At 39.1% G+C, this 144,179-nt stretch overlaps 1 protein-coding gene across 2 annotated transcripts; it reads left to right on the top strand.

Moving 5' to 3' along the window:
* The first annotated feature begins 67,273 nt into the window (after positions 1-67,273).
* On the top strand, positions 67,274-132,302 carry ST8SIA4 (ST8 alpha-N-acetyl-neuraminide alpha-2,8-sialyltransferase 4). 2 transcript variants are annotated; one of them, XM_075020298.1, is made up of 5 exons: positions 67,274-67,783; positions 72,405-72,536; positions 82,340-82,597; positions 96,400-96,693; positions 127,323-132,302. In XM_075020298.1, exons 1-5 carry the CDS (start codon positions 67,671-67,673, stop codon positions 127,603-127,605), a joined length of 1,080 nt encoding a protein of 359 aa, XP_074876399.1. In that variant the 5' UTR covers positions 67,274-67,670; the 3' UTR covers positions 127,606-132,302. The 2 variants fall into 2 exon arrangements, with proteins under 2 accessions (XP_074876399.1, XP_074876400.1); XM_075020299.1 differs by lacking the exons at positions 67,274-67,783; positions 72,405-72,536 and adding an exon at positions 76,039-76,270.
* Positions 132,303-144,179: the final 11,877 nt, after the last annotated feature.

The raw sequence follows: 144,179 nt of genomic DNA, 5'->3' as shown, positions 1-144,179 counted from the left end.
ACCCATAAGCACTCCACCTTGTCATCAGAATCATGTAGCTCTGTACAGTCAAAACATTCCCTAACATAGAGAGCCACCCCACCACCTCTTCTACCTTGCCTATCCCTTCTGAAGAGCTTGTAGCCATCCATTGCAGCACTCCCATCATGGGAGTCATCCCACCATGTTTCTGTGATGGTGATTAAGTCATATCTGTCCTGCTGCATGGTGGCTTCCAGCTCCTCCTGTTTATTGCCCATGCTGCATGCATTGGCATAGATGCATTTGAGCTGGCCTATTGAATCGACCCCTAACATTGGCATGCTGCCCCCAGGCTCATCTCTGGTGCACCTAGTTTTATCCCTTACCCCCTTCAAACCTAGTTTAGGTTTAGATGTAATAGATGTGATATCTTCATGTAATAGATGTGATATCTTCAGGTCGAATTTTGGCTTATTTAAAGGAAATTTCATTGCCTCTATGAATGTTTAGGTTTGAGAGTAACTACTAAGGAAAAATGGCCACAATCCTTTTTTTTTTCCTAAAGTCAGGGCCAAGTTTTGGTTGAGCATAACTTGAAGCACAGGTTAGAAGTTCTTGAGGTGATGATCAAATATCCATTTGGGTACCTTCCAGGATAAAAAAGTGACTAGAGAGTCTAGGAGAGTTCTTTAGTGGAAGGAGTCAAGACTAAAATGAATAAAGGAATGAAAGATGCAGTAATTCTTATTTTTGCTTCTCTAACTTATTATATATCATTGCTACATGTCTTTTAGCTTCCTGGACTGTCAGACTCCCTGTTGTTTTCAGACAATCAAATAGCCGTATCAACCAGAATGGCTTTTTGCTATCCATGTCTCGTGTACAGGTTGCTATCCGTTTGCTGTCATGCAGATTTTGAAAGACTGTCTTTGTGGTCTTGGGTACTGTAAAAACTCAGAGAGGCAGCAGCTTGCTTATTAGTAGACCTGTAGGTACTCAGCACTAGTTCATTGGAATGTGAATGTAATTCCTGCAGGTTTCCAGGGACAGTACAGCTGTTGGTTTTCACCTGTTGGGTTCTCCATGTTTTCCTGCATGGATCACTATCTTACAAGAAGGTCATAAATAGAGTTGGAGAGTAATGGATTTTTTTTATAGGAAATTACAATATTCTGAAAAAAAAAAACCTGAAACCAGAATACATCTCCCCTAGCACAATAATTCTGAAAAAACACTTATCAAGACCTATCAAAGTATTTCAGTATAGTTGATATATTTTGATTTCCATTCATTGTCTTGTAAAATGTATGTTATATAGAACAAAGATGGACTCTTCACTTAAAATTGGTGATAGAGAAATTAATAAATACTTGCTAACAAAAAGGACAGGTCTAAACAGTAATATACATATCTTGTGCTTCAAAAATCTAATTTCAACAACCAAAGCTATATATATAAAAATATATACAAATACTTTAGTACCTTCCAAGGCTGTCTAGCATAACATAGTCAGAGACTCTCAGGAATAATTAATTTAGTGTTTATCTGACAGCAGATACTTTGGCATCTGGGGTGGTGCAGGCAAGAGAAAGCAGATTTCCACCCACTATATATGGCCTTTTATCCCAGAAGATACCTTGCAGTAAATCACTTTGCCCACCACTACATTACAGCAACTTTTGAGAAGAAAAGCAATAGCTATATAAAAATATTAATCAAGTATTTCATGATGGTTCAGAGCCAGAAGTTTAAAAGCTCTACAGGCAATTGAAAATAAAAGGATGGGATTCAGTCAGTTTGTAAGTACACAAAGTAAAATGTGTTAAGAACTGTAGTGATAACAATCCCATACACAAAAAACTGCCATTGAAATGGTAATAGCGGCAAACAATCAGTATCTCTGCTTTGCATCTCATCTGAAAGTCCTTTCAGGTCAGTGACACTTTGTGCAGGAAAGCTGCTTCTCCACTGTTTGAATCTGGATAGTGTTGAAGTACAACAATAAATTAACACTGCACTAGAATTTTAGTGAAAGTTGTTACATTGCTTTGTGATTTTTATTCTTTTAGGTAAATCCCACTTGCTCACTGTTATGGACTCCAGATCAAGTCTGTGGTTATAATGGTGCTATAACTCCTCATAAGAATAAGCTGAGCAGGATACGGCTCATGGAGCACCCCTTTCTGATTTCATTCCTCTTCACACTGAACAAAGATATTCAGAAAATGAAAGACAGCCATCCAAATGGAAGTGTAACTATCGTGTGTCTGTCTATCTCTCTTTTCTTCTAGTCTATCCATCATGTAAGAAGAACACTTGCTGTAAGCATATATATATTTCTTAGTGATTTCACAGTTGTTAGTCAAAGCATTATTGGAAGCATTTGCAAGATCTCTTGTCTTATGGTTTGTTCATGTTTGTGCAATGACAGCTGAATGTAATGCATCATTTACTTCTTTCACAATAATACCTTCTTATCTTCATATTCGCCATCATTCTCCTTATGTGCTATATCTCCCCCCTCTATCTATAAACAGACATACCACAATGTATTTCTGAGTTCTAAATAACTTCCTAAATAAGGAATCACTATACTTAACTTTTTTAAATATATACCTTTTTCTTGCAGACAAGATATGCTTAAAACCACAACCTCAGTTTTGGCTAAAAAGAAAAAAGTGCAAAGAAATCTTGAGTTTGTGCTAGTTTAGGAAGCTGTGTGACTGATCTTTTATAAGTTTAAGCAAGACTTAACATACTCTTAGTTATCTCACACTATGCTCCTCTGAGGTAACTGCGAGTTTGCTGGGTCTCATGAAAGTGGTGGCCCAAACTTTTTTGAGTTGTTTGTTTGCCTATTTCTTTGCAGCCAAGGAAAAGGAGCCATGCAGCTATGATAGCAGTTGTTTGCTTACTTTAGAGGATTTACTCATAGGTGTGGGTAGCTGTGTATCCTATGTCAACAGTAGTGAGGTAATCTATTCAGTAATTTATATTTTTTAAATTTAATTTGTATGACTATGGACTAATACAATTCAATTCTTAGATGTGTATGATTATTAATGTATGTTTCTTCACACTTTGCCTAGCTGTAGTCCACAATCAGGTACATATTTATAAATTATATTTCCTTATGTGGGTTCCAGTGACAGCTATAGTCCCCACTTTACCACCTCAGGGAGCAACCAGTTGCTGATGGAAGTAATCAGCCTCCATTTCAAGTTACTTTTTGGGAGAAGAAGTATTCATTTCACAAACACAAAGTGGTCAGTCTCACTTTAGCCAACACTAATGGACTACAGTAAACAATTATGACTGTCAATGATTGCTTCTCTTGAAATCCTTTATCCATGACTAAGTATGGTGTGTGGTTTCAACCCTATTGATTGAATTAACTATTAAAATACTGTATTTTAAACATATGAGTAACATACAAGTTATAGATGTTTATTTACTTATATTGGGAAAGGTATCTTTCTACGGAAAAACTAAGTGTATCTAACAAGTCATTTTTCTCCTACTTCCATTTTTGAGAATAATGTAGACACAGATGCTGTTGAAATTTATATACGATTACAAATATTTCAAGTTTAGGGAGGAACAGTAGAACAAAATTCTACTTTGTAACCTAATCTATTTCTTCAATTTCTTGACAGAGTGTCCAGTATGCACAACTATTGTTAGAACTCAATTCGTATTGTTTTTCATCTTTCACTTTACTTTTCTTTTTTTTTCTTTTAAAGAAAACATCTCTCTCCGCAGGAGAGGGAGTGACGGGAATGACATTCAATGTGAAAAAAGGCTTGGTTTTTTTCTTTCGGCAGGACTGGTAGCTTGAACAGAAAGGTTCTCGAATGAGTTAATACTTCAATAGATAATGTGAAGGATAAGCTATTCATTTCTTCTCTGCCAGCCACCACATTGTACTAAAGGCAGAATGACTAGTTGCTTCATAATCTGTTTAAAATGTTCTGAGGAGAAAAGTAGTGTGTGAGTTCACACTATGAACTCAGTCTGACTGATGTAAGCTAGAGGTTTCTTGCTAATAATGTTAAAATATTGAATTTTTAAAAACAGGCACATATACATATGTACTGGAAAAGGTCCAGCAATTTATCATTGAAGAAATGCTGTATCCAGTATGGTGAAATTGAATATTAGACTTGTTGTCATGCAAAAGAAACTGGTGGAAAGGATAAACGTTAGCAGTAGCTTATTTACAAGTTGGCATGACTTGATTATAATTTTTATAATATATAGTATAATATTAGTATTACATATAATATAATAGAAAGGTCAAGAATTAAGGCATAAGTATTTTTATATTTTTAATTTAAAAGGCCTAGTGTCACAAGTCTGAAAGCAATGATGAGCCAAATCACCTTAAAGAAAAATATAAACAAGATATGTATGAAGTGTAACTATCAACTGCTGCTGGATCTTTTATAAAATTCATAAACCCCACAATTCTGGAGAACATTGCATGGGTTTAAGAACATAAAACTGGCAGAGAGAAGTGATGTAATTCCTAAAACATAAAAGAGACGTATCACACTTGAAACTAAAAGGGTATTGTTGGTCATTAATATAAATTAAAAGGTAAAACTTCTGTAAATTGACAAGGAAAGTAAAATTTCAAAGATGATATTGGCATCTGGGAATGAAAGGATTTATTTTTCTTTCTGGAAAGTATACAAGAATCAAAAGACCTTTTAATGATACTATTGAGAAATCGCTGAGAAAAAGGTAGATCTAAGAATTATTAAGAGCATTTTATGGTTTTGTTGTGTATGAAGTGAAGAGTAGTTATTGAAATGCTTTCAGTTGTAATAAGAACTGAGATGGATGTTAAGCAGCAGCTTCTGAGGAAGCTTTCAAGAGCTGCTTAGCTGGTTCATTAATAAATCATGGAAAACTAGAGTAGTCTCAGAGGAAGGGAAAAATACTAACCAAAAATATTCAGGTATGGACTTCTAGGTGTCACAACAGCCCTTAGCAAAATACTGAACTAATATGAAACTCAACTCAGCAGAATAACCAGAAGGACAATCCAGTTAACACTTATTAATGTTTTTTTTTAGTATGAAAACAGAGGTCTTTATGTTTGCTTGATATCTTACTGTCTTGGTTATCTTGATTATCTTAAAAAATTACTTAACAAAGAAATAAATGAAATAATAATCATAGACTTCTAGGACGCAGTCTTAAGATAGTGTTTTTAAAAAGACACCAAACTGGTACAATACCTTAAAGAGACTGAATCTGGTAGATTTCAAAATGAAAGTATAAGCTAGCAATGACTGTGAAGTGGGTAAGTTTCATATGGATTTGTACTTGCTCCAACATTATTTAGCATTTTTATTAGTGGCTTAGAAGAAAACTAGAAAACTTAGAAGAAAATTATTATAATAAAAGTTATCTCAATACACAGAGCTACTGAGAGAAAATTTAAATAATGAAGAATACACTGATGGATCCGGATTACTTGTTAATCTGTAAACAAGCAAATGATATCCATTTTTATATCAATATTCAAAGTGATACATCAGGAAGTAAAGAAGGTAGTTTCTGTTGACTTAAAGTGTAGGATCCTAAGTTGGTATGAAGTGCTCCTGGATAAAGTTGGAGGATGCAAGGATAATCAAATAAATGTGAGACCTTGGTACAACAGTGTTATCAAAAGTCACTATTGAGCTCTTTAGCTGCAGTAACATGACTCTTGAGTAAGAGCTTGAAAGCTAGCACAGGTACAACTTATTTTGAAGTAATATGCCCAGTTCAGCTGCCAGCAAATTCTGCAACATCTCATTCACCTGAAGAACATTCAGCAAAAATCATACTAATGCTTAACGCAGAGGGGAACTAAATAAGTACCAACTACTTATTATACAAAATTTGTAGATACTTTAATAACCAGCATAAATGTAGTAAACAGAGACTTTTCAGTCCAGCAGCCAAGGCTACCGTAAGGTACTATCATTCAAATGTAAAGCAAGGCAAATTAAAATGATAATTCCTTTTAAAAAGCTCATGAACCCAGATACTAAAGACTTCACACCATCCCTCTCTGTGTCTCTAAATTTTAGATCCTGGTTTCTCCTTGGATATTGCCATTGTTCAGCAACAATTAATTCATGAAAACCTAGAGCTTCTGTTGAACTGGAAGTCAGACTAGGTGATTACAAAAGGTTCCTCAGGAGTTACTAAATTTCAATCTTCTGGACTAATTCTTTTCTCTGTCACTGCCCCCTTGTTATCCAGAATGTTCCTGCTAAACATCACTGGCAGCACAGCTAGTCCCAGCTAGGCACTCCTTGCTCTGCTTGCTTTTGCTTCTTCATGTTTCTACATTTTATGACAATGACAAGTCCTTCTTAGATTCTTATTTCACACACCTGTGTGCATATTGTCAAGTTTTTACATTTCTTAGAATTCCATCTTAATGGAAGGGCTCCATATTTACCCTGCCATGACTGCCAGTAAGTGAAATGCAAAAAGAAGATAGATTTTGTTGTCTATAATACAGAATAGCACCTTGTAGTACTTAATTTTAAATAAATAACCCTTTATTACAAGGGTTATAAAGAAAGATTCTGAAACACATTCCCCACCCACCAACCCTCATGGCTTATTGATGTGTTAGAAACCATGGAAGAGCCTCAGAACAGTCACATAAGAATTAGGGTTTCTCCCCACAAAAAGGTGGTGGGATCAATAGCCCAACTAAAGTGCATCTACATCAAAGCATGTAGCATGGACAGCAAACAGGAGAAGCTGGAAGCCGTTGTGCAGATGGAAAACTATGATATAGTTGCAAACATGGAAACATGGTGGGATGACACACATAACTGGAGTGGTGCAATGGATGGCTATAAACTCTTCAGAAGTGATAGGTAAGGAAGAAGAGGCAGTGGGGTAGCCCTGTGTTTTAGGGAGTGTTTTAACTGTCTAGAGCTTGACAATGGTGATGAAAGGGTTGAGTGTTTATGGGTAACAATCAGGGGAAAGGCCAACAAGGCAGATACCAGGGTGGGAGTCTGTTACAGATGACCTAACCAGGATGAAGAGACAGATGAAATATTCTATAAGCAGCTGGGAGAAGTCTCACAATCACCAGCCCTTGTTCTCATAGGGGACTTCAACTTCCCAGATGTCTGCTGGAAATACAATACAGCAGAGAGGAAACAGTCCAGGAGGTTCCTGGAGTGTATGGAAGATATAACTTCCTGACACAGCTGGTGAGTGAGCCAACTAGGGAAGGTGCCCCGCTGGACCTGTTTTTTGTGAACAGAGAAGAACTCATGGGTGATGTGATCATTGGTGGCTGTCTTGAGCATAGTGATCATGAAATGATAGAGTTTTCAATTCTTGGAGAAGTAAGGAGGAGGGTCAGCAGAACTGCTACCTTGGATGTCCAGAAGGCAGACGTTGGTGTGTTTAGGGGCCTGGTGGACAGAGTCCCTTGGGAAGCAGTCCTGAAGGGCAAAGGAGTCCAGGAAGGCTGGACATTCTTCAAGAAGGAAATTCTAAAGATGCAGGATCACGCTGTCCCTATGTGCCAAAAGACAAGCTGGCAGGGAGGAAGACCAGCCTAGCTGATCAGAGAGATTTGGCTGGAACTCAAGGGAAAAAAGAGAGTTTATGAGCTTTGGAAGAAGGGGCAGGCAACTGAGGAGGACTACAAAGATGTCATGAGCTTACGCAGGAAGAAAATTGGAAGGGCTAAAGCCCAACTAGAACTTAATCTGGCTACTGCTGTAAAGGACAATAAAAAATATTTTTATAAATACATTATCAGCAAAAGAAGGGCTAAGGAGAATCTCCATCCTTTACTGAATGTGGGGGAAACATAGTGACAAAGGATGAGGAAAAGGCTGAGGTACTTACTTAATGCCTTCTTTGCCTCAGTCTTTAATAGTAAGACCAGTTCTTCTCAGGGTACCCAGCCCGCTGAGCTGGAAGACAGGGACGGGGAGCAGAATGAAGCCCCCATAATCCAAAGCGAAATGGTTAGTGACCTGCTACACCACTTAGACATGCACAAGTCTACGGGATCAGATGCCATCCACCCAAGAGTACTGAGGGAGCTGGCGGAAGTGCTCACCAAGCCACTTTCCATCATTTATCAGCAGTGCTGGCTAACCAGGGAGGTCCCAGTTGACTAGAGGTTAGCAATTGTGACATCCATCTACAAGAAGGCCTGGAAGGAGGATCTGGGGAACTACAGGCCTCTCAGTCTGACATCAGTGCCAGGGAAGGTTACGGAGCAGATCATCCTGAGTGCCATCACACGGCATGTACAGGACAACCAGGTGATCAGTCCCAGTCAGCATGGGTTTATGAAAGGCAGGTCCTGCTTGACTAACCTGATCTCAGTCTATGACAAGACAACACACTTAGTGGATGAGGGAAAGGCTGTGGATTTTGTTTACCTGGACTTTAGTAAAGCCTTTGACTGTTTCCCACAGCATTCTCCTGGAGAAACTGGCTGGTCATGGCTTGGATGGCTGTATTCTTCACCGGGTAAAAAACTGTCTGGATGGCCGGGCCTAAAGAGTTGTGGTGAAGGGAGTTAAATCCAGTCAGCGGCCAGTCACAGCTGACATTTCCCAGGGCTCAGTATTGGCACCAGTTCTGTTTAATATCTTTATCAATGATCTGGACGAGGGGATCAAGTGCACCCTCAGTCAGTTTCCAGATGACCCCAAGTTGGGTAGGAGTATTGACCTGCTCAAGGGTAAGAAGGCTCTACAGAGGGGTCCAGACAGGCTGGATCAATGGCGCAAGGCCACTTGTATGAGATTCAACGAGGCTAAGTGCTGGGTCCTGCACTTGGGTCACAACAACCCCATGCAATACTATAGGCTTGGGGAAGAGTGGCTAGAAAGTTGCCTGGTGGAAAAGGACCTGGGGGTGTTGGTCAACAACTGATGAGCCAGCAGTGTGCCCCGATGGCCAAGAAGGCTAATAGCATCCTGGCATCAATCGGAAATAGTGTGGCCAGCAGGACTAGGGAAGTGATTGTCCCTTTGTTGTCAGCACTGGTGAGACTGCACCTTGAATACTGTGTTCAGTTTTGGGCCCCTCACTAAAAGAAAGACATTGAGGTACTGCAGCGTGTCCAAAGAAGAGCAATGAAGATGGTGAAGGGTCTGGAGAACAAGTGGCTGAGGGAACTGGGTTGTTCAGTCTGGAGGAAAGGAGGCTGAGGGGAGACTTTATTGATCTCTACAGCTACCTGAAAGGAGGTTGTAGCGAGGTGGATATTGGTCTCTTTCCCCAAGTAACAAGTGATAGGATGAGACAAAATGGCCTCAAGTGGTACCAGGAGAGGTTTAGATGGGATATTGGGAAAAATTTCTTCACTGAAAGGGTTGTCAAGCATTGGAACAGGCTGCCCAGGGAAGTGGTTGAGTCACCATCCTTGGAGGTATTTGAAAGACATGTGGATGTGGCACTTAGCAACAGGCATTAGTGGTAGATTGGCAGTATTAGGTTTATGGTTGGACTCGATGATCTAAAAGGTCTTTTCCAACCTAAATGATTCTATGATACTATGATTTTAAGAGACAGTCTTGTTTTGGAAAGTCAACCTAATGGGCTTGTTCTAAAAATCCAAGTAAAGATAATTACTTCTGCCTGTAGATGCTATGTGCTTGGTTTTAACTTAAAATGAATCTACTGTTGTTACAAACCAATGCTAGAAGGAGGGGCATTAAGCATCAGTTTGCTGTGAGAAGTTTTACCACCGGTGGTAGCTGCTTCCAGATAACTTCTGCATGCTGACCACTCTTCTCTCTGATATCACTGATCTTTTCCATAGCTCTATATAAAGACTCATGTCATGTTATCTAGGTGGAAACCTATACAGCTAAAATGTGAAATTTCTTTCCTTTACTGATTCTTCTCTGTTAAACAGGAAATTAATTCAGAATTTACAGAAATGGCCTCTATAGGAATAACTGATGGAACCATAGGCTATGTCTGACCTATATTTTTAATATATTTAAAGATGTAGCTATATTTCTGATTAATTTTGTATATGTACAGAGAGCACTTTTTGTGAATAATGAAAATAATCCTTCTATTAATTATGAATAAAAATTGCTCACAGTTTTTTTTATCTAATAACTAGCATCTATTTTTGGAGGATGTTTGTGAAATGTAATAAAGAACAGAGGAGGATCAAATGAGATGCAATTTTAAGGACTCAGTTTGATTCATTAGAAAGAAAAATTGTGGTATACTATATCTTACTGTTAATCATCAGCTTCTCCAATGCTGTTCAAAAATGCTGACCTCTCTTATGGACTAGAGAATGGCATGATGAAGAGAGAGGCTGCATGGCAAATAGCCTGAAAATTTGTACCAAGCATTAGCATTTGTATGTTAAAGACAAATGAGTACCCTGCAAAAAGCACGGCATTGAGGTGATACCCTGGAAATATATAGAGGACATAATTATTTTCTGATTCTTCCAAATATGTATCATTCTTAACAATGAATTCTACCCACATACCATGCCATCATATTGAAGGTGCGATGGAGGAAACGTGTTCTATTTCCACAGGCATCAGAGATTTCCTGTATCAACATGATATATATGAAGGTGATACTGTGACAAAACCCCTTTGACAGAGCTGGATGCCAATCAGCATACTAAATGCACTGACGTGTAAAATTGTCCTGCTAGTTTGCTGTTCCTTTCATAGTAGTCCTGCAAATTTTTATTTTTTTTAAAAAGGAGAAGCATAAGGCTAGTCCTGCAGTCTTGAGCCACAGCTTCCTTTGGAAGACAACCATTTGTTTCCTCCTTTAATTTCTCAGTAACACTACATACAGCATGTATGGCTGCTTCTGGGGGTATGTTACTAAAACTTAGCAAACAAATGAAAGAAGAAATGTCATAATTTCTCCTCTGATTAGAATGTTTTCATGTAATGTGAGTTTCACAGTCCAGTTTGAGGACAGAGGAGAGACTTTGCTGACTGGTTGAATTTTGACAATTCCTTTTCTACAGTTTAAATTAGTCTCCACATCAATAACAAGGACAATTAATCTGGCCAGGGAGAAAGTACACAGGGATCCCAGGAATTAGGAACTGGGAAACAATACTGGAGTTTCAGCATCTTCTATGGAGAGAATATTCTAGATTACTTTATGATAGTCTTTACCAGCAGTTGTCATTACCCTTCTTTTCCAGGCTTTACAAAGTACTGACAAAATTACTTTCTTGTTTGATGTTTTTGTCAGTAATAGCTGTAAATAATGCCTAGTTCCCACTGGTCAATGAGACAAAACAGTAGCCCATCTTCACTGACGTAAACTACATTTCACAAAGAAAGCAGACCTCTGTAGACATCAAATTCAGACTGCATGCTGAAATACAGTCTCTTTTCTAGGATTTCTTCTTGTTGAAGAAGAGCATCCATACAGCATTGCTGAAGAGCTTACATTAATTCCTGTTCTGAGAGCAGTAAGTAATTAACAGACCAGTTCATGGGCCTCTGGAATTGTCTGTTTTCCTCCAAGAAGAGATACATTTTTTTTCTTTCACATATACAATCTCTGAACTCTTTGCAGTACTGGTTTCTTAACGTTGTGACATATAACATTAGGAAAAAAATGTCTTCAAAATCTCCAAACCCCACAGCTTCTAAATTACTGTGCAGTAGGAATGATTGTAGTACACCTCCTGCCTTTTTCTTTCAAAGAGGAAGTAAGATTTCCTGAGCATATAGCCTTAGCTATCAAATACTATCACAAGAATACTTTCACAGAATAGTCAGAGAAAAAGGTATTTCAGAGAAAATGTATTTTAAAAAGTTTTGTCACTAAAATAAGCAGAGAACAGAACCTCACATTTCAGTACTCATATGGGCTCCAGTTTACTATAAAATAGATTATACAGTTTCATTGTCCACTAGATCTATCTCTCTCCATTTATTTTATATTTATTACTTTGTAGTATTGAAGAGATACACGAACCTCTTCATTTATTCCTCTATACTCTGAAATCAGTGCATGGCACAGACTGATTCATACTGAAATTGGAAACAATAGGCTAATTACCAATGTCATATCTTTTAAACAGAAAATGGACCTGAGTTATTTTACAATGTCAGTTGAAGCAGTTAATAATAGTTGACATGAGGACAGGGCAATATTCACTGAACATTAAGCCTGATTTGCCTTGCTCAGTTTGTAGAAAGACAGAGGTTAAATTCCATGGGATAATTACTCTCTTTAGAGTAACTTTGCTTGAGAACTAAATTTACCTTCAATAGAAAACAGAGAACACTGGAAATACACTCATGTCTTTTATAAGTGACTTGAAAGCTTCTGCTCTGTGTTATTGTGATCCTCTAGAGCAACCAATGACCTGGAAGCCTGTGCTTCTAATTCACTGATGTTCCCACTAGAATTTATGCTTAGTTGTACTGATCTAAGTTCTTTTATTTTGCAATACTTATGCTTCTAATGTGCACTTTATTCCAGTGCACCCTCAGTGATGGCTGAAGGTACCATCACATACCACCACATTGATCCAAATCATGTTATTCCAGGAGCAGGTAAATGAATGTTGCAATAGCTTCTGGATCATATCAGAGTTTGGAAAACAATGTGATATGTCATACTTAGCTAAATGTATCTGTACACACACATGTATTTACACACACACACATTGTACATACATTTCTTTTTGACAGTAAAATGCTTGTATCATGCTAAGGACTGTTAAATCAATGGGGAATTTTCATCATGGACTTCCTTTCACACAACTTTAAGCAGTATATTCTTCACTTATTTCCGCTGTTACCACCTGTGATAAAATCAGAGGGATTCTCAGTTTTTTTCCTGGTAGTCAAGGCCAAATGTGAACATTCCATCAGCATCAGTGAGGCCTCCAGAATTCTGACTCCTGGACTTCCACAGAATGTTCAAAAAAGCACAGTAGAAGTTATGTGTTGAGGAGTCAGTACTGTACTGTATTTACTCAGGGTAAAATGAGTCCCATTGGGAGCTTCCTTAACCTGACTATACCTTTTCCTATATTTGTGTACAGTCTTTGTCTATCTTTCCCAGTTAGACACTTTTTTTTTTTTTTTTTTTAATTATTATAAGCTATCATGGAAAGCTATGAAACTACATGGTTACTAGTGAACCCTGATTATAAAATTTTGTCTTTTGCTGCTCACAAATTTAGAAAGGTAGCAGTGCTTTGGAGACCTTGATTTTGGGCAATGCTCATGTTCTAATCTTTTTATTTTGCACCAGATATAATTCCTTAACTTGTAGCTATGCTGAGTAAGCCCTGAGAGGACTTGGGATGTTGGACATAGAATTAGAAAGATCTGTGCAAGAGTCTGTGGGGTCCTATTGTTGGCCTCTGGAATGAGAGTCTGGATGCCTGTAATTGAGCCAAAGTGTTTCTTTTAGCAAGTCACTCCATTTCTCATATTCCATTTTCTCCATCTCTGAATCAGAAATAATAATATACATCTTCCTTAGCAAAGGCAATGCTAACTTTGATCTACTATTAGAAAGTTTCCCATATTAGTACCTTTCTTCCATGAAAGTTATACTAATTATACTTCATTAAAGTGAATCCACTTACAATCACAAGTCCAAGCTTAACAGTGTGTTGTAGCTTCTTTGCCTTCCTGTCATAATTCAAAGCAACCATCACCTTCTGTTCATATGCATTTATAGCTATTTTGCATAAACAGACCAGCAAAACCAGCTGGATTGCATCTGTGAATCTTGTCCATTATTAAGTTTACACTCAATTCTCTTTCTAAAACTGGGATTACAGGGGGGGTTTGTCATGTTTTTTAGGTGCATCACCATATATTTATTTTTATAAGCCTGGTTTACGCAGTGTGGCAATTTCAGACAAAATGTTTAAAAATGTTAATAGCAGAAAATGTCCCTACATATTTTCCTTTGTCCGCTTCTCACAGTTTCAACTGTGATTTCTCAATGGACGACTGAACTAGTTTCACAGATCTTTTGCTTAAAGCATCCAAGAAAGCAGTAATAATAATGGCTTATAGTAGTCTCTCTTGCCTCAACCAGTTCTCGTGGCAGGCATATCATATATTCCTGCTTTTATTTTATGCAAGCCCTCTAACCGTAGATGATAGATACATTTAAGAACTCTGTGAGTAAATACCAACAGCAAAAGCAATGCATACTCTTTAGGTTGAATTTAGCCTATGACATTGCTCACTGGGACAGAAAGACAGAAAAAGACAACATACAATCATTGTTTAGAGCACACAGTCTTTTAAGGTGAAATAGCAGGATTTTGCTCATGGGTGGTGATAGCTCCTGAATTAGCCTGAAAAGAAAGAATATACAAATAATACAGCAAAGAACATTCCTGCATTATGTTGTCAGAAAGTCTCAGAAGTAATTTTTAGCAAACAAGGACCTGAACCTGAGGTGCCAATGCTATTCTTGGAGATTTTGAATCTTCAAGAAAAGGAGAAAAAAAATAGTGCATTTTCAGTTGATGGGTGGAAATTGTTGAATAGTTAATTGCCTGCCTGTTCTTCTGGTTAGGATGTCAAAATGCATCTTTGGGTGCTGCAATACGCTGAGGTGCAAGTACTTTGCATTGTCTCCTGAGAGTACAGCTGCTGCTATAGGCAGGTTCATGGTGTTGGAAACTCTCACCAGCTTTGTAGTATGTTGCTAGGAGCAGTTTTAATTATTTCAATACTTAGACAGGTATATCTGTAACATTAGCAATGTGCGGCAGCTTGGGATATGGATATACTAGCTGCTCTACTCCCCAAATGCTAAACGCTTTTCTCTGTAGTAACTAAGGAAAGCCAAGGAGGGGGACTGGTACTATGTCACAAGGAAACTACTCATGCAGTTATTCTGTTTAGCAAATTATACCTATAATTATAATTTGTCTTCATTTGGTTTTCTTTTTGCAAGGGCTGTGAGCTTCTTGAAGCTTAGACATCCCTTGCATAGCTATAGACAATCTATGTTGTCATACTGAAGATACATAACACAGTCTCAGCAAGATCACTTTGCATCCTTTAAGCTCTGCATACCACTCCAATGGAGCTGAATGCAGAAGAGTGAGACTCAGTTATAGAGATGTCATCTAGACCAATGACTTTGCCATTTCCTAGTGTAAGCTCCAGGTACAGCTCAGTGGCTTTCAAGAGCTACCATTGATTCCCTGGCTTTTCTTAGTGGATATTGCCATGCAGGTGCAAAGATACTGAGAAAATGGGTACTTCACTCCAGACAGACAAAGGCCTGCTAATGGGCTAATGGGATACTCTAACCAAAACCAGGTACTGATCCTAAATATGTAATCATTGCCAAACACCCAATCACAGTGTGGGAATAACAAATCTAATTTCTGGAAATATCCTTTATCTCAAATATTTTCTTGCCTCTATTATTTGGTAATGACAGATACACTTTTAACTTTGAGTGTCATCATTATAAGGAGATACACTAAACTAATACTCTGTTTCAATATTTACTTGCATTTCTTGGTTTCTTTTGCACAACCCGAACAATTAACTGGTCATCTGAATGGATATTTTGTCACTTAAATACATCTTTCTGTTTAAATTAAATGAATATTTGAATAAGCATCCCCTGCCTTGCTGGAAAGAAAAGTGAAGGATTTGGACAAAACTCTTTAAGATAGCTCAGTTATTTGAACTACTTATTAGCAAGTTAGCATTCAGATTATTCTGGGTGCTCTGAGTGATTGTAGTTATTGGTAACAGAGCCACTTTACTGCCTGAAGATATAAAGTAACTTTTTCTTATCAGAATAAATAATAATTTCAGCATTCTTATGAATTAGATGTTGTTAGGATATAATTCAAAGGGAGCTTCTCCATGATGCTAAGCTAGTAAATCATAACAGTAAGCGATGCCAAATGAATTCTGTAGCCTGAGCTTTTTCTTTCCTTTCCCAGCCTTTCTTTTCCATGCATAGGCTTTTGTCTTGCAGTGGTAAGAGTTGTGCACTATTCAAACTAAACTTTGCAAGATGACTTGTACTGGAACTTTTCATATGCCCAGAAGACAGAGTTAGAGTTGGACAAGTCACTGCAGTGTTGCCAGACTCTTTGCTTCATGCTTGTCTTCCTTTCTTGACTGCTGTATCATGTTTGTGATGGTGCTTTAATATTATCTCTGTTTCTTTATGTTTTTCTCCCTCCTCCCATTCAGCCTGCAATCCATTACAGTGACAAGTGACTCTAATGAATATCTTTTATTTGACAAAGTCAAACCAAAGATGTATAATAATTTGTCTGCTTTGTAGCAACAGTGGCAAGAGAGTGGATTATACTTTTGTCAATGGATTAAAAATTTTCATTTGGTGAAATGTGAAGGACAATGACAACACTGTTTTAAGATGAAAATTAGAAACAAAGAAATCTGCACTTTGGACACACAAGCTGGCCAAAACACATTGATAGGAGTTGCTAGGGTACTCTTGAGATGGTGGCATACACCCAAAATAAATGATAAATAACCATTCAAATGATTCTGAATTAGTTATTTCTTGTTTATAGGTGGTGAAAGTATTCTTCTTATTGTATCATTTATACTGATACTTAGTTGTGCATGGAAATTAATTTGATTTTATCTAGACTGGAAAATCTATAGATGCCTTTTTGTTAGATGGTTATGTAGGCTCCCTTTCAATGAAATTTGGCATGCTTCGCATTGTAATATTGCAAATAATAAATCCTGAGGTACTAGAGGAAGAAGGAACTTTGACAATGTACAAGATGTTTTATTGGTCTTCATACTTTGGAAATTATATCTTTTTCAGTACCATTTATTTGTATCTATCTCATCAGTAAGGTACATGTTCACATTAATATATGCAATAATGACTTAGACACTTGTATGTCAATCAGTGAATAGTAATTCTCAATAGAAAAACATAGAATTTTCACTTTTGGGACAAGGAAAACTAGTGTGTTAGATACAGAATGCTATATGGCTATGAATCCTAGGGGCAACATACTTCCATCACATTTTCCCCTGTTACTTTCTTCATTTTTCTTCCTTTCTGCAGAAAAACTTTTAAGAGAAACCTCTCAGGTCTTCAGCATTGTAACTTGACACCAGCGGCAGTTTAGAATTATACTCTAATTTTTGGAAGCTGAGCTAGGAACTTCTTTAATTACGTGAACTATTTTTTTCTAGCACATCTAATAATAATCTTTGGAAGGCACATGAAATTTGGGAAGCTCCAGTTTGGCAAAAGGAGGAGTGATTGATATTTATATATTTCCACTGATATATTACCATAAACAGTGTTAAGGAATTTAGAAAAAAGATTATGTATGATCCCACAATGGGAAAGACACAGTAGCTCTTCACATTTCTGTGGTTAGGAGTCACCATTTTTGACTTCAACGCAGAGGGTAAAAGAGGTACTGTAACTAAAACTTTTTCTAGGAGGAGAAAGTTTGTGCATTTAGTCTATCTCATATGAGTTGTTGGTAGCCACCAAGAGGGCTCATCAATATTATCTCTTCTGCTACAGATTTTCATCATTTTGCATTCCTATTGCCTAGTAGGATTAGGTGCATGTATGGGTGTAGGTGCCCAGGTACTGGCAGTGGGGGGCTGCAGGGGTGTCCTCTGCAAGGAGAGACTGGGGCTGTCTAGTGCTAGACACAACTCATTCCACCTTTCTCCAACATACTCATTACAGGGTACAGCTGAGCCCCTCAGCCAAGATGATGTCTCTGGGAAAACATATTAAAGAAAGGGTAAAACATGGCACAGCAGAGAAAGGAGTGAGGAAAAACAGTATGAGAAACAGCCCTGCAGTCACCAAGGTCAGTGAAGAAGGAGGGGGAAAGGCTGCTCCAGGCACTGGAGCAGAAATTCCCTTGCAGCCCATGGAGAGGATCATGGTGAAGCATTTTGTCCCCCTGCAGCTCATGGAGGACCACACTGGAGCAGATATCCACAGCACAGCCTGTGGAGGACCACATTGGAGCAGCAGGTACTTATTCCCTGAAAGAAGCTGCAGCTCCTGGAGAGCACCCACTCTGGAACAGGGGAAAAATGTGAGGAGGAAGGAACAGCAGGGAAGAACTGCTATGGACTGACCATAACCTCTATTCCCCACCCCACTGTGCTGCTTGGTAGGGGAGACTGGAATGAAGGAGTTGAGTTTGGGAAAAAGTGGGAGAGTGGAGGGGAGGTATTTTAGTTTTTGTCTTTGTTTCTCCCCATTCAAACCTATTTTAACTGGCAATACATTAAATTAGTATTCCTTAAGCTGAGTTTGTTTTTCCCGTGATGGTAACTGGTAAGTGATCTCCCTGTCTTTGTATTGACCCGTGAGCTTTTTTCCGTCTTATTTGGTCCCCACATCCTGCTGGGAAGGTGGAATAAGAGAGCAGTTGCGTGGGAGTCTGGCAGCCAGCCAAGGTCAACCCACCACAGTAAGTAACATCAAATTTGGCCCACTTTATTTCCAGTTCTCTACTTAGTTTCCCAGCCTAAGAAATATTAGAATAACTGAGGAATGAAAAATGGCAGATTTTAAAATTAATATGTGCCAAACACTATACATTCAGGCTTCTGCTTAATTTTGTACAATATTTATGCGTTTGTATATATCTAGACAGTCTGGGCAAGATTTAAGGCATGGAATAGCGTAGAAGTTGATAAGAATTAAAACACAGTTACTAACCTGCAAACAACTTCTCAAATGAGCAGTCCCATTGATATAGCTGAACTGAATTATTTCTCGTTTTTAAAAAGTATTATTTCAATGTTTAATGTTATGCAGTCACATCTTAGGTTGTGAAAAGAAGTCCATGCTTACTTTCTTCTGGACAATATGACCAAAAATAAAGAGTTGTGAGTTATGCCTTCCCTCACACTTGTAGGAGCGAACTACTTTAAATTATTTCAGTGATTCTGCAGAAATGTCACTGATTGGCACTTCAGTTGTGCAACTAATCCTGCTGTTGCACAGAAACGGATAAAATTTAGCTCACTTCTTCCTAAGTGTCTTGTATGGATTTTGATAGTTCCCAAGTGTAAAAGGAGGAAAAAAGTATATAAATCCATTAGAACTACAATCCCTTTACTTAACATCTGTGTAGAAGGCATGTACCTAGCTTGATCTAGTTATCTGGATTTCTTCTGTAGCCAGCAGACAGGCACCTCTAGAAGGCAGTTCTACTGTTTATCATAGATTCTTACTTTAGGATGGAATCAAACACCTTCTAAAGGTAAAGGAATTTGAAAAAAATAGATATTTTGATAAAGGTCTACAGTGAATTTCAAAATGTCCTTAGGCATAGAAATACACTGAAAAAATGTATACCTAATATCTCATATTTATTAGGCAGAGAAAATTATTCAAATTTTCTGCTTTTATATGGCAGCTGCTTGCATTGTGTTGGACTTGCCATGTTAGCTGAGAAAATGACTGTTTCTTGGCACACCAAAAATCGCTTGCCACCAACTAATTGCTCCTCATGTATGGTTTATTCCACCAGTGTCTGTCTCAGAGTAATTCTTCTGTAATCATAATTTTCTGCTGTGACAGTCCATTATCCTTGTATTTACTCACATTCTGCAATAGTGAGTGAGTGGAAGGAGTAGAGGGCACTATGTAGAGAAGTGTGGTTGGGTACTGATTGGGTAGGTGGACATATTTATTCTAGTTTTAATCTTTTCAGTCTTGTATGCGTGTGCACAAACCAATATGCATGAAAACAAATAGGGTGAACAGATGCCAAACCTGAGAAAAACACATATCAACATTTCAAACTGAGAGGACCAGAGATTAATCTAATTGTAGTTTTAATAAAAGTATAATACATGCACATTCCCTGTTTCGGGGAAAAAAAAACCCATAAGGTATTTGAAGGGAACTCAGGAGATTAGTGTTACTAGAAACAAACAGTATCATGGATTTTTAGGATTCATTCCCCCCCTAAACTACCAAATCCTCCTTTTGTGGCCTGCTTATTTTTAAAATAGCATGATGAGGTATGATACCAAACTTTCAGATATTTGTTCTTATTTCCCCCTCAATATTTTACGCCAGTCTTTGTGCCTTGTTTCATTGCATGCCAAAGCAACTTAGACTTCAAATAACTAAGTCAATTTTGAAAATAGGGTTGAGGCTTCCCAGGCCTTTACAGACAAGTTTTCAAAAGCCTTTAGATGCTTGATGAGATGACTATGTGATTAGGTTGCTGTGATATAAGCAGCATGGGAACTAGAGTACATTAGGTCCTCCAGGTATAAATGCTGGCATTGTGGCAGATGGGACGTAACTCACTGCTGCATACCACACTCATTGCTGTCACTGTGAAGGAGCAGTAGCTCTGTAAGGACATACCATGCTTCAGATGATTTTGTAGTAAAATCACAATAATAAGTCCAAGTGTCTCATGCACTTTTAAAAACTATTTTAGTGATCAATTTGCACAGTGGTTTTGGCCTCTAAAATGGGATTTTACTTTTTTTTTTATTTTTTCAAAGTTTACTTCTTAGACATACTTATTGTACTTCTTAAGTATGATGGCACTAAAAATACCGTACTTTAGTGATGAAGCATAAGAAAAAACAATGGAAAAGAAGGTGCATTATGAACTTATGGGATTTCTTCTCTCAGTCATAACTGCCTGTTGGCATAGTCTTATGCCGATGTAAATATGAGGTAATGTATCCCTTTCCCTTTCTTGCCCATCTTTATCATTGGCTTCAATGGGACATAAACATGTGGGCAGCCATATAACTATACATGTGTGAAAGTCATCTGAAACAATGAGCAATACAGAGTAGCTAACTCAGCAACTTCCACTTTCCTTTCTGCAGAATGCAGGCACAAAGAACAGCTAATGCAACAGAAAAGGGAATCTTAAGAATTATGCAAATATATGCTTCTTTTTCTAATGCATGATCATTTCATTAATTCATTTCCCACAAGATACCTAGAGTCAAACAAAAAGTAGATATTTGTAAGGTAATTAGAACATCAAAAATCATGTTGAGTAGGAAAAATAACAGGAATTTCGATACAGAAGGTAAAGAAACCATTAGGTGACTGGACACAACTGCCATGAAAATACAGCTTACACTGTAATTTCAAAGATTGCTCCACAAGCATCTTGTAGTTTGCTCTACAAGGCTGGCCACTGCCAGAAGCTGATTCAAATGGATTACTGGACTCATCTTGCATGTTCTGTGACTCATGTTTGTTTGCTTATTTAACAGATTCATCTTGTCATAACCAAACTGCTGAATTTTCCAGTGATTAGGTTTGCTACAGGCCCCTACACTGCCCACCCACCAGATTAGCATTATATTTGTAGAAGCATTTTTTGGCACAGAAGTAAATGTTGGCAGTGGAGAACATGGAGTTTATTAGTAGAAGCTCTGCGGTGCAATTTTCCTTCCTCTATGAGAAAGTAGACTTACTTCTCTGAGGCTGACTGACGTCTTTGCCAGGTATTTAATTTTTTTTATAAAAAAATAATAGAAAGGCAATAAAAAAGGTTGAGTGATTTTTGGATTGTCTGGCATTTTTCTCTTGATGAAATATGACACTCCAATTTTTTTCAGACCCAGGAGATATAGAAATTGAAAGAACATGGATTTAGCTCCACTGAAGACTTTTTTTTTTCTCTTAAAAAAGATTTTTTCTGCAGAACTGTAAGAATTTCATATTTCAGAACTATGTCATTAAATATGAAATTCATATGCATGTAGGAACTAATCACCTTATCTTCCATTATAAAACATAGGTTTTCCTCATAATTTCTTCTTCTCTTCTTCGCCCTCCTTCCCCCCCAAAGGAACAACACAGTCTAAACCAAACAAAATTCTCCTGCATTTTCAAGATGTCTGGAATGATGTGGCAAATTAATTGTTATATAATGAAACTGTAACACCAATGGATTTAATTTAATACCACTTGTAATGAATCTGGTCCATGATTTTAACAACATGTCTATATTAAGTCAAAGTGTATGGGACGAAAGTACTTTTCAGACCACAACATTTTTCCAGAGAGATGGTGGAAAGCTCAGGTCTAGGTGAGGATTCCAGATTTTCTTTGCCAGCACAGCTGTATTAATGTCCAACAGTGGCTATGGTGTTCCCAAGTGCAATGTAGTTTTCAGCAGCAACTTGTGCTTTTTCCGGAATAAGTTATCCTGGAATCTTATTCAAAAGCAAAATGCCAACCAAATCATGGTATTTTGGTGTAATTGAGGACTTTCAGCAGTGGAAGTTATAGCGATCATATATCAAACCACTGCCCAAAGTATCTGTGGTGATTAAAATGCTACACTGTAGAGTTGAAAATCAAGTGTCTTGGTCTCAGAAACAGATGAGCTTTCTAAAAGCAATACGTGGTTCCTAATTCTTTAAGTCAAAGAGAATTCAGAGGGAGTATGCCCATCCTCTACTATACAGCAAAAAAACCCTTGTTAGTCATTGATTTATATTATCGCACAAAATTATTTTTCTATTACATATAATACCTAAACTGGCATCAACTTCACCATCTTATACTATGATTTTTCTGAGGTTTTCTGCTGTCTGCTGATTAAATAGTCATCCCCAATAAAGACAGTTGTGTATCCAAGAAAAATGGTCTATTACAAGGAATGTTACCAACCAATAAGGCTACCTGGACCAGAGGCTTTTGTTGCCAGAATGAGGACTGCACAGCAAGAGGTGGTTCAAAACTGCTCCGCTTTTCTGGTTGGCCATTTTTGGCAGCTCAAATGGGACAGCTCCTGCAGAAATCGGAAGCAACAGGGTGAAATGAGAATTACTGTGTAAGTCCCAGAGGGCTGGCATGCAGGTAAGTTTTACCCTGCACAGCTGTACTGCAGTCCTTCCCTGTGGCATGTTAGGAGAGGACAGAGCTGTAAATATATCAATATATCAGTATACTTGTTCTCAAAAGAATCTATATTTTTTATGCTTTATCTCTTAAGTATACTTGATTTAGAAACATTTTTTTCTAAGATTTTATCTGTTTTCTTTCAGTTTTTTATATCCTTCAGGTTGTAAACTTGAAATCAGATTCCTGGAAGCTTGCAAATGCTGGGCAGCTGCGGAGAAATGCTGAGATGGCCTGGGCATTTCATTTGTGTTTTTCCTACTGTCACAAGGACTAGGGTTCCCATCTAGAGTACTAATGATGCAACTAAACTCAGGCAGGCTTTGGTCATGTGAAATTTGGTATTTAGACATCTGCATAGTGGTGCTAGCAGCCAGGAAGAGGAGCTTAAGTTGGTTCACAGTATAAGCACAGCCAAAATAAAATTCATTAAGACTGAGATTGCAGTGCATAAATTTCTGACTTCTGTATGACAAAAGACAAAAAGTTGTCATTTTATAGCTGAGAAATATCAAAGATAAAGTGAAAACCTTTAAAAGAAAAAAAAAAGGAAGGGGTATTCTGAAGTCAAGAACTCTCTGAGAGATACAAGCATTTAGAAATATTTTCCTGCATCCTTAAGTTCCTAAAATCTCATAAAATCAAGCATGTGTTCTTTGTACCCAGTGTCTGCTTTTATTAGACACAAAAGAGTTAGAGTCTGATATTTGCTCTAAAAGGTACAGAAAATACACAAAGGATTCATTTTACTATTTATATTAAAGGAATGCATAGGTATCAAGCATACGTTCCTTTTAGCCTTACAGCTACAAGTTATGTAAGTATATTTATCCTGTAGTGTAGATTTTTTAGCTTGCTTTCTCTCATATAATTTCTTTAGTATTTTTAGATTCTTCTTTGTCAAGTGATACCCAGTTTAAGTTGCAGTTATTATTGATACTATAATCATAACATCTCAGATTGATACCTCTCCTATATCACACTCAAATCTGGATTTTAACATGGATGGGTTGTTTTGTATTCAGTGACAGGTTATGATTATTTTTCTGTTCTGTCTCTTTTCTTAGACAAGTATTGAAAATCAGTTCTTGTGATCTTAGGATAGCGTTGGCCTGCTCAGTACTGCACTTGTGACAGATGGTGGATATGGCTCCTGAATAAGACTCCAACACAAAATGTAGCCCAGTTCAATTATTTCAGTAGGATTGTAAGAACTCTTTTTAAAGCTAGTTTACAGAAATATTGTTGGTGAAGTACAAGTGAAGGATGGGGAAGTAAAAATAAGTTTACTTTTGCCATTCTAGTTCCATATTTATTGACTAGGTTATTCAGGGCTTATTGGTGTTTTTCTTGGATAGATTACTGTGTGACAACTCCTGGAAGCCATTGAAAAACTTTGAGGACTATTCAGCTTCTCTTCTGATTGTTGGAAGATCTTGACTTCTGGCTACAAATAAAGTCCTGTTAGATTGGGATTAGGATTACATGTTTTCATTTTAAGACAGACTTTCTCTTTTCATCTATTAGGAATTGCTTTTACTTGACATAAACCCCGACATAGCCCATGAATTTGTCTGTTCCCACAGATCAATTTGTTTCCCTTCTGGGATTCAAAGGAAGCTTCCTCATAGGACAGAGCTGCTAAAAGTAGTTTTAACATATTTTTATTTAATATATAAAATATCCACTCTGTTTTACAACAAGATTATGTAAAACTAAAAAAAAAAAATCCCCAAAATGTTTGTTAAAAAAAGTGTAAACCTTTCCCCAACAACTCCTTTTCTACTACTGCATGATATATGGGTTGTAGTTAAAAGTATTCTACAGAGATTATTCTAGGTACAATATAGAATCATAGAATCACTTAGGTTGGAAAAGACCTTCAAGATCATCGAGTCCAACCATCAAACATGCCCACTAAACCATGTACTGGAGTGCCTTGTCTACATGCTTTTTGAATACCTCCAGGGACTGGTGACTCAACCACTTCCCTGGGCAGCCTGCTCACTTCAACTTGCCACTAACACAAAAATCAATCATTTCACCTATGTCTTAAAGCTGTTCACTGTTATTTCCCAACAAGTGTACCTGGTAGCAATGTCAAGCAGAAAGCACCCAGATACAGCACTCCCATTCAAATTCAGGTGGACCAAGATCACTCTGATGTGCCAGAGGCAGAGAAGGGCTTTGGGTGCTATGAAAGAGTTGTCATAACTAAGGGCTCTACCTGGCTTCTTATGAGTAGGCAATTAGGTGAGATAAAAACCTGAATGCTGCATGTACACAGTGCAGACTTGAAGTCTGTGCTGCAGTCTAATGTAGAGATGCCCCGAGTAGATTTAAACAGATTAGCACATTTTCCAGCAGCCTTCCAGCTACTTAGTATTGGCTACTTTGTCCTGCTTATCTCCAGCTGTTACAGATTGTCACTGATTCTGGTACCTAAGGAGTGCATTTGAAGCCATTTCAGATATTTTATACAACCAGCCAACATGCAGTGTAGCTATACTATTTTTAAGTATGCTCAAGACCTGCTTTCACTCCTAAGGCTAACGATAGCAGCAATAAACTCTCTACTCTTTCCCTTCTACCATCCTTTTGCAGCCTCTGGAATCTTTTCTTCTGAGATGTACTTCTAGAAAACTTTTAGAGTGCCAGCAGGTTTTATGCTGATATTGGCAATGTTTTCACCTCCTGTAGTGCTATAGCTCTAGCTGCTTCTGTTGAAGTTCCATCTCTGAAGAAAGAAGTTCTGGAGGACAAAAATGACCTCTATTTCATAATTTGTTTAGGAAATTATTTTGAACTACTTACTGAGACAAAAAACATTAGTGACAGTTACCCTTCTTTATACTAGAAGACTGTTGCAAATGCATTTCTTAAAGGATCTGTAATCGCCTCTACCTCTGCAAGGCATAAAAGAATTAATCAGTCTTTCAGACCTTGAAGGATATCATAAAGGAATTTATGGCATTACTTCTGTTCAGAGAATAAATATAGCTTAGATGCTGCCAGGTGGGCATTCAAGGGTCTAACCGATATGAAGAATAGTAATGCATTACAATTTTTAAAGCATAAAATTAGTCACTGTACCCTCTCCAAAGCAGGCAGACCTGCTTGGGGAGATGTAGCAGGGATGAAGATATCCAAGATAGTACAGCTATGGCTACACTAGTGCATTAAATAGTGATAGGGAAAGCTCCCAGGCAAAGGAATTAAATCCTGTCTACTATTAAACTGTTGGAATAATCCCTGCTATTATTTATTTCTTGATTTATTCTGGGCCTGTGTCAGCTAAGGCTTTCCCTTGTTTTTCTACATATGCATTAGAAGTTAGTGTGGGGTAGGAGGCCATTTCTAGTAGGCAGCTGTGGTACCTTTTTATAGTTTAACAGTGAAGACACAGGTTGTTCTGTGCTAGATGACTTCAGTGCTAGGTGATGGTCCTGTGTTAGTTTACTAATATAGCTAGTGAGTTTCCAGCATATTCTTGAATATCTAGCAGTAGAGCACAAATGGAAATCTTACTGCCATTTGTCACACCTTCTCGAGAGAGTACAATGGTGCAAAATTTTCTCCCTAGGGGATAATTGTCCCTGGAATTACAGAAACATCTATAATCATAGAAAGGAAACTACACCACTTTATTCCAACGAATTGAACTAAACATTCAGTTCTTGAAAGTTGGTATGGTGGTATTGTGTGATGGATGCAAAGCTGAATTAGATTCACCTTTCTACATTGGGATTCCCTAGCAGCTCTGCAAACAGGGCTGTAGACAGAGCAAAAAATGAGGGGTGCTTAGTTTGGGTGCATTGACTGTTCAAATATGCTTGAGTCCTTTAAGAGGTATGAGGTCAGCAATGAAAGGTCCCAAGACAATGGGGGCAACACAAGAAGAACGGAAATATATCATTATAACCTTCCCAAGCAGAGTAGGAGACTGCTACTGGCTGGTGCTGGAAATTTAAGCACTTTGGTATAAGGCAATGGGATTAGCTAGATTTGATTAAAGATTATCCTAATTTGTTAATAAGAGAAAGCTGGATACTTTGAGAGATGTTGTTTCAGCTGAGGGTAGACCAGTAAGGAGGCTATTGAAAGTAGAGCCTAGATAGAATAAATATTTATTTTTAATTACAAATATTATAATTTGATAAAGGAGTTATTTACCATAAGAAAAGCTTGCTCTCTTTTCCTCACAGGAGTCAGTTAGTTCCTTGTAGCATTTTGGTTTGAGAACATGGCAATCTTTATAGCAGGTTTGGGCTATCACATGGGGAAACTGGGGCAGGGTGGATGAATTGTCACAGTTCTCAGAGACACTGCAATATCTACAGAGCAGTTGTCTAAACTGCAGCTGGGTTTTGTTACTACCATGTTACTTGGACATCAATAACCAGTGCTGTATTTAGTATTCCTGACACTGCCTGCTTGAAAATGTATGCTAAACCTTGTGCCTGGCCTTTTTAGACTTGCATTTAGGTTTTCTTTAGGTGATTGAAGTTTGTTCATTGCATTTATAGATGCATTTTTACATATGTATTTCTGAATATGTTCCCCAGTTGCATCTGGGGGGGAATAGCATACCCTGCTGTGCTGTTGAATACAATTATTTTCTGATCCTGAAATTGAATTCAGGAATGTGGAGCTATATTATTCTTTATGTGTATTGGTTAATCTGTGGTATAAACCCCAAAAAACTATTCTTCTAACTCATTTGTACATGCTTCATAAATATTACATTGCCCCCACTTATGCACTATCCAATCTGTAGTATATTTAACACCACTATGCGTTATTGTGGGTTTTTTCCATTTGCTGCAATTTCTGTAAAGGTGATATTCTCAAAGATGTTTGACATTGAGATCAGTGACAGGCAAATAAATAGTCTTTGGAGGATCTGGGCATAACTGATTTTTGCGGAAGTCTGTGACACAGCAAGGAAATGAGCATTCCAAGAGCCTGCCCAAGACCCTAATATATATGCTTGCATTTAGCCTGGTTAAACCAATAGTGCTAAATAATTAGATAATTTCTTTGTATTTATGAACATGTAGTGGTGGGAGGAAAGCTGATTGTTTTTTATATACCTTTTGCTTCTTCAGTGATATAATCCTAGGATAAGCAGTGCATTTAGCTGCTTAAATCCTTCTAATTTCAGTACATACTCAGAATTAAGCTTGGCCTAAATCTGTTTTAAAAATGAGTCATGGTCTCTTCAGTTAGTAGTTAGTGTTTTACCAAGTTAATATACACTTGCTGATTGGTTAATGGGCTTAAAACTGGAAAAGAAATAACAAAAAACCATAAGTGGCTAAACACACCTCACTGTCCTTAAAAATGATTTATGTATGTAAATTTTTAATGCATACAGAAAATCCTGTCCTTGTGAAATGAAAAGTTGCTTCTAATCATGATCATGAAAAATGGAAAGAAAAAAATTAAAATCTCATCAGAGTGAAATTTGCATTCTGTTCCAAACAAATAAATGCCTTTCTAGCTTTGGAATTTGGCAAGAAACTTCTATAATGCAAATACTATTGAAAAGTATGGCAAATAAGAAATATTTAGAAAGAGAATGTTAGCTTGGAAAACTACTGGCAAGAACAGCTTTTCCACTTCCAAAGTATCATTCAGATTTTAAAAACCTAGAGTAGTTGGTGAATGAACTGAGTTTTAAACACAAAATATTGACGTGCTCCACTGTTCTCAAGTAATACAACCAGCAATTTGATGATTAAGTTACTAATCTAAGATATGAAGATTTAGGGTAAAATCTCATTTTTAAAACAAAAGGAAAAAAAAAGGATTGCTGTGATCTTTGGATCTGTTTTTCATGTGCTTGGCAAGTTCTCTATTAATCAGTAGGATTTTGATGAGAAGGCTTAAATATGTTCACTACTAGATAAACTAGTTAGTATTTTCTGATGGACTAGGGAAATTTGTATGAAAATTTTGTAACCATCTCTTTGACTGACAGAGAAGGAAGGCACCTTATAGCCACATGGCAATCCTGAGGAATCTTTGAATACCAGATTTCTGTCTCCACATCTATAGAGTAGCAGAGTTACTAGGAAAAGCCCCAGATGTAAAGCCTTGGAGAACCACTGAATTAACTTTTTTTAATCTATCATTATCTGCCAGCTTCTATAGAAATAGTAATTTCTGTAAAACAAACAAACAGGGAAATTTAAATCATTAAAAAACCCCTAAGATTTCCTACTTTGGCTGAAAAAATAAAGAACACCTGAACATGAAAAGAGGTATTGGAGCCAAAATAAATTAAATAAGTCTGAGTAGCTCTACGAGGTATACAGATGAACTTACTTCCATTTATGTAATACTGGAAAAAATTTAACAAGGAAGAAATTCTTGGATGTTGCTTTAAAAGCAGCCTGGAAATATGAACTTGAGTTGAACATCATTATGAAAGGAAAAAAAGCCAAACAAAAGTTAATATTGCTAAAGGAATGTGATACTTACCTTTGTTGTTATTCAGTGTGTGTTTAACTCACAAGAGATTTTTAACTTGGTGGAAGGCATGAACTGGGTGCAATACAATGCGAATCTTCAATACAAACTAATGTAAAGTCTGTCTGTCTGTCTTTTTTTTAATTAACTCTGGACCTTGAAAAACCATTCCAAGAACAGTTTGTCTGCTTTGTGGAACTGCAGTATTATCAAGGTTGATAACCAAATAAGTTAATAGAGAACTCTGTCTTTATTTCGTTATTTTAAATGTATTACAGTTTTCCATCAGAAGAACTTTGGAATTACCATTCTACAACCGAAGGTCATTCAGTTCTGTGGTCTTTATAACCAGACTGAGCAGCAGGCATGCTCTGATTTACAGCTGAGCACTAAAATCTCCCTAATACTTATGACTTTTGAGTCTGGTGCACTCCATAGACTTCAGTGGAATAAAACTGCCATTCTAATAAATGTAGGAAAGAGACTTTATGGAGTCAGAAGTGGGGCTAAAAATGTAGTTAGAGTGTTTCATATATAAGAAAGCTACATCTCAGCTATATAAACTGTTCAATCGAAGTTACCAAAGCTAGCATCAGATCCAAGCTGCTTAAAGTGGAAGTTACAGGCAGAGTGAAGGTATCAAATTATAAAAATATTGTCTTGGACACACTGATTAGCTCCCATGGTGCTTTTGAGCATGTCCTCCCCCGACTCTGGTATAATCATTTCTGTATGATGACAGTTTCAGCAAGAGATTTTGTCAATCAGAGTAATACTGTCAGAGCATTGTCACAAAAGCCAGGAGTGTCTGTTTGAATTCCTCAAGGTTAGGAGGTAATGCAATCCAGATCTTGCCATCTGGGTGAGAGCTTTAAACATGAAGTGTCCTGTGAAAGGGGGTACGTTACTACCAAAAGCAGACTACAACAGCACTGTAGAAAACTATGATTCTCCCTCTGTTCTTTGAAAGAATGGCTGGAGATACATTTGTGGTGTATGAATCACAAACAGCTTCTGATTATCAGCTTCATGGCCTTTCTGAGGTGACTCTTGCTTGATTTCCATTGCTGAAACTGATCTGCTACAAATAAATTCAGCATTTGTTGAGCTGGAGGAAGAGGTTGTCTTCAACAAAAGCTTGTTAGAGCACCCAGGAATGATGAAGAGACCAAGCCCACTATCCTCATTATTTGACAGTTGTTTACATAAACACTTTTCTTGTAATTACAGCTCCTTTAGATGCTTCTCAGAAAGGATTACACCAGGAAAGGATGCCCACTGGAAAATTGTGCCTGCTAGAGTTAAAGATCTCACCCAATAACCAGTTAGCAGAGGACAAATACCAAAAGTAAACCTATTTCACAAATGTCAAATTATGCATGAAAGATGCCTTTCAATAGACTACTGCCATAGGATTTACCTTATGCTTCTCAAAGCTAGCTAGAAAAAGTTAAGCAAAACAATTTGGTTTTCCTTGGAGAATCTATTCTATGATCATTCTGTGAAATTGTCTCAACTTTAATCAAAAACTTTCCAAGGGGACAGATTTCAAAGTTCCTGTTGTAACCTTTACAGTTGACACTAGAATGTTTTGGAATTTTGTTTGGGTTTTGGTTTTAATTTATTTTAAGGTATCTTGCTATTAACACTACATTGATCGATTGTGTCACAAATAGGTGGCACAGTTCTGAAAAAGAAGTTGTTTCAGTGGGTCACATTTACATTTAAACGAACATGGACATTATACAATATTTAAATTCATATATTACCATATAGTCATTATAATAGTGCATATATTTTATAAATATCATGACATGATTCAATATTGAAAATTACTGGTTAAAATTTAAAATTCTGTATACATGCTGATCTCATAAATCATAACCATGTAAATATTCTGAAATAAAACAGAAATTGCAATGTAAAAGTTGTGGCTTTTGAAATTCCACTTCATGAGACATTCTTAAATATTTGTATGTTCTGGAATGAAAAAACTGAAAGGTCAAGTCTGGCCAAGTGGAAATTCTGAATTTTGATTGACTTTTAATCAAGAAAAACTTAATTTTTTAACAATTTTTTTTTCTTACTTAAGGAGTAAAAACTTTAGTCAGCACGAAATGTGCTGTGAAAATAAATAAAAAACATCTTAAAGAAGCTTTAATGATTAGGACACTTATTCTACTCTTGTTTATTACGTTTTTCTTAAAAAACTTTAAAAAATTTTTCTTTTTTTCTTTCTTCTTTTTTTTTTCTTTCTTGCCTTTTTCTTCTTTTTTTTTTTTTCTTTTTTTTTTCCCCCTCCTTTGCCCTTTTTGGTTTCGCCCTTTTTTTTCCTGTTGTTGGTGGTGGTGGTTTGCCTTTTTTTTTTTTCTTTTTTTCCTTTATCTTTTTTCTTTTTTTTTCTTTTTCCCTTTTCTCCCTCCCCCACCCCCCCCAGTGAATTAGGATTTTTAATTTTACATTTGGTCCTTTCTGTGACACAATAATCTTTTCCTCTTGAAGTCTCTTTGCCTATGAATCTGCAGCTGAATATTATTGAATCTGGTCTAAAGCTACTTTTAAAATAGAAAGTGGGCTATGCCATCACGGTTTAAGGAAAACAGCACTGTAGACTATTGCTTGATATTTAGTGGGACAATATGGTCCAATCTTTTTACTTGCTTAGGCTTTGAGCTATTGAAGGTAGTGGTTGATTTAGCAAGGGAACATTTATTATTTTTTACCTTGAAATTATTTTATGAAAGGCATCTTAAAAGTATTTCTACCTCTGCATTAAAACTTGTTGCTTTGCAAGAAATCTATTTTTTTCCTAAACAAATCTATTTTAAGACAAATTGCTATGTCCCTTTTCCTTCTGTCACTGTTGAATACCTTTAACTAAATCAGTCAGTAAATCATTTTATATAAATAAAAATGATGTGATTTTACAGTTGTGGGTAAGGCTTTCCTTCTTCAGGTTTCTTTGGCTAAATAAGTATAGATTTATATATAATGCATGAGTTCTATTGCTTATGCATTCTCATATCTTGAAATAATTAAAAGAAACAAGCATTTTTTACTGCAACTAAGTACTCGGTAAATTGGGTAATCTGAATCACAATTGTGGAGTGCAGATGTGGTTGATCTTATGCCTTTTCTCAAGCTGGCATGTCTTTAGTGAAATTAGTGTATTAGTTGTAGTATGCTTGCTATTAAACAAACACCAAATTGTTAGAAGACAATTAATGGGGTTTCAGAATTAATTACTTGAAAGTTAGGAAATAGCCGAATGAGTATTGACTATGCAAACTTAGTTCACCTGACTAAGTCCATAATGGTATTTTCCACAGGACCTCCTACTTCATTCAGTATTAGGAGTAGATACTGTTCACTTAATGATCTGCTGTTCAAACTATGCTCTGTGGACAATGTTAATGACCTACACTTGAAATTGCTGTGGTATTTATCCCTATGATTTCAATGTTATTCAATTATTTTCACAGCATAACTTTGAGATGAGGGAGTGACACTAATCCCATTTTGCAGAGGTAGCAGAATTGGCCATCACATTTAGCTACAAGGTTGAAGGGCTAGGACCAGAGTTTTACCATACCACTGTGTACATATATTAAAATTACAACTCCTGGTGACTTCAGCAATGACTTCCATAATTGCTTGACACTGCAAATCAGAGTCTGTATATATTGGTTTTACAATCCTGTTTCAAGAGTCCTCTGATCTCTTTCCTCTTCTTCTCCCATTTCAAAAATACCCTAGACTCCATCACTACCACCTACTGTGAATGGCTCTGGCTTGTGCTGTCTCCTTAGCACTGACAGAGGAAGTCTTAGTAAGCCCATGTCAAACCCTACAAGGTATGATGGTAGGAGTCTTTTAACACATGACAGTGCTTCAGCTTATGCCATAACCCTGGGAATTTGGATATATTTCGTACCGGCATAGCCATGGAATCTTGACTATATTTCCCAGGAAATAAGGTGTTGCTTAGAAGAAGGAACCCTAGGGCCAAGGGAAGAGTAGATCTAACTTCCCAGGGCAGTGTTCAGTTATTTTAACAAGAACTTAGCCTTTCTTTTGCCCCATTCTCACACAAAATATTCTACTTCATTCATTCCATTGTTCTATGAGACCAGGACACACCAAATGACATAGGAGAAAAAATTAGGGAATAAATATGTTTTTCCTGTCCTAACACTATGGGAACTAAATTAAGGTGCAAGCAACTTGATGGCGGTATTTCCTACCTGTTTCTGTCTGATGGTGTTTTGGCCCTAACTTAACTGCTGCTTAACACAACTTTAGACTATCACAAGCTCTGGTAGCTTGATCATTCAATTAATTTTCTTTCAGAGATAGGGACATAGCTATAATCTGATGGACTTAGGCAGAAGATAACCTGCTTTATATCTTGTACTAAGCTGCTAAGAGAAAACAACACAGAAACCCACCCACCAAACAACCCAGGCAACTACTAAAAAAGCAGTTCAGAAGTCATTTTACACTATATTGGGGATGTGCAACATGCATTTACATACATAAAATGAAGTGTGCAGGGAATGATATTCATTTTTTTTAAAATGTCATGTTAAATGTCATAAAATGTCATAAATCGTTACTCTTTTCAGATTTCTGACTAGCAAACTGGAATTCTTGAAGGAGCTTTTATTAAAAAAATCTTTGCCCTGTAACAGAACATTGTGGACTGTCCTGGTTTCAGCTGGGATAGTTAACTGTCTTCCTAGTAGCTGGTACAGTGCTATGTTTTGAGTTCAGTATGCCAAGAACGTTGATAACACACTGATGTTTTCAGTTGTTGCTCAGTAGTGTTTAAACTATAGTCAAGGATTTTTCAGCTTCTCATGCCCAGCCAGGGCACCTGACCCAAACTGGCCAACGGTGTATTCCATACCATGTGACGTCCCATCTAGTTTAGGAACTGGGAAGGGGGGGCAGGGATTCGCCGCTCGGGGACTGGCGGGGTGTCGGTCAGCGGGTGGTGAGCAATTGCCCTGCGCATCATTTGTACATTTCAATCCTTTTATTACTACTGCTGTCATTTTATTAGTGTTATCATTATCATTATTAGTTTCTTCTTTTCTGTTCTATTAAACCATTCTTATCTCAACCCAGGAGTTTTACTTCTTTTCCTGATTTTCTCCCCCATCCCACTGGATGGGGGGGGAGTGAGTGAGCGGCTGCGTGGTGCTTAGTTGCTGGCTGGGGTTAAACCACGACAGGACTTAGATTTCTTTATCAATAAATCATTTCAGAGGGATTTGGACTGAATGGAAATTAAAAGTATTTTTAAAATATATTTTTAAATCTCTTTTAAAATACATGGTACATCCTCACTGAAGGGGGTCACTCTCATAGTTGCTGCATCTGTTTCTTTATTGTCTTTACCTCAAAGGAAAGTTCATTACAAGCCCCTTGCGTTCTATAAGCATTGAAATCACTGGTTTAATTTTTAACTTGTGAAGGGGTGACAATCAGCAAGGAAATAACAAAATAGGCAGAAAATTACTATATCATACTCATTGTAGCATAGGAATAGAAAAAAACTTGAGCACAGGCTGGGAGACTGGAATCAGCTTTACAAAAAAGAAATCTCTATGTAACTCTAAAAATGGGTATCGGCATAAGAATGCTGTCAATGTTTAACTTGGGGGGAATGTGGTTTCCTGATACTTTACTTAGTTTAAACAATTCCTTCATACATCATATATCTGCAAATAATGATGGTCTTATCTGCCTTGTTTTTGAAACTTTAAGCCTAGTGACAGCTTCAAAAGTTTCCTTCATATGAGGCAACTTTTAGCTAATTGGGTTTAAGATAATCACCCAAGCTCTTAATGAATACAGCAGCATTTTTTTTTCCCCCATTTATATGTTAAATTTTGTATGCCTAAATTCAGACAGGAAGAATGAAGCATTTGTCAAAACCTCCAGAGAGCCTTCCAATCCACCAAAGATAGGTAACTCTCCTCTTTTTAACTGACTACAAGGAGTCACAAGGTATCTGTTTCCATTTTGGATCCAGTACTTTGTTTTGTACAAAAAAATTAAGACACCATATATAGTTATAAATACATACATATGTGCATGTATGCTATTTTATATATATGTATGTACACATATACATAGCTATATAGCTTTCAAGCTTCAGATTTGGTCTGGAAATAGGAACAAATCCTGCATGGAGCTGAGTTGAAAGTGCAGAAAACAAGCAGGTCGTGGAAAATGATGACACTCCAGTACCTTGCATAGGTACTTAGAACCAGACCAGATATGACCTTAAACAGAGACAAGAGATTTTGCTATGTTTGAAGGCATTTGTTTTGGAGTACTAGTGTTACAGATATTATTTTATTAATATCTTAAATGTTAACACTATAAATATTTTTCTCTGGAGTAGGTTCCTCCCAAATATGGATAATCATTTATTTGATGTTACAGGCTTGCTTATCTTCTTACATTTTCCATTGTCATAGTTTTCAGCAGTGTCCACAGCAGGACTAGTAAATTTTTTTTATTGATTCTAGCTGGAGTGCATTTTTATATTAGCATCATCTGTTTACTTTTAATGTAACACTTGCACATAAATAATCTGTTGTGCAGGTAGTAAGATGATGTTAGAGTGGTTATTGCTGAAAGAAAATACTAAGACTTGCACAAAGTATATACAAATGTATATTGTGCAGAGTAAAATCATATGCTCTGATGTAAGATGTCCATCCTTTTTGGATGGACAGTCACCACATAGAGAAGAATTCTGATCTGAAGGTAGTAAATGAGAATTTAGTATTGACATTATTCAATAAGGCTGCCCTGTGAATTGAATATAAGGCTCTAGAGCAGTTTCATTCATGTCAGATTATTTACTTGCCCTTTTCCACTTACATTTCTTGTTTTTAACTGTATTACTGACTCTGTACGCTTAGAGAGGCCTGGGCTGACTGTGAGACTGTACCAATTCTTTCTGACAGATATAGAGTCCTTCTGCGAATTGTCCTTAATGCCCTTCTTAGGCTTGTCTGACTTGATTCAACCAGGTTTGATAAATGAAGGAGCAAGTTTAGGTCCATTTTAAAATAACAAGTATACTCCAATGCTCTGAGTCCATTGATAACTTGAGCTCAGGCTGAAGGACCCTTTTATTTTGGGCTTGCCTGTTATCTGTGTGGGTAGTGTATTATCTGTTGACTCCACTAAGCTCTGTGCTTATCAGCTTTTGAAGACTTAACATACTGCTAGTATTTCACTGTTCTTCTGTGGAAGTAGAAGGATGAGAATTTTCATTTCTCTCCTCCACAGAATGCAGGGCTATATTTCTTTCCTTACAGGATATTTGAAGCCTACAAAATGTGGGAATCGGGAATGCAGCACATGTTCCCTCAGCTTTACAGTGAGCAGAAGAACTGGCCAACCACATAACCCAGGGTGGGCTGTGTCCTGACAGGGATCTTTGCATTCTTGGATATTCTGGGCTGCATGGTCTAACCTAGTGTTTCTCCACTCTAAGATTATGCCGTATTAGACAGGGGATTGCTAAATGGAGGAAAGGTGCAGGCATCAAAGTGAAGGGATGTGATATTTAAAAACTCTTCCATATTTGAACAATCTAGAGAGATGCCTTACAAGTTCTCACCTTGGAACCACTTTTTATGAGGAAAGAGTCTAAGGTGTTGTCCCAAGCTGAACAGCCAATGGCACCTAATCAATGCCACCATCTAATGAATGAAATTAATTAAATGAATCTAATCAATAAAATATACAGTGACAAATCTCCAGTATCCAAAGTGGAAGAGTCACTCAAAAGTAGGAAAGAAACTCAAACATGAAACTGTGAAATTATTAGCCATAGTGTATAAATGTGTTGTTTCACAAAGTCTTAGTACCAGAATAGAAGCAAAATGGTATTCACCAACCTTAAAAAGGGCTTTAGGAGCATCATGGAGCAATACATTATTTCCATACTAGACAAAGGGTTTGAAATTATAACAAAAAAAGAGGAGAATTCATTGCAATTAAGGAGGATCCAGCTAATGTACTGCCTCTATATTAAAGCAAATTTTAACATATCCATCACTAAAGACATTTAAGAAAAAACTTAGCTTTCATGGGATAAAAAGATGATCCTTCTATATTTTAACAAGTGATTAGGAGTGTTGTGGTTTAACCCCAGTCAACAACTAAGCACCACGCAGCTGCTCACTCACTTTCCCCCACCCAGTGGGATAGTGGAGAGAAGCAGAAAAAAAGTAAAACTCATGGGTTGAGATAAGATGAGTTTAATAGAACAGAAAGGAAGAAACTAGTAATGATAATAACAACAATAATAAAATGACAATAATCATAATAATCATAATAATAAAATAATTGGAATACACAAAACAAGTGATGCACAATGTTGTTGCTCACCACTTGACGACTGATGTGCAGCTAGTTCCCGAGCAGCAATCCCTCCCCAGGCCAACTCCCCCCAGTTTATATACTAGGCATGACATCATATATGGAATATCCCTTTGGCTGGTTTGAGTCAGCTGTGCTGGGTGTGACCCCTCCCAACCTCTTGTGCCCCTCCCGCCTTCTTGCTGGCTGGGCATGAGAACCTGAAAAATCCTTGATTTAGTTTAAACACTACTTAGCAACAACTGAAAACATCAGTGTGTTATCAACATTCTTCACATACTGAACCCAAAACATAACACTATACCAGCTACTAGAAAGAAGATTAACTCTATCCCAGCTGAAACCAGGACAAAAAGTCATTATAAAGCTGGAAATGTACAGTCAGTTTTCACAAAAGGATGTTCCCTGGGGGCTGTCCCACCTGTCTCTGACATTTCAATCCACTCTTTAAAGGGAATAAGAACTTTAAAGGAAATGTAAAGTGAGCGAAGTATGATGGGTTGGTCTTGGGTGGCAGCAAAGCACCGGCACAGACGCTTGCTTGCTCCCCAGGCCCCTGCTCTGTGGATAGTGGACACAATAGCAAAACAGGATTGAGAAAGAGTCAAAATAAAGGCACGGACATCATTTATCAGTTACTGTAGAGGGCAGAATGGTCTTGACTTTAAATTTATTGCCAAGTCACATATTTAGTTACTGATTGGGGTATTGGGAAACAAAAACATAATAACACATAAGGAGAAAAACACCTCCCACATTCCTAGGCTCAGTTTCACCCCAGACTCCTCTCCTCATCGCTGTAAGTGCCACAGGTTATACATTCAGTCCCTTCAATGAGGCCATGAGCAGAGGAGGGTGTTTGGGGTCAAGATGTAGCAGTTTCTCTCTGCTGTTCCTTGTTTCTCACAGTTTTTCTCTGCACTGTTGTGGGTCCTCCGGAAGCTGCAGTCCCTTTGGGAGAGCACCTGCTCTGCCATGGAGCACCTCCTCCTCCTCTCACCACAGTGCTCCTCCCATTGTTTCTCATTCCTGTTTTGTTTCCTCCTCCTCTTTTTCTCCAGCATTTTTTGCCCTTCCTTAAATATGTTTCCACAGAGGCACCACCACCTTGGCTGCCAGGCTCAGCCGTGCCCTGCAGTGAGTCCATCGGAGCTGGCTGGAACCAGCTGTGTCTGGTACAGGGCGGACCCGGCCTCTCTTCACGGAGACACCCCCCCCCCCTGCTGCCAGCACCTGGGCATCTATACCCAGTACAGGGACTACTTGGCTGCTGCTTCAAAATTATTCAGAAAAGACAAAACACAAATCTCCACAAATGGTTGCAGATACCATCTGACTACAAGATAACATGGCACATGAAACGCAGAGTTGATAAATGCACAATGATGAACATAAGGAAAAGCACCCTGGATGCTGGTTTGACAATGAAGAACTCCAGATTAAAGGGCATTTTTTGCCAGGCAGGAATGATAGTGGGCAGCTCAATGCTCAGTCCAAAAAACCTAGGAAATGCTAGGGAAAAACAAAGAATAAACCAGAAAATATCACTAATGTACTGTCACATCTTGAATATTATATGCATGCAGGCCTTGTAATCCTGTTTCAAAATACTGAAGTACAAAAATACAGAGAAGGGTAGCAAGGATGACTGAAGTTATGGCATGATTTTTACAGGAAAAGAAACTAATTAGGCTAGGGCTCTTCAACCTGGAAAAGCAAAGACAAAAGCAAGAGATGACGGATCTCTGCAAAATCAGGTATGGTAAGGAGAAGGTGAGTATAGACTGTTCATTATTCCTTTTAGCACAAAAACTGGCAGGCGTCCACTGAAATGAGCAGGCAGCAGTTTTTGCTGGGCTTTTTTTAAGGGGAAATGTTTTTTCACAGTGTGCTTAATATTAAACTCTGGAATTAATTTCTACATAAGGTTGTAGAGGCCAAAAGCGTAAATTAATCTGAAAAAAGATTAGGCAATTTAATGGAAGATAAGTCCATGGGGACTAGTGAATGCAATCAATTGACTCAGGATGTCATGAAACCACTGATTCCTGAGAAGGCATTCCAGCAGATGCATCACTTTGTACTTGCCTTAGAGAGCAGGCGTCTGAACCAATATGACAGTCCTTAAACTCAAAAGGTAGAGAGTAACCTGACCTGGCCTAATTCCATTGAAGTATACATATACTAAAGAAAATGGTCTTTCAATTTTATCTCCTTTTCTCTATCTTTCTCCTGTTGGTAAGTTGTAGGCTTTAGTTGTGCCTTTTATTTTCACTAATTTTTTTCACCCCAGAAAATGCAAGACAAGGCAGTATGAAAATAAAATTTCAGTACCAGCTCTACAGGTACTTGTTATTGACCAATAAAACCCTATCATGGAAGGAGGCTCAGAGGAGATTGGCAAGGGCATGAAGCTCAGACAATAATGCAGGGTGTGATTGACCACAGCTGTTGCAAAGAAGCTGGCTTTATCCCAACAAAAAGGAGATCGGAGGGTGGCCTTTGTTTTAGGTAAACAGCTATCAACAGTTGAGTGGATCAGCTGGTGGTGTAAATGATTCTCCCTGAGTTCATTAAAACGGTGTGAAAGTGTCTGTCTCAGATCAGCATGGGGGGAGTGAATATGTGGCTCATCCCAACACAGAATATAAATATCAGGCAACTAGCAACAAAATTTTGAGGAGTGCAATGGGCTTGAGCTGGCTCCTACCCACATATGCCTTCCTGGTGACTGAGGAGGCTCAGCATTGTGATGGATAGCAAGTTACAGAGATCGGTAATGGGAATCATATTGGTACTGTGACTGAACTCTATATTGTAATTGCTGTATTTTGCTAAATGTAACTTGCATTTGTATTGTGTTTTCAGCATATTTTGTATCACTCTGTTAAATCAGAAATACAATGTAACATCAACTATCTTCAGAGAAGTAAATTTGATATTAAAGAGACCCCTCCACACATGGAGTATCTAAAAGAACCTGGTCAGAGAATTTTGGACTCTGACACTACTGTAAATCAGCACACTTCCTTCGAAATTACATAATTAATGAAACTATGCTGAGGAGCCAGCCATACCTGAGCAACGTTTCAAAGCTTCTGTTTGCTTCTCTGCAAATGACCTGTTATGGCACATTTTGGTTCCAATTTGGATGTGTTTGTAGATATTTGTAGTATTGCTGCAATAGTAGGCTTTGGTTTATTTTTCAGTATACAGTTTGATGGTTGATGAATGTATATTGTAAAAACAAAATAACAAGAAGGAATTTCAATCTTTTCTGCACATTCATTTTATCACTTATGGCACAAATAAAGCTCAGCTCACCCTATCTACTTTGGACTTCTCTTCCTTGTTGATCTCATAGGTTTTACCTCCCTAAATATTACTCAGCATAGTAAGTTTTTCAATCCTCTCCATTCACATGGCTGCATTGCAGACACTCATACCTTATTCTTAATAAATCCCAAATATACCCACTTTTTTTTTTTTTGAGTAATTTCAGAGCTGATGAACTATTGAGCTCTCTGATAATCTTAGTATGTGTTGAAAACACATTCTTTCTAACATGTAGTATTTTCCTCTGGCAATTAGATGTCTGTTGGTGTCTTCTAGATTCCCAACTTTCATTTCCACAAGTTAATCTGGAACCAGTAATTAAACTGAGAATGCATACCTTTAGTTTTGCCTTTAATATTTAGCTTTTTGTTGACCAAACAAGTTGATGAAGCCATATAACTTGAAAACCCCTGCTGTTTTGTTACATTATTTACTTTTGCATAGCTCAGCTAGTGTGCAGTTATTACTGAACATGTGAACTGACTCAGTTGTATTCCTTTGGCTGCTAATACACTGTTTCCATTGAAATATGTTAAGGTTATCATTATTAAATATGCCTTTTCAGGGTGATGACCAATCTGCCTGAATACTGGTAGCACTAACACACAGAGTTACAACAACAGTGAAATGCAATTTTTTATATACAATTCAAGGTTGCATTCTCTCACCTCTAGTGGTTGGCAGAGACATTAACTTCATCATGAGAGAAAGTGTGGGCACGTATAATGTGCATGTAATAGAACAAAAGTTGTAGTCTTCCTAAAGTACATAAAGCACATATATTCTTTCCAGTCATTTGATGTTTGTCTTTTAACTGTCAGACTTTCTGTTACTTAATGACAGACACAAATAGTAAAAATGAAAGCATCATGCTGCAGTTACCACCTGTGTTCTTGTTAAACCTTTCGTTTACCACTGCACTCACTTTAACTCTGCAAACTGTATAGCTAAGTTACATAAATATACAGCCATGTGCACATAGATTTTTCTGTTTGGATTACAAAAGCATTCCAGCCGGCTCTACAGCAAACTGGAAATTGTTTCTTGACAGTGGTCTTTAGATGATAGTTTTCTATGTTAATGGAGCATGCAAAATCAGTATATGCTTTCTCCTAAAATTGCTTATCCTGTTTTGTCCTGGAACAAACTGGGAACATCCATCCATCCTTGTGTAGGCAGTGCTCTTGTGAGGCAAGTCCTGACATCAGATGCACTTCTGGCATCCTGGCTGTGGCAATTTACATAGCATTTTCCCATTAATTTGCCATGGTTGTGCTCTCCAGCCTTGGCATTGATGCCTGCCATTTTTATAGATAAAATTGTTGGTTTGAGCTTGAAAGGCTGTTTTAAAGTTGATAATTATAGCTGTTCAGTTCATACCATCATCGATTTTATGGCTTAGGCCCAGCTTAAAACCATTAAGCTCCTAGACCATGAGTAATTTTTCTGCTTTGGAAATTACAATTAATGCTGTTTTCTTTAAGAGAAAACTACCTTACCTTTGTAGTTCCATTATGATTTTATTCTTTTTAGTTCATTTTTCATCTATTTCTCTACATTCATTAACTCCAAGAAGTTTGGTATTATAGTCCTTCATGTTTTCTCTCTGCCTGCATGCTTTCTGTTTCTGCAGACATTGATTTTGTGTTCCAGAAATCTATCTGTAGAGTCTGCTTCTCTTTTAGTAACTGATTCCTCAAAGGTCTTTTGTTATTAAGGCTTATCAGTTCAGCAAATTCAATGCCAATCTTTTATTATTATTATTGTTATTGTTATTTATTATTTCTCTGTTGTTTAATTATTCTTAAGACAGGTTTTTGACCTTTCACTCATTCTCCCACTCGGGGAACCAGTGAAAATATATCTTATTCTCTTTCCTGCCCCCGCCAGTTTGTCATTTGTGTGTGTTTCCCTACCCTTATTTTATGAAATTGTATTTTGATTATTTGGAGATTTCATTTGTATGATATCTAAACAGCCTTTCTTTCTAAATAACAGACTACAATATTCTAGCTTGAGAAATTGAATACTTTCAATCAAAAAAAATTTTTGACCCCTGAAAGGATTTTCAGCTACTTTGATTCCCTTATGAAAACTATTTGCTAATGGAAAAATATTACCTTAATTGCAAAGAAATTAGCACCCTCATTTTTGGCCTACCACTGAAGAAAATTCCATCTGAAAATTACTCAGTCATTGAAAGTACCTGTAAATTACCTTTATATATATATATATATATGTATTTCTTTAAACTGAACTACATCTTTCATGGAATAACAGAAACAGACTTTCAGTCTGTATCACATTGACTAAGGAAGACAGAGTATGGTATTATGTAGAAGGCACTATCCGAGTCAGCAAATTTTGACTATGTGGGACAATAATGCACTGATCAGTGACAAATAAAGATTCCCATCAGACATTGCAGTAACATTTCCAAACTAAAATTTTCTAAATTTGACTGAAAATTTTGGGTTTTCTCTACAGTAGGAAAAAAAATAAAATAAATAAAAAAAAAATGTGGAAAATGCATAGAATATAACTCCCCCCCCCAATAGTTTTATTAACTCCAGCAGTTATCACTTATCTGGCCCTGAGCTCCAGACATGAATACCTTTAATGTTCAATATGCGTGTCATGCTCCTGTAGTAGTAACTTTCAATGGAAGTGTAAGGAGAACATTAACTGGAACACATTAACTTTATGACATGTTGTTATATGAAAGTAAAGCAATTAAATTGTGTCATGATTGCATCCTCTCAAATCGCAACTCTCGAACAGATGCTTTACTACACTCAATCTCTTTATACTTCATTGTCATGGAAGCAAATGCAGTTTTTAAAATTAAAATTGTATAACATATATAAAAAGGATTATTATGAAGTTTAAAACATCACTTTATAGACAATTAGCTTGGTAAGTAATAATGATGAATCTCAGTTTTTTCTAGTGTGTTCATTAGTGGCAACTCTCTCACCCAACCTCAGATCTCCCCATAGCTGGAAAAAAAACCAAGGTCTGGTAAGTATCTGCTTTATTTCAACGTACTAGCTACATGCAGCAGAATAGCACTGGTATTTTTTTATTTTTAATTGTTTTTTATACAATTCAGTGCTAAAAGTTTTTGTGTGGTAACTGTGTTTCCATTTTCTAACTCTGTGCAGCTGGATAGGACAAATAGCACTGGAGGCAAAGGAGTGAGATCCCTGCCTGGAACAGGAAAAGGAGATACAAGAGACTATTTTGGATAAATTAGATGTACTCAGACTGGTTGGGCTTGGTATTTAAAGATCTGATTCCACCTCATATTCAGTGTAGGCCATTTAGAGAAAAACTTTGTAATATTAAAAATGGTAATCTACCAGGAAAGACAGGCTCCAGGGGCTGAATCAATCTAACTGTAAGTTTGTCCCATTTACATTATATGTTTTCCTCTGGTCCCAAGACTGTGTGTTTAAAATTGCTCCCCTAATTCTTCAATAATATCATAATTCCAGAAATAAATTCAGAAAAGTTGGGATTATTTTCACATAAATGAAAGGCAAAACGGGTCCTAGCAATCTTATTTCATCTTTAGCTGGTCTGCCCTTTGAGAGTTTATTATTATAACGGCTAGGAATAATTGAGGCCCTGACAAATTCTAAAATGATCAGCCTGTTTTATTCATGTTCCAAACAAAGTGATAGTATTTTAACTTTACTGCAAGAAGAAACTTACTTACTTTTTTCTATTATTGAATATGGACCTTGTGAAGTGCTAACTTCATTTCTGATTCTCAGCTAAGGGTTAAAATAACCCTTTTGTTCCATTTGTTGCTGTGTGTACACATTGACATGTTTCCAGATTTACATGAAGAGAAGAAATTATTTACACCATTTTTAGCACAGAAAAGAAGGAGAGCCTTACAGGTCATATAGCATTAGAGTTAACTTTTATTCAAAAAGTAGAAATTGCACATAATTTGGGATCTACGTGTAAGCTGATGTTTATTAGTGAACTCAAGTATATATGCTGCTTTTTTTTTTCTTTTTTCTTTTTCTTCTGTTTTCTATTCGAACATCAAAGATTAAATAAAGATTAAATACTGTCTGGGTGATATGACCTACCAGAAGTCTTGTCAGTCCAGTGAGTCTGTGACTGAAAATAGAATGGAATTTCTTTTTTGCACTTATTAGACAGCTGAAGTGGACAAATGGAGAAACCTTTCTCCCTTGCCTGTTTTACTACTCAAAGAGTCAGAACATCATCTGCAGACTTATGTAATCTTTTTGTGTATTAGTACAAGGTTGCAATTTATTGACATGGTGATTCCTCATTATCAGTCAAAAAATTAATAATATATGTATAGAAGACATATTAAAAACAGGGAGAGATGGTATCAAAGAATTCAGCAGTTCAATAAGTACATTTTTATTTTCTGTTTTTTTCTGGTCTTGACTGAAAAAAGCATCCCTGTTCAGAAACTTGTTATGATGTGAGTGATTCTCTGAATTAGGTCTACATAGGAAAAAAGCAAAAAAAATGCGCAAGTAATAATTTCTAACACATTAAAAATAAAACACAATATACAATTTAACAAGAAGCCAAAATGCTTTAGAAATAGATTGAAAAAAAGATGTGTGTGGTAGATATATAAAAGGACTTAGTTGTTATTTTTGGCAGAAGAGTTCAAACATTTAAATGTTCAAACATTATGTTTAGACTCTACCTAAACATGGAGTTACTAGGCATCTGTACATTTTAAAATTCACCCAGTTGTATGTTTTCTGAGTTATTACTCAGACCTTAAATATATTTAACGGCCAGGGTTGTAGTTCATTCGCATACTAAAAGGTGAGCTATTTCTCTTATTTTTAGGGTCCAACATAACAGATATTCTCAGAGTATGCTTTCCTGGAAATTGTTCAAATGAAATGCAGTATTGCATTTGAAAAGCATCCTATTGCAGTACTATCAACATACCCAGCCTATTTTTGTATTTTTTTTGCATTTTGGGTCTATAGTTAGATGATGGGATTAACATAAACATAATATTTGGATTGCATTTCCTCATTAGCAGAACTTTTGCTGAAATTAAGACGTAACAACATAGCTTTAGAGCATTAGTCACCCTTCAGTCTTTAATCCAGGCCCCAAAGTCCAAAGCATGGCACAGCAGTTTGACCAGGGCTGATGAACAGGTGCTTAGGATGGCACTAAGATAAAATCCAAGTGAGATATGAATTGCTTCTGCCCTTTGCAGATCGTTTGGTAGGAATGTGCACAGACTGAGACAGCTTCTGTAATATTGGCTGTGTGCTGCTCTGCATTGGCGCTTTGACTTCTTGATGGATTAATGCAACAGCTTGTTAAAACTTTCCATGTAAGTAATATAGACTGTTGTTTACATACCTGCATCATTCAGGTGAATCTTGCCTTCCTTTAAATCCTTCCAAAGTGCAACCTTTGAAAATAATGTGATGAACTGCAGGCTCCTGTTTATTCCAGTGTATGCATTAGATGTATTTTTTTTTTTCAAACACAAAACCTGATGATGGATTTTAATGCTCAAAAAACCTCCTGTATTTGGCACTTCTCCTTAATCTGTATTTACTTCTATAAATATTAGGTGACATATGCACCCTGTTAATAATTTTAGATTATGAATAGGACTATGCCATTTTAAAAGCATCTCCATCTGTTCTTAATGTACCAAAAAAATAGAATGGATCTGAAGAAAACATAGAAACATACAAATAAAGTCTGTAAGAACTAAACAGTATCCTGAACAGGGTACTTTAGTCTGAAATCCTTCCAAACTTTTTGTTATTAAAAAAAGCCCTATTCAAAATACAAACAAATTATTATGAATGTAATTTCTGAAGTAATACAGGGGGAAATGCAGTCCATTACATACTGCAGTCCAATACTTGGGACTGTCTTCCTTTATGCGCTTGCTATTTTGTACGCATAGCCAAAGGTCCTGACAACATCCCCTGCTGAAGATGAAATATGTTTGATTTTCTCTGCTGCCTGTAAAGTGTGGTAGAGCCCTCTCTGAAAAAGTACCTCATGCACCACTTTGAGTTGCAAGAGAAGACAGCAGCTGTCGTACTGTTCATAGGCCAACTATAAACAGCAGTAAAGAACATTCTTGATATCAACACATGAATCACTTCATATAACACACTTGCAAGCACTGGTCAGTATGTAAAATGTAACTGTAGTGTCTAAGAAATGTTTACATGTCCATAAATATGCTCTTAATCTAATGCCTAGAGATAAGTAAGTGCACCCACAAAGCCAGTTCATCAGGAAATGATTTCTAAAAAATCTCTTTAATTGTCACTGCATGTATGCAGGGGAGCAATGGTATATTTTCCCCCCTTATTGTTTTATTTAAGTGAATCTAATTGCCTTCAGGTTGAAAAGCCTTGAGATGCTTCCCTTGAGAATCCTAAAACACGAGGGGAGAAAATGGAGGTGACCAGGGTAATATTCCAACCACATCAGCTTGTAGAGATTCAGTTACTGCTCAGGTAAAAATGTTACAAAAAAAGTAAATCTGTGCTTTAGTATATATAAAAATTGTACTTAGCAGGAGAATGGATTTAAATTTTTAGATAGGCCAAAGATAACTTAAGCATATTAAAGATAATTTAGTGTAGGGTATTTCCTAAAACAGAAGTTCTTTTCAAATGGTGCATTGTCCTCCATCTTCTGTGTGGCAAACTGATTCACATCTACCAAGGGTAAATATTATTGGAATGGACTCTGTTCTAGCAAACTATTATTTTGCCTAAAATGTTAAAACATTTTGAAGTCCTGAGTGATAAAATAGCTCAACCTACCACCAAAAATCAAAATGCATCCAGGAAAGAGAGAACTGTCTTGGCTCTGTAAAGTCCTGAGAACCCCGAATGAGTCCAAAACTTCTTAAAATGGGCTCATCTGCATGCATAATACCACCTTAGGACAACACACATGCTTTAAATTAAAAAGAATGGGACAATTTTTTCTTAAGATTTTGCAAAATCGAGATCTCCGTTTTCTACTTTTGACTGGGCAGTCCCTGGTGGATTGCCTTTCTTCAAACAGTTTATCACTGTCTTTATTTGAAACCTATCTCTTGTTATTTAGTCTGCTGTAATAAATAAGTTAATTTTAGGATGTAGCCTTGTATATCTACAAAGAGTCCTGACAAACAACTGATTCTGCACCACTACCAACCTCAAATTCTTTGCTTTTTTCATCAGCAGGTTTTTTTTAAATAGTACATGTTGTTAATGTTGTTACTGATTGTGTGATCTATTGCCTCTTGTCCTGCACACCTTGGCATTTTGCTGTAAGCACTGTCCCATTTATTGCACAGAGAGCTTGTTTCAGTCAGTGATTTACCCTTCTATGTTTTTTTCTGGGATATCTGTGTTTAATTAGGTGCACTGTCTTTCCTCCTCTGCTTGCTAACAAGAGCATTTATGAAGCACAGTTTTCACTGGCCCTGGAGATATTTGTTGGGATTTGCAGAGCAAGTCTCTTTCCTCACACTAACTTTGTATGTTGCCTTTTAATGTCATGCAGAATGTGGTCACTGACTAAGTTCTGACTAGGGTATTCAAATACATATGACTTAGCTATATTACAGGCTTATATAAAGATAGGTATGCAGTTTCACAGGGCATCTGGCAATTTCCCCCCAAAACAACCCATTATGCGTGGATCAAAGAATTCTTTAAATTTTTAATAACTTCTTAGTCTCATATTTTTTCCTGCTCCTGGTGCAATAAACCATAGGTTCCTGAATCTTTATGTGTAGAATTTCACACATCCAATTTCTTTACACTGTGATTTGTTTCAAGAAGAAAACAAGCTTTACAGTGGCTCAGACTGACAGAGGTGGGAGGCACTGTGGAGGCTTTACTTCACTTTTGCTAAGTGTTTGTTTTCTTTCTTAAACCATGTAATGGAAATGTGACATACACAAGTGATGGCAAGAGAAAAATTCTAATTTTCTGACTTTGTCAAATGCCTCGCGGCATAAGGTGTTACCTCTGTTACTGAAAACTGCTGAATTAAACATCTACTCCTACAGATCCCCTCAGTCACATGGTCCAGAAACTTGGTGAGAAAGGCACCCAAAAGATTGCCTTGTTTGGGTACTGAAGTACATCACTGGGAATGAAGCAAGTTTAAAAAATCAAGGGAGCTGAATTTTCTTTTCCACCTTCCATTTCTTTTTAGAAGGAGGCAGAAAAAGCCCAAATGTTCACTTTGTCTGCTGCTGTGACACCCCACCTTCCACTTCAACCTCATTTAAACAGCTGAGAAGACCACTGTATAAAGGAAGGCACAGCTTCAAGCAGGAACTCTGGTTTTAAATCATTTCACTTCTCAGATACAGAAATTCTAAGGAAGAACATCATGAACACACAAGACAAGCTACAGAGACAATGGTAGACTTCTTTCACTGCATGAGAAAGGGCAGAGCAGCCTTGGACTGACTACCCCCAGAAGAGCATTCCCACAGGACATGTAGAAATGCAGTTGCTGGAATGAGAGGGCAGGTAAGGGTTCCAGCAGAGCTAAAAACATGGTATTTGTGAGGGACTGACTGAAGTGGTGGTTTCAATTAATGTTCACTCCAGACCTGAGACAGAAATCAAAGTTCTGTTTTACTTAATATGAAAAGGGAATATACCCAAGTAACAGTTTTTAACTGAAAAGTAAAAAATTACTGAAATGACAAAGGAATAGGTCTTGCAATCTTAATTGATTAAAATGAGTCTTTCCCAAGAGAGATGATAGTAGCTGGAATATGGAGCAACCCATTACAACAGATATGAAATCCACTAAAGCTTATTGGACAAGGAAGAAACTTGGAGGTTAGAATGAACAGTGCTTTGATAAAACGATTGCAAGTTCAAATTATCTTAAATAATAAAATTCTGATCTGGAAATCTTAATATCAGAGTCAAGAAGATCAAGATATACAGGCTGTGTCAGCCAGCAAGCCAGGGCATTACTTGGCACATGGAAAAAAATGTGCAAGAAATGCAGCAGAGTTTGCATGGTCTGGTCAGCACCTGTAGAGCATGCACTATGTGAGTAAAGAGAACGACTGCTGCAGAGCAAGCTGAAATGTAGTATCTTCACTTCTACTTTTATCTCTCTGGTGGAATATAAGTGAGCTATGCTTAAATATAGGACTCTACTGTTAAGATTCTTTATTTTGTTTACTATTCAGCTTGTTTATAAAAGTTACACCTTATGAAAATGCTACTTTCACTTGAATGGTAAAGGACCAAATTCATTTTGCAGGAGGTTGAAGACATTTCCCAGCATTTAGGAAACCATCAGTAAGGCAAAATCTAAAGGTGAAGCTGAGCAAATGACACACAATTCAATTCCTTAGAAAAACTTCCTATGCTGTACAGCAGACAAAGCAAAACAAATAAGCAATGCAGTGGGTAATTGACTAGATTTGGGGAGTCAGGACAAAGGAAAAAAATATTCTGTACACAAACCCTAAGAATTGGCAGCCTGCTGGAAAACATGTATCTACTGAGGACAAAAAAAGGAGCATTTGTGGGGTGGAGGATCTGTCAGTGTAGAAAGAGGTCTGTGAACACACAACAATGTTTTATCTGGAGAGAGTCCATTTCTTCAAATTGCTTTTTGGGTTGCCCTGTAGAAAGAATTTCACAGGGGAATACAACAGAATAGCACAGCTGGGATAAAAGTTAACTTAGCAAAGAACAACAATTTTTTTGTAGCAAGCCTGAGCTCATTCATCACCAACTTGCTTGCTTCCCCAGAGTGTAAAATTACAAAGTTGCCTGCAAATAAGCACATTTTTCTTGAAAATAGTTAGCCTGAACATTGCCCTAAGAAGACTGCTTTGCATGATGCTTTGCAAAATCTTGATAATCTGAGATGCTGACAGAAATGCTAAGAGGAGCCCTAGATGTGAAACATCCAGCATTAAGTTGTCCAGACAAAGATTCTAAGAAAGGTGTTGCTAAAGCCCATTTGCAATGTTGTGGTCAAAAAAGGCTAATGCATCGCAGGTACTTATGAAGGCTGAATCTCAATACACTCATACTGAGAGATACTCCCATATTATACTATAAAATCTGCAAGCTGTTCAGTTTTGGGAAGCAAGTGCCACCTGAAACTCATCATAAATATTATATTGGTATTGACAAAAGGGCTTCCTAAGCCCTTCCTCATCCTGAGAACACAGAATATTTCTGCGCTCTGTACCAGAGCCTGGGCTGGTAGGACCTGGCTCCAAAGCAATTTCCAGTCACTGCCAGGGGAGGATTGACATAGTACACTACAGCTTTCTTCTGTCTCCTCTTCCCTCTGCTTGGCATTTTTTTTATTTGGAGGCAAGGATGCAGAGAGGAAGCACAGACCTAGACATTGCACATCTGTGCTTTGCACTGTGGAAATTCTCCACTGAGAGCACATAACCAGACTACAGCACTTTGTAGCAGCTGAGCAAAATAATTTCAAATGACCTGTTTCTGGACACAATACTATATTAATCATATACTTTTTTCTAGCCTCGGAACCAAGACAGATTTTCCCACTCAGGACCAAGACAGATTTTCCCACTCTCCAGTCAGCCAAAATAGACATGAAAATAAGTTCTCAAAATTCTGCCCATATAGGTGGCGATTTCCTGTTCAAACACTTCAGATTCAGATTTGTCCCTTCCTCTGTAATTAAAGAATATTTAGCTGTTGTGACTTATAGCATTTACATGTGTGTATACATATATTCCTTTCCTTTGCACATTATTTTACTTCAGTCAGGGCTGAAACAGTGATTTAAAAATGAAACATTCCTTTCGCTTTAATGTTGAAGTTCACAGTCTGTGATAAGCTTGGTAAATCAAATTTACTTTCCACAGCATTTCTCTGAACTATAAAAATAGTTATTGTGCTATTCATTTCCATCAAAAATAGCTATTTTTGATTTTGTGATGTAATTTCCTTTAAAGAGCACTAAACCATAAAGTATTCTAGGCAAAAATAAAAAGTTCTCTGCCTTTTATTTAATGCAAATCATACTTTTAAAAGTCAAAAGGAAAGACTCTGAAGTTGATACAGTGCTTATATTTCCTCTGATGAAAAAGTCTTAACATTGAAAAGCTTCTAAAGGACTTCTATAACTGTAACTGGTTAAGATTTTGTATGCTTTTCCTTAGTCATCAAAATATGGAAAAAATTATTTCCCTCTATACTGTCTTTGAAGAGACTGCAAGTAATAGGCTTAGATTATTAATGGAATTTCTATAGAATACATCTGTACTTTCTGTAATTTTTTAAACTTTTTACTCTAAGAGATAATATTTAATGAAATACACTAAGTAAAATTAGGGAATATCTTTCCTAGTATGTTCCTGTTACATTTAGTGGCTTCCTATATTGAGTATAGGACTGGAAGGTAAGAGAGCTGAAGTGTTATCCTAACCCTGCAGAAGTCAATCAAAATTTTAGCATCTACTTCAGCAGAGTCAGAAACACAGCCTTAGATCTGCTTCACATGTCTGCCCACTGACCTGGGTGACATATGGGAAATCCCATTTCCTTGTGGGTTTTCCTTACCCTGGCTGGTGCCAATGTCTTCTGTGTGGACTGTAATTTCTGAGGTGAGCTTTCCCATGGGAATTTAAATACTGAGGACTCTGATCATCTGGGACTGGAATACCAAATCCTAGTTTGCAAAGAAATTAAACAGAAAATAAAAATAAAAAAATAAAAAAAAATTATTGCATTTTAGTGAATGACTTGCCCTGAAGAGGTTACTGATTAAAAATCTTACTTGGAATGTGGTAGATGGAGGTTTTTTCCTGTCTTAAGCACCATCCAATGGTGTAAGCCTCTTTCTCTCACTCATACTGTAAAACTGTCATTGAAAGCTGTCATTAAAAATCAACTTGATCGTAACAACACAGGCTGAGAGTACAGCTTCACAAACAAGTTACCACAGAAGAGGGTATACTGTGAACTTACAGTGTCTGTTTGTTGTTATGCAGCAACAGTTTGCATGCCTGCTTTTGTCTGCAGCAAATATGAGATCATGTTGAGGTAGCTTATCTGTCAACAAAAAGGGCTTGCTTGTTCATCTGCCTATACAAGGTCTATAAGCTGCTGCTGAAGACAGCCAAAAACCTTCTCTGACAGGGATTTGAGTCCAACTCCTTTGTATGCCAGGTGAGTGCAGAACAGACTAAATTACTGATAGGTCTGACCTCTCCCACTGACAAAATACAGTTTTGGACATGGAGGAGATTTCCTTTTGCTAATACTTATAAAGATGCCATAAATGTGTCATTGAATTACAGTTTTCCAATTAGAAAAAAAAAAAGGAAAAAAATTCACAACAAGCTGTAGTCTTGATCTCAGCAAATGCCTCAAAGTGTTACTGTCAAAGAGATAAGTACAAAAATAATAGCTGAAGGCAAATAGGAAGCTCTTTTGTGTGACTTTATCTAACACAAAGCAATAAGTCAGGCAATTTTGTAGTATCTAACTATATACAGTTTAACCACCATTAAATTAAACAAAATTAAAAATAGCAATAATAAAAATGGGAATTAGTTCCCAAAGAGTGAATGGCTCCTGTTGTGGTTTGAATTCAGACAAAAAGCTTCTTTCCCCACCTCCAAATCTGTATAGCCTAGGTGGCTGTCCTGCTGGGAACTATTAGTAAAATGATGTTTCTCACTGGGAGGCCATTCACAGTTATTAAAATATAGTAGAACCTCACAAATCCACCATATAGCTTCTCATATAATCTCTTTCTAGTTCTCAGACATGGAAAATTCATGCACTAATCTCTCATATTACATTTTCACTACAAGGTGCTTAGGAAATATATTCCTCTGCATGCAGTAATGAGTTATGAAGTGTTATAAATAAATGAAATGAAAGCATAGCCTTTCAAGTAAAGGAAAAAGTCTTTTAATGTTGTATCTCCCTTGCTTTTATAACCATGATTACTCACTTGGAAAAAAAATGTAAAATCAACATGCAAGCTCTATGTTAATAGATATAAAGTAAGATATCTTTCAGATACTTCCTTAAACTTCATTTCTGCAGTAACAACTGAAGAGTAGTCTGGGTAGCAGGTGTGCTTACATGTCTTAACTACAAATAATCACGCTGTTCCCTGTCTCATGTTTGCCTACTGCCTCTTAGCAGAAAGCAGGACTTAAAATTTCAGGCAGACCCAATCAACATTGCTTCTGAATAAGTACCTTCATGCTGTGTTTTGTACATGGGTCTGGGCTGTGTGGAAACCTAAATTTACCTTGTTGTGATTCCAGGTCTTTCAGCAATAGAAGCTTGCCTAAAGCATAGAAGAACAAGAGAGAAAGATTGAGCTTGTTCTAAATCAAGCTGGACTTTTTGAGCCATGTTGAATGAGTATGCAAGAACAGAGATAACTGGCCAGATTCTGATCTCACTTTCTTTCGTGGGAGGCCTACTGGAAACACCATAGGACCAATATAAGGCAGACAGTTCAGGGTCTTCCTGATGTCCCATGTACTAGAGGGACTCTACTGGGATCACTGATCTGAGACCACCTAAAACCAGAAGAGAATCAGTGCAGCTGAGTTTAATCTAACCCTAACCATAACCCCTAGCCCCAATCCTAACCCTGACTCTAGCCTGTAACCCCTAGCCCCTAACAACTAATCCTAACATCCTAACCATAACCCTAAACTCTAATGATCATAACCCTAATCCTAACCCCTAACTCTAACCCGAAACCCTAACCCCAATGCTGACCTCTCACCCCAAATCTAACACCTAACCCTAACCCCTAAGAGGAGCCACTTTGGACCAAGGTTTCACTTCAGGCATGAGCACGCACAAAAAATCATGTTAACATATTGCCAAGATCTTTCTCCACTTCCTCTTCTGCAATAAGGGAAGCTCAAATAGCATCATAAGAAGGTGTTCATAGTCCTTTCAAACTCTAAGTAATTTCCTATGACTCATTAGAAAAGTTTTGGCAGGGCTGGACAGTAGTGAAGGTTTTCTTGATTAAGTCCCAGCAGTCTTACCTGGGAATATTTAAACCATTCGTCCTAGGTTCAGAGTCTGAAGGAAAGGTTATCTTGTTGCCCTTATGAAGAGAGGAGTTGGAGGTTTGGTGTAATCAGAAAGAGGAGTGCTTTCTGGAGTTGTAATCATTTACAGATCGTTAAACTGCAAGGATGGAAATATGGCCAGAAATCATCTTGACTTTCTTTCATTTGACCAAAAAAGAAATCTTTAAGTAAACAGCAGGCTCCTAGCTGAATCATGCTTGCTTGACATTCTAGAAAGAAAAATTCTTCATACAGACTCCAAACCAGAATTGTATCTGAAGAGTGAAGTGAACTTAGGGCTTGAATACAGGCTCAGGAGCATTTAAGCAAGGGAGGCAACAGTTTTGTTCTCACAGGTAGGACAAATCAAGATGAAAGGCAGAAACAACTGTATGTATTTCTTAACTCAGCTTCTTCAGTAGGCCTGAGCTAGTCATGCTCCTCCATTCAAGTAGTTTCTTGTACCTTCTCTGGACTCTCAACTTTTTCTCCTATTTCTTTCATTGGATCAGATACAGTTGTTTCCCTCTCTGCCAGTTCCCAACCACTTAATCCCTTCATCCCCATCCTTCTTCTATAGCTACTTCCTCGTCTCCCTTTCTCTTCTGTTAGTCTCCCAGTGTTCTCTAATCCTTATTTCTGTTTCCTCACTTTTTCTGTTCATCCCTATTATAAAAAATACAGGATGATTATTTCCCCTAAGGGCAGACTGTCTTGAGCCTCACTGAAAAAATATGGGAAGTAATGCAGCTCATCATTACCAAATTTCACACATACACCCTCTAGGAATGTGATAGATATTTTGATTTAAAGCAGTGAGATTTTAGCCTTCCTGAAAGGCATGCTAGCTGATAGCCATTTTGAATTAGCAAAGAATTTGCATACTTATAACCCATGTCTATGGGACATTTGCAATATCCCATGTCACAAATGTAAGGAGGAGATCATGACAACTGATGATGTCTTCTTTTAGGTTGGCCTCTATCTGCATGATCACTCTTCTTGAAATGTTAATATAGCTTATATTTTACTGCTACATAAAAGTGTGCCTGGATCAGAGAAGTCTGCAATGCAATAACTACAACAGTGTGTACCCCTAAATTAAACATATTTCCTTGTTGGTACACTGCAACTTCATCTGGGGACCTCTGCACTGGATAAATACATTACGGCACAAAAGAATGCAGAACAGAGAATATGGCTTCATTGGGATTTAATTCCAATGCTTTCTAAGAAATTGCTACAGCATTTCTTCTAGAGAAAAAGACGGTCTCCTCCTATCACACACAGAAAGAAAAGGCTGAGAGATTCAGGTAAGCTTATTGCAACTGTCTCCACATTATTGATCCTGTGGTTGTTCTGCAAGGCAATTGCAGACACAAAGTCATCATTGTACAGTAGTCACAAAAACAAAAGGGGAGGTTAATCTGAATGCAAATTCTGACCTGCTTTTTTGTGTCTCTGAACATCAAGAGAAATTTAAGCATCACCAACCCAAACACTGAGTCCTATACAGTGGAATAACTACAGAAAAGTGCAGTTCACTGCATCATCTTTAATTTTGCTGCCTATAGAAAAGCTGTTGCGTTATAAAGCTGATGTATTTGAAATGCTGCTATTTGCAATGCCAGTAATGCTAAAAATATAATACAGGACTATACTTCTACTACAATAGCAAGTAGATTATATTTCAAAGAGGAAGATGTTTTAATGGAAGTATGTATGTGTCGCAGTAGAGACGGACACGACAAGTAATAGATCATGCAAAATGGCTACTTTATTGTTCTAACACACCTTTTTATACCGTTCTTTTGAGTATGTGTTAGTATATGATTGGTTTGGTTAGTAACTAACAATTCATGATTGGTGAGTTCGTTAGGACGGTTCTTCTTATCACTATCTTGTTTTTGTACTGGTCTTCTCGGATCTTTCCAGACTCTCAAGGATACACTACAAGCTGCTCAAGGTCGCGCTGTTCTCGAACTGTCAGGAATTCCGTAGGCTCGTTGCATCCCCCGACAATTCCCCCTTTTTGTATTTGTGCTAAAGATATTGTCCTGGCTGCCCTCTGCAGGGCCCTTTGCAGAAGGCTGAAAAGACAGGGTAACATCAGGAGCATAGTTATCACAACCAAGATCACTACCCCCACAGTCTTGAGCAGAGATATCAACCATCCAGACAATCCCCAACCCTCGAACATCTTCGTCAGCCAATCTAATTCATCGCTTTCTGTCAGCTTCCTGACTCCCTTCTTTAATTGTTGAATACTACTGAAAATGGATTCTGAGTGATCGGATAAATTCATACAACACATCCCTTCAAACTCATCACAACCGTGTCCTTGTGCTAAAAGCAAGAAATCAATTGTAGCTCTATTTTGTAGTGTAGCATGTCTGACACTATCAAAGTCTAGCAGTAAATCAGATAATACTACACCAGTCTGTATTCAGGGACCCCAGAATTTGTGATTCCTGGGGTGGCAATGAGGGTGAATGCCCGATTCGTGGAAACCAGGCATTCCCATCCATTGAGTCCATGACCTGCTGCACAGGGGTCTCCATCAATAAGTTCTTAAACTCTGTTGATGTCAGTGTAACCCCTTATTAAACCTGCAAAAAAAGGATTGCTTGGTGTTACTGTACTAAGGTATAAGCAATCTTGTCCGGTCACATCAGCCAGGGTCATCCAGATGTTTTCTTTGGTTTGCGGCGGTATCCATGACTACGTCCATCTGAGGACTGTGAGGTAGATGAACCATCTGTACATTCTTGTGCTGTCTTGCTCTGCGAACTCAGCCCAGCAATCGGTAGGTGCCAGCTTTGCGTGGGCGTCCCCACGGAGGCAACGATGGCCTTGCTGTACACCAGCCCGATGCTCTTCGGAAAATCCCGGTATTTATACATTTGCAGAGGAACGGATTTCAACACACGTGGCCAGCGGGTGCCAAAATCCGCCTCAGTTGCAACATATGACACATGCGCTCGCTGGCCAGGCGCGCTGCACGAGTCATAGCCATCCTGTCTATTGGTTCATGGGCTTTGTGGTGCGGTTGCAATACACAGAGAATCTTGACCTGTTATATTGGCCAAGGTGACCTACACTTAGTTTTTTGGTTGAGGTGGTATTTATATTGCCGCACCCTCTGGGATGTTCCAGATGATGACGGTCGCACAAATCGAGCGGGAGTCCATTGTGGGCCTGTATCTGTGGAAACACAAGCATAACCTCGCCCCCAGGTTAATAGCTCACATGGTCAATTCCACTGACCAGTAACTAAATCTTTAACATGTACTTTGATACCCTTTTGTAAATTCTGTGTTGAAAAGAGAGAAGTGTTGAGAAAGAGGAGGTAGGGAAGAATTGTCCCAGTAACGGAGAAAGGTAAGAACATAAACTGCTTTATCTAGGCATGCCTATGGTAGTTCCCCAACCATTCCCCCTTTTTGTTTTATTGGTTTTTTTTTTATTCTGGCATTACCTTCCGTATAAAAACCTGGTGAAGTGGTATGACTCCAGATATGCATGATAAAATAAGGTTCTGTTCGTAGTTGAATACTTTTCCAGAGTTCTAAAAGCACATCAAATAATAATTGATTGTCTGACATGGTCAAAGCCACTTTGTCTAGTCGAGAAACTAAATTAGCTACATATGCTGAGTCAGTTACAATATTTACAGGAGTAGAAAAAATAGAAAAAGCAACAGCCATTGCACGCAGCTCTACCACTTGTGGAGAACCATTTTGATGTACTACTTTGCCGTTCCAGTTGTTGTTTTCATACCATACTACTGCTGCTTTACCCGTTATTCCAGAACCATCTGTGAAGACAGTAGGGCCTTTCACAGGTTCCGGCTGGCTTAAGTTTTTCTGACCAAATGGTATTTCTCGAGCAAGTTTCAGGAGCGGGCGCGACGGTAGATGATACGAAATCTGTCCTTGAAAACCCGCCATAGCTGCTTGCAGCTCATAATTGTTTGCCAGACACCATTCAAAGTACCAATTTTGAACAGGTAAAACAATCGTAGCTGGATCACGTCCTATTAGTTCTACACAGCGTTTTCTGGCTTTTATGATTACATCAGCAATAAGTTCAAACAAGCCAGGAGCAGTATTTCATGGCTGGAATGACAAAAACATCCATTCTAAATTACGTAATGGGTCATCCCACTCAGAATTCCACTGCACCAAAGCACCAAATGGCACAGTTTTGGCAATTAGCACAAAGAATTGTACCAATCGAGACAGATCAATTCGAGAAACAAATTTCTAGTATATACATTGTTCCACCATGTGAATTACATTTAACGCTTCCGTATTCAATATTCTGGGTTCTGTTGGATCATTGGAATGTTTTAATAAGTCCAAGAGAGGTTGTAACTGCGAACTGGTCAGTCCAAGATAGGGCCTGATCCAGTTCAAGGATCCCATTAATTTCTGTACATCGAGTGTCTTAACCGCAAGATTAAGTGTCACAGGTTGGGGCACAACCTGCATGTTTGTAATTGCCATTCCCAAATATTTCCAGGGTGCTATTTCTTGCACTTTTCCAGGGGCAATAACCAACCCATATTGTCGTAGCGAATTTGTGGCCAAATTTTTCATGTCATTCAACTGCTCCTTGTTGTCTGATGCTAACAGAATGTCATCCATATAGTAATAACAATAACTAGTGGGGAATTTTTCCCTTACAGGTGACAGAGCTTGTGCAACAAACCATTGACAAATGGTTGGTGAATTTTTCATGCCCTGCGGCAGAACTCTCCATTGATATCTTTTTGCTTGTTCCGCATGATTGATAGAAGGCACAGAAAATGCAAATTTTTCTTCATCTTGAGAAGCTAATGGAATTGTAAAAAAACAATCCTTAAGGTTCATGACAATGATTTCCCAATCTTGAGGGATCATGGCAGGTGAAGGCATGCCTGGTTGCAGAGTCCCCATCATGGCCATGACAGCAGTGACTTACCGCAGGTCATGCAAAAATCACCATTTACCTGATTTCTGTTTTATCACAAACACTGGAGTATTCCATGGGCTGTGAGATGGTTCAATGTGTCTGGCAGCTAGTTGTTCTGCTACCAATTCTTGCAGGGCCTTTAATTTTTCAATTGGTAGGGGCCACTGATCCACCCACACAGGGTTATTTGTTAACCAGGTTAAAACAAGCGTGGGTTGTCTAACACCCTGCAGCACAGTGGCCCCCGTTAAAAATCCGTGGTAATCCTCACCCCCCACTGCGACAAGCAATCCCTCCCCCATAAATTGAGGGGAGCTGCCGTCACATATGGTTTAATAACTGCTTGTTGCCCCCAGGATTGGTAATCAGAACTGGTGTGTCTGCCGTCTTTGCTCACGCAGAGCCTCCCAGCCCCACTACTCCCATACCAGCCTCCTCTGTGGGCCAGGTGGACAGCCACAGACAATCGGCAGTAATAGTCACATTGGCTCCGGTGTCCAGGAGCCCTGCAAGCCTTACTGTAGTCGGCGATCTTCCGTGATTCGACAGCGTGCACATCATACATGGTCGGGATGACGAGACAGTCTGAGACCAGCAGAACTGAGGGGGTCCCGTAGAGCCGAAGCCTCCATCGCATCGCAGTTGCTGTCCTGCTCTTGAAATAGAACTCGAAAAAGGAACAAGTTGAGCAATACGAGTACCTTTAGGGATTGTCACTGGTGGGTAGGGGGTCGAAACCATCGCACAAATGTGACCTGGTGATGTTTTGTGTGGAGAAGGTACATTGATGTGCCCTTCACTGCCACACCCACAGCACTTTCCAGAATTTCTCATAGCATTGGCTATGGTGGTCACCGTGTGTTCCAGTGTCCCAGCTTTAGAACATGCAGCTACCATGTCAGGGACAGAAGGATCTCCTGGTAAAGCCTGTATGATCTTTTGACAGTCCTCAGCAGCATTATCTCTTGCCAACTGTTTGCATAGAATTTGCCTTAAGACCTCATCTTCTACCTGTTTTTCCAGGGCGGCAGATATTTTTTCTACAAATTGTAAAAAGGGTTCTGTGGGGCCTTGGCAGATAGTGGCATATTTTTGCTTCGGAGCTGCCATGTCCATGGTTCGCTTCATTGCCATAAGGCCTATATTTTGTGCTTGTTCGAGAGCCATCGGAGGCCATGTAGCCTGCAGCTGAGGGCTACTATACTGCCCTTCACCAAGCAAAGCATCCTCTCCAAGGCCTAATCTCAGGTCACCCTGTAGCAGTCGTAAATTATGCTGTGCTGCTGTGCGTGCCATCTGCCTCCAAGTAGATTGAAATATGTGCAATTGTACGGGCTGAAACAGCACGAGTGCTAGATGCATAATGTCATATGGACACAGCAGATCTGTGCTGATTACACGAATAAGTTGCATCACCTCAGGAGAACTGATTCCGTATTTTTGTACTCTATTCTGCAAATCCTGCACTACTCTCCAGCCGATTGGATTGTGCTCATCGTGCCGGTTTGTGCCTGGAGCAGCTCTGAAAACAGGAAATGTAACAGGAGCCTCTGCTGCTTTATCTAGAGGCTTTAGAAACGCCGGTGTTAGAGAGCACGGGCTGAGGCGTTCTACTAGATCCCAGTTGCCAGAGTCGGCAGCATATTTTCTAACTCCCTCCCAGAACTGATCAGGGGATCTCAGGACCACAGTTATTGTGGATGGAGGGAGAGCCCCCAGCAGGGGTTCCTTCGGTATGGTTTTATCTGTGAGCTGCAGAGATCGCATAGTGTCAGTTAGAGATTTTTCTGCCTCAGTTTCATTTCGGCTCTCACTTTCCGTTCGGCCCTCACACTCAGTTTGACTCTCACCGTCCTTTTGGCCCTCAATTTCAGTACGGCCCACACTGTCCGGCTCGGTGTTAATCGCCACATCATTCTCGTCGGCGGGGGCTGATGGAGTCACCCCTTCTGCCGCCGCACCAGTAGGTGAGGAGGGCCCCTCATCGCCCGGTAGAGTAATTAATGGCGTAGGAGGAGGAGGAGGTGAATAAGGGTATGATCTGATTTTGCCCGTGAGGGGTTTTCTGCCCGCAACTGCTGAGATTGCAGCATTGGCTGCAGCTGTTACTTGAGCAGAAACTTTTTCATTGCTAACATTGTCAGAGTCCTCAGCTTTCTTTTGCTGATCTTTCGCATCACATTCTGCTGTCCATTCCTTCAGGGTCTCGCGTAATAGACACCATACGATCGCCAACATACACAGCTCTTTCTGTCCTTTAGAGATTTCACCAAACATTTTACATCCCACTGCTTGCCACACACCCACACTGAATGCAGTAACTGTTGTGGCTTGAAAGCCTTGCATCTTACACCATATTAAAATCCTTTTCAAGCTTTGTTCTGGGGTCTTAACCCCTTTTCTTTTTAATAGGGCTCTCCAGGTAGACAAAATCGTCTCCTTTTCTTTTGTTAATTGCTGCCCCATTCTAACAGTTTTGTCCCCGGTGGCTCACCTTATTAGGTGTCTAGGCTCAGGTCCGGACCGGGCAGATTCCACTGCTCTCAGCTTCACCGGGCTCCGTCTCCGCAGCTTGTCTCGCTGCCCGTATACTCTTTCGCAGCGCTCGTCGCCGCCGGTATACTTCTTGCTAGTGCTGGATTTATTGCCTTTAAATGATCTGTTCGCTCAGACGCATCGGGGTCACCATTTGTCGCAGTAGAGACGGACACGACAAGTAATAGATCATGCAAAATGGCTACTTTATTGTTCTAACACACCTTTTTATACCGTTCTTTTGAGTATGTGTTAGTATATGATTGGTTTGGTTAGTAACTAACAATTCATGATTGGTGAGTTCGTTAGGACGGTTCTTCTTATCACTATCTTGTTTTTGTACTGGTCTTCTCGGATCTTTCCAGACTCTCAAGGATACACTACAAGCTGCTCAAGGTCGCGCTGTTCTCGAACTGTCAGGAATTCCGTAGGCTCGTTGCATCCCCCGACATGTATGGATGATGACAAATAAAAGTATAGAAGATATTCAAGCATAAAAGATATTCAAATTTTGGCTGTTAAGACTACTTCTTCTGCAAAGTGTTAGTGTTCTGTGCACATTAACATTAGGCAAATAAAGGGGATGCCTGGTGTCTTTGCCTAAGCCACTGATGGATATTGATGTCCGCATGAAAACAGATCTAATTTCTCAAACAATCACTCGTTTTAAGTGATGTTTCTTTTTTACACAAAATTTGGACAGTTAGTACTATTAAAGAAATTGCATAGGACTAAATCAGTTAAGTGTCAAGCAAATGCAAGAATGAATCATCACCCATGCCTATTCCTGAAACAGAAGCATGTACAAACACATGACCTTTCCACAATATTGAGTATTCTGTTAAAAGTTATTATATAGGAATCAGAAAGCTCTGCTTGGTGTAAATTGAGCAGATTTACATTAAAATTATGTATTTAAATAAATAGTTAGAAGGTACCTGAAAAAGTTACCTCATTCATCCTTCCACCTTGAGTTAAGAATCCAGATTTGTGTAACTTGGTCCTAAAGACAACCAGTGGTGGAAATGCTACAGCTTCCCCAGGCAATCTCTTCTAGTGTTTCTCTATTGTCAGTGATAACAAGGACAGAATTAAGTCAGAAGATATTTCTGGGCACCCACACAGAACATGAAATACTCTTAATGCAAAAAGGACTTTATATGGTAATATGTTTTAACAAATGTAAATGTTCCAATTTCTACCAACTTTCTTCAGCATGAAATGCAGCCTTTCAAGAACTCTTTGCCATAGGAACTAATTAGCAGTCTGAAATTTGAAATGCTTAAATGCATGATTTTTTGTATTATTCACATTTTTGCTCCTCCAGTAGTCTTCATGAAAGAAATTTTACTGTCGTCACTAGATGCCATGAAATAGGATTTACTGAACATATTTCTGGGTTCACAGAGCTAAACCATTCCTTTAATTCATATAAAATAAACCATACTATTTGATATAAACTCTATTCATTATTTAAATATCATTAGACTGTATGAGAAAGAGGAAATCATTTCAAGGCGTAATTTAGATAGCTTGTTAGAGTTATGAAGTGCTGCTGATGACACATTAAAGAAAGGTAATTAAAGGAATTAGTGAAGTACTCGATATGAATGTTTAAATCCTCTATACAGTAAACTCATTTTGTGTTATAATAAACTTTGTCATTGCAAATGAAATGTACCAGCTGGCTCAATCATGTTATATATATGCTATATACCTGTATAGTATATGCATCTGCCTGTTACTTGAGTACATCACAGAGCTAGAGCACAAGACTATGTTAGGAGGGAAACCAGTCAGAACAGCTATGAGAGGGGTCTTCCTCACTGTAGTCACAGCTGTAAGGCTATTTCCGAAATAGAGATCAGGACTGATTTGGGAGAGCACTGAACAAGTTGGGAACTTGCCCTGGATCAACTTTTAAGCAGCTCCTGTGACACTGGGACCCTGCTACACAGATAATCTCAGAGCTTAGAATAGCATGCACAGAAGGTGAAGATGCTGAATCACTGCAGGATCAGATTGATAGAGAAGATGGGTGGTGGAGTTGCCAACAGCAGAAGCCTTCAAGAACAGGTTAGATGATATGGGTCAGGTACATGAGTGGTATTGCAAATCCTGCCTTGTGACAGGGGATGCTCTGGGTTATCTGTCAGGCTCCCATAGTCCTCTTCTGACGCAGCAGTGTGTTTTCGCGGTAGTAGAATGACAGGCATGGGAGCAGCCCTAATTTCAGGAAAATGGCCACAGATTATTAATGTATGCTTTTGCAGAAGGCTTTTTCTCTGTATTTTACTGAAGTGTAAACTGACAGGTTTTATTTTAATAACTGAATAAAAGTTTTGGAGTCTTGATGGTTTAGAGCTTGTAGGTACAGGTTATTAGACAGGTTCCTCAAGGGTGATGGGAGCATCATAGAGCACATGCTGGTACTGCTGATGGTATTTAAACACACACAGACATAAAAAACCTCTGAAAGTGTCCACTTGCCTGGATGAAGCTACTGTGGCTACCTATACATAGAATCAGTTTGCAGTCAACTTTTTTGGCCTCTCCAGGTGGTGGAGGTCAGCTTCAGTCAGAGAGAAACATGCACTGCTGGGCAAGGCACCTCATAACACCCATCATCATCAGTCCTCAAGTCTCTTGGATGCAAGCAGGGATTCCTTGTGTGAGGTGAGGACTAGTCCATATCAAGCAGCACGTGAGCTGGGGTTTAAGCTTCAAGGGGAAGGAAGTGCAGCAGAAGGTGGGGAAGAAGAAGATGAAGGCACACTACTTTCTGAATGTGCACAGGGCCTGGCATGAAACCAAGATCTGCTGTGGCTAACTGATATCGTAAGCTGGCATTGGTAGTTGTGGGTGGAACCGAGCAAAACCACTACTGAAAGTGGGTGAATTTTGGATCCTCTGTATATATTTTCAGTATCTGTTGCTGATGAGCCCATCTAACTATAAAAATAATCTAATATACAAAAATAATACAATGTATAAAAAAAACCTATTACAGATGTTCAACAGGGCTGACAAGACTGGTGGAATCCTAAGTTTTAAGCTGAACAAGTGATGTGTTTTTTACAATGGTATTAAATAGAGTTTTGCATTGAATCCTTTTTTTCTAAGAATTTTTTTCTAAGAAGAGACTGTCTGACATGAATTATAGCAAGTGAAATTTGAAGTTCACGCTCACAAATAGAATGGGTTTTTTGCCTTTTGCTGCTGATGCTATTTAGAGGTCGCTTTCTGAGACTAGGTTATCAGAGCCACAGCAGAGAACAGCACAGGAAACACAGCTTGATCTGGCTTGTGTGGAAGGAAATTGCAAAGTTTCCATTCCATTCCACTGAGGCTGAATTAAACCTTTCCTACTAAACAAAATTGATTTTTAGAACATAACAACTATTAGCAGCCCTGATATTCTCAAGGATTTCTCTAACCTTTCTTCACTTTTAATGCCTGTGAGGGAATACTGTCTCGGGAAAGAAAAACCCATGCTTATTTTCAAATTTGCTTGCAACTTGCTATGAAATGTCTGTAACCAAACAGTTCTGGAGACAGCATATCAGACCAAATACATCCAGGGAAGGAAGATTCTGTCATCCCCTGAGCTCCTGCTGTTAACCTAAGTTAAGACAAGAGGAGTCACACTAGATTTGTCACAAAACCTTCCTGTACCCCCTTGGGAAAAGAGTGATGTTGGTGTTGAAGCCTGCTCCATAAATGCAAACCTAAGGGCTGTGGGCAGATGCCTGTCACACAGAGTAAGGATAGTCCAGGACAGCCCAGTCACTTTGAAGAGAGTGAAATAATACTGAGAAAAGTGGATACAGCTCATGATTTCTTTTTCACGTCGAATTATGCGTTTTAAAGAGCTTTTTTGTTTCGTTTTGGGGTTCGGGTTTTTTTTTTTTGTGCATTTCAGAGAAATCGTCCTAGCCGAAGTAGAGAAGTAACGGCCATGTTGAGGCCGCTTAGATGACACAGGACGCCGGGGAGCGGGAACTGGGCGTGTATTTGGCCGGGCTGCGGCCGGCGGGGGTGCGCAGGGGCCCTGCCCCCTCCCTTCCTCCCACTCCCCGCACTCTCCCGCTGGTGTCGGGGCCGGGGGAGCTGCCAAGGCGGTGCTCCGAAGCGGAGAAAAACCTCCGACGCCCTTTTCAAGCTCGAACCGTCCATCGGGGGAGCGGGGGGGGGGGAATTAAAAATTAGCAAAGCCCTTATCCTTCTCCGAAAAGGAGAAGCGTCATTTCTTTATAGTGGCACTGCGCTGGCGGTCCTTTACTCAAACTTTCTGACACCCAACGGGCCACGGGGTACACCGTGCTCCGGGGGAGAAAGGCACCCCCTCCCCAAACACAGAGGGGCTACAGAGGGGGGTCTCCCGCCTCGGCCCAGCGGGTGCCGGCCGCGCGCTCCCGCCCCGCGGCGCGCACCTCCCGCCGCCGCTGCCGCTCCCCCTCGCGGCCCCAGGCCACGACCGCTCGCCGCCGCCGCCCGCCGCCCCGGTGTCGGGTGCCCGCCCCCGCGCGGCGCCCATTGGCCGCGCTCCGCCCGCCACCGCCCCGCCGCGGGGAGGGCGGCGCCAGCGTCCTCCGTGAGTCGCCGCCGCCGCCGCGATCGGTACGGGGCCGCAGTGGGGCCGGAGGTAGAGCGGAGAGGCAGCGGCGGGTGGAGCGCGACGCGACGCGACGCGGCTCGGCTCGGCTCGGCTCGGCGGGCGCGCAGCGGCGGCGCCACGGACTTGTCCCCCCGGCCGAGGAGAGCCAGCCGCCGCCTGCGAGCCTGCCTCCTGGGCAGGGGAGGACAGGGTGAAAGAAAGACAAACTAAACGCCAAACAACCCCCAGCGTCTGCGCCCGCCTGGTTTTTATTTTTGTTCTTTAATTATTTCGGGGGGGGAAAAATTGACTGTGTTTTCGGCAATTTGTGCCGCGTGTGGAGTTCTTTTCCGCGCACCCCTGACAAACAAAGGAAAAGGGGGAGGGGGACCGCCTTTCGCAGAAGACATGCGTTCAGTCAGGAAGAGGTGGACTGTGTGCACGATAAGTCTCCTCCTCATCTTTTATAAGACGAAAGAAATAGCGCGGACCGAGGAGCGCCAGGAGGCACCTCTCGCCGGGTAATTGCGGGGCGCCGCGCCGGGAGGGATCCCCGAGGGGGGGGCGGGGGGGATGTTGCTGCCTGAGGTCCTCTACGGGGCCCCACCCGGGTCTTCAGGCCCCCCCGGCGACCCCCGGGCCGAGACCCGCTCCCCTGCGGTGCCACCGCAACTTGGCGCTCTCGCTGGGGAGATCGTGTTCGGGGCGGGGGTACCGCTGCGGGACGGGTGACGAGCGGGTCTGGCTGGCGGAGCTCAGCGGCTGCGGGCTGGGGGCGAGCGGGACGGGGAAGGAGGTTGCGTGCTGCCGGGGCTGCGGCCGGTGCTGCCGCCCCCCAGCCCCAGTAGTAGGGCGCGCCGGGGAAGCTCAGCTGGCCGCGGCTGCTCCCCGAGGGCCGGGGTGGCTGGAGGTGGCGGCGGCAGCCGTCGGAGTGCGTTGTGCCTCCTGTCCTGCTTTGGGAGCCCTTCAGAGGCGAGCGTGCCGGCGTGGCTGGCGGCTGCGGGTGGCCACTGCCTCCATCCTTGAAGTTTGCCCGGGAGCTGTGTTTAACTTCGGTGCTCTTTGGGGATGCTTGCTCTGACAGCGTGTGGGACATCCCCCTTAGCTCCGGAGGCGGCTCCGCTGGAAACTCTGGTCCCTTGCTGAGACCCTCTGTTGCGTATTTTCGCTCTCCTGCCTGTCTTAGGTTCAGAATAAAAGGCGAAAAGTCCCTTGCCATTTTTCTGTTGGCACCTCAGCTTTCTCTTTGTCGCGCATTGTGTTTGTGTACGTGCATGCCTGTATTCCTCATTTTTCTCTCAACTTGCAGCAATCCTGTCAAGATGTTGGGTTTTCAGCCAAGCCTATTTCTCCTTGGAGGGGTATAATTTTTTAACAGGAGGGGTGTGTAAATTCCGTGGTGGCTTAGTGAGATCAGCAAAGGCGGGGAAGGGGCTCACGCTTTCTGTTTACTTGTGCCAGTGGAGTTGGGGGGAGATGCATTCACAGCAGATTTTCGTGCTTTGGTGTAAACTGTTGCCTTAATTTGAGGAGGAGGCGTAAGGAGGTTGTAAGTGCCTGTAGGGGCCTGTAGGAAGCTGGGGCAATTACAACCTACTTAGCCCCCCCTACGACCTCGCGGTCCCCAGAGTTAAAGGCAGAAAGTGCATTCTTCTTCACCAGCCCTTGCCCAGACAGGCCGATGTGGAAGCAGGGCACAGGCAGCTGGGCACAGCTGGCCAGCAGTGGCGCCAGCACCTCCCGGGAGCAGAGGGTGGCCTCTCCTGTGTGTGTGCGCTTGGTTAATGACGTGATGTTTGCTTCTGTTGGTATTAAAGATTTGCTGGTAACTTTCCCTCTCACGTGGGTGTAAGACCAGTTTCTGCCGCGATGCTGTGGTATCTGCCTACTTAGGAGATGTACAGAAGTGTAAAATTTTGGGGTTGTAGGTGTGCAAAAATACATGTGAAAACAAATGATTCAGAAATTAGTCACTAGGTAGAATCCATATGTATTTGCAAAAAAAGCCCCCTCCAGCTTATGATGCATTGTTTGACACCATTTAAAAGGTACTAAAATGAACTGAAGATTTAATATTAAATGAAAGAAAGTAAATGTATTTAGCCATAAATATTTATGTCCTTAACAACACTTTAAAAATATAGATGTAATGTATTCTGCCAGGTCATTTACTGATATCTCTACTTCTTTGATATCAGTGAGGCTTCTTATGGGGTATGTTGCTACTCACTTTGTTTAAGGATATTGGAATATAGTTTCTTTTCCCAGCCTGTTGTCCCATCCATTACTGTATGAAGCAGGGGAAAAAGCCTTAAGTGTACTGCTAGTGTCTGCTGCCACTGTTGATGTTATACTTGCCTTTCTCCTGAAGGAAGGGCTCATGCCATTTGGTTATTTGTGACTGGCCACATGGGCAAGCAAAGTCAGTTTTCCATGGGAAGTTTTACTTCCAGAAGTACCAGTAATGCAGAACTGTGAATGTACTAGGTGGCCCATTTTTATGGCTATTAGTGACACTGCAGGTAAATCCCAGATGTTCCAAAATGGACTATGTGCAATTCCAAAGTATGTGATAAACCTTAAATCAGCTGTGTTCTCGTAGCAAAGTTTGCTAGGACAGTAAGTGTGAAAGCATGACCTTCTTTATCTAGACAGTAATATCTCTTTGAAGATTAAGCAAGTAATGAGACACATATTATGAGTAATGCAGTGTTTCTTAAACAGTGTTATCTTCTACTGATACAGAATATGCTTGAGGACAGTTATTTGTATTTAATGAACTGTCTTCAGGTTGGTCTGGTTGGTCACCAAGGCAAGATAATTCAGAGTGAAGGTTGACACTGTCATCCACAAGTTGCTGTCACAGCGGCAACTGTTTCATTTACATCAGAGACGATTTGCAGTGATTCTAGAAGATACAAAGTAGCCCAAATTTATTTCACAGTTTTTACACAGTGAAGAATTTTCTGGAGTAAATTAAGCTTTTTATGTGTTAGTTTATTTAATATTACTGTAAGTGCAAATTAAATAAAACAATACCAATAAAAGGGAGAGGAGCATGTAAGTGAACATCTTTGTGTTTATAGTAGAACTTTAACACAGAGTGCCTGGGACCTTCTTTTAGCTCATGTGAACATAATTTAACATTGTTTTACTGTACAATCTATATAGCTCACTGCAGATGTAAATTGTGAATATGGAAGGCAACCGCATTTCAAATGCTATGGTGCTTTAGGTGTTGGCAGCATATTTTGCTGCTAAGTTTTGTCAGGTGTGTCACTGTTAAAGTGTCTAATGGGTAACATTTAACCCAGCATAAAGTGGAGAGGTCTCTGAAGTACTTTTAGACTAAGTACTTTACCTGGATGTATTTTGGTAGTTTTCCTTTAGATGCATGCACTCTATGCATCTAGAAAATATATATAGGAAAATATATGTAATAAATATATTTACAACCATTATGGAAAATTTTTAGGGAATTTTTTAGGGAATTTTAAAATAGAAAAAAGTATTAATTACATTCTAGTTATTGAATTTAGGGATTTCTGCAGCATCCTCCCATGCCCTCAAGTTGGCATGATTGGAATAATTTGCATACAGATCTTGTACCTACACGATTGCTTGAAGTTGCAGGTTTTTCAGTAGGTGGCAGTCTTACCTCTGAGTCAGTCAGTGCCAGGTCAGTGCTGCAGCGTGTTGGCATAGAGGGGATGAGGGAGGGAGAGCGGTACTAGTGATGCTGGGTTGTTCTTGATGAAGTGTGCAATACTGGTTTGTTACAGGAGCTTTTGCAATCATAGCACTTTTTGCAAATGACTACATGTTACCAGCTCTGTTAATTTAGCTTAATTAATGTCCCATTGCAGGTTAGTTTGAGTTTAGTCTGCTATATAATTTACCAAATATGAATAATTTTTATATATATATATTTTTACATGTGTGTGTATATATACACAGCAGTAATGTTGCTGTAGCTCTTAGTGAGGGCCAGGATCCAATTGTTATAAGAACTTAAGGCCACAGGAGAACAAGAGTCAGCGATTCCCTAGAAAGCTTACGGTCTCACATCTTTTCCATTTTGTTTGTTGAATGGCTGGTGGTCAAAAGCTCTGTTTAACTTCACTTAGCTTGTATTGTCATTGGCAGTGTTTCAGAGCACACTTAATTAACAGATAAAGAGATTTCTGTATATTACCGTTATATATACTGCTGAGATACAAGACATTCTACATGGTAGAATATTATATCCAACAACTTTGATATATTTATGATTAACAGCTATGTTTGAACTCGGCTGAATGTTGCTCTCGCACCTAAATGGGAACAGTATGGAAGATAATGGAAACATACGGAGATAAAAACACATTTTAGACCTAATGCCTTAAGTTGTGCTTGTAGTATTTTAGCTTCTCTGTCACATTTGTGTGACTTATTGGCTAATATTGCAACTGGGACCATTATGACACCTCATCAGATGTTCAGTGGTCATCACCCAGAGCTTACAGTATTTTTTTATTTTTTTAAGGTTACCTTATCAAAATTTATGAACATAATAAGATTGATGAAGAGGGTAAGACAACTGGCATTGTTTGGGCATGTGCATACAAAAGTGTTGTTTGGGCGTGAGCATACAAAAGTTTGAGGACGTCCTGAGGAAATTCTGGTTTTTGTATGCCATTAAACTCCAGAATTCCATGCATGAAAGTCTTTTAGCATCAGTAGGAGGCAAAGGGAGTCTATTAGGCCGCTGTTGTAGAACATGAGCAATTGCTGGGTGAAGGCTTGAAAGTTAACACTTAATTAGTAGTTAGTCCTGGAATTTTGGAACATAGAAGTGCAGATCCTGCCTCACAAACATACTGAAGTTTGGTCCAGGTTCACAATTTGGATCTTGTGATTTTTGTTAAGTCTATTTCATTACAAATATAAACATATTTAAGCTCTTAAATTGCATATTCAGGTATTAGATAAAGGTGTCCTATAGATTTCTCACAGGTACAGTTTATTTGCCTTGGCAAGCAGAGAGATAATTGCTTCTTTTTGTTGTTAATAAAAGGCATTATCACTGGTGCTTGTAATGTAAATTACTTAAAACTAGAGTTAACCTTGATGTAATTGTGTCTTTTCTATATTGCATTGCAGAGATGGTGAGCTGAGTTTAAGTAGATCAATGATCAATAGCTCTGATAAGATAATTCGAAAGGGTGGCTCCTCAATCTTCCAGCATGCTGTAGAAGGTTGGAAAATCAATTCTTCTTTGGTACTGGAAATAAGGTGAGTGTCTTAAAAAGCAGTTCATTTCATATTACCCATAATTCTTTACATTTCATACTGCCTATAATTCTTCTGGTCTGGAAAACAGTAATTTGATTTATAGTTGCAGGTGGATGTTTTATAACTGTACATATTTAGGGTTCAGTGTTAAATACAACAAAATTACATTAGACTCCAAAGTCAAGTCATCCTTCATAAGAATAAATAAAATGTTTTCATCTGGCTGTGTCAATCAGACCCATGCAGTCAGTATCTACATTATGCATGTCCACATTTGAGCTGGTTGTCTAGAACTCTCTTGCAGTTAGTGGTGAGAAACTGGCACTTTTAGGACATGTTTTCCTCTCATCCTAAAGGTCTGAAATAGAACAGGTGGCAAGTACCCTGAACTAATTTTTCTCCCTTAACTACAAAGGGAGCTTAGGCAGACCACTTAGAGGTAGGAGTCAAGAGCTAGGACATCAGGTGCTCGAATCAAACCTTGTCTGTGTCTTGTCCAAGTCACAAGTCAGATGTTGACAATACCCATATCTTACGCAGTTTTCTTTCCTGAAATCAGAGAGGCTAAAAAGAGCCTTAGGCTCATGCTGATGGGGGAAACACAGCAGCAGAGTTAAAGTGAGTGATAGTTCTGATGTGTCTTAGTAATTACAGTAGGTCTGCTGACCTTGGGACCTGAGAGAAGAGAAATCAGAAGCCTCTTAGTGTGTTGTATTGACATTGTGTCTTCCCTGTCTTAATCAGAAAGATGGCCAATGAGAAGCTTATGGAGCATGGGTTGGCAGTGTGGAGGGATAGGAGTGTCACAAAATTATAGAAAATAACTATTTTTAGCAGCAATCACATAGCAGAGTGGGCTTCATTTTCAGAATATTAAGATTTTGAATAGGAATTTGATCTAATTAAAATGTGGTTTCTATGTCATTTCCCTTTCTGCCTTTTTTTTTGTAATTAAAGGACAGCTTACAAAATCCCTAAACAGGCAGTGTCTCCATGTATGAAAGCATGGCTTCTCTGAATGAGTAGCTTAGGGTTTTTTTTAATGACTGCTATTTTATGTCCCTAATTCTAAAACATGCAGAAGATACGAGTAGCTCAGAAACGTACAAAGCTGTAGTAAAGGATTGATGTTCTGGAAGTCTTGCGCTATAATGAACGTAGCGCAGCCCCGCTGCAAAAGCTGAGGAAGAGCGTCAGGGATGGAAAGAGTGGCAGGATTTGGGTAAGCAGCATATTAGTACTCTGGAGCCTGTAGCTGTGTCTCAGCTGCCTGGCAATTGCTCTGTGGAGTCCCCACTCCCTGACTGCCTATACTAAGGGACCCTCGTGCACTGGGCTGCTCCGTAGGCACCTGAGTTTCCTACTGGTGAGAACCTGGTGGTCGCCCTAAAATGCAGCTGAGGTGCAGCTCAGGAATGGAATTTCTTCCAGGACCATCTGTTCAGATGCAGCCTGTTTGACCAGTGTATAGTTGTTCCATAAAGGCTAAGTTCTGCTCCAACGTAGTCTAGGAAAGGTAAACAGATTTTCTGTATCAGTAACAGTATTTAAAATTTATTTGCATATAGCTGACAATTTAAGTTGGAGAAATATTGAGTAACTTCAGCAGAATACTGTTGAAATTTCAGATTATGCTTCTGACAATTAGTAGAAAATAGCACACTGTTTTACTTGTGAAGTAAACTGGTTTGGAAGCCATTGAATGACTGTAAGTAGAGACAGATAACTCTTTTCAGCCTTTTTTTTGAAAAATTGTCATCTTTCAGAACCATTTAAAACCAATACACCTCGCTGCTCAAGCCAAACAACTAACAAGTAAAACAATTGTAATAAATTTTTGATTAAAATTAAGAGATAAAATTAAGCTTGGGTTATGCTCATTTTTTACCTGTTTAAAAAGTAAAAGACATCATTCAGACAAAGAGGTAAAACAGTAGAGAATGCTGTAGAGTTTTTTAAGCCTGTCATGACGTGTATCATCTCAGTCTACTGAAATCATGAGTTTCAGCATCAGTTTTTTCCTTAGTGTTGGCTGGGGTGAGAAGTTCTCTCATTTTAGAAATCGCTGATGTGGTCTTAAGAATCATGATGTGATTATGTGGTGGTTTTTAAAAATTGTACAGTGAAGGATGTTTTTTTGTCTCAGTAGTACAGTGAAGAAAAACATGTGTTTTGTACGCTGGTTTAAGCAGTAAAAGTTCCACTTTATCAGTGTAAAGATTTTCTGTACAGGAGAGAGCATCAAGCTGAGGTTATTTAGATGTCCACATTGCTAGTCTTGTTTTGAGATGAAATAGCTACCATCATGAACACCAGGGCAGAGAGCAGGTGTTTTCACCGACAAGGTGAAAGATTTTAGATTAATGTGACTTAGGGCTAAAATTTGACATAAACTACATGAAAGGAATTACTGCTACCAGCCAGTCATTTCTTTCCAGAAGTCCTCTTTGGTAATGTGCATAGCATATTCAGTTATGGTACTCAGCGGTGAGGGAGGGAAATTTGCCATGCTTTTCCCTGAAGAAGCCACATGCAGCCACTTGTGATATGTGTTCCCTTCTGATGCTGACTAAACAATGTGCATTCTTCTTTCACTTCTACAGGCTGCTTGCTGTATACCTTTCTTCCCTGTCACAGCAGTAAGAAGCATCTTAGCTGTAAATATTTTCACACTTATGGACCTATAAGGACTAACTTCAGATGTGTAGAGCAATCTCCTAGAGTGTTCTCATGGTTAAACTAAGTGTTCAGCCCTCCAAAGTACATTACATGCACTGCGTAGACCGTGAAGATGATTCATACTCTATTATTGCAACTGTTAGTGTGAACACTGGTGGTCTTGTGGTGTGAGGTTGACCATAGCAAATAATGGTAAGAGAAAAACAAAAAAAAAAATAGTGCCTGTTGAATAATGTATAAAAAGTTATCAGTTCTTAGCAGTGGAGAAATAATTTGTGAAACCATTAGTGTACAGCAGAAAGGCATTTCATAAAACTTACATTCACCCATAAATGTCAGCTACTTTTGTGTCCTACATCAGCTTGACACCCACATTTGCAATTTTGAAATGTAGAAATTATTTGTTAGTGAGTTTTGCTTTGTGCGAGGACTGTTGATCAGTGGTGTGTCTGGACCTGGTTGGCTGGCAGCTGGAATATATTATGCTTTCCTATTTGCTTTGTTGACCATGGGCATCATCTCTGGCCATCCTATTTTTGCTCAGGTTAGTGACCAGTCTATCAGCCTCAAAGGTGCTATGAATTCTTGGCAAGACCAGGCTCAGATAGGAGTCAGTGAGTGAAAAAGCTCCTTTGTCAGGACTCAGTGGGAGGATGAAAAGCTTCCACTGCATTTCTGGTGTCACAAGATACTTTCTGGGACTTTGCAGCCAGAAGAGGCAGTCTAGAGAGTGTAGCAGCTCTTTTGGGAGGGCAGCAGCCCTCTGGAGATGTTAAACAGGCGTTGGAAGAAAGAGCTAGGCTTTCTGTGATTGAGGTGGAAATGATGGGTATTATTAATTAGTTGAGACTGTAGCAAATTTACAGTCTTGCCAGTCATGATTGGTCTAGTGGGAGAGTGGTTTTTCCAACTGATGTTACCTTCTGATTGCTGACAACTTCATTGAAAAATAATTGGTAATTCCTGTGCCTAAGGGAAGAAGACTGCTTGCTTGGCTCCCCTTCTGTCTGAATGATTTCAGCCATGAAGAAGAGAGAGAATCCACCACCTGCAAGGTTTTGTGTCTTAAGTCCTTTCTAGTCTCTGTAGCAGTGTGAAGGCTTTCTGGTTATGGAAATTAGGAAATTTCAGTTGTATTGAAGGCCATACTTTCAGAAAGGAGAGATGTGGCTGAGATGGTACAAACCTGTCTGGGGAAGAGTTACACACAGGACTAATGCCAGCATGATCTGTGACCTCTGTGAAATGAACTACAGTCTGAGGTCTCAGTGTGTGACTTTCTTCCTCCACTTATTTTTGATTAAATGTGGGCGTTTATGTTGGAAGAAGCAGATGAAGGTTTTGAATTGCAGGAAGGCAAAATGGAAAAAAAAAAAAAAAAAAAGTGTTGATCTCTTTGCAATGTAACAGACAAGTCGATGAGTGGAAATTTCCTGTCAGAAAAGTGTGAGAGCTTGTAAGATGTTAACAGCATCATATAAAAAAAAAAAACAAAACAAAAAAAAACCCCAAAAAACCTAAAGGTGCAACTTCCTCCTTAGAAGGGTTCAGGTTATTATGATTGTTTATCTTTCAAGTTAATATGAAACAGCTATGGTAAGTCCTTGAAGTACAAGCAGTAAATACCAAACTGGCAATGGAGGTGTACAATTGCTGTGAAGCTTTTGGATCAACATTTTGGGGTCAGTTGCATTGTTGCCTTCAGATCTCTTGTGTCTCTAAGACTGCAAACGGGGGCTCTCTAGTCTGGTTTAGTCATAACAAAGCTTAAGGGTTTTTTGCCTCCTTAGACCCTTGCCTCAACTGAAAATCAGTGTTCACTGTCAATTGGGGTGATTAACTCCTTTGACTCCTTTCTTTTGGCTCTATCTTGCTTAACTTCATGAAAAGCTGGCGCATGGCTGGCCTTCATATGATAAGCAGTAGTTGAGTCACACGCTATTTAAAAGCCCTCTTTTCCTTTTGCATGCCCACTGAAGATTAGTGCCCAGTTAGTACCTGCTTCAGCTACTGAAGTGACCCTTCTGGTCAAGGGAAAGTGAGGTCCCGTGACAAGCATGGGAGGGACTGGAATGGGGACAGAGCCAGACAGCAACTTCTGGTAATGTGGCACTTCTGTTTGTGTGGCCCTCCATGGGCAGGGGAATGCCAGGAACATTTCCATGGTTAGTTGCAGTTAGGCGTCTTTTTAACAAATCCAAATCAGGGATTGGACTAGATAACCTTTAAAGTCCCCTTCCAATCCAAACTATTCTATGATTCTATGATTCTAAATGCTGCTTTCCTTGAAGAGGTTTTCTTAAAACTCCCTTTCACCCAGGCTCAGGCCAAACCCAACACAGGTGCATATACTCACAGTCTCCACTGCCTCTTCAGGAGGCCAACAGATGCTGTAGCTGTAGCCATCTACAAGGGCAGGCTGTGACCTCCTGTTGCCTCACAGTTTGTTTTTGGTTTGGCTTTTTGTTTTTTTTAATTAAAACAATTTAGCTGGCAAAAAGAATGCTTTACCTAGGTCGTAGTCCTTGGTGATTTCAAAGGCTGAGAGGTGCCTTCTGCCTTCCAACTGGGGAATGCAAAGCGGAGTCAGAACTTGCTAGGGTTAGAAAATCAAGTTGTTTAAAGACCTGTGTGAATCAGTCAGAGCAAGTCTGCAGGAGAGCAACAAGAGGGGTCATCTACAACACATGACCTGTCCAATTAAAAAAAAACGTTTAAAAAAAAAAGTTGGATGGCTTCTTAGTCTGAGGTAAATGAAGGCTATTGCCAAGAGCAAAGAATAGTTTGTCTTCCACCAGCAAGGTGTAAGGAACAAGAACAGTTCTTTAGTTGCTGCGGGAAAGATCTGAGCTAGCACAAGGAATATTGTGCTGCCAGTAAGGCTAGGGAAACACTGACACAGACTGCATGGGGAGTTTGCTGAGTCCCCACCACAGGAGGTTGTTAGGAATATATTAGATAAACATAGGCTGGGGGTGTTGTAGATAAAGACACATCTTCAGCGGGGGCAGAATGTGGACTACGTAATCACTTAGTCCATCTCTGTTTCCAATAATGTGGTTGCTGGTGAGCTAGCCCACCTTCCTGGATACTGAGGATGCACTCAGGGACTTCCCCTCATGGCTGGGGTCCAGACAAGTCCAGATGCCCCAGCAGTGAGGATTTCTGGCACTGCCTTGCTCGAAAGGAATGATTTTCCCGGGAAAAGTGTTGGAGGTCATATTTCGGTATTCTTGACAGTGTCTAAAAATAGAAATTTATTTGTAATCTTAAAAGTCAAATGTTGGAGTGATTTATTTTCTTTCCTTAATCCACAGAATTCTGGGGCAGATGAGGGAGAGTTTGCCATTATGTAATAGTTGTGTAGTACAAAGACTACAGTACAAAATAAAACCAGAAAAATGCACATAAGTAGAAAAATGTCACCATGTTGCCCCAGAGCAGTACATATTTATATCATTTGGAAAGCTGTTCAGAGACAATGCTGTCTGTTACATGTACTTTATCAGATAACTGGGAGTTGTAGTAGGTATTTAAGTATTATGAACATCTGTTTCTGGTTATCAAAGAAAAACCCTAGGTCAACCACAGATTGTGACACCATGTTTCTCTGAGTCCTGTAAACATGTTGCAAACAGCTGCTTGGCTTCAAATAAAAGCAAGCCACATCTGCCTCACCTGCCCACAAAGGGCTCAGGCCACACCCCAGATACAGTTTTATTCATCAAAACAAAACTTGAAGACCACCTCAAATAAAACAGTTTATTTACACATTTTAGCTTAAGGTTGCAGAACACCTTTACTTCAAGGTTTGACTGAAAATCATGCTGGTTTTTTCCTTCCTCTAACTGAGCTTACTTTTGAATTTTATATGCAGCTGGATGTGTATTAGCACTTTTAAAAAATTTTGTCATGTCTATTTAATCAGAATAACCTTGTTGTGCTATTTTCAGTGCTCTTTGTGGGACAGAACAGAGGTTTAAAAAAGTTATTATTAACCAGCATCAAGACTGACAGACACTCATGTATGTACTTTTCTGTACATGTATGTACTCAGTTTTTGTAATATTCCTTAGTAAATTTTTTTTCTCTTAGCACTTATATGGAAATGGGAAGTACTACTATCCCCATGGTACAGATAAGTCAGTAGCACAGAGGAACTTAAAACAATAGCATATACTCTGCATTCTTAATCATCTTTTTTTCAGTATTAAAAGATATCTGGATACAGTCACATGAATCAGAATATTTTAATGTTAGCATTATTAAACATCTCTTATACAATGATTCTTATGTGTACTGTAATACCTGTGCATACATTTAATTGAATAGGCTACTGACAACTTCAGATAAGAAAAGGTTTTAAAACATGTGAGAAGATGGTAAGATTCAGTGACTTTTGCCCATCTCAAAATTTTATTGAAAAATAAATTTCTTGGACATTTTGGAAATTTCAGCTCTGTTAATTAAGTGGTTGATTATCTGAATCTAATTCAGGTCCACTTGAAACTCGTTGGAGGACTTCTATAAGCATATGTAAGCACATAGATAAATAAGCTTTGACTGTAAGTAACCAAATTAATAATGGAAGCCAAGGCACATTTATTTTTTTGGCACTGTTTGCATAACTTCACTGCCTTCCTCTTACATTTTACAATAATGCGCAAGATACTCAGTCCATGCATAAATGTTGCTAGTTGTTTGCTAACAGAAACAGTATTAGGCCCATTCGTTCTAGGTGTCAGGGTGGGTGCTGATTACTAAAGTGAATCTTCTGGTGATCACATGACTATTTTTAGTCAGAGCCCTAGGTTTTTGTACATTTCACGATTTCTTTTGCTCTTTGAGACTCAGTTGTGCTCACCACTTCTCACATCAGAGTGCGTGTGAAGTGAGTCTCTGGATGACTTGGCTGATGTTATTGATAATTTTTGATGCATTCATCTTATCCTTTACAGCTCCAGCTCTGGTAGCTCTGTTTTTAGGTAATGAAGAATTTAAGTCATTTTTGATACTGCTAGATTGGACAATTCCTTCTTCCTTGCTCTTTTTCATTTTGTAGCAATTCATATGTCTGTTGCAGAGTACCCACAAAATGAAGCTTACCAAACCCACAGAGATTTTGAGTCCATTCAACTTACAGGCTGAAGTGGAGTCTTCATCTTCCTTTTACAGATATACCTTGCTTGGCCTTACCAAAAGCTTTAGATACTCAGGATTTTAACATTGTCTATCCTGCCCCATTATTCTGAGTCCTTCATATGCTTCAGCACAAGCTGTCTTTGCTCTGATGTTGCTTTATTCATACACGATAGCTGTAACAGACAGCCCACGACACTCTTCCTTTTTTTTTTTTTTTTTTTTTTTGGTCCTAGTTTAAAAAATGAGAGGAAACACTTGAAAAAGATATTTTTATCATGTTTCACTTCCCCAATGGCTTTTAAGGTCAGTTCCAGGGTGACTATTTTGTGTCACTGCTTGCAAGGTTCAGACATTCTTCCCTCTTGAGGCGCTGACACAAGAGCTGGCTGGCAAGCATGGTGTTCCTATAGTTCATCCTTTTTCACTTGTGGGGGATCATTTCCCCTTTATGTCTCTGAGTGGGTGTTGCAACTGCTAGAGTAGCATCTCTAGTTATCTTTTCCTGTTTTGATCTGCTCTAAGGAAGTTCTGCTCTGAAAACTTACTATGTAAAAATAGCATTCTCTTACTCAACAAAATGTCTATTCTGTTTTAAATTCCACCCTACCTGCTGACAGCAATAGAAAACATGAAGTTATTATTTTTCTTCTTGTCTTGTTAGAGTTGCAGAGGCTAAAGTTTCTATGCCAGTTAACACACAGTGAACACCCTGCCCCAGCTCAGCACTCCCTGTCTGTTCCATAAGTGTACTGTACTTAAGTATGTGCTCAAATTCAGATGCGATCTTTATGCTTTTTCACATGCTTTGCAGAGCAGGGATAGACACAGGCTTGTAAGGCTTTGCTTATTTGCAATCCTGAGCTACCAGTGGCTCCTGCAGCTCTGGCCTGGAGTCCTTTCCAGCTTTTTATACCAGGGATAAGTGTGTACTGAAAACTGCTTGGCACTGCCAGTGCGGGTATCAGTCATTACATAGCTGCAGTCATTAGTGTCTTTTTTGAACGTATGTATTGAGAGTGTGTCAGTTTTTAGACCGTGCCCCCTCCCCCATAAGCAGGTACAACTACCATGACTTAACTTATTCAGCTGACATTCAAGCAGATATTCTTCACCTGTCACTTGCTGTGGACTGCTACTATACAACTGTTGAATTATCATAGTTCACCTGACCCATGGTAGCTTGTTAAATCATCATATCTTGGTCATATATGTCTGAACCCAGCTAATGTTTAAACAATTAATTGCAGAGAAGCAAGATAAAAGATTGGACTAACCTGATTTAAAGCAATGATAAAGTTTGTAAGTGTTTCTGTGAGTTCAGCTGACAGCTTGACTGCAGTAGTTTAATTTGCAGTATGTTTTTAAGCTCATTTTGTTTAAATTGGTCCAAAAGGCTGTGGGTATTCTTATTTCAAGTAAATTAGGATAACTTTGGCTGAGATTCGCTTAATTAGGAGCAAGTTTATGCTAAAGTGAATATGTTATTCTTATGGTGAAACAAGAATATGTAAGAAAACACAGCCATTCCTGAACCAAGCTGATTTGTGAGAGATGAGATCATAGTGAAGCATTTATTTCCTAAATCATAAATACCTCATATATTTAACTATGTTTCTATGAAAACAAACTGCTCTGGTCCTTTTTCAAATATGTGTTTAAACCAAAGTTTTGTAAAATAGTCAAAACCAGCATGCCTTCTAATTTCCAAAGTTATCTTCCCTTGGTCTCTCAGTGCTTTTGTCTGTAGGAAGTCATTAAGTCACTGTAGTATTTGCATGTTATATTGTAACCAAAGTTTGAACTCTGTCCTAACGGCTTTGCTCTAACTCCATCCCAGAGCATGGGAAATGACCTTCGTCTGTCTGACGCTATCTACCCTCTGCTTTATGTAGTATGCTCTGTATAATTTGTATTACTATCAGATAAACTCCATGTGAGCAGTGAGTGTTGGGTTTTATCAGTATGTTTTTCTGTCAACTCAGAAAGAACATTCTTCGATTCTTGGATGCTGAAAGAGATGTTTCAGTGGTCAAAAGCAGCTTCAAGCCAGGAGATGTAATCCATTATGTACTGGACAGACGTCGCACCCTAAACATTTCTCAGGATTTGCACAGTCTTCTCCCTGAAGTTTCCCCAATGAAGAATCGCCGATTTAAAACCTGTGCAGTTGTTGGGAATTCTGGCATCCTTCTGGACAGCGGATGTGGAAAAGAGATTGATAGCCATGACTTTGTAATAAGGTGAGTTGTCATCTGCTGTTGAAGATACAGCCTGCTATGTTTCTTGGAGAAAAGTGGGGAGAAGTGTTTTAATCTGTGATATAGATTTCAGGCATTATCTGCAATTAATCTGCAACAGTATCCTTCACTGTGTGATTCCCCAAATTTAAATACATGCCCATGTTGTTGACAAGAAGATTATTTTTACAGTGAAAATAAAACAAGGGGCCAGAGGAGAGAAGTTTGTGCTACTTATTTTTGCTGTTCATTGGTTTTATTCCAGACAAAATAACTATTCTTATGGAGGCGTTGGTAGAATAAATGCAAAATGTTTTCTCTTTCAAAAATATTCTTTCTTTGCCCTTAGCCAATAAAGATTGCCAACTGTAAATTATTACCTTACTTATGTGCAGCATGGGGTAAAATTTCAGTGTGATATATTGATGTTGAACCAGATGGCTGCCATTAAGGTAATTGGAAGTCACACATCTAAATGCCTTCACATTGCTCTAAAAATGTATCTCTGCAGTTTGGGCAGAAATGTTGATATGCTTCACTTTTTGTTCATTCTTCAAACACACACAGTAGAATACCTTTGGGCTTCACATATCAACAGGAAATAAAGAGGAATAGCTGGCCTTATCTGACAGCCTGGCATTACATGGATATAGACAAGGTTGGGCAAGAGATAGGCCCTTCTGCTTTTGAAGCAGCAGTTTCAATTGATTTGGTGTGAGAAGGGTGAAAGGGCAGAAAACAGAAGGGCAGTGGCAGAAAACAATATAGTAATAGTTGTCATTGTGAGTTACTTGCTTTTTCTTTTCTCCTCTTGACAAAAGTGGCAAAAAATATCAAAAGGATATGGAGAAGAAATTATAGGTTCTCAGTACATAAATCAAAACGGGATACACACATGGAAGTTGTATTTTATTGAAAGGTATACTAGTAAGTGGCAACTGAAACAACACGCTACTCTTTCGTTTTCCTTATTTGTTTTGCTTGTACCACTAGTGTTTCAAATTAACATCCTTATTGCAGAAGGAATCAAAAAATAGATACCACATTTTTAAACCACATTTAGCCTATGGCATGCTTTTGTACTCTTTCAGAGATTAAATGTGATTCATTTAACAGGACTGCAGAAAAATTTAGATACTAGATTTTCTAGATGAAATTTTTTTTCAGAAGGCAAGGTACATACTTTTACTTAAATCATGTGCTGAATTTCTTTGAAAGTCATCTCCATGCTCTTCCCATGTTTTAATTAGCCATGAAACTAGGTGATGATATCTGATAGGAGATTTTAACTAATTCGAGCCATGTGGAGTAAAGATAATATTCTTAAAGATTTGTGTATGAATAAAAGAAGAATGATGAAGCTTAATAGGAACATCAGGAAGTTACTGTTGCTAATCAGTCATTTAGACTGGAGAAACATCTCAGTGGTGTATGACTAGTAAAGTGATCAGTATAATAACTAGTTAGACTGACAATATTATGGATAATAAAGGTTCTGGGAATAGAATACTTGATGCTGCAGCCTATAAAGAGTTTTAGTACAGTGAAGTTTTTGGATTTACAAATCAAAGTTATAATATTTTAGAAGTTCACAGATTATCGCATAGGTTAAATTATATGATATTTATTTATATATGTCTGGATGGGTGCATAGGTACATAACATTTGTTTAAAGCAAATAGCAATGGATTAATTTGTATTTCGAGTTAAAGGCAAAGCGTTCGTCAGAGCTTCAGTTTCCTATGTTCTTCTTCTTCCATTTAAAAAAAGTTGTACGCAACATGATATGTAATCACATGATCTAATGGTACTGGCATACTTGGTAACCCACTCACCTCTATTGCTATTAGTATCCTGGTATTAACATGTACCATGAGACTCAGTTACTCTCTTTGCTTTCAGCTCGTTTCCTTAAGAGTAAAATGTACCCATTGTACTCGCCACCTGATGGTGTTCTGAAAAGCAGTTACTCTATGTACTGTATGCAGCTAGGTGTATAGGCTGATGAGCAATATTTTTGTAGAATCTTCCGATGCTGAGTGCATTATGCCTATGTGCTGTGACAAGCATGTCATACTATTTTGGTTAAATATATTATCCAGTTGATTTTAATAGTACTGTATGTACTTTTTGAGATCTGAAGCAAAAGTGTGTGGTTTTGAGAGTTGTTTCTTAGAGCAGCAGTTCTAATGTTAGCTCTAACACCAACAATACCATTAATTTAATGATAAAACCGATAGTGAAGATCTGTGGAAGTGAAGAGGACACAGCAGACATCCAGCAGTATTTGCATTACAGTACAATACATTCAATATCCTGAATTTTAATGCTCCTATAAAGGTGGTATGAATGTGTTAGTAATAACTGATAAAGACACAGAATATACGCTTTATTAAGGGTGAAGAAGAATGTCAGTACCTAGCACTTTAAGTTTGATAGTATCTGTCTGTGTCTTTGAAAGTCATCCAAAGTTACTCATAACTGTTCATCTTCCTTTGAGACATTGCAGCATACCGTGTGCCTTCTGTGTAACAGTGACTCTGAAAGAATATCGATCCAACAGAGACACTGGATGATTAGAATACTTCTATTATGAAAAATGTTTAAAAGTAGGCACCGAAACTAGAGTCAAATAATAAGCATGCCTGCAAGCCAACATATAATTCTGTCAGCAAATTTTACAAGTAAAACAATACAATTCTTCTTTAGACATCTCTGAAAATGGATAAATAAAGGTCAGTTTTGCAAGCAAGGTAATATCTTGTCAGCATAAGAAGATTTCCTGTATTTACTGAAAATTTTAAGGTGGCTTGGTTTTAATTACTTGATCACATAAGGCCTTATTTTCTTCTCACAGCATCAGAAATCAAGAGTCTAGGGACATATTTCCTGCTAGGATAAAATGGATTAGTTCCACAAGTTTAGTGAAGTCATGCCTATTTTGACAGTAGAAAATGTGACCCATCTACTTAAAACAGGAAGCGAGGACACTCTGCTATTAAAAGAAACCTGTGCTGACTGTAAACTATTTCCTGTTTCCCATATTCCTTTCCTTTTTACCTCTTATGTTTTTACACCCTGGTAAGTGACTATTGATCCTTGCATCTCCACTGCTTTTGTAGTGGTGAGCTAAAGCATGCTGCACTTTGATACTACCTAGAAAGGGTCTGAAGCATTCCAAAATCTCAGGTTCCATAAAATAAATTGGAATGAAAATTCGAGATAATCAACCAGATTACATTTTAAAATGTATAAATGGCACAGTGCTGTTGCAGGAGCTGTTTTTTGCATGGGACTGTTTTCAGCTGTTTCTCTGGCTGTTGAGTCAGGTACATGGTGCTTAGTCCCTGTGTGATTTAAATGCAATGCATCTTATTCCCCCACTGTCTATACTTTCTCATGCTGAAATTCTCATGCCAGGGCTGTGTTAGCTGTTACATCTTACGGAACAGATGAACTTGTTATAATAAGTGGTACAGTTTGAAATGTAGTATAGTAGTTACATAGGACTTCTGAAAAATACAACTGTATTTTGGGTAAATGTAAAATAACAATACTAAACATTGCCAAGTATTAACTTTCAGATTCCTGGAATTGCTTCTGGCAGCCAATAAGTACAAAAAAGAATTCAGTTCAGCTTTGGGTTCAGAATTTGAACAATGCCAAAGATCAGAAGGAAATCTTTTTTTTTTTTCAGTAATGGTATTCAGCATTCATGATGGGAACTGTTCAAAAGCAGAGACCAAGTAGAGTTCTGGAATTACTGGGTTAAAAAACAAACAAAAAGCCCCCCAAACCTCGTAAATAATGTTGTGTTTTTTCTCATGGTGACACTACTTCTGGGAAAGTCCCTTTCATTTCAGTTGGACTATATGGAGAACAGGCCTGTTGGGTGAAGCTGTTTCACTAGCTTAGGGCTGCTCTGATAGGAAACAGCCATGAGAGAATACTTTCTTTGGATTTAAGTGCCTAGTTTATACATTACAACTCTTCTTTCTCCCATTGGAGTGTTTTCCTGCTAACTTTTTCAGTATCTAGGAATTAAGCTGAGTATTTTTGCCATCATTGTTGACAAAATTTTGCTGGGTAAATGCAGCTCTTATTTTTTCAATGTCCTTTGACTTTCATTTTTAACTTGGCAATTTTTGTGGTTATGAAGTTGACATGGGAAAAAACTAGTAGTCCTTTAATAAGTATTATCTTATGGAAAGAGGAGGATCATCTGTTTGACCTCCTCCCTGACGTTTTGTTTTTGTGAACAAGCAATTGTGATATGAGCAGAAGACAGCATATCTATTCAAGAAGAAGAAAAAGGCAGACCTTCTAACCATACCATGGAGGTGTGGTTTCTCATTTCAGGAGAACAATTTGAATTTCTCTGCTAATATTAATATATAAGCAAGGAGTGGTAGTAGCTTCTTTCTTCTGTGTTCTTCCATCAGCTGATAGGAAAAAACAATCATAAATTTGTCAGAATAGAAAGATTTAGGATATTAATATATTTATGTTCTGGAACTTTTTTTTGTAACTTATATCAACTTTTATGTCCAGATATTTATTTAATACACCTTGCTTGGAGCATAACCATCATGCCAGCAGAGCTGGATGCTCAGAGCCAGCAGATCTGTTGAAAGCTGAGTTGCCAATTTAACAGACTTATTTTAAAACATGATTCTTCACTTAAAAATAACATTTGAATACATCATGACTAGCTCATTAGACCTTTTTGAGCTCTTACGTGAGGCAGCTCTATTTTTGCCCTCTGTCTCTTCCTACAAATTTTTACACTACATTGAAACATTAAATGAAAGCAGAAGAAAGCTAGCCAGCCATCGTCTTCGGATCTTCTTGCTCAGTGATTTGGTGCCTGAGAATGGGGGAAGTGCCAGCGTAGCTGTTCAGTGTTTCCAGTCAAGTTAGACGTGTGTGGCCTCTGCCTCAGGAGAACTTTGGAGAAGGCCTGCCTTGTGGCTACATTTTCCCTTTTTGGCTTCACCTCATGACTTCTTCAGCTGCTGGAATGCATGACCGCTACTCCAGGCAGCCCATCATGGGACAAGAGCTGATACAGTGATGTCTTCCTATGAAGCTGAATCTCTTGCTCAGTCAGTACGAAGCACCTGGTGCTACCTATGCTGGTGGGCCACAGTACTAGGTACCCTCCCTAAGCATTTATAATTCCAACTTTGGTGCAGCTTATTTTTTTTAAAAAAAGTACTTAATCCTGAAGTAAGTGATATGGGAGGAGATTTAAGGGCATAAATTTAGAAGGCTAAGGAAGCATCAGTAAGAAGTGACTTCTGTAAACCCATATGCAAATGATCGAAGATTCCAAAGTGGTTTCTTAAATAAATAGGTGTCCTATGAGCATCCAAATGTAGAGCACATAGAGTTAGCTTGACTCTTTTTATAATTATCCTGAGAGAAAAGGATAAAATTCTTTTAAAGTTGCTTACTTCTATTGTTGATAATACAGAGCTTTTAATTTATTAGTTTTCTGAACAGTTTCAAATGCAGGAAAGCTTCACTAATCCATTTGTTCATTGACCATGTGTTTGAATTAAGAGGTATGGCAATGTTCATATTAGTCTAAACATTGCCTTTTTTGTTGTTCTCCATTTTTGAATGTTCAAACTACTGCTTTTTTCTACATTCCAAACTCATGACCCCAAAGTGCTTCTCCAACACAATGAAAACTATCATTTTGACTGAATTTGTTGCAAGAATATTTTTTTAACCCTTTCTTTCCTCACGGTATTGCAGAACTGTTCTAAAGTTTTCTATATCAGAATAGTAATGCTTCTGTAGCATTTTGATCATTGCCCTGTAGAATATGCCCTTTATAGGCAGTAATGTGTAAAGGATTTTCACATAAAAAGGCAAAGATACAGCTATTCAGTACTAAGTTCCATTTCTCAGGTTTTCTTACATTCTCAATATTTCACTGCTGTAGGTTTTTTTTCCCCACCTGCAACAAACTTTCAGTGATAGAAATTCCTTTCTTTATTTTGGTGTCGTATTGGAAGTAATCATATTGGAAAGAACAGTAAAACTCTGTAATTCATGGATAATGTTGCAGCAAGGACTTAAAATAAAGAGGTAAATAGTATATTTTGCCACTGTTTCTAAAATACCATTTAGACATTTTCTGTCACTTCACTGTGCTGTGTCAGCTGAGGATAACTTGCATTTCAGTCACGGGTGTTAAGGAATATTCTGGGAAGAAAGAATTTAATGATTAGTATAGGTTCTAGTTTGGGTGACAAGAAGTAATGCAGGTAATGTCACAAAAATGTATCTTCTAAGTAAAGCGAAACCAGTCACAAATTCAGGATTCTTTTGGACTTGTGTTATAAAAGGGGTTATCAGGTCAATAATGGTATATTTTACATGGCACATCTTAAAAGACAGCTGTGATTCTGGTGTGTGAATGGAATCCATAATTATGCTGTACCTGAGCCTCTATACAGCTTGCAGTTCTCATGAGACATTCTCTATTGTGGCATGCAGAGGATAAGGACTGGGATGAAGTGGGATATGTCAGGGGATTCCCTGCTAATCCAGATCCCTATAGTTAATTTGAAGCAATTTTTGTTTTTTCGGGAACCAAACAAGTATACAAAACATGTGAGAATCCATACATTTTATTAATCATTGGATTCGGCAGGGGGAGATAGAAGGTTTGTGCATGGTTTTTTTGTAAATCTCCCTTTTTTGGGTGTATGTGTATGTGAAAGTAATCACTGCTGCTGCACACCTTTAATTGAAGAATTGGGTGAAATGATGTGCTACATATACACAGGTATTAGGGTGATGTGCTTCCTGCAAATAGACTGGGTAGAGTGTACTCCAGCTGATATCTTGTCTGCTGTCTTGAACTTAACTTTTTTTTTTCCCCATGTATTTGAGCCTTGAATTTTACTTTCACATCCAAGTGTTTCTTAAAATGTCAAGTATCTTTGAATTCAAGATTGGAAATTTGATTCATATGGGCATCTGGGTATGAACCTGAATATAAAAGCTTGCAGGCTGTTCAGGAAAGGGTGTATGTTATTGGTACTAGTTTAGGTAACACCTTAAGTTTCAGAGGGGTTTATTGTTATGTCTTCCAGCAACAATCTAATTTTCTTTTTTTGGCTTCTCAGAGTGTATGTTGTTAATATTGTGTGATGGATATTTTTGGCTTTGCTCTACAAGGAGAAGATACTAATGAAACAAAGCATGTTTTTACGGTACTTTTGTGCAGCTTGGGCTTTAGAGTGGTTTCTAAGTATTTATTTCAACCTGTAAACCTCAACTGCACAGATTGTTAGAGGATTAACAAGTATACAGATTCATGGCCAATCCTTGCATTATTACCATATGAAGAATATTCTTTTAGTTCTCAATGTCAAATAAAACAGAAATAATAATCACTTTTACTCAAGCAAATTTTTAAGGCTTTTATTTAAAATTTACTTGAAAATACTGATACATGGCCTATGAATATTACGTATTGGACATTTATATGCATATACATGAACTGTTTGTTTATTAGTCACCAAGCAAGTTCAACTGAATCTCTGTGGAATAACTGTCTTCTCATTTAAGTGTATTTTTGTGAATATTATTTCATTATTTTCTTTGTTAAACTCTGCTCCTAAAAGACTAAATATGTTGTGGATGTGTTTGGGCCATAAAGGTGTCACAGCAAACCCACGGTTGATTGCTTTGATGTAAGTGTGGTATAGCAGCACTTAGTCCATTCTTCAGTCTTTTCTCATGGCATGCAACTGCAGCCATTGGCAGTTTAGTTCTTTTTTCCCTGCACTTTTTCTTAGTATATCCCACTGTAACTAATACATACAACACACAGTTGTGGAAGAAGCAGGTTTTCAATCGCTGAGACTTTTTGGTCTGTGTATCTTAGAATCTCAGTTGATCTCAGTTATTCTACAGATACCCAAATACCATGTGATATTTCAGACATGAACTAATTTTTCCCATTTACCCCAGATCTTTTTTTAGTGATAGCATTGCAGTGCATGTTCCTGTTGAAAATACTCTGCTCCCACACTGAAAGCTCATGTGTGGTAACCTCGGCATTTTCACTATGAATATTATATATATATATATTTGCCTTTCAGTGTCATGATTATACGTGAACACTATGTAAATCAGGTGGTCCTGTAAACTTACTGATTGCCTAAATCATATAATTGATGCCCAATAGTAAGTTTAGACAGACTACCCTGTTGAAATGGATGTGCTGAGGTTTTGGATATGGTCTGGGATGATGTCGTGGGAAGAACATGGACTGCAGCATTAATTTGAGGTACCTTGCATATTATTGCCTATACCAATCACACAGATTATGAACATTTTCCACTAACTTAGGTTTTTTCCTAACCCCTTCTCCCAAATGTGCCAATCTTTGTCTCATTAGACCAATTTCTGAACACTTCTACTGTAGATAGTGCTTAGAAGAAGTAAGGGAGCAAATAATGACTCTAATTATTTGCTAGTTTAGCGCAAGGGAAAAAAGAATGAGCTAGAGCTTCTGATTAAACAAAATTATATAGACAAAAAACAGGCATAAGCTTGTTAGTTTTAAAGAATATGCTTACAGTGAATTTTTATGGAAAAAAAAGGAAACCAAAGGAACTCATGAAAACCATTATTATGCAAAATTCTGGGTGCTGTGGCAAGCTGCATTTCATCAGTTTCTCTGGAAACAGTCAATAGCTTGGGCTCAGGAGAAGGAGGTTTACAAACCCTTATATAATGTGTTGTATATTCTCAGTGCTCATATTTACAGCTGTTTGCTTAATTGCTTAAGTCAATCTTCAGTGCTATGTGTGACTGTTAATTACAACCTGTTCTCATATTCTCCGTGTTAGTAACCTCATAGCAAGTTTGCCCAGCTCAGCTTTGACCTGCAGCCCACTTACTTACTTATCAATGATTTGGATGAGGGGATGGAGTGCACCCTCAGTAAGTTTGCAGATGACACCAACTTGGGAGGCAGGGTTGATCTGCTCAAGGGTGGGGAGGCTCTACAGAGAGATCTGGACAGGCTGGATTGATGGGCTGAGGCCAATTGTACGAAGTTCAACAAGGCCAAGTGCCGGGTCCTGCACTTCGGTCACAGCAACCCCATGCAGCGCTACAGGCTTGGGGAAGAGTGGCTGGAAAGCTGCCCGGCAGAGAAAGACCTGGGGGTGCTGGTTGACAGCTGGTTGAATATGAGCCAGCAGTGTGCCCAGGTGGCCAAGAAGGCCAACGGCATCCTGGCCTGTACCAGAAATAGTGTGGCCAGCAGGAGCAGGGAAGTGATTGTTTCCCTGTATTCGGCACTGGTGAGGCCGCACCTTCAATACTGTGTTGAGTTTTGGGCCCCTCACTACAGGAAAGACATTGAGGTGCTGGAGCGTGTCCAGAGAAGGGCAACCAAGTTGGTGAGGGGCCTGGAGCACAAGTCTTATGAGGAGCAGCTGAGGGAGCTGGGGTTGTTTAGTTTAGAGAAGAGGAGGCTGAGGGGAGACCTTATTGCTCTCTACAACTCCCTGAAGGGGTGTTGTAGTGAGGTGGGTGCTGGTCTCTTCTGTCAGGTGGCTGGAGGTAGGACGAGAGGAAATGGCCTCAAGTTGCAGCAAGGGAGATTTAGGTTAGATATTAGGAAAAATCTTTTTACTGAGAGGGTTGTCAGACAGTTGGAATAGGCTGCCCAGGGAAGTGATTGAGTCACCATCCCTGGGGGTATTAAAAAAACACATAGATGAGGCACTTCAGGACATGGTTTAGTGGGCACAGTTGATGGTTGGACTCGATGATCTTGAAGGTCTTTTCCAACCTAAATGATTATGATTCTATACTTGCAGGTTGACTGACATGAAGGCAATACTGAAGTTTTTTTAGAATGAACGGAAGATGATAGTATGTTGCAGAAAATTGTGTTTTGGAGTCAAATTTTAAGCAATCATATAGTTGCAAGTTATCAATAATGTGGCATGTGAGGAAGAGGAAGCTCAGTAAATGACAATCTTCCATTTATTCTTCCTGCTGGATTTGATATAGCAATGACAACTTAAAATAAAGGTTTCGTTTGCTGTGTACAAATTTCTAGGCATATAAAAGTAAAGCTTGTGGTGCAGAGCCCCCCCCCTCACCTCCTCATCACTTTTGTGGATATATTCAGCATTCTGTGCCTTAGGACAAATGAGCTAGAACTGAAGAATTTAACAAGGGAAGGGTACTGCATTGCCTATTTCAAAGTTTTCAGTTAATAGGCTTCTTAATTTGACTTAAAAGAAAACAAGTATATGTTCATGTGTGTCTCTGAATACAAAGTTTTCTTGAAAGAGTCCTGAGAATTGATAGGAGATCATTGATGTCTGCTAACAAAATAAACTTAAAAGTTCCAACTGTATGAAATGCTGGCATAGCACAAAGATGCACTAGAGGTTACGACAAAAGCTCTGAAACAGGTAGCAAAAAGTATTTACATATACTCAGGTCTATATGGAAATATACAATAGCTAGTTTCATTAGCCGTGAAACACACAAGAAAGATGGGGAGAAACTTTTTAGCAGGGCCTGTTGCAATAGGACTAGGGGTCATGGTTTTAAACTAAAAGAGGGTAGATTCATGCTAGATATAAGGAATAAATTTTTTACAACAGGGGTGGTGAAATACTGGAATAGGTTGCTCAGAGATGTGGTAGATGCCCCATCCCTGGAAACATTCAAGATCAGGCTGGTCAGGGCTCTGACCAACCTGATCTAGTTGAAGATGTCCTTGCTCATCGCAGGAGCATTGGACTAGACGACCTTTAAAGGTCCCTTCCAAACCAAACCATTCTTTGATTCTGTGATACATTTCTATAAAATTTTCTTGAACTCACCTGGAAATATAAATTATCAGGTACTAGCAGTTTAGGGTAAGTGTCACTGTTCGTCACTAGCACATAAACTCTTAAACTTGTATGGAAACACTTCTGACATAACTACTACATTTACTCTGTACTGAAGAATGTGCTGATTTTAATTGAGGGTTGTAGCAGGTGTTTTATATTTTCCAACTTTATGGATAAATATATTGCAAATATTCAATATTGACACTTGTAATTTAATGAGCACTAGAATCACTTTTTGAAGGAAATAACCTCTAAGAAAATCAGAAGTGGCTTAATGGGGGTATTATTTTTATAACTTGGTCAACTACAACTAATGTAGTAATGTTTATTTCCTTAACAGAGCTAGAAATTTGTGTAGAGCTTGTCTTACATTCGTATTCTACTAAAAGAACAATCTTAGTGTACTGCTAGCAGCATCTAGTTACTTCTTTGAAAACAGCCTTTTAAAGTGCAGATGCACTTACTGCATTATTTCAAACTTCAGCACTGCTACTAATCCACATTTATATAACTGAATTTTTAAAAGATCAAAGGTTAAGAGGTGCTCAGCATTTGGAAAGCAAAATGCCTTACCTGCCTCTAATATTATAATCAGGTGTCTAATTTGAGACATATGAGCTTAAGCTTGAAAAATACGACTAATATTCTAAATAATTGTTCATAGACAATAGAAAACTCCATCGTTACTGAGTGCATTTGGATTGCTCATTACTTTCTGAAGTTATACTTGAAAAATCTGAATATGCAATTTGTTAAGAATTTATGCTGCTTATACTGTATACTTTTCTAAAATACAGTATTTGATATTAAGTATACTACTGATGAAGCAGTAATGACATGCAAGGTAGGTAGCCCTTGTATTTGGTATGCCTGTGATGATTTTTTCAGGTTTTAGGTGAAATTACATTTATATGCTGGTTTCAAACTACATACACTTTTAAGATTTAGGCACTGATGCCGTTGGCAGATCAGAAAGGAGCTGTCAAAAGGCAGAGAATCATTTTAGAACCACAAGGCCTATTTCATATGTGCACACTTTGCATATGGCATACAGCTTTTTCAACAAGATAGTGTTGGTACATAGGTGCTTCTCAAAACTGGACAGAGAGCAGGATTTGCAATGTCAAGCTCTGTCCTGTGTTTGTAAGTAACAGATACCATTACGTGCATGTACATGTGACTACTGAAAAAAACCCTGCTATGCAAGAATCCCTCATTATGTGCAGTCTGCCCTTAAAAGATGTATTTTCAAGAGCAGCAGTAATTTAGTGAATTTGCTTGATTTTAAGTCCTTGGTTTGATTATTTTTTTTATTTTTAGATTTTATGCAATACCAAACTTCTGACAATTGCAAGTTATAGGTTCATGCATTAAAGTTTTTAGAAAAAAAATTTCAAAGCCAATATTGAAATCAGTGGAATTTTTTCTTGTGCCCTAACTATCATTTTCTAAAACATACTACTCTTAGCAGCCTAATACATGCAGGTGGTTTGTGGAATGGATGTATAAAGATACTGAAGAATGTAAATCCATTTCCTAATAAAGCTTAACATCTACCCACATGTCATCAGAAACTTGGACAGCTTTACCTCCTAAGAATATATACACTTTACAGTCTTCCAAATATTTCTTTCTTAAGAAGACAGGACCACTTCTTTAGCTGATAATTACAGAATGAAAATGATGTTCTGAGAATTTGGTATTATCAGTCAGGACTAGGTGATCAGTTGGTGTTAATATTGCCCTGCTGAATTCAGTTATTTGTAGATGAAGTTGGAGATCTGCCCTTTAGAAGATGCTAAGGGATAAGCTTAAGTAAAAACTTTACTCTACCAGTAAAGAACTGCAGAACTAATAGAATACTATTTATATTAAGAATATAATAATATACAAATCTTTTGAAGGACCTAGTTCCAACATTGCTTCTTAGCATCCTTCACCTCAACAGAGCAGCTGGTTAAATTGTGAAAATATTGTTGTGTCAGGATACTTATTTGGGGCATACCAGCTACAGGCTAATTCACTTGGGATGTTGTGGAGGTGATTTGTTTCAGTTGGATCATACTGGTCACTGAAATCACAATTTCTGAATTGCATTTTGTCACCTGCATCCAATGCTGCCCATGGAGAATACTGCCTGTGTGTGATTACATATAAATACACATATATTTATTTATGTAACAGAGATTAAAAACTGCTGAACAAAGGCCTGATGAGACCTTTTTCTCAAGCCTAGAAAAAAGCACAAAACTACTGCAAAATTAAACAAGGTTTGAAAATGAGATATCAAGGAAAATGGAAAGATTAATACTTTTTTCAAAAAATTTCATTTCACACTTAAAAGAAAATACTAAATTTCACAACATCTGATCAGCTGCAGTGATAATACTAAAACCCAAAATACCAAAAACTCATTTAACATGCGGTAAAGTTCATTTGTAAATCATATTTAAATACTGTATTGTAAAAAAAATGCAATGACTAACCTGTATAAATTCTACTTTAACTGGCTGGCATGGCTTCCTTGAAGAGTGTGAGCTGTTGGTAACACGATGACAAATGAACACTAATGAAAGGTAATAGGTGTTAGAAAGCATACTCTTATTCGTAAGTGCTACTATAGCTGTCAATGGATTTTAAAGCATGATGACATGGTTTTCAAATGTACAAAGAACTTCTTTTTCCTGCAGCATTATGTACATTTAATGTTTTTTAAAAATTTGTCTAATGAATGTCCAAGTTGGGTAAAATGCTACGTGTTATCACACCTATTATCGCTGGTATTTTTTGTCTCATGTAAATTGAAATGGGCTTTCATGTTCATTTGCAGCTTTCCCTTCATGCACACATTTTTCTGAGTTATTGTTTCATATTTATTTTCATTTTTCCCATTAATTTCTTCCTCTTCAGGTGCAATCTAGCTCCTGTGGTGGAGTTTGCTGCCGATGTGGGAACTAAATCTGATTTTATTACCATGAACCCATCAGTTGTACAAAGAGCATTTGGAGGCTTTCGGAATGAGAGTGACAGAGAAAAATTTGTGCATAGACTATCCATGCTGAATGACAGTGTCCTTTGGATCCCTGCTTTCATGGTCAAAGGCGGAGAGAAGCATGTGGAGTGGGTTAATGCATTAATCCTTAAGAATAAATTGAAAGTGCGAACCGCCTATCCATCACTGAGACTTATTCATGCTGTCAGAGGGTAAGTGTCTGGAAAAGACTGGTCTGTCCTTGGCACAATGAAGCTAATAACTAGAATTCCTAACAGGCAGAAAAAAACTCAAGTAAAATGTTGAAAGGAGTTTGATATTTCCATTATTGTTGTAATGGATTGCATGTATGATAAAATAAGTTTGGTAGTAAATGTCATCCACTCATTTAGCCTGCTCTAATGCAAACAACTGAAATGCATTAGCACAATAAATTTTCACTTTCACTTTTACATACACAATTTTTTAATGATCATCATAGTGATAAATTAATGATAAAATAGTCTGAATTCAAAGAGTATCTGTGAGTCATCAATCAGAGGACTATGAAAGTGCTACATGTCTTTTGGGCAAGACTATGGAGATAAAAAGTATAATTTAAATAGCATAGGGGTAAGGTAACAACCATGTAAATGATGAAGACTGGCAGATCTGAAAATAATGAGCTCCTTCCTAAAACATCTAGGATTTGTTGCAATCTTTCTCCTTTTGAATTTGGCCAGATGCTTGGGCAATTCAAAAACTTTTTCAGTGATTCTGATCAATATTAATGTTAGGAGTTGGTAAAAAAACCAACCAAACAAAAAACATTCATGCTTTGTGCAGAGACTTTTTTTTTTTTTTGCCCCATAATTAAACAAGACTGTCAGATGAAGGCTCCAATGTTGTTGTCACTGCAAGTAAGAGTACATAGGACTGTGCATGAAAAACATTTAGAAGATGATGGTAGTGCAATATCTGTTTGTGCAGTGAATTATGACAGTATGATAATACTCAGTTTGAGTTCCTTGAACTATGCTGTCTGTGGGGTTTTGGGAGTTGCCTTAAAGTATTGGTATTGGCTTGTACCCCAGTTGTTGATCATGTATCTGCCTAAAAAGTTGCTACTGTTACAGCAGCAGAGATAAGATCAGAGGGAATGTTTGGGCTGTTACTGCAATCTAGTACAGGAGTATGAGAATAGAGCTTAGAAATACGAGAAATATGTTGTTCTTCAGCATATTAGGACTTCTGAATATGCTTTTCTCCTTCTGCCATGTCGCAAACAGGTTAACTGCGGTATTCATGTGGTACACTTCTGGCACTGGAAAAAATAATCTGTTTCCTTTGGAATTTGGAAATCCTTTAATTTTTTACTGAGTTGCTCAGTTTCCATAGCTTTTTGGATAGTTGTTCTGTTATACAGTTACACTTTAGCTATTTATGGGCCTTGATTGTGTGGAATTTTCATGTATTCAAAATGCCTATAACCCATGGATAGGTGTGGTGGGTTTTGTGTGTGTGTATAAATCTGAATAAGATTACTTCCAGTTTACAAATAGCTGTTCTCATTTTCATCTGTTAAATCTGGGCAAAATTCTCAAATGTGAATGGTAATTCAGAATATGCAGTCTTTCAGTTGGCAAACTTTAACGTCCTTTAGGGGGCTTTGTCTTAAAAAAAGAATTAGCACTGATGTCTCTCTGAAAGAAAGGCAACAAAAGCTCTACCGTCAGAATTAGTGTTGAAAAGTTAGACTACTGGATTTCAGATTATACTTAGCAGTGTCATCTGATATGACTGCACAAATTTGTCAGGTTGTTGAATCTGTGCTCTAAACCTTAGGTCCTCCACTTCTTGTGGGAAATGACTGAATATCAAATTTTATTCTTTACTGTTCTTTTTTGTAATTTGAGTAGGAACAAAACAAGGAGTCAAATTTATCTTTGGTCTAACTCTTCACTTCATGAAGTGAGGTGCATGAGGTGAATATGTCTTCGTGAGTCAAGTTTGGAAGTAATACAGTTAGCACTAATACATTTGGAACAAATATTCTTCAGATTTCTTAGACGGCAGTCTTAAAGCACCAGCCCATAATAATGAGGTTTTTATTACAGCAAAGTTAAATTTAGGGAAAGAGTATTGTCTTGTTACAGCTTGAATTACATCTCTCTAAGATCTGTTAGGTTTTATGTCAAATGGAATGCCATGGTAGTATGAGAAATTAAGCAAAAACTGTTCTTAAATAAAAATGTGCCTGAGCTAAAAATAAGTATTTTCTAAAAGTAAGTAAAGTAACTTGAAAAATAAAGTAAAATTTAAAGCTGCATGACCTGATTATCAAATCAGTCCATTTTGAGCAGTAAGACTTGGGAAAGTTTAAGCAAGTCACAACTGGTGACTGCAGTTTGAAACTAATGGACAGCTAAGTCTGCAGCCATTTAAAACAGTGTGTGCAACTTACATACTTGGCTTTAAGGAGAGTCTTCATAATACTGTGTTCTATCTGTTGTGCTCATGTTTATTTCAAATTCAGTGTAAACTGATGATTTATGAGCCTCTGAAGAGACACCACCAAAAAGGAGCTCCTATAAAACACTCCTTGTTTTATGAATCTGAACTCATTTTTTGTGTTTGTTTTGATAGATTTGATATATTTGTTTGTATGTTTGATGCTTTTGCAAGCTCTCTGCTTGCAAGTTTGTGACCATGTTAACAGTGATGACCTAGTGGAAGCCTGTGGTGTTGCAAAACAGAAAGGGTAAAATAAATAGAATGTGAAGATTCCTGTTAGTTGAATAAGAAGCAAAACCAGGAAATCTACCCACAAAATCTGCATTTTAAAATATACAGTAAGACCTGTGCAGAGCACCTAATCTCCTTCATAGGGTGCCTAAGCATATATGTAAGACTGTGAGAATGCAAGGCTTATGCTACGTCTTTCAACCTCTTAAGCCATAAGAGGTAGGTGGAGTTTGATTTACTGATGAAAGCATGATAGGGAAAGCTGAACTGGAAGAAATGTTTTTTGTAAACTGTCTTACTTTACACAAGGAAACTGCCTGCATGTGCAATCGTTGTTTTGTAGATTGTAAGCATTCTCAGATGGTTGTGTCTTTGTGCTTAAATGTAGCTCGATGATTTTCATTAAAGGCTACAAAAGTTTAGAGCAGACACATGGGAATGTAGCATTTGCAATCATTGTCCTGTGTTAGTATTTGTAACATCCCCAAACCCCTCTCAACATCCATGCAACTAAGTATTAACTTCTTTTGTTTCTGGTTTCTTTCCTTGATAATTCCAAAGCACTCTGGCTTCACTCTTTATTTGAGTATGCATATTTTGCATTAAATAATAATTTATATGAAGGTAGGTAGAGCTGTTTTAAATTAGACTTTAATGATAAGAGAATCAGTCAAGAAAGTCAGTATGGGTCTTACGTTACTTTTTATACTTTGAAACCCTCCCAAATTTGTAAAGACAACGAGATTTTTGTTAGACCATGCCAAAGACATAATACCAGGAGAGTCTACTGAAGAACTGTCCTCAACTTGAAAGCATATTCTTATGGAGACGAATAAAAGGTGCAATTTTATGTTTAACAAGTTAAAAGATCCCATCAAGCTGTTTTAGAAGACTTATGCACCCATGCTGATCTTCCTATACCACAGATAAGTCTGTAGATGTAGTATACCACACGGCTATACCATACCCATATTGCTCAGCTGGTTGAAATGAGGCTTTTATTTGAAACTTCAATGTATTGTATTACAACTACATGTCTTCATAATCTAAAAATACAAAACACTGCTACAGGCCTGAAAACTGCCTGAAAAGAGAAGATGTCTGTTCCAAAAAGCTATAATTATGAGGTTGTCTTTTTTTTTTTTTTTGGAAGAACACACAAATTCCCAGTGTAAATTTCAATTCATATCAAGAGTTCTTTGATTTAATGCACCTACTATTTTATTAAAAATATGGAAATGTAGTATATTGTGGGCTAAATCTTCAAGTAACTAGTCATCAATAAAGTTAAGTTCATAATTCCAACCTGACATACTAAGTACTAATAGAGATGTTTAATGCTGAAGGGTGCAGGCTGACAGCCACAAGGCTTGGAAAGTACTGTCTCTATTTCTCTTTGTGTGTATCACACTGGCAGATTGGTCAAGCAAATTCGTTGTTTTCCTTCATCAGTCTTTAAAGCAGAAGGCATAGGCAGTTTCTAAAGACAGAACATTAACTTTCTTAGACTTCGGTTCCAATCTAGTGAGGCCAAATTCTGTATTCCTATGTACTGTTTTACATAATAACAGAGCAGTTTTGCTGCAATAACATGGCACTGAAATTTTCTCTCCTATTTTTCCTTCTCTTTTAATGAAAGAAACTTTTTGAGCAGGACATAGTATTTGGTAGTTGCTCTTGATCAGATAATAGAATAATGACTGCATTCTGAAATCATTTTGAAAAACTATTTTTTCCTGTCCATTTGTGCACTTTTGGGGTCATAAAAAAGGTAATGTGGTGTTGGAAAAAGAAATCACTTTTTTACAGATTTCATGCCTTATTAAACTTCTGTGAGTGATGGCCACTCCTGTAAAATCTCAGAGGGATTCAAAGTTTTTAAAACAGAATATGTAAATACTAACTCCAACATAACTACTTTTTTGTAATCAGTAGCATATCTTAAATGGACATAGGATTCATATTTTTTACTTCAGTAGATTTAGATCAAGTGGTTTCATGTGATAATTTTTTTCTCTATTTTGCTTTTGTATTTCTTGATCCCCAAGTTTGTGTTTCAAGTAAGAATATTGGATTGGGAAAGAGATTTGGTAGCAGTTGCATGATTTTTTCACAAAGTGTTTCTAAAAGCTGTTTTATGGAACTTTTTATGTAATTGTGCACGTATTATTGACAACATAATTGAGGTAGTCAATATGTAACAGAGTTCAAGATGGAACTAGAATCTATAAATGAAGAGCTTAGCTGATTAAAAGGATTTATTTGCTCTCTAATGCTATTGCCAGGAAGGTTAATTATAATGAGCAAACCACACAGCTTGCTTTTTTTTTTTAAAAATTGAATTTAACAGCAAATTTCAGAAACTTTGATTTATTAATAGGCCTGAGATTTGATGTTGAACTCTTTAATTAGGATTATTTTTAATAATGTTTTCGAAGTCAGATGATACTCTGAGGTGTGGATAGTGTCTGTATAGAGTCTGGTCTCAGTACCAGAGCTCTAATGGAAGGTGCATTAAACAGGCAAACAGGAACTGACCCTGCTGGGACTAGAGTCCAGATCTTGTTGTTTACTGCCAATGGTGGCAGACAACCAAACCGGAAAGTAGAATCAGCAGATGCTTTCTGCTATGGATCCTGCCTTGCAGTTCCCTGGAGGGAGTAGAAAGGGCTCCTGACACTTAAGCATCTTGTTGGTACAGTAGGTGGAGGCCAGAGTTAACTCCCGCAGCCTTGCCACTGCTCTTCTGCTTCTGCTGGCGATTATCTGAAGCCATTTGCTGAAGAGGCAGAACACCTCTACCCCCCACCCCAGCAAGCAATACAGTCTTTTACAATGCAGTAGTTTTCTGAGGAGTTTCTTCTCATGTTTCCTCTCCCAACTCCACAACACAAAGTTCTCACACTCATCTTCATGTGTAAGAATGTTTTCTTGGCTTTTCTTCCTATTGGAGCCATTCCATGAACTCTTAGTCACTCAGCTGCAGTATTGCTGAAATTGCTTCACATAAGATTCCTTCCCCTCTTCTGGGTATAGAACAATTGCATGGACATCCATCCTGTGGGATTTGCCTGTGCTCAGCTTATTTCCTCCTTGATACTGCCTGCAAAAGAGTGGTATTAGAGTTGATCCTGCATTAAACATGGCAGAATTCCCACTGAAATCTCTGTGTTTTGTCTCTGTGACGAGTATGCTCTGCCTGTTTATGGTCACTTTTCAGTGCAAAGTCTTTTCTCCATTATCAGTGAAAGCAAACAGCTGTTGTTTGAATGTCGTGACCTTTTACACAACTTCACCATCGCTTCAGAGTCCTTTGCTGTGGGAATTACAGGAAAAATACTTGGAGAAACTCAAATATGCAGAAATCAAATAGTTCTCCAGCAGCTCTGTGCTAATAAAGAAACAATTGCTGGGAGCACTCCATATTGTAAACACTTCTGTTTCTTTTCTTACCGTTAACAGACTTCACTTTTTTCTTTACTGCTAAAATATATTTCTTAAGAGAAGACATTTTGGAGTACACAGATGAATAAATAATTGCAGCAGAAAACAAAAGATTAAAAAAAAAAAGGCCATTAGGCTAAAAATACAATGCTATACTTAATATAAAATGACTGTGTCTTTTGCATCATGTCATTCAAATATTCAAAATATTAGGAAAAAGATTCACACATTTCCTTACTTTTCAGTGGAGTACAATCCCGTTTTTCATATATGTGGATATTAAAATAGGGGTTCTATATTACAGTACCCTTGTGCCCTTGGTGTAACTTATCAGTAGAGTTGGTAAGTTATACAAACAGATGGGATGTCAGTTAGTTTGGATTTTCAGAACTTAATCTGTTGTGTGAAGTCATTCTTTGGATCCAGGGATCCTGTACTAACAGGAGAGCAGGAGGTGATGCTCCCATTCCTAAAGTGAAGACACTCCAGGGTTGATCTTTCAGTCTAGCAGTTAATTACCAGGGCTTCACAGCCCATGCACCTCATAAGGGTGCCTCCTCATCTGTTTCAAAGTTTCTCAGGACGCACTTTTATTTCCTTTGCAGAAGATCTCCTATTTTATTGTGTTTTGGGAAGATTTAGCAAGGTCTGTCAAGAGATATGTCACTTTGTGAGAGAAATGAGAGCTTTTTCAATGGGGGCAAACGCACTTGAAGTAGAGGAGGACACCAGGAGGAAACTGAATGTGTATTAAAGTTGTATGCTTTTTGTATTTTTCATTGCCTGGTCCATCCCACGAAGTAGGCTATGAAAAGCCTGGTCATGACTGTCGTGGTTTCAGCCCAGCCGGTAACAAAGAACCACGCGGCCGCTCGCTCACTCCTCCCGCCCCCTCCGGTGGGATGGGGAGGAGACGGAGGAGAGAAAATAAAAAAACCCTGGAACTTCGAGGGTTGAGATAAAGGCAGTTTACTGGGACAACACAAAGAAATTACAACAGCAACGGTACTAATGAAAGAGTATACAACAAGAGTGCTGCACAGTGCAACTGCTCACCACCCGGGACGCGGCACTCCGCCACTTCCCCCACCGAAAGTCGAGCCCACCCCCCGGCCCACTCCCCATTTATGTACTGAGCATGATGTCACATGGTATGGAATAGCTCCTTGGCTAGTTCAGGTCAGCTGCCCCGGCTATGCCCCCCACCTCCCAGGTTCCTGTAAAAATTAACTCTATCCCAGCTGAACCCAGGACAATGACTGTGGGGCGACAACCATTATTCTTATTTTTATTTACCTTTTGATAATAAAATTCTGTGAGTTTTTGGTTTGTGGGGTTGTTGGGGTTTTTTTGTCCCTTTTGCTTTGGCAGCTGCTTTGTTCCTGATTATCAGCAATGTATATACTTAAGACTTGTAAAACTTACTCTTCTAAGGCTGAATTTCAGGTTTCAACTAGAGGAGAGCAACAGTACCAGTTATAAGAAAAATAGTAAAGAAATTACCTATTTTCAAGTTTTGCTGCTTCTTTTGTCTACTGTGAGCAACAGCACTGTACATAATGCTAATGACTTGGCAGCTAAGCAGGGAATAAATAACACATAATTTATTCATACAGTGTATTTTCAGATTTATATTTATTTTGAAAAATATTTTGCTACTGTATTATTATAATTTTTTTCAATTTTTTTTCTTATCATTGGTTTCATAAAATCTGTTAATTTCTGTGTTTCTGAAAACTATAAAAACGTGCAAATTTAATTCTCATTTGACCATATCATACTCCTGTAACAGAAATTGTAGCTGTGCAGCTGAGAAGCAAACCAGAAACAGCTTTTATAGTCTGTCTTTGAGGATCAAACTACAGAGAGAACTGGAGTCCATAGAGAGTCATGTTGGATAGATATTATTAATAGGATGGAGAGCAGCTTCTGTCTTTTTTTTGACATGAGGTGAGCTATCTGTTGATTCTGTATGATACATGTGCACATGAGGAAGTTCTGTCAGGTTTCCTTCCTTTTAAAGTGCTGTTTCTAAGGTAAAACTTATAATAATGACAATTCTGCTATTTTTTGTTTTGATTGTAATGCCTTCCAAGAATTTTCAAAGATGTTTGCATTTAGCTTTGATCTTACTGAACTTTTGTGATGAGGAACAATTGTATTGAGCATCTAGCCAGTAACAGATTTCTTCAAGTGCTTAGTTAATTACTGAGGAAATGTGGAAATAAACAAAGTTATAGCTTTATACACTATATGGTATGGCATTTCCCTTTGGTCAGTTCAGGTCAGCTGTCCTGGCTGTGTCCCTTCCCAGCTTTTTGCCCAGTACCATCTGGCTAAAAATGCCTTTGGATCTGAACTTTTCCGTAAAAGTGGAGAGTTGTTATGATACCTTGTTATCATTTGACAAATTCTACTAGTTCTAAATATATTTATTAACCTTTTTTTAAGTTGATCCCTTCATCTGGAAAAAAAAATAACAAAAATAGTTATAAAGAGAAAATTCTAAAGGCTAAGCTTTTTTTCTCTTTTCATCTTTGTTACATTTTGGAGGGGGGGGTTGCGTGGAATGGGACACGGACACACAAAAAGTCCAAACCAAACTGAAAGAGAGAAGATAGAAATGGATACATATGCCTGTAGTTGTTCTTTTGTAATTCTTCTGTGTTACACTTCTAGCTGCCAGACTGGCATTAGCAGAGCTAGATCAAGAACAGAGTATGGCATTTCCTTCTGCGTGGATGACCATGACAGACAGAAGATGATGCTGTCAGTTACCTTATACTCCAAGTAATTGGGTTGTTTGTGAAAATGAATAAACAGTCCAGTCCTTCAGTGAAATAGTTCACTGGGACAATCCCGAAACTGGTGTCAGTATAGGAGGAAGCAGTTTGGCTTAGTATCTTCTGTACCCTTGCTTTCTAGTATTTGTGAGTTTCTTCAAGAGTGCTTTAATGGATTTGTTTGAAGTCCTTGGGTTCTTGTTTGCGTATGGAGAAAGACATAAGTGCTTCAAGTCAGAAGCACTGAGTAGCATTTGGGCATTTTATGTCTGAAGTTACCAAATGCTAAGGCTAATGGCTACCTTCCTCCCAAACACAGCTTGTGGGGAAGCAGTCTGTCTCTTCCTTTTACAAAAGGAGTCCAGGGTTTAGAGTATTTCTCTGTTGTGTAGGAGAAAACCTCCTGTTCATCCCTCTTTCTGATGTGTACTGGGTCTGGCTGGGATGGAGGTAACTTTCTTCATGGCAGCTCTGTGCCAAAATACTGGTGCTATGTTTTGGATTTGGGGGTGAAATGGTGTTGGTAACACCGTTCTGGCTGTTGTTGAACAGCTCTTGCACAGCCTCAAAGCCTTCTCCATGTCTCACTCTCCCACCACCAGTGAGAAGACTGGTACTGGGCAAAAAGCTGGGAAGGGACACAGCCAGGACAGCTGACCTGAACTGACCAAAGGGAGATGCCATACCATATAGCGTCATGCTCAGCAAGCAATAAAACTGTGGTAGCAGAAGTGCGGGGTGGGGGGCGAGGGGGGTGTCTTCCAAAGTGCCCGTTGCTGAGATGAGGTGGGGCTCAGTCTGCTTGTGGGTGATGGTGAGGGATTGCCTTTTCCATCCTATCTTTCATTCACCTAGTAAGCTGTCTTTACTTTGATCCGTGAGTTTCCTTGCTTTTGCTCTTCCTATTCTCTCCCCCATGCCACTGAGGAGGGAGCAGAAAGGGAGAGAGCAGCTGTGTGGTGCTTGGCTGCTGGCCAGGGTTAATCCACCATGTGAGGGAAGGAATTTGTGTGAGTATTTGCTACATCAGCCAAGTACAGGGTTTTCAGAAACTAAGGGAAGCCTACTAGCCTGTTCCAGTTTGCATCAACGAATTAAGAGACTGAGGTAGAAAGTGAGAAAAAGCGTGAGCATCGCTGTATTCTAAAGACTTGGGTGATAAAGGAGCCAGGTGGTTAGGTCAGCACTGTCATGCCTGGTGACATTTTAAGCATAGAACATGTTTTGAAAGAAGTTAACTGGTTCATCAGGCAAAGGGTCTGAATTCTGCTTCTTTGGTATTAGAAGGCACACCATGGTTGAGTTAGATGCTGTGTGCCTGCGTTTTGGGTGGGATGAGATTTAAATCTCTCACCAGTCCTTATTTCCTTCCCAGGCTAGACTGAAGTCTGCTTCTCTGTGCATTATGTCTTACGCATCTCTTTCAGCAGATGCTGTTCCTGTGAATCCTGTTCTTAGGTGTCCTGCTGTCCTTATGCTTATGTGTAGACGTAAGGACATGTTTACAGATGTATGGGAGATGAATGTTGTGTGTGGATCCACATGATGAGTTTAAGACGATAAGGTTGCTGTACTAAAGTCCTTTTTTGAAATTTGTCCTTCAGTCTTCAACAAGTGAATTAATGGGCCACAGGAAGAATTAAGAAAATAACCACTACTTCTAAAATGTAAAAAAAACATTACTTTTATTCCTATGGGTTTTTTTTAAACAATATTTCTGTATTGAAATAATAGTTGATATACCTCACGAGCACTGTGGAGATAGCTTATTTACATTTTCCTGCTCTGTATTTAATGGGAACCAGAGTCATCATTTTCATTTTTTGAAGCATATATCTAGTGAAGTAGTTAAAGAAAATTGACTTCGAGAAAGTTATTGCTAGAACATGCTTTTTCATTTTAAACTTAGTTGTACTTTATTGGCTAGCAGTGGGATACAGGGGAATTTCCAACCAGAATGAGTAATCATTTTCTTCTACATCTTGCAAGCACAGAAGATCTGTAAAAGGATCTGAGATAAGACCCTACTGAGAAGAAGTGCAACTGCTGGTTTCAGAACATTTTGGAGGCTCATGAGGGGTTTTTTATTTTTACTTTTTCCATTTCAGTATAAATGTTGGCACACTCACCAGAAGTGTTGGCAGAGAGGAAGTAGTGGGTGTATCAGTCATACTGAAACCAACAGGTGGCACAGCTTATGCTTATATCAAAATCTTCAGCTTCAGATGAAATGTAACATACAGAAGGACTAAGAGGGCAGTATCCTCCTGTTTGTTCCAGACTGCTCCTACAATGTAAAATCTCTCTGTGGGCTTTGCAAATTGTTTGAAAGATTCATGTTTCACATGAACTTTCAAGATGAGGCCTTTCTTACCTTGAGTCAGTAAGGAACAGTGTAGAAGAAGATGCAAGAGAGAGAAGATGGACTACAGAACATAGGTCTCAGTGACAAGAAGCTTTCAGAGAATAATTTGTGTTTCTTTTTATCTTCTGTTGCAGAGCTAGCAGTCATTTTAAAATAACTGAAATAAACCCTGAGGGCTGATAAAGACAGGATCGAGGAAGGAACCCCTCCCTCAGTGCTGCAGTGTGTTCTCCTTTCTAAACAGTGAGGTACACAACACCTGCACCAGCTGGGAAGCTGCATGGGCTGCATGAAACCTCACAAGTGTACTGTGAGCCATGCTGTGGAGACTCTGTGCTGGGGAGATGGTGTAGCGTGGCTGGCTGTAGGGGATTGCTGTAAGCTGGCACTGGAAACAAAACACAGGGCTTGACCTGTAGACCAATGATGGCAGTTGGGATTTCTGCTGTCTCCAAGGGGTTTGTTGTGGGTTTTCATAGAGAAATTGATTTGCTGTAGTTCATGGGTTTCTTTGAGTCGCCAGGGAATTTTCACAGCTGATCCATAGAGATGACACTGGCTGGCTGTGGAGTGAATTAGAAGGTGAACTGAATGAATTCTGAGGAGCGAGGACAGTTTTGAGAGGATATGGGCAGAGGAAGATTAGGCTCATGCATTTGGGTATCTCAGCTCTCTGATGCTGTTAGTAGTGAACATCTGTCCTTTTCCTACTGAATCCCTTTAGAAAACAGTAGGATCCTCACCGCCATGGGTAATGCAGAAAGGCTGTTGTAGAGCACAAAATTTGCCTGAGATCTCCTGCTTTTAACTCATGAGATTGCTAAGCCATTGTTACTATTTTGGTACAATGATAATCCTCTGAAACAGAGGTGAAAAAGGAAGAGGAAATCTGTCTTTCTGGTTTTGTTTTCAATTTCTATAAACTTGTTTGTAATATGCAAAGCAAGTTCTGGGCACAAAATATCTGGGAAATGTGCCAATGTGTAAACACTTCATTTCTATAACATTGGTGACTTGAAGTTGAGTAGCTTAAATTCAGACTGAACAAATTACTGTCAGTGACATGGCTGATGGTAACTTAGTAAAGCCACTGGCAATATACCATGATTTCTAGCATAATAGTAAATAAGTAACAGTAAGACAGTTCATTTTTTGCTTAAAGGCTTTAATCAAGAAAGTGACAAGTATTTCATTTCCTTTTAAAAGAATTTTTTTAAATGCACTTATACAACCTTTTTTCCTTTGCGTTTTTCTTTTTTCTTTCTTTTTTTTTTTTTCATTGTATTCTTACAGTTTAGTGAACTGGCAGGCTGATATGTTTTGGGATTGTCATAATTCCTTTTTTTCTTTATTTGATTTATAACAGCAGTAATAATAGTAGACACCTACCTGCTGGATGCCTCCATTGATACATTTTAAAGTACATGAAACCCAGAGAAAGAAAATAAAACAAGTTATACAATAGAGAAGACACATCCCTAAATTTTTTTGGCAAATACTAGCCAATCATGACAAAAGTCTTTTGTCATATTTCTCTGTACTCCTTTCTGAAATACATAGTAGAAAAAAGAAAGTGATGCAGAAGGCTGTCGTATCAGCAAATCCTGGACAAAAGCAAGCTAAAGACAGGAAATCTTTCTGGAGGAAAAACATCCATTAATCTCCTTACTTGAAAACCACAGGAAATCTGTTGGGAAGTTATTGCTTGTAAAATTAGTAGTGGGATCTGTAGCCTTTCACACAGGTATCATCTGACCAAGTGTAGCAGTGAGTGAAAAGAGTTTTTTCTTGGTCTATTCCATGTCCATGTGAAACCAGTTGGTGGGCTTGGCAGAACTCCAATCACATCTCATTGCTGCTAATTGGCATTTTGGTTGGCATTGTTTGCAGTGAAGCTAGAGCTTAATAGGATGTGAAAAATGAGCAACAGTTGTTCTTCAAAGGTGCTGGTCCTTTGGCATAGCAGCATGTGGACTCCTATGTATTATTTAAGTATGTTTTTCATATTTAATGGACTTTTTAAGGCAATCTCTTACTTTTGAGCTCTACATTAAGTTGTGATGCAGCAAATTCTTTCTGTTCAATCACGTTCTTCAATGCATGCTTGCACATGCTGCAGTGACTACTTTTTAACTGTTTAAAGGTTTTGTGTAATCTTGATACTAAGGAGTAACTTCTGCCTCCTTATTTTACTGAAGTAGTTTACTTTTATTTGTATGAAGCCTAGCTCTTCTGGTCGGTTAATTCAGTGACAGCCGTGGGATTTATTATGGTAAAACCAATAGCTTTTATATCTGATTAGCTGCTCTGGTTCATTGCATTGATCACATTTAAGGGCCTGTAATAGATATTTTATATAATAATCTCTAAAAGGGAGACTTCAGATTGTATTGATTAAACCAAAAGAGGTCAGATATTCTTCTATATAATGGAAGTTAGTCTAACAAGTAATGTAGCACTGAACATGTTGTTTTACTGTATCTGTCCAGAGCTAATGTTAGACATTATTGACTTAAGCCTTCAAGGGGAGTTGGGCACAAGCTGAAAGCAGTTTTAACCTGTTCATCAGTCCAATGAGCAAAGAGCATCCTGAACATATTTTCAAGTTCACAGACTACATTTTTCAACATCAGTTTCAGTATCAGTGCCATTAATGAAATGCTCCATGGTACAGGGCATAGTCCTCATCCTGGGATCATCTTTATAAATTTCCCCCTATTGCAGGGACACAGAATATAATATTGCACAGCAAGGAGCAGAATGTCCCATAGTTGTGTCTTTTTTTAGGCTAGATTTAACAGTTGATATGAGGTGTTAGAAAATGGTCTCTCAAGAATACAGACCTGTGGAATAGATGTTCTGGGGAACAAATAAATTATTCCAGTGTTTTCTGAAGTGACAAAGACAGAATTTAACAATTTCAGTAGGTCTTTCCATTATTGTGTTCCTAATTCCTTAATATACATAGTGGACACACTACATTTTATTCTTATTCCTCATATATTTGGGGTTTTTTTATTTTCTGAACATGACAACATTTGCATTGTTTTGAAAAGAGAGTAGTTAGGATTTTTTCTGTTACAGAAATGTGATTACTGGACATTAGTGTAAGAACAGATATTCACATCAGTAGGAAAGACTAGATCTAATGGTGAAAGCTAGAATTAGTGCAAGTTATTAACTTTACACTACTCTAGTAACATTCTGTTGCCATTTTCGTAGGAAAAATGCTAAATCAATTTTAAGTTGTAGTAATGCTTTCATAAAAAATAATTCTGTAGGTTTTTGAAATGCATATTTTCTAAATTTAAGCCAAAGTTACTTGTGTGTTTCAAAGCACTTAGACATGTCTACCAGTCAGTCTGCTGCACATTACTATTACTGTAACTTTGCAATAAGACTACATTGTTCTTTTTCCCTTACTAGCCTTTAGCTGAATTGTTACTTTTGTTCAAACAAAAGGTTTTCCCCTGTTCTTAATTTGACATGGCTTTCCCAGAGAAGCATTGGCTGCCATCTTTGAAGAGTCTTGTCCAATCAGTCCCACTCTTGTATTGTTACAAACCAAATACCTTTTCGCCTCCAGTTGCCCATGTTTGCCACAGGAGATAGCTTTGCATGTGGTAATTTTTAATGAACATTTTGTCATGGCCTCACCAATCCCCAGAAAAAGTCAGGACCCCAGGGCGCAGTCTGACAAATCACGTACGTTGGAAGATTAACATGAACATGTGGTTATGTTGTATTATATATTATTACAATGACATGGCTATGTATTATTTGAATTGAAACTAAAATTCAAACTTACTTAACTTCTCTTGTAGCTGAAATATAGTCTGTGTAATTGCCATCATGTAATAGGTATTTAATAGTCATGCAATAGGGAAATTATCATTTTGCATTTATTAGAGGATTCATCACTACTGTGCAGGACATGGGTCAAATTCATTTCCTGGCTGCAGTGTGTTTGCTGACCCAAGCCATTATCAAGGTTTCCTATCAAGGCTTCAATAGCCTTTCTGAGTCTTGAATTGCTACTCTGAGACATACAAATAAAGGCCCTTTCAGAAAGGAAATATGGCTGGTAGAAAGCAGGCTGCTTATTTATCCCTCTGCCTGTTAAAATTGTCCCTGTGGGCCAGGTGAAATCAGACCCACTCCTGGTTTCTCATTTCCGTTTTAGCTCCAGCAGTAGGAAAGGTCACAGTGTGGGCTTGTGTTTCCACCCTTCAGCTGGAGGCTGACCTCTTGTATCAACCCTGCTGATGCCACAGACCAAACTCCTGCCCAGGGAACTAGCCTACCATCACAGTTGGTCTGGATCAACCCTTAGGTCCATGAAAAGTGTTAGCAGCAGGGAGCAGTGGTGCTGTCTCTTGTGCCACCCCCGAATGGGAAGGGAGTCCCAGAAGATGAGTGGAGGGGAAAGAAGGGGTTTCCAGCAGTGGTTACCACTCCAGGAAGAGCTTTTCCTTCAAAAACAGACACAGCATGATTATGAATCAAAATATAAGCTTAGGCTGTAAGTGTTCTAAAAACTTGAAAATCTCAGTGAAGTAAAAGACTTGTTTTCTGTGACTGCTTTCTCATTTTGCTATTAGGAAATGCTGTTTTTTTCTATGCACTACACATTTTGTTTTCTCTGTCACTTTTCCATTCTTTCACTCTCTGTTTTACCTTCCCCCCCCCCCCCCCCCGCATATGTTTCTGTGTGTGAAAGAGTTTGGTAGGTAGTCTTATTTTGCTGAATAGAAGATTAGTTGTGAAGCCAAAAGTAGTACCTTCTCAAAACCCAATAAAAAATTGTTGTGCCATCTCCAATCTGATATGATTTTTCTCTTCGTCCTGTTCATCACTTCGTTTCATCACTTCTGTTTAATCCAAACTAATGCCAATACTCTTTTTAGAGAAGGAAGTAAGTAATATTTACAATATATATGAGAGCAAAAAGCAACTGACTCCCTCTAAAACATAACTTAAATTTCTAGCCCCATTTACTCAAAATGCAATTGCTTCCTTTTGCTTATTTTTATAATTGTTTTGTTGGGATTGGGCCCAGTGTGCTTTCCAGAATGGAAATCCAACACTACTTTTCCTGACAAAGTTTTTCGTTTGCACTGTCAGTATGCTTAACTTTTGTGTTACTTGTTTGTGTTAAACTGTTGATTGGGGAATGGAGATGTAGTCATGCTTCAATCTTTAGTCTCTAAAGATTTGTACGTAAGTCTGATTTGGTTAACCCATGACAATGAGTTTAGAGTTGCTTGCATATTCCCTAATGTGTGTTTAATCACAAAGGAAAACTGCAGAGCTCAGTGCTACTTCTAAAGTCACTGGTCTGAAGAAGTGTGTTCAACTGGAATAGCAGAGACATTCTCTAATTGAAGAACATTAGCACAACTGCATAAGCAAAGTAGCACAGTGCTTTTCTCCCACTATGCTTAGCATATTCGCTGGTCGTTAGCATTAACTCACATTCTCTGAATGTATTGCTGTCTCCAGTCATGAGTGACAGAGAACTGTTGCTATTATCACTAGCTGTTATGTAGGTCTGTAAGACTGTAAGATAGAAGCATCCTTCCAGTCAACAAAGTGTCTCACTCAGAAAAGCTTTGGGGGGTATTTTGCGCCTTCCCCCTTGGTCATAAAAGACAGCCAGATAGTGAAAGCTTGGACTTTCATGCACACCTGCAGAGTGTAGAAAGGATTGAGCTGAACTGTGTTCTAGATTATCCACAGACTAATTGTTTATGAAGTTCCAACCAGGTATTTCTTTCCAATTGTGTTGTAGGAAACTGGGAGATACTTGTGTAACAGACGGTATAGCATTAAAGAAAAGGTGTCATGAGGAAAGATTCCTGCTAGATTATGTGGATGAAACCCATGCCCTACTGAAACAAATCAGAACATACCTATGAACTTCCATATAACTGAGATAGCACCTTTTGCTTTAACCTGGCCTTTATAGGGTTAGCATTTCGAGCAGGAAGAAAGTTGAGGAGAAGAAAGAAGAATCATAGAATCATTTAGGTTGGAAAAGACCTTCAAGATCATTGAGTCCAACCATCAACCGTGCCCACTAAACCATGTCCTGAAGTGCCTTGTCTATGCACTTTTTTAATACCTCCAGGGATAGTGACTCAATCACTTCCCTGGGCAGTCTGTTCCAATGCCTGACAACCCTTTCAGTATAGAAATTTTTCTTAATATCTAATCAAAACCTCCCCTACTGCAACTTCAGGCCATGTCCTCTCGTCCTATCACTAGTTATTTGATAGAAGAGACCAGTACCCACCTCACTACAATCCCTCTTCAGGGAGTTGTAGAGAGCAATAAGGTCTCCCCTCAGCCTCCTTTTCTCCAGACTAAACAACCCCAGTTCCCTCAGCTGCTCCTCATAAGACTTGTGCTCCAGGCCCCTCACCATCTTGGTTGGCTTTCTCTGGACACGCTCCAGCACCTCAATGTCTTTCCTGTAGTGAGGGGCCCAAAACTCAACACAGTATTGAAGGTGCGGCCTCACCAGTGCCAAATACAGGGAAACAATCACTTCCCTGCTCCTGCTGGCCACACTATTTCTGGTACAGGCCAGGATGCCGTTGGCCTTCTTGGCCACCCGGGCACACTGCTGGCTCATACTCAGCCAGCTCAGTCAACCAGCACCCCCAGGTCTTTCTCTGCCGGGCAGCTTTCCAGCGACTCTTCCCCAAGCCTGTAGCGCTGCATGGGGTTGTTGTGACTGAAGTGCAGGACCCGGCACTTGGCCTTGTTGAACCTCATACAATTGACTTCAGCCCATCGATCCAGCCTGTCCAGATCCCTCTGTAGAGCCTTCCTACCCTTGAGCAGATCAACCCTCCCACCCAAGTTGGTGCCATCTGCAAACTTACTGAGGGTGCACTCCATCCCCTCATGCAGATCATTAATAAAGATATTAAACAGAACGGGGCCCAACACCCAGCCCTGGGGAACACCACTTATGACCCGCCTCCAACTGGATTCACCACCACCCCATTCACCACAACCCTCTGGGCTCATCCAGCCAGCCAGTTTTTCACCCAGCGAAAAGTACAGTTGTCCAAGCCATGAGCTGCCAGCTTCTCAAGGAGTATGCCATGAGAGACAGTGTCAGAGGCCTTGCTGAAGTCCAGGTAGACAACATCCATAGCCTTTCCCTCATGCACTAGGCGGGTCACCTGGTCATAGAAGGAGATCAGGTTGATCAAGCAGGACCTGCCTTTCAGGCTGGCTGGGCCTGATCCACTGGTTGTCCTGCACATGCCATGTGAGTGCACTCAAGATGAAGAAGCTTGCTAAATTCGTACATTGACAAGTCATGGAAAGATTTTGAATAGGAACATCCATCAGCCAGTTTGTAGCTGTGCTTTGTAGCTATAGACATAGCAAAATAGTTTCTCTTCTCTGAATTCATGCAGAAGGAATCAAACAAAGGAAAAAGGAAGCCTATCAAATTACGACAAATAGTTGCTTGAGTTTGGTATTCAACTTGTCAGTTCTATGTTTTTTCCTAGTTAATCAAATGTTTTTTCTTTTGTGCTGTTTTCTCATCATTGCTACTGTACCTTGCTACAGATATTTGTTTCGTATTAGCTTAGATTTGACTGTTTATGAACCATCTAAACGCATCTCCCATCTTCCACTTCACATCCTCATAAATTCACATACATGCTTTTTGATGACTATTTTTACACCTGGCGTGGTTTAACCCCTGCCAGCAACTAAGCACCACACAGCCACTCGCTCACCCCCCCACACACACACACAGTGGGATGGGGGAGAAAATTGGGGAAAGTAAAACTCGTGGATTGAGATAAGAACGGTTCAATAGAACAGAAAAGAAGAAACTAACAATGACAATGATAACGCTAATAAAATGACAACAGTGGTAATAAAAGAATTGGAATGTACAAATGATGCGCAGGGCAATTGCTCACCACCTGCCGACCAACACCCAGCCAGTCCCTGAGCGGCGATTCCCTGCCCCCACTTCCCAGTTCCTATACTAGATGTGATGTCACATGGTATGGAATACACCGTTGGCCAGTTTGGGTCAGGTGCCCTGGCTGTGTCCTGTGCCAAGTTCTTGTGCCCCTCCAGCTTTCTCGCTGGCTGGGCATGAGAAGCTGAAAAATCCTTTAGACTAAACAGTACTTAGCAACAACTGGAAACATCAGTGTTATCAACCTTCTTCTCATACTGAACTCAAAACATAGCACTGTACCAGCTGCTAGGAAGACAATTAACTCTATCGCAGCTGAAACCAGGACACACCTAAGGGTCACTCTGTTCAAGTGTTCTCCATGATTTTTTAAGGTTTTATCCTAGCCCTTAATATTTCCATGTGTTTAAACAGTTCCATGGGGTAAGAGTAAAATATATGAAAAATAGTCTTCTTAACTGTTGGAAATGAAAGGGAAAAAAACCCCCATTAATGCCAGCAGCTTTAAACCAGTGTATAATAAAAAATAATTTACTTGATGCAGATTCCAGCTATGTTAATCAAAAATAGATTGATTTGAACTTACAGACTGACACATTGACTTTTACCTTATAAGTGTGAATGTAGTTTATTCATTTATAATGTAAGGAGAGGGAATAACACAAAAAGAAATTGATGCAGTTTTATTATTTATCACTGGTGGGTTCTATTTGATGGCCACAAATTGAAAAAAAATATAGGTTTTTTGAGCAGGTCAGAATATGTTAACCTGAAGGAAACATGAACATATCTTCATATCTTTGTATATGAGCTAGTAATGTGCACTTGCAGCCCAGAAAGCCAACTGTATCCTGGGCTGCATAAAAAGAAGCATGGCCATCATGTCAAGGGAGGTGATTCTCCCCCTCTACTCCACTCTCGTGAGACCCCCACCTGCAGTACTGCGTCCAGCTCTAGAGTCCCCAGTACAGCAGAGACTGTTGGAGCAGGTCCAGAGGAGGGCCACGAAAATGGTCAGAGGCCTGGACCACCTCCCGTATGAACACAGGCTGAGAGAGTTGGGGTTGTCCAGCCTGGAGGAGAGAAGGCTCTGGGGAGAACTTATTGCGGCCTTTCAATACGTAAAGCGGGGTTGTAAGAAAGACAGAGACTTTTTGCCAAGACTTATAGTGAGAGGACAAAGGGCAATGGTTTTGAACTGAAAGAAGGTAGGTTTATATTAGACAGAAGAAATGTTTTATAATGAAGGTGGCGAGACAGTGGAACAGGTTGTCCAGAGAGGTGGTAGATGCCCCATCCTTGGAAGTATTCAAGGCCAGGCTGGACAGGGCTTTGAGCAAACTGATCTAGTTGAAGATGTCCCTGCCCCTGGCAGGGGGAGTTAGACTAGATGATCTTTAAAGGTCCCTCCTAACGCAAACAATTCTGTGATTCTGTAAGTCATAGGATTCTATATTTTGCCCCATTATCTGTATTGCAGGAATATGTTATTATCTAAGTATGTCACAGAGGAATAAGGTAGACATGGAGCACCTCACTGAGAGATATATCTCTCTTCACCAGACCTCGGGAAGGAGCTGATTTGCTGGAAAGGAAAACCTTTTCACCAGAAGTTTACCTATTAGCTTTCTTAGTCTGTAAAATGTACTCTAGGTCTATTTTACTCCACCTTTGCTATGTACCTGTGTGCACATCTATGGCACCTGTGATATCTGAATAAATTATTTATAACTGACTTCTTTTAAATTAAGATATGTTTCACCTCTAAAAATGGTTTTGTGCATGAGTTGATGGAGTAACACTTTACAGCAGCAGCAGGTACTGTGCTAGAATGAGTGTCAGCTGATGACTTCCATGACTCTGAAGCAAGGATAAGTGTTTAAGTTGCTATGCAACAGAAGACTAACCACATTTACTGTCAGAGGTTCCGTGCCTTTTTTGGTGTAAATGGATTTCTAAGGGCTTAAAAGAGTTTAAAAAATAAATTTATGGATATTCTTTGCGATTTTCAGTAGCTACATGAGTAAGTAGCCTCTACTGTCCCCTTCTTTCTTGTAGTGTGATGTATGAGAAAGAATATTTCTAACTACCCAAGCACCAGATCAGTGTTTCCAAGGTGTTTTGAGAGTTGGAGGAAGACAACAGTCTAGCCAAACTCAGCATGCTTGGAGCAGTAGGGAATAGTGACTGGTGGTAGGCAGGTAAAGAGATCATGACTTGTTACAGAAGTAACAGAAGTAAAACAGGTGCAGGCAGAGCTCTGGTGGTGCAGCCTGAGACAGTGAGTCATTTCTGTGGCTTACAAGTCACAGTGAAAAGAGAAGTCGTTGAAGGGACTTCCCAGAAGCTTGAATACTTTGAGAGAGGAGGAGGTGAAAAGGAGCTGTGAAAAGCCCCATTCAGGTTTTTCTGTGAGAACGCTGAGCAGTTAAGCACAGCCTGAAGACTAAGGTGTCCCATAGGTGTCAGCAAAAGCTTTGCTCAGCAACCTTATTTTAAAAGTTGTCATGAATGTGACTTACATTTTGAGAAAAGCATGAAAATACAGTAAGAGAAGATGCATCTTCCCTCACTGCTGAAAAAATATTTTGTGGCTAATTGTAGATGACAGTGAATAAATGATCTAGAAGACCAATAATAAGCAGGAAATAAAGCCTATCTACAAAAATAAGTAGCAAAAGTGACCTTGGCTTCTGGAGGGTCTTAAGGTAATGTTAAATGGACCAAAGCTTAGGACCCGAGGAATTCTAATACAGGTTCTCAGATGCACAGAAGAACGTGTTAAGTAGGTCTTAAAAATAGAATGTCAACATTAGAGGATGTGCATGTATTCCAGCCTACCCAGTAAGGCTGTGAGAAGATGGTTATTGTGAAGTGAATAGAGGAAACGTGGACATGATGATCCTCCTACCAGTGATTAGTTTGGAGTAGATCAAGCCCAGTCTGTTAATAATAGCATTGTGTTATAAAGAGTTTCATTCTTCAAGCTTCTCTAGTGATCTTTATTTCCAACCTGATTCTCCAGTTAAGATAATCTTTATCACAATACATTTAAAATGTCATTGTCCCATTGCTTTGATTTTGGTCTTCATTGTCCTGAAAAATATGTAGCTGTTTCTTAGAGGATATTCTGCATCAAAACTGCTATTTCACTGTCTCACATACAAGCACACACATTCACATTATTAATCCTTTTTCATTCAGGTCTAGCTATTGTGCTAACATCAGATTTGCAGTCATTCTTTCCTGATGAGTGCTAAACCTAGCCTATGCTACCAAGCAAGAGTTGGCACCTTTTCTCATGAGCTCCATTCTTGACAGATACATGGTCTCTGATGAGAATCAAGGGGCATCACTTTCAGTATTACAAAAAACAACTATTGCTTTTTCAAGTACAGTAGGCCAGTTTTAATGAGAGACCTCAAAGAATTGGTCAAACATGCTAATTGCAGTCTTCAGGAAACATCTTGGAGACTGTATCTGTTACCTATTAAGTCAGTAGTTGTCATTGGGTGTCTGTACATTAGTGTTTTCAGTGTGTATCAGAAGGCATTTTTTAAGTAAATGTCCTGATCATTCTCTTTTACTGTTGTTTCTGTCATGGAAGGGTCTTCAAGCACATGATATTCAGATTAAAATAAACCGGGGCATTCCTGTGGCTCACCAAGTACACCCCAACTCAGTCTGTGATAAAAAAACCTGTAATGGTTATGGTGTGGATGTACTGTACTCAGCACCATCTGTCTTACCCTATAGAGCAAGTCCTAATGGTCCCCACTGCTTGCTAATGTAGTCAGTGACTCCAGGGGGAGCAAAAATCCAGGTAACTTTCTCTGGGAACGTTTTAAGTATGCTTTTGCCCAGCCCACTCTGCTTTTGAGTGGTGGATTAACTGTGGAGCATTGCAAGACAGATATAATTCTAAAAAACTATTTTCTACCTTGCATTGTAATATTGATTATGTTGTAGAAGTAAACATAATGAGTGGTAAAGACAGAACAGTTCCCCCAGCCCGAAAAAAAGAAAGCAAGCCTAGCTCTATGCTTCCATAGTTAATGATCAGTTTTGAGGACAGATTCTGCTATGAGGCATACTGAGACAATGTGATTTGGCAGAAACTGTTGACTAAAAAATGTTAGTAAGATTTTTGGTACAGGACAATGTTCTGTAATTTTACTTTTGCAAGTGTTTAAACTCACTTAGCTTTTTTTTAATGTTTAACACTGAAGTATTTATCCATCTGTTAGTATCTGACTTGAGAGACATTCTCTGTATACCAAGGAATATTCACATAAGAGTTTAAGCTATTTTATCAAGAAATCTCTTCTAGCAAGCTAATTGCCATAGCATTTTCAGACTGAAGTCAGTTCAAAATATTTGACAGGCCAGTAGCATGTAAGTAACACTCAAATTCAAAGTGAATCAGTTTCCTCTTGTGTAATCTCATTGGCAATCCCATGTCCCTTATCTTTAAACAAGTCATTTTTGAACACAATTATATCAGTGTGTAAGTCAATTTAGGCACTTGAGAGTTACTTGTACAAAAGTTTGCAGGGGTGGACTTTCACTTCTACTGTCCCTTAAAAGAAATCAGTATGTATCTTCAGAAGGGCTATTGATGTGCATGCAAAATAGATTTAGAAGTGCAGTAAACAATTTAGGTTTTGCTCTCAGAGTACCTGTAACTCAGCTCGTGTCAAAATAATGTTAATGATAGTATCTCTATGAATTGCCAGATAAGTTATGTTGCCAGTTTGATCATTAGTGTATTGCACATGGAATGAAAGCAGATCATTTTCAATCACGCCTTGGCTGTCTTTTGGAAAAAGACATCATTTGCTTACTTTGACATGTTTAGCATTTTGGAAGCTGCATCAATTCTCTTTTCACAAAAGCACTTTGAGACATTTCTTCTTAGTCCTATGTGTAACTTACTATTGCAAAAGAAAAGATATACAGGCCTGGACTATTATCTCTGCACTCCTGTTGCTTTTACGTAGCCTAGAGATTGAAATTTAATGTAAGATACTACTTTACAGTCTGGTTCTTTATGGACCTTCTGGAGAAGGTTAGTACACTATTATTGTTTACACTGATGGCAACTATTCTCATCAGTGAAATCTAAAGTGAACTAGCTGTTAAATCATTGTTATCTTTCCCACACACAGTCTTTTTCAAGATAATTTCAATTGCTTTTCAAAAATATACATAGATAAGTATTCCAACTGTTTCTGTGGGTTAATTGCAGAATTAATTGGAGCGTGTTGTCTTGAATAGCAGTAAATGTGTATTGTTTATTGCTTAAATGTGGGTTCATTTTAATTTCTTTTTTGTTCTGTAAGGTTTGCAACTGCTATTGCTTAAAGTCTCTTCTGTAGGGGGTTTACTATCTGCTGCTGGAACAAATCAAGCAAGACTCAACTTCTTAAACAAGAAAGGTATCTCTGATAGAAACACTGACATTTCTTTGAAATTTGAGAGCATCTTTCAGGAATTTTTTCCTTTTTGACAAAAAGTCACTGCTTTACTTACTCTAGTAGGTTTTGAATTACTTTATATCCATCTGGATACATAGGCATTAACTAGTTTCACAGATACAGTGTACCTCCTACGTGTGAAAATAAAAGAGCATTAACTGAAGTTTCATGGCTAAATGAAAATAATGATCTGGCGTCAGTGGAAATACATTATGTACAAGCATTTTTGTGTACAGGGATAATAAGTGTTTAAGGAAGCAGCTTGGATTTTTCTAAAATTTAGAATTTTGGTCATACAGTTTAACTTTTGTTCTGGAATGCCTTGGTCATGATAGCAGTGAGTGGCATGCCAAGGTACCTCATTGCCAAGCTTTGCAGATGTGTGGACAGCATGACCTCACAGCCTTGTAAGAAGACCTTGGTCTTGTAGGTATGCTCTACGGAGGCCCTGTGCCTGTTAAAAATCAGTTTTCACAGAGTTGTACTGCTATTCTCTTCTAGAAGTTACTTAAACAGTTTGGAGATGATGGCTCTCATTCTCTTTTTGTAGTGCAGCACAGGGTACACAGCACCTGCAAAGGCTTCAACTTGCTTCCTCCCTCCCCCATGTGACCAGTTTGAGACCCACGTTTTCTGCAGTCATGCTCTGCCCTGTGTCTGCTGGGGGCTTTTCTGGGGAAGGGGATGTTGCCTGTCTTTCCTGCTGGAATGCTTCTACTTTAAAATCAAAAAATATGTGGGCAGTTTTGAAAGTCCTTGTTTGTGAAGAAAGAATCAAGGATTCTGCAGCATGGGCATTTTATATTTTGAAACTAATGATGGATTAACTTAAAAAACCTTTGTCATTGGTTCATCAAGGGTTTAAGCATGGGTCTTTTCCTTTGGGTGATGGTTTTATCAAATGGTTAAGGAGGCTTATTTATTCTGTGATTCCTTTCTAAACCTAGGTGAATAATTTCTTTTTTTAGATGAAATCTGAAGGAGCTAGTGTGGGTTCAAATAAAAGTATTCTGATAGCTTGGAAATACTGCAGAAGTCGGACAGAAGTTGAGACGTTCCCAGTCTTAAACATACCCTGTTAATTAGTCCTGAAGGTTTTCTCCTTCGTATATAGGCCTTACTACCCCATCCTTCCACGTATTATATAGGGCATGTGGCTTATGGCTGTGGAGGATTCCAGTTGTTAGACCAAAATCTTTTTATGTATGAGAAAAGAGTTCATAGGCTTAACTGTTCTTAACTTCAGCAAGCATTTCTTAATTCACTGGCAACAGAAGGGCCATGTTATGCTGTATTTTGATACAACTTTATCCTTGGCAGATCCTTTTCCTATTGAGGTGATTTTCCAAAAGTTGATTAGAGCAGCTTTGGGAGCAGATCATGCTAGAGCAATGGTGCAAAGCAGAATAGTCTCCTACAACAGAGAAACTGAACCATTTTATTTTCAGACAGGTAAAAGTGGCTTTAATATATTCTTAAGTACTTTGCCATAGCTAGTAAAGACTATGCTTACAGTGGTTAAAAATCTCTGCAATGGCAGTGACGCTGAATGGCAGTGATGCTGAATGGCAGCCTGCTGGCCATCCTCTCATTTAGCTGTGGCAATGCAAGGTATGCAACACAACTGCATTCACCATTGATATCACTGTTTTTTTCTTTCTCTTTCTAATGAAGATTGCCAGGCAGAGTCCAGTCTCTCGAGTGGTCCTTGAAATCTGCTTTATAAGCAAGAATTTGAATTTACTTGACAATATAAGATGAAGGGGTAAAGGAATAAAACCCCAAACAAAAAAAAAACCCTTAACATTAAAGCAGTGAATTAAGTTTGCTAAAAAGCAAATGACAATTTTGGGAAATGTTTCAGCTCTTTACATAAAGTGCATTATTCCTTTTACTGAAATATTTTTTGTGTATGCTAGTTCAAAATACTGTACATTGAAAACTGTAAAGTAGATCTTATGCAAACACTCAGCAGTGTTTCCGTGCTGCGTGTCACACTCTCAGTGTTATTGTTCACACTTTAATTCTTTCACACTCTAGAGTCCTTGTGCACCCTCCTGCCCAAGGCATAGCTCAGTAAGAAAAGGACGAATAATGCATTTTTAATTAATACAGTCACATAAATTGAGAGGGTCAGTTGAAGGGTTGTTCATATCGTTGATGTGATTCATCCCACTGAAGACATGAAAGCACAAGCAAAGGCTTTATTCTTTCTGAGTTTGAGGAAGTTATTTTAGCTAACACCTTCTAGAGAAAGCAGACACTGGGTCCAAGAACAAAAATGGCTGTTTAAGTAGATCCCTCTCTAGCCTGTGGTCTTACCTGTGCCACATGCCAACACAGAAGCTTAGAAGCAAAGTTAGAAGCAGAGGAAATGTCAAGTGTTTACCCTGTGATAGTGCTCCCATGGCCAGTGGCTTAGCAAACCCTTAAGAATGAACTTCATCTGCACTGCTGTGTTTGTGAACTTTTAACAATTTGTATCTTTTTAGTCAGTTGTCCGTTGTAATCCAAAACATCCTGTTGCAATAAATTCCATTGTTCAGTGATGTGTTGTATAAAAAAGTACTTTCATCTGTTTATTTTAGACCTACCACTGAATCACTCCATCAGGTCCATAGTTTTTATGTTACAGCGCTTGTGTTAGAGTAGTAATTAAATCCTCATTTTCTTCTTTACGCACTACATGACTTTGGAGTTTTCTGCCATATCCCCGCTTAGTTGTCTCTTTTTCAAGCTACCCTGTTTACTCTCATACAGAAGTTACTTTATTCTTCTGATAGCCTATGTTGCTTTTCTCTGTGTCTTGTCCTGTTCTACAGTATTTTTTGAGAGAGTGTAATTAAAAGTAATTTGAAGTGAGACTTCAGTCTGAATTCAAGCTACTCAATTTCAGGTCATCAGTGTTATAGAAATGAAGTGTGTTTACACATTGGCACATTTCAGTAAGTTCAGAAGTCTGCTTCACAGCTTAGACCCACAAACAAGTTGTAGCACAGCTATCAAGAGAACAAATAACTGGAGCACTATAGTGGTGCACTGTATGACTGCAGCCTTCCACTTACAGGCTTAATAGTGATGCTTAAATAGCAGACTCCATTTTCTAACATGGCAAGATGCACCTATTTCTTTGTCAATTAAACTTACTTCTCTATCCAGCCTGAAGATCAGGAATTGGTAATGGGTGAAGATCTAGAGATTAGTTATAAGAAACAAGAGATTCTTTTTTGGATCTGTAGTAAATTGCTTCCCTCACATTGTAATCTTAGTTATACAGAAAATGAGTGTATCGAGATAAATAGGTAAGAAGGGTATCTTTAGACTTAAAACTAAAGTTATAACAAAACTCAAGAAACTGAAAGCAGGTGCAAAAATGGTCATTGGTTAAAGCATATACAACATCAATCAATCTCTAAAAATCAGCCTTAACCTAGTTTCATATTAGAGTAGCTACCTGAGTGACTAAGAAGGTGACATATATTTCAGGACCAAAATTTCAAAGACTACTTATACCACACAACCATTTTTATCATTCAAGCAGAGGCTGGGAGACAGAGATTTACAGAGATCAAATGATCTGCAGGAAGCTTCAGCCTGGAGCACTGAGTGCCTCTGTTTCATTCATTGCATTACTTGTGTTTTTTTCATCTGAAGTAGAATTGTTCCCAAGTTGCAAAATTTTGATAGTAAGTACAGCAAGTACCATATTTTGAGTACAAAGTTTGGATATCTTTTTCATTTTTAAGAGAAACCAAACAGTTAAACTTCCCTTTTGTATGATACCTGAATATGACAAGCAGAAGAAAAGATTCTCTTTTATATACTAAGATTGTGAGAGGCTCTTCATTACATCTTACTCCTTCATTACATACTCCTGTATAGAAACTCTTAAGTAAGAAGATGTCCTTTTCAAATATTTAGATCCGCCTGTTTACTGTTTATTTCATTCTCTGCCATGATCACCATATTCCTGGAAGGGTGAAATTTAGGTGAGACGATAGCAGTTGTGCCCTGTAGTAGCAGGTGCATCAGGTTTGATTGCTGTTTGGCTAAAGATGCTTATGTAGGTGGCTGACTGCACATGATCAGAGCGACTACCAGCTTTTGAAGAGACAAATACCAGTTTCTACAAAAATTAAATAATTGGCTTTCACTTTTAATCTGTTTTGCTTTATCTGTGATACAAAGTGCCAAAAGTGGTCACATTTGTTTCTTCTGTAACTTTTCTGTAAGCAAACATTTAAAAAAAAATACGCAAGAATTGGAGTCTCTCCTTTGGCTTGTCTTGTTTTAAAATGTTGCAGTTTCTCAGAGTAGGAAGCAAACTACTTAGCATCTTATCTCAGAAACTTCTGTCTGAAAACTCAGGTTTATGAAAAAAATGAAAAAATTATATGCAATACATTTGACATTTGTACATGTAATGATTCCCCATTGTGCTTGCTTCTTAAATATGCTTTTTACCATTCTGTTTTTGACAGCCAAACAAAATTCTGAGTAATTCCCTCTGTTGGCTTTGGAGAAGCAATCACTCAGCTTAGAACTGCTTTCTGCTTGCAGAGTCTTTCAGCTTTCAAAAAAGAAACTGAGTACCATGCAAAAACCCATTATCTTTCACATGCATATGTATCTGTGATTCAAAGACATCAGCCTTTAGGCCCTATGATTTTGGCAAAGGGTGAAACTGAAAAGGCTACTTTCAATGTGATTATTATTTTTAATGTTGCACAGCATCTGATGCTTTTAAGACACTTTACGCTTTGATTAAAGACATATTTTTGCTATCCTGTCTCATAGTGGTCAGTGGGATGTTCCTCCTGCTACACCGCTAAATGCCTTTAAAGCAATCTGGTCGTATACTCAAGAGTTCCAACCTTTTTGTAACCCTGTTTAACACAAGGCTAACTCTGGTCTGATGAGCTTTATCTCCCTTGACCCCCTGTCTAGGCTATGGTAGAAACAATTCACAGCCAACAACTAACAAAGAATATAGCAACACAATGCAATGATTGAGGTTTGTGTGATAACACTATGTAACGACTTGCTTGCCTCCCTTACTTGCAGCCACTCATTCCCACAGTTTGACCAGTACAACTGTGTCTGTTTATCTGAACCAACAGAATGACCAGGTCTGAGTTTCTAAATTCCCTTTTTTATTCCTATCAAGCACTAACAAATTTTACGTTGAATCGGGCTTGGAAGAAGCATTTTACCAGTAATAGGCTGGCACTATTGTAATGAAGTTTTATTTTTAAAGATTGGGGATGTAAAACAATGTTGGTGGCAGATTTTGAAGGTACCAATGTGAGCCGCATGCTGGAATCCAGTTCAGTTCCCATGTTCCTTCTGCACCTACCCACCATTTGCCTCTTTGAAAACTCTTTGCAGCTTCTAAACCCACAACCAGACATGTTGTTACTGGCTCAGGAAAACTGCCCCATACCTTCAGTTGGATCTGTGAGCTGTTGAGTACAAAACAAAACCTTTTTGAAATTATTAGTGTAAGATTTTGGTTTTCTGGAGACTGCTGTTAGCAACCAGGAAGCTTTACGTACTTAATCACAAGCAAAGTAATTAAAGTTTCACTTCTGTTTACTTCTGAAAGTTACATTAAGGTGTTATGTTCATTATTTCCATTTACTTTCTATTTAGACAAGCAATCTGTGAAATAATCACTAGGCCAATCAAACATTCAGCGTAGGGCTGACTTGATGAGGTGAATTGGTTACTGCAAGAGGTCTAAGTTTGTACCAAGAGACTGTTCCCTGGTCTGGTTGAGGAGGTTAACTGCAGTTTTTTAGCATCTGCAGGCTTCGCGACTTCTTGTTAGGGTTAAAGCCTGAACTAAGAACCTTAGTTGGCCAGCTTTTCTGTAGCACTGTGTTAAATAAGATCTCACTTCTCTTCTAAGTGGAATAAAGGTGTGCCAAAACAGTATCATCATTTATGATCTCAGTTTAGAGAGAAGAAGGAAACTTTTGCCTTTTTATAGTGTAAAATGAATGCATAATAGATAAAACAAGTTTACAGGATTTATTCACGTGAAGTTGTATGAGAGTTTCTTAATGTACTTTTTCTTTCTTTGCAGCTATTGGCTGACAAACAAGGTCCACATTAAACGACCCAGCACTGGTCTCCTCATGTATACTCTTGCCACCAGATTTTGTGATGAAATTCACCTGTACGGATTTTGGCCATTCCCAAAGGATTTACATGGAAAACCAGTCAAGTATCATTATTATGATGATCTGAAGTATCGGTACTTTTCTAATGCCAGTCCCCATAGGATGCCATTAGAGTTTAAAACATTGTATGTATTACATAACAGAGGAGCACTTAAATTAACAACAGGGAAATGTGCACAGCCATAAAGCACAAGTACAATAAGAAGTACAGAATACACACTTCATCATAAAGATGTTGTGGAATGGCAACGGGATCCCAGTGAGGATATGTTTAAATACCCACTAAGCCATCGGAAAAAGGAATTTTATCAGAAGTACATAACCAGCTATTATACCTGTAAAGTGCTATATAACTAAGCTATCTTGACTGCAAGGGTTCAAGTAAGTGCCACTTTCACTAAGAGCAAGGCTTGAATGTATATTCAGTAGTGTTTACAGGATCCAGTAACACATTCATCATGAATTAAAGAAGAAAAATACAGCCTGCATAGTGCTGACTTCACTGTGGTCAGACAGCCCACAGAAGAAATCCCAAGTGGATGGAATATTTTCTTGAGCAAAGAAACCAGGCTTTGGCAGAAAAGATCATGATGGAATTGAGTAAAGAAAGTGAAGTCCGTACGATCAACCAAATCAGTAAATGCCTTCAGTCAGAGGACTGTTTCTGATCTTGTATTATAACCTCAGCTTTTGTTGCTGTTTTTCTTATTGCTGTTGGTTGGGTTTTGTTGCTTTTAAGTATTGGAGCCCTTAAAGGATTTTGAGGATGCTACAAGTAATTAAAAGTATATATCATATGGAATCGTCTTAGGAAGAAAATTTGTAAGGGTGGGAGTGTGGAGGGAAACATCAAATATTTTATCAATTGTTGTGTTGTATCCTGCTGTCACACAACCCTTAACATCTCAATTGTTTTTCTAGCTACCGCTGTCAATAGCCACTACATGGAACCACTCAGAGGTCATTTTGATCCATTTTTAAAGAGAAGTTTTTCTGTTGTGCTCAGATTTGAAGACATACAAGAAGGTGTCCTTATTGTTGGTACCAAAGATTACTTTTATACACAGTTTTTCCTCTCCTTGAAGAAATGGTGTAGATTTAGTATGATGTTTCTTTGCTGCTGAAGGGAACATATTCTTTATGTTATTTAAATTTTTTAATTAAGCATCTTAAAGCAAAGTCTCTTCACTGACTTTGTGTATAGAATTTCATTCTTCAGAAAAATCTGCAGGAGTAAAGAAATTATCTCATACGTTCAAATATATATATATATTTACAATTTTTATTCCTGATTGAAAAGAAAACACAAAGTCTAAAGAAACTCAGGTGACACTGGAACACATCTAAAGAAAAAAAAAAAAGACTTAGCCAATTAAATGGAAAATAAAAGAACTGTAGACCAAACAGTTCTTTTAAAACTTAAATTTCTCATGGTGTTGGATGGTATCTCTAATATAACTCTTTTGTATCAGCTTAATGTTCTGATGTGTGATTGACTGAAATAACACAGAGCTGCATTATCTCACAGTGATTTTTCTCTGTATCGTTCCTGTTTATCCATGAAACCAAGAATTCTTTCACTCTCTTCTTTCAGAAAAAAAAAAGAACGAGAAATTACAGCATGGTGGGGGAGGGTGGAGTGTCAGTACAGCATGTACTAAGATAAAAAACCTGTCGGTATATGATATGCTATAGCACTAATGGAGCAGGTAAATGAAGAACACCATGGTTCCACCATTTTCATGTCAGGCTAGGCTAAGGAGGAGGCATGCAGATAAAATGTATGGGTATTTTCTTGTTATATTTTCAGCTCTACGTTAAGTCCTCATCTCCAAATACGATATTTGGTGTATCTATTGAATTTTGAACTAGCTTGAGCAATTTCATATGTAGCACAACACTTACAAACATTAACTAGCTAAAAGTGCCATTTATTACCTATTTTTCCTCTTAAGATCACAGGTATTTCATCATGCATGACTAGAGGTCTGTGATTCGAGGTCTGCAAATTTAGTAGTTAATGGCAGACAGTTTTGCAAAAGTTGATGGGAAATAGAAAATTCTGCTATATCTGAGACACAGTAGCATGTTTCCTTGTTCACCAGTCCCTCCTAGCCAGGACAGTTTACTTTGGCTATATGCTAAGGTGTGGGCTGTGGTCCTCACACGATCACCACTGAAACCAAGGCATCACAAGTAGCTAAACAGCAGTACAGACTGCAATGTGTTTAATTGGCTGTCGATAAGCCAGAGGGTGTTACTTCTACACTGTGTAAACTTGCAGTTTAAGACAAGGTTATTTCCTTGATGAAAGGTGGGCATATTCCTGTTCTTTCTGTTAGGGTTTTGCTGCTGTTGATCGTTTGAAATGTATTTCACATACATTGACAGAATTTCTGTTGAGGTAAAGAATTCACAGGTGCCAGTCTTGCAGAAGCTCAGAGAAGCATCTGTTCGGCTTTATCTTTTCTTCTGGGAATGTCTTTTCTTCCCTCTAGTGTCAGGCTATCAACCAAAAGGGAATTCAAGTAGACTAAAATATTAACTGACAGGTGATTTTTTTCACTTCAGGGAAGGTTTTAATACACTAGTTGATTATTTCTCTGAGAGCAAAGTAAACGGAGATACTCTGATTCCTATGGTAGTAAAAAACCATAAAATTACTTGGTAATTGAATAAGTGAAAACAATGAGATGTAAATAGGAAGACAGATGGGAAGGTTTGCCTTTAGAAGTCAGTGGATCAAGAAAAATTTGGCCTGAGCCTGTTTTGCAGGCTTCACATTTGATTCTCTGCGAGTGAAGTTAACTTTAGTACACAAGCCATGGAGTCCAAATTTTTAGCCTATCACTAAATCTGACAGAACAGGGTGATACAGGGCAAGGTTCCTCTGGCTTGCTTTGGCACAAGACGTGACAGTAGCACATACTTCCAAGACAACAGTTTGCCCATACGTTCTCAAAACTGGGCTTTAACCTCATCTCCTGCAGGCTTTCCACCTTCAATAATGCACACTTCTGGCACCATGAGCCATGGTCTCACGGCTCTTTACTGTCATCCACACTCATCCTTCTCATAGTACCCTCCTCAAACTGGCACCCAATTGTGCCTCCCTACCGAAAACATAGGACTGCTCACTAATCCATCTCCTGTCTCACCTGCCTCAGCTTTATCCTGAGCTGAAGTGTAATGTAGTGAGTGGTAGGTTTCAGACCATCCTCTGAGGCAAGTAGCAGTTGCAGTCTTTGACTGTGCAGGTTTTCACAAGAACTAGGAGTCATTTTAGTCTATCGCTCTTATATAAGGTCTGAGTCCATGTGGAGCCCAAAGCTTCTGGGGCTCCCTGGTGTGCGGTTTGTTGTGCTGCAAATTGTCTGTTCTCAGGTGGTTTGTGACCACCAGTTACTGGTTACTCTAGGGTGACCTGAGGTGGGACATGCCCAGAGTTTGTTCCTGTTAGGTTACATGGCCTTAGTTGTTAGCCCTCTCACTGCTGGGAAGCTGTAGCAATGGACTCATTGCAGGCAGCCTTTCTTATCTTTCTCTTATACCTTCTGGCTGTGTATTGCCCTGGGGCTCTTTGTGCATTTCTATTGAGGCACCCCAGGTCCTGAATGAAAAAAACAGATTACTTCTACTGTGTGACTCTTCTTCCCTAAAGATGACCTGGAGGATAGCGCCAAAGGCTTAGCTGCTCTATGGGGACTTGACAGTGGAATAAATTTCACGTTGTGGTCCTTCACTGGGCAGCAGTCAACAGTTCAAGCCTCTTTAGCTACCTTGAATGGTTTCTGTTGTTTATATACATTCACACCTCCTGTGCTGCCTACAGCATAGATCAGATAAACAGGCTTTATTATACTTACTACTTTTATCATCCAACACTATCAACAACTACAACAAAGTAGATGATAGGATAAAAAGAAGGATCCCTAATATTGTAATGATAACTGCCCTGGTGAGGAACATCTGAGGAATGCCCATCAGTTGAGTGTTCCTCAAATTTATCCTCACATCAGTCATATCAATTGCCAGCTATGGTTCCTAAATGTATGTTAAAAGTAAGAACTGGGAGCTACATCAAGACAGCAGACAGTGTTTATTTTTCTGAATCTTATGGCAGCTTTACATTGAACAACTTGATTTTATTCAGATAAATTTATTGTAAATTGTTTATTAACGTACATGTTAATGTTTCTGTGGCAGAGTGTCTTTCATGTTTCATAAAAATAATAGATAATTATATTTAGTTGTTAAGTTTTCAGCTTTGGGACAGTTCTTTCTCCCACAGCTCTGAGCCACTCTCCAGATACAAGACTACTGAACCTTTCAAACCCTGGCTGGTTTACACAATCTGATATGTAATAAAGACTGTACCATTTTAGTTAAAAAATATAAGCAACGTGTGCTTGAGGTCAGCACCTTTTCTCTAATTGACTGCAATTTGAAATAAAACAGGTGTGAGTTCAGTACCTTTTTTTAGTGTTTGATCTATCAAAGTGCTGAGCACTCTTTACAGTGACTTTCCTGGGAGAGACATGCCTAGGATTTAGATGGGGATCTAGATTAGCATATTTCAGGATATAACTCTGAAATTGCACATTATTTATTTTTAAGAGCACTGTTACTTTGTGTAGGGAAAAGCACAATTGTTCTAAATGTAGATAAAATAAAGGAAGAGCGTTTACAGAGAGCTTCATTCCTGCACAGTACTATTGCTACTGAGCATATGTAATACAATTTCTGTGGTTTAAAGTATTGATATGTATTCTGTCAGGATTGTCATGTTTGACACTGTTGATATTACTTCAAGTACAGCTATGGGGATTGTTTTTTATTTGTATAACTGTAAAATAAAGAGGTTTTTTTCATTTTTTCTGCTATATTCTGTCCCATATTCCTTTGTAACACAGTTGTGATAATATTTTTCAGTTATGTGCTAATTGTAAGGATATGTGGAAGGAGAGTGTCTGCTCCTTTAAGGTGTCTGTTCAAGGACTTTCTCAAAACAAAAGGGGATATTAGGAAAAGGAGGAAGCCATAAACAAGAACACAGAGAGACACAAACCTGACCCACAAATTACAAGGGAGGCAGTGACGAGAACCTAAATTGATCAATCGCACCAACTGGTAAGGATATGTAGGAATGTTTATTACAGTAAGATTATCTGATCGAGGACCTTGTCAAATGGCATACTAAGGAAAAGGGGGAAGCAATAAAGTATATGGAGACACAAACCCGACAGGCAAATCATAATGGAGACAAAGACAAGAAGCCAACCTCGTCAGTCACACTAGCCGAATGGCTCTCAAGAAACCGCAGGCAAACAGGCCTTTCTGACTGATAAGGATGCAGACCTGAGGGTGCGGGATGCTGGAGAGGAGTCTGGGACTATGCAAACTGATGAGGCAGTGTGCAGGGGAGGAAGAAAGGAGGAACAGACAGAACAGGGGCCGGCCGCGTGTAAACCGTGGCTGGTCAGCGTGCCTGTCTGGCTGAGCCCTGCGCCTGATTGTGCAGCCTGTCCTCGCTCCCCGTTAAATCTTTTCCTAACGACCTCTCCGCGTAATCTCACTCTTGCGCGGCGCAAGGACTCGGCGCCAGATGCCGGGGGGACCCGCGTGCGTGCACGTGGAATTCGGTGCCAGCCACTGGAGTCAGACTGGGGGGGTGGGCGCCCCTGGCCCGTGGTGTCAGAGGCTGGAGCGAGGGGGGGGATCCCAGCGTGAGCTACTGCGGCGAGCGGGGGTCTCTCACCTCCAGCCACGGGGCGGGAACGGCGCGTGCTCCCAAAAGCAGCTACCGGGGGTCGCCGGCGTCAGCGAGGCGAGCGAGGGGCTCGGCGCCGGTGGCGGGAGCGGGACCGCGGGTCGCAGCCCACGAGCCCGCGGGTCGCAGCCCACGAGCCCGGTGCCGGCTGCCGGAGGGGGGCGAGCGTCGGCATCCTCCCCAGCCCTGGGGTGCGCGTGTGTAACCGCCAGCAAACCTCACGCTGGAGCAGCCGGCGAGTGGGAGACCCCGGGTCAGGGCAGGGGTCTCCGGCGGGCAGAGGGTCTGTGCTGGCGCGCCCGGGGGGACCCGCGAGCGCGGGGTGCTGCGAGGAGAGCGAGCGCGTCAGCGCTGCGTGTTCGCAGCGAGCACCGAGCCGGACCGGCCGGCGAGTCGGCGGCCCGTGGGGCAGGCGAGGGGGCCCGGGGTCGGGGCAGGGGTGCCGGGCGGGCAGAGGGGCCGTGCCGGTACTCGGGGGATCCGCGAACGGCCGTGTGCTTGTGAACCGGGAGAGCGTGCCCTGCGTGCTGCACGAGTGACCTTCCGTCTCTGGCAGGCCCGGGAGGAGGAGGGGGCTGGGCTGTCTGCCCTTGTGTTGGTGGGAGTCCGCTGTGCGGGTGCTGCCGGGGAGCCGCCTCCCCGGCAGCGCCTGCGACCGGGCGCGTCGGTGCCCTCTCCATAGTCTGTCCGTGTGTCTGTGTGTCACAGGGACGCGTGCTCAGCTTCACTGCTGGTTGCGCCTGCAAATGGGAAGACGTCACCCTCGTCCCTCCGCCTGGGCTGAGACCCCGGGTCCCCAAGCACCAGGCTGGGCTCCATCAAGAGGTCCTGGCCCGAAGTGATTGGAGGAGGCAGCCGCTCATAATGCGCCATTAATACAACCTATTATAAAATGTTTGAAGTGGTTCACGAGAGCAAAACTGCCCCAGTGACGGCCAGAATTATTCTCTGTATACATTTCAGAATTTAAAAGAAAATGTAAAAATAGCTTGTACAAATCATATACAATATTGCAAAATCCATACACTATGCTTTAAAGCCTATTAAATCAATCAGTATCATGTTTCAATCAATAACAGATTTCTGTTTTACCAGCCATGCTGCAAAAGCAAATACACAACTCAACCCTGGCTATAGAAAGTAGAAAAAAACCCCAACCTTTTCCATAATGGATTTGATATTTTTATTCTATAATTGCAGATTCAGCCTTCACACACTGTTGGAGCTTGTGTGCATTTGAAAATGCTATGACAGTCAATATTTTGCTAAGCTGTGTTCTTTTTCATGGCACAAGCGCAAGAGGCCATATTTTGCTAAATCCTGCATATAGGTCTGTAATATTAATTAGATTATTTTAAAAGATTATCCATTTTTATTGGTGTGATGGGTTAACCCTGGCTGGACACCAGGTGCCCACCAAAGCTGTTCTATCCCTCCCCCTCCTCAGCTGGACAGGGGAGAGAAAATATAACAAAGACCTTGCAGGTTGAGATAAGGACAAGAGAGATCATTCACCAATTACCGTCATGGGCAAAACAGACTCAGCTTGGGGAAAATTAGCTCAATTTATTACAAATCAGCCAGAGTAAGGTAATGAGAAATAAAACGAAATCTCAGAACACCTTCCCACCACCCCTCCCTTCTTCCCGGGCACAACTTCACTCTCGGATTTCTCCACCAAGCCCCCCCAGCGGCACAAGGGGGACAGGGATGGGGTTTACAGTCATCACACGTTATCTTCTGCCGCTTCACCTCCTCAGGGGGAGGGCTCATCACACTCTTCCCCTGCTCCAGCGTGGGGTCCCACCCACGGGGTCAGTCCTCCACGAACGTCTCCAACATGGGCCGTTCCCACGGGCTGCAGTTCTTCACGAACTGCTCCAGCATGGGTCCTTTCCATGGCATGCAGTCCTTCAGGAGCACACTGCTCCAGCGTGAGTCCCCCATGGGTCACAGTTTCTGCCAGAAAACCTGCTCCTGCATAGACTCGTCTCCATGGGCTGCAGCTCCTGCCAGGAGCCTGCTCCAGCGCAGGGTTCCCACGGGGTCACAGCCTCCATTGGGAACCCACCTGCTCCGGCGTGGGGTCCTCCATGGGCTGCAGGTGGATATCTGCTCCCCCATGGACCTCCGTGGACTGCAGGGGGACAGCCTGCCTCACCATGGTCTTCCCCACAGGCTGCAGGGGAATCTCTCCTCTGGCACCTGGAGCACCTCCTCCTCCTTCTTCTTCACTGACCTTGGTGTCCGCAGGCTTGTTTCTCTTACATGTTCTCACTCCTCTCTCTGGCAGCTGCTTTTTCCTCTGTCCCAACTTTTTTTTTCCTTCTTAAAAATGTTATCACAGAGGCATTACCACTATCACTGATATGCTCAGCCTTGGCCGGCAACGGGTCCGTCTTAGAGCCGGCTGGTATGGGCTCTCTCGAACACAGGGGAAGCTTCCAGCAGCTTCTTACAGAAGCCACCCCTGTAACTCCCACCCCACCCCACCCCCCGCTACCAAAACCTTGCCACACAAAACCAATACAATTGGGAAAGTGCTGTCTTCTGATTATTTACTAAAGCAAGAATATAAGCATATAACTGATAATCAGTAACTATGTCCATGAAAAATTCTTCCACTGTAATGAAGATATGCTTACACTGCCAATATTCAGCTGTGCTTTCTCCTGTGACTTTTAACAGTGGCTTTGTGAGCCCAGCCTGCCTGTTTTCAGTTTATGCCTTCTTATTTTCTGTTTGTCTTTTATGTCCCAAAATAAATACATATATAAATCAAGGAGATGTTTTCACCTTTTTCTTATTGCAAAACTTTAAAGATTTTTTATGTGATTCAAGTGCTGCTTCTAAGCCTTAAGAAACCTGATTAACAATGTGAAGGACTGCTTCTCAAAGGAGTACTGCCAAAAGAAGTGTAATTTCCACTTCCAGTTTAGTTTTTTCTTTAGGGCACTCAGGTGATAACAGAGCTAGCCAACTGCACAGGTAGCTAGTCAGCACAGTAGAGAGGCTGTGGTCTCGAAGAAAAATAGTACTTCTTTCCTGGAGACTAAAATGTGTTCCAAGGGAAGTGCAATGAGAAACATAAAATGGCAAAGATGGAACAAGAAGGGTCCACTCTTAAAGGAGACATCATTGCTTGAGTCTCAGTGTTCTTTGTTTTAGAGCAAACAGGAAACATATCCCCTTAAAAGGTGTATGTTGACTACAAGTCAGCCTCTTAGTCTCCTTACAGTCATTCCCTGTTCTTTAGACTGTTGTATACATACTGTGGGTATTCTCACCCTTTCCACTCATTTTACATTTTCATAATTTGAGTGGAAGTAGTGGACTCGATTCTATTTAGTGCAGAGTGTGTTTAAAATAAAATGGTATTTAGTCTTTTGAAAGAGTGAGGAAAAACAGATCTGTAGACACATGTCAGGTTATTACCTGTACATCAAAAAAGAAATACTGTCTTCACTCTGTTGCTATTAAAGCTGCTGTCTAGGGTTAGATGGGAAGATTTGTCCCTTTTCTCCTCTATGGACTAGCATCTCTTGTGGTGCACCAAGGAACATCCTCTGTTGAAAAGCAAGTGGGCATCTCATGGCTATTCTCCATTCTGAGAGGCAGTGTGAAGACTGACTTTCTATCCCAGAGTGAAAAATGCAGACACCAGCCCAAATACAACTCCTGTAAATCTCAAGCAAACATTACAAATAAAAATATTTCCAGTCATGAATGGCAGACTATTGTGCTAGGACTCCAAATGCCAAAATTATATGTATGGACATTTCCAAATATAATATAAAAAAATTTCAGTCTCTCAGCTCTTTCTTTGCCCCAGAGAAAAATAAATAACAAAATGGTTTATTTTGCCTAAGCAATAGAATTTTTCATTCTGTATCTGTGGATGAACTCAGATCTTTTTTCATAAAACAATCCTTCCAGTTCTTCCAGAATAGCTTAATGGGACTGTTGTATTTCTCCTCAGGACTAGACCATTTTGTAGGTCATTATTATTAATGGATTTTTTTATTTCTGTTTACTGTGATTAAACAGCTCTGTTACTATTATGTCAATGTGTGGATAACATACAGAGAACAATTAGGAGTCTACTGAAGTAAACTTCAACTCCTGCCCTTAAACATAGTCCCCTTCTAAGGGACACTCAAAGGCATTCCTGGAAATTCCCTTGCCAAAGGAAAGCCTATCAACACACTGGGATGCTGTCCGGGAGTTAAGCCTCAGACCAATATAAAACTGGGAAAGTAATTACTTCCAGCATCAGAATGGGCATGGAGAGTCAGCCAAGGCCCTGACTGTCTGAAAATATGCTCTGTACATAGAAGCAATCCTTCCAAATAGTCACCATCATCCTTAATATTAATGTATATCTCTAAAAAATGCTTTATGGAGATGTATGCTTTTTGTATTTGGTCTTCTTGCCTCAAGTTAGTAAGTAATCAGTAAGTTTCTGAAATCCCGATAGAGAGAAATCATGCTCACAAAGTGTTTTGCTAATACAGAAGGGCTGGAATGGGCTGTTTCTCTGGACGGTAGGCAGGTGCAAGCTCTGTGTTTACTGGTGCACACCTTTTTTCAAATAGTACCTTAAGAAAAAAAACTTCTTGATGACCTAGCTGTGCTGTCCAGGTAGTGTTCTAAGACTTCTTTTATTTCCTTATTACCTTATGAATATTATTCTCAGTAGCTTCTGTTCCTTTCAGATATTGATGGCTGCTATTAAATCCAACTAATCTGCCTGCTTTTACTATCATATTTCTCAGACCCACTTTCATGACTCAGGAGCTGTTCTGGAGCATTCAAATCCTTGTCTCCATCCATTGTTTTGTTGCACTAACAAAAACCAGCTTCAGGTCCGGTAAGTTCAGGAACAGTGTCTGAGCAGCTAGTTCCCACATTGTTTTCCTATATAATCCTCTGACTGCAGGAAAGCAAGACTCAAAGTGAAGGTTAATGACATTATGATAGTATAAAAACAGCAAGAAAAAAACAACAGTAACAAAATAAAAGCATGTGCTTTCAAATGTCCCTCTTCTGAACCCCCAACTGCATGGCATTCACCCTTTCCTCTCCAGAGCCATCCATTTGCTCTCCAAGCTCTCTGTTACTCCTGTTGAATCATTCCCAAGTGCAAGCTGACTCCTAAATCTGTGTGTGAAGAGAGACTATCTGAAACCTGAGACAGTGTTATGTAGCAATGCACCAGCCTGGAAGGAGAATAGCTATTGTAGTATGGTACTCCATGTGGATGAATTGCTTCTTTCAGAAGAAGGATAGAGTAGCCTGAGCAGTGCATCATGGTAATGCTCTCTGCTTTTCTTCTACAGTGCATAGAAGAATGCTGTGTGATACACAAACAGCATTCAGTGCTATAATAGCTCTAACTGTTCTTCAAACAAGTCATCCTATGAGTAGTACAACATGTAAAGCCTGATTTTAGACAAAGTTATGTCCTGAAGTAACCTCAGCTTCTCCCATGCCAGCTGCATCACTGCTTTTCCACTTTCAGTGTCTTCCAGAGTCCTCTCACTGAGCTGCTTCCTCTTCCAATAATCCCACATACCTCCAGTATCCACTAGTGCAGCATGGGACAGAGGACCCATTTTGCAAAGGCAGCAGAAGCTTACAAGCCAGGCAAGGAAAGGTGCTTGTGATGCCAGTTTGCAGCTATGCAAGGGCTAATATGCCCATGCTAATAAACCTGTATTGCATTTAGAGAGTGGGCAGTTGCTGCTGGCGGAGTGCAGAGTTCTGCTTGTCTTTCCTGCAGCAGCAAAAGTGGCGTTCACTCTCCCTCTCCTTGTAACTTATTTATTTCCAAAAAGTTTTAGGAATTTAAAATGTCTAAGACAGCTACTCTTCTGGCAAAAGTGTATTCAAGGGATTAGTAGAGAATCACAGAATCAGTAGCTTGGAGGGGGCCTCTTGAGATCATCCAGTCCAAATCCTGCTGTTCAAGCTGGGTCAGCTAGAACAGTTTGCCCAGGACCATGTTGGGTTTTGAAAGCCTCCAATGATGGAGACTCCACAACCTCTCTGGGCAGCCTGGTCCTGTGTCTGACCACCCTCACAGTAAAAAAAGGATTTCCTTGCATTCATATGGAATTTTCAGTTTTTAATTTGTGCTCATTGCCTCTTGTCCTGTCAGTGTGTACTACTGAGAATAGTCTGGCTCCCTCTGCTTCATTCCCAGACATCAGGTATTTATACACATTGATGAGACCTCCATGAGCCTTCTCCAGGCTGAACAGTCCCAGCTCTTTCAGCCTTTCCTCATATGAAAGATGCTTTGGTCCCTTAATCTTTTTCATGGTCCTGTGCTGGACTCATTGGCTAAGTTACTAGCATGAAGTGACAGACAAGCAATGGCATCATATAAACCTTACTGCCTTAGGAGACCAACCTGAAGTGAGCTGTACATAAAGACAGAGTTATGTGACTGTAGATAGGATGGGAAAATACCTGAAGAGAGCTAAGGTATTTATTTTCTCAATAAAAATAAACCCTAGTTTCCAGTCTCTACTACTACTGCTAGTACTTGAAACCCCCTCACTAGGGGTATCAGTTGTGACACAAAGGCAGGTGAGCAGAAATCCAGCCCATATTCTCTCGCTTTTATTTTTAGTAGCTTCTTATCTGGAACATATGACAAAGTTTGGAAAGATTATGTGGAATTCCTGATAGGGAAAATAACTTGCTTTTCAAGAACTATAAGAGAATTCCCATGCAACCCAGGAGAATTTTGTTCCTAGATTCTTGTGATTCAGTAGACCAGATTATACTTGAATAGCCTTAACATGACTTCTAGCCTGAGCAGATCTTTAGGTGACTATGATGAAGCAAGTGACTCTAGACACACTTGTGTATTGTTTACTTTCATATTTTGGAAAGGGTGTCAATTAATGGAAAATCTATTAAAAACATATGGCTTTGGTTTTGATCTTTATTTTTAGAGCTAAATAGACAAATACATCTGGAAGCTGGCTTGCAGGCAAACACGCTGAAAAAAAATGATGATTTGGATTTTCTCCAATTTGCTGTTGAAAACAGTTATAAGAAAAAGAGAACTTTGTGGTTTGAAAACTAGTAGTTCTCTAAAAGTAGAAAAGATTTTTCATGTCTGTATCCTGTTTATTTGTGGGCTTACTTGAATACCACATAGCACTAGAATATGTGTTTGTAATTATTTGGTATAGAAATAGTTTGTAGAATGTGTATTTCTTAGCAACTGCTTGAATTTTTTAACTAATATACAGCAAAGTGTTGATAAACTTTAGTTTCAGTTCAGTTGCTGCCATAATGAAAGTCAACAGAAAGACAGAAAATAAATAGCTAAGATGAATGTCCTGTTTTTATGTAGTACACATCAAAATGGTATCTTGGTGACTAAGCAGAGGATCTAATCTGCTATAGCAATACTCCTAGTTAATTAAAATTTATAACGGAAAGTTTGAAGCTGGTGCTCTGACTTCATTGTGGAGCTTTTTTTTTGCTAAGAAAACATGGTACTCTTTTAATGAAGGTGTTTTCCTCCTCAGAGTGTTCATTTGCTTGCTTCTTTGATAATTGTTATGGAACATATAAGGTTCTGTATCCTATATAAACCCACCAACATTAAGAGGAAAATTAGCAGAAACCTTGTAAACTGGGAAAGGACCTGTGTGCAACCAATCTTTTGTCACAGGGCAATCACTCCCTCCTCACCAGGTCACTTGTCCAGGTCCTCAGCTCCACCTTGCTAGGCAGGAGAGCATAGCAACATGAAAATTGTGTTACCTAGGGGCAGGAAGTCAGTTACTGTGAGCGATGCACCAGTAGTTACCATACACAGTTTTCTACTCACAAGTCAAAATCCTGGAAAGGAAGGTTAGGCATGCAGGCAGTCTAAAAGAAACAGTAGAAGATCTATGGAAAATGACTCAGTTGTTATTTATATCAGTCACTGGACTTTGCAGGAGGTGAGAGTACCCCCTGGCAGAACACAGTATGGCGGGACTGTTGCTCTGAAAAAATCTCTGGTTTGCAGTAGCACTGTTCTACTTAGCTGTTGAAGAGAAGCAGACAGGTTTTAATTTAAGCCAATTCTTCTTGAGTTGCCTTGACAAAATAGTAAATATTTTACAGAGGAGAATAGATAAAACATGCAGATATATATTTACTTAATTTATGAAATACAAAAATATTGCTGAGCATCCAAATTAGTTAAATGCATTTGAAGCAATAAAGCTGATCAATAAAATTTTTAAGCAAACTTCTGATTTGCAAAAGGCAAAACCTGTTACTTTTGAATGCAGAATGCATTATAAATCAGGAAAGAGCCATAAAACATGTGACTTCAGACTAAGCTCATTAGTAAGGCATATCAGAACTATGGATTTTTCCCTTGCTTATGGCTGATCTCACTGTTGAAGTAAGTGATGATGCAGCTGGCAAAGAACTGTCCTGAATCCTTTTCTTTTCCTTCTCATCATAAGAGAAGGAGACACAATCTAAAGTGAAAAGAAGGCCAGCTAGAAAATAGATGTGTGTTATATTACACAGACAGCAGAGCAAAAAAATCATTGGGTGTGATTACTTTAGACTATCAGCCAATGTATGAGGCCAACTTACTTTCTGATAATGCTGTAGGCAGGATTGCTGTCCCACAATTTCTTATGCTCAAGTATTATGGAAGACACACTTCTGTTGCTTGATTTAGATGAAGTCCTCAGGGTCACCTGAGTCACTGTATTGGCTTATACTACAGTACAACATATAAAATATGTGCAGAGAAGCAGTTTAGATTTTAGCTGTTTGAAAACGCATAGTGTTTGGTGAAACCAGGTTTTCCTCAGTGCTTAATCAAAGTAGTTTTCAGCATATCGTTTCACACACAAAACCCCCAAACATTTAGTGTGGATATTTGAAAAACATACTTTGTTTTCAGATTTGGTTTGGGCCAACAGCGTATTTACAGCTTCTCTCTGGTGGTATGTAGGATAAATTGAAATATTTCCTTCCAGCAGAAATATATCATGCAAAGACAGTGAAATTAAAGCATGTTCGCTGTTGTGGCTGCTTTGTTGCAGCCAGCCTAGAGTGTGGATGGGAAGCAGATGCAGCAAGAGCAAGGTGACTAAGTGGTGATGTTTGACATGTGTCATGAATAGCTAATATTTGCATAATTTTTTAAATTGAAGAATAGTGATTTTGTTGCCTTAGGGAAAGGCATTCTGGAATAAAGACTGAAACCACTGGCAGGAATAAGTATGTGAAGGAAACTTAGTCCAGGAAAACGATCAATAATAATGAGGTAATGGACAAATTATGAAGACTGTAAATATAACAAAAGGGAGAGGCAAGCGTGTGTTTAGAAAGCTGATGTTAATGGTGTGAGCCTGTTGCCGATGCCATGTAAGTAGGAGTGCACTCAGCTGTGCAAATGTCCCCTTCCAGTGGCTGGGACAGCCCTGCTTCATGAGCCTGCTCACAGCTGTGAGGCAAGGGAACGGGTTGCAGCTGCTGGTCATTAGTTTTGGTTTGAGGTGATTTGTGGGGCAGGGGGGAGTGACGGAGGAGTGGGGTTTTAAATTGCTTCTAGCAAATACCGTCTGGGTGAGTGTGTTTCAGAGTAGCAGCAATAAAGACATTCACATTATTTAAGATAGTCAGGCTGTTTGAATCTTAAGCTGTTTAAATAAGTTTCATCAATGCAGAAGCTTTATAAACATTTCTGGGTTTACCTTCAGTTTACTGGCCCTTGAACACTTACACTAGTTGCAACTCAGAATGTTACACAGATCTATTGAAATGAAAGAGCAAGAAAAACACTTTTCTGTTCGTTAGCTAGCACTGACAAAGCACAACGGTAGTTCTATTCATACAGTACATATCTTATGACATGTTGTCAGTCATTCCTTTCTTTTGCTTTGTTTCTTTTTTTTTTTTTTAACACAACCTGCCTTTTAGGATTAAGCAACAGCTAGGATTAAAACTAATGAGTGAGTTCCTGAGCAGGCACCTCTGTGTCACTGTTGATTGGTGTCAGGCTCTCATTTTACCTTAAAAGCTTTCCTCCAGAAAGCCAGGAATTAGGAGTTAGAGGCAGCTGGTAGCTAGATTGTTTTCTGATGCTGGGTGTGCTAAACAACTAAAAAGCAAAGGAGTATTTGTGTTTTCTTCTACTAGTATGAAAACCCAGGAGGATGCAGAAATAATCAAGAGGAGATAACATCTTGTATATACAGATACACAGGAAAAGTGCCAGGAGCTGAAGGTGCAAAAAAGTTTTTGAAAGGAATCAGTGGCCAGAACTGAAGCCAGACAAATTCCAGCAGGAGTGATACCATTTTAGCAGGGAGGGTGATTAAGTAGTCTGACATATGCTAGGGATGGGTAAATGTGGTAGCTGGGATGACTAAGACCTCTTTGGAGGAAGTACCCTCCTAAATCTGCTAGGGAGACAAGAAGAACTAATGCAGGGTCTAAAGGCCTGAAGCAGGGTCTAAATGCCTGAATCAGGGCCTTTGCTTTTACTTTTTTCTAGTTGTTGTTTTACAGAAATGAGTCCAAAACTACTTCATTTTAAAGAGGTAAAAAGTTTCTGGTTGGAGCACTGTATGAACATATGGGCTGATTAAGGGATGCCTTAGGTAACTTTAGTTCAGGGAAGGAGCTATGAAGTTGGAATGAACTTTGGGAACTTCCTGTTTGGAAAAGAACCAGGTAAGCCTTCAGTGCTGCACCTACCCTTGTGGCATAGGCAGGACCTGTGTGGGAGCGCCCGCAGACTGCACCCAAGAGTAACAGCAGCTCAGTCAGCCTTGCCTGACAGTTCCCCGGTGATGAGAAAGTAGGTGTTCGTGCAGGAGGGTGAAAGTGTGCAGCTGAGGCAGCTAGCAACCACCTCACCAAGGAAGAGGGCTGTAAAGGGTTTGTTTTGGGATCACGTAACTGTGTGTTATCTGGAAATGCCTGTTAGCCCCTTTATCTACCCTGA

Source organism: Buteo buteo, chromosome Z, assembly GCF_964188355.1.
Source record: "Buteo buteo chromosome Z, bButBut1.hap1.1, whole genome shotgun sequence".
Lineage (NCBI taxonomy): Eukaryota > Metazoa > Chordata > Aves > Accipitriformes > Accipitridae > Buteo > Buteo buteo.
The sequence above is the reverse complement of the archived record's forward strand: the minus strand, read 5'-3'. Positions and strand labels throughout refer to the sequence as shown.

Coding starts and splice junctions, on each gene's coding strand:
- ST8SIA4 (XM_075020298.1), top strand. CDS start 67,671: ATGCGTTCAGTCAGGAAGAGGTGGACTGTGTGCACGATAAGTCTCCTC. Junction 72,537..82,339: donor TCTTTGGTACTGGAAATAAG/GTGAGTGTCTTA, acceptor CTGTCAACTCAG/AAAGAACATTCTTCGATTCT. Junction 82,598..96,399: donor AGCCATGACTTTGTAATAAG/GTGAGTTGTCAT, acceptor CTTCCTCTTCAG/GTGCAATCTAGCTCCTGTGG.